Source organism: Lontra canadensis, unplaced genomic scaffold (genome assembly GCF_010015895.1).
Source record: "Lontra canadensis isolate GAN:19392208 unplaced genomic scaffold, GSC_riverotter_1.0 scaffold222, whole genome shotgun sequence".
In the NCBI taxonomy this organism is placed as follows: Eukaryota; Metazoa; Chordata; class Mammalia; order Carnivora; family Mustelidae; genus Lontra; species Lontra canadensis.
In genome coordinates this window covers 506,342-646,336 of record NW_022631216.1, presented here as the reverse complement: position 1 = coordinate 646,336, position 139,995 = coordinate 506,342, and the positions used below count along the sequence as shown (strand labels likewise).

The 139,995-nt window shown below is 41.2% G+C and overlaps 5 protein-coding genes and 1 pseudogene across 7 annotated transcripts; 5 read left to right on the top strand and 1 right to left on the bottom strand.

Annotated features, from left to right (window-relative positions):
• The first annotated feature begins 49,177 nt into the window (after window positions 1–49,177).
• Window positions 49,178–49,576, top strand: LOC116862119 (annotated as a pseudogene).
• A 16,188-nt stretch (window positions 49,577–65,764) lies between these two features.
• Window positions 65,765–70,679, bottom strand: PSMB9 (proteasome 20S subunit beta 9). Its single transcript, XM_032849282.1, has 6 exons — window positions 70,531–70,679; window positions 68,495–68,562; window positions 67,621–67,752; window positions 66,848–66,977; window positions 66,482–66,623; window positions 65,765–65,945 (listed from the first exon to the last, which is right to left on the bottom strand). The coding sequence occupies exons 1-6, from the start codon at window positions 70,558–70,560 to the stop codon at window positions 65,818–65,820; spliced, it is 630 nt and encodes a 209-aa protein (XP_032705173.1). The 5' UTR covers window positions 70,561–70,679; the 3' UTR covers window positions 65,765–65,817.
• Window positions 70,680–71,150: 471 nt separating this feature from the next.
• Window positions 71,151–78,941, top strand: TAP1 (transporter 1, ATP binding cassette subfamily B member). The gene is made up of 11 exons (XM_032849280.1): window positions 71,151–71,748; window positions 72,224–72,338; window positions 72,480–72,610; window positions 73,382–73,587; window positions 74,024–74,221; window positions 75,239–75,367; window positions 75,523–75,711; window positions 76,310–76,483; window positions 76,724–76,886; window positions 77,395–77,531; window positions 78,317–78,941. Exons 1-11 carry the CDS (start codon window positions 71,151–71,153, stop codon window positions 78,527–78,529), a joined length of 2,253 nt encoding a protein of 750 aa, XP_032705171.1. The 3' UTR covers window positions 78,530–78,941.
• Window positions 78,942–80,092: 1,151 nt separating this feature from the next.
• On the top strand, window positions 80,093–83,441 carry PSMB8 (proteasome 20S subunit beta 8). Its single transcript, XM_032849250.1, has 6 exons — window positions 80,093–80,285; window positions 81,036–81,183; window positions 81,346–81,457; window positions 81,900–82,029; window positions 82,403–82,607; window positions 83,117–83,441. Exons 1-6 carry the CDS (start codon window positions 80,139–80,141, stop codon window positions 83,203–83,205), a joined length of 831 nt encoding a protein of 276 aa, XP_032705141.1. The 5' UTR covers window positions 80,093–80,138; the 3' UTR covers window positions 83,206–83,441.
• Window positions 83,442–85,047: 1,606 nt separating this feature from the next.
• Window positions 85,048–94,743, top strand: TAP2 (transporter 2, ATP binding cassette subfamily B member). 2 transcript variants are annotated; one of them, XM_032849255.1, is made up of 12 exons: window positions 85,048–85,174; window positions 85,604–86,104; window positions 86,195–86,309; window positions 87,541–87,671; window positions 87,953–88,158; window positions 90,609–90,806; window positions 90,918–91,046; window positions 92,464–92,652; window positions 92,820–92,993; window positions 93,186–93,345; window positions 93,689–93,814; window positions 94,372–94,743. In XM_032849255.1, the coding sequence occupies exons 2-12, from the start codon at window positions 85,612–85,614 to the stop codon at window positions 94,473–94,475; spliced, it is 2,025 nt and encodes a 674-aa protein (XP_032705146.1). In that variant the 5' UTR covers window positions 85,048–85,174; window positions 85,604–85,611; the 3' UTR covers window positions 94,476–94,743. The 2 variants fall into 2 exon arrangements, with proteins under 2 accessions (XP_032705146.1, XP_032705145.1); XM_032849254.1 differs by having other exon boundaries at window positions 93,689–93,825.
• Window positions 94,744–108,629: 13,886 nt separating this feature from the next.
• Window positions 108,630–114,079, top strand: LOC116862127 (HLA class II histocompatibility antigen, DO beta chain). 2 transcript variants are annotated; one of them, XM_032849256.1, is made up of 6 exons: window positions 108,630–108,830; window positions 111,758–112,027; window positions 112,484–112,765; window positions 113,239–113,349; window positions 113,623–113,654; window positions 113,827–114,079. In XM_032849256.1, the coding sequence occupies exons 1-6, from the start codon at window positions 108,740–108,742 to the stop codon at window positions 113,860–113,862; spliced, it is 822 nt and encodes a 273-aa protein (XP_032705147.1). In that variant the 5' UTR covers window positions 108,630–108,739; the 3' UTR covers window positions 113,863–114,079. The 2 variants fall into 2 exon arrangements, with proteins under 2 accessions (XP_032705147.1, XP_032705148.1); XM_032849257.1 differs by lacking the exon at window positions 113,239–113,349.
• The last annotated feature ends 25,916 nt before the right edge of the window (window positions 114,080–139,995 follow it).

The following is a 139,995-nucleotide window of genomic DNA, read 5'->3' as shown; positions in this document are numbered from 1 at the left end:
AAATACTGCAACAAACGAATAAACAAACAAAAAGCTGAATCAGACCTATAAATACAGGAGAACAAACTTGTGGTTGCTAGAGGGGAGGGGGGCCAGGGGCTGGGCAACATGGGTGAAGGGGAGTGGGAGACGCAGGCTTCCAGTTACAGAATGAATGAGTCACAGGGATAAAAGGCACAGCATGAGGAATATAGTGAATGATATGGTAATAACGTTGTATGGTGACAGAGGGCAGCTACACTTGTGAGCACAGTAGAAAGTATAGAGAAGTTGAACTGCTATGTCCTACACCTGAAACAACGGCAACATTGTGTGTCAACTATACTCAGATTAAAAAAAAAAGACAATGGGAATGGAACTCAAATATATCACAGGAGGGTGGATCCTCCGTGCTTTTTTCCTGGGTGACAACATGCCCCTGGGTTCCAGCTTCTCTTTGTTTCCTTACTCATGTACACAGTCATGCGAAAAGACCAGAAAAAAGCTTGGTATTTAATCTCCATGTTTATTTAGGAAAACTACTTTGCCAGCCCAGTCCCCAGGGGCTGCAGAGGGTGGAAAGACCCCAAACCCAAAAAGATTGCTCCCTGAAGAGGGACTCAACTGCTCTCCTGACCCTTCCTCTCCCAAGTTTCAAATGAGGTTTCTAAGAGCCTTTGGCCAGGCTGGTCAGAGGAAGGAAATGAGGAAAGAAATGACTTTCATAGTCCCAGGGCCTCAACAGAAAACAGATGGCACACTCGAAATAAGACAGTTTAAGGGGAGTCGATTTACAAGGAAGCATTCCCAAAGAAGTAGGTGGGGGATAGCACCGTGTAACCTGGGGGTAGCAGCAGTTGACCTGTCGCTACCCCAAGATTGAAAGAGGCGAGGGACTGGAGGGGTTATCAGAATTCAGAAGGAGAGCCAGTCCTACAGTGTCACTAGCTTGCCAGCAACAGTCAAGGGACACAGGCAGTCTAAGGTGACCTTGCAAAGGAGCCAAAGGAGTAAAGACCTTGACCTCGAGCTCTGCCCGCCTCCACTCTTAGAGCTCGGCTGAAAGCAAGGGGAAGCCAAGGAGTTTGGAACCGTGATGTCCTACAGGCCAGCACCTGGGACATACCCAGGTGGAGAAATGTGGATCTAGAAGGACAGATGTAGGAGAGTTGGCACATTCACAACATGAAGGAAAAAAACCAAAGTTGTGGCAGTGGGGTGCTGGAGGGGGCGGAAAGATGCAAAACTTGGCTTTCCTCTGGCCTCGGGTGGGGACAAGACCTCAGTAATAACAGAAGACTGCCGTTTCCTGCTCAGGGACCTGAGAGAATACTCCTTTCTGGTCTCCCCTGCCCTGGCCCAAGGCTGATGTAACTCTTTGTGGACCTTTATTTTTTCCAGATGTATTATACTGTAAGATTTTTGAGTTCCTCAGAATTAAACTTGAACTTTGATTGCATTTATTGAGCAATTTGGGGATAACTGACTTTTTTTTTTTAACTGACTTCTTTTTAATATTAAGTCATCTCTTGCAAAAAACAGGGGTATTTCCCCACCTGTTCAAATCATCTTGTGTATTCTTTATTATGCTTTTTAAAAAATTCACGTTTTCATCATGGTCCCATACACGCTCAGTAATCTCTTTGACATTTTACGGACTTTGTTGTCATTATGATTGATTATCTTATTGTAATTTTATTTTATCAGTTCTTTCTGTGTAGAGAAGTGTAACCGACGTTTCAGAAAATGGGGTGAAAACATAACAACTTTGACCATCTTAACCATTTTGAAGTGTACATTTCAGTAGTGTTAGGTACCTTCACATTACTCTGCAGTGAATCTTCAAAATGTTCTTATGCAAAACTGAATTTCGGTACCCATTAAACAACAACTCCTCATTTCCCTTTCTCCTCAGCCCTGGTCACCACCATACTACTTTCTGTTTCTATGAATTTGACTACGTTAGATACTTCGTGTAAGTGCAATCATACAATGTGTGTTATTTTGAGACTGCCTTATTTCACTTAGCATAATGTCCTTGAAGTTCATCCATGTTGTAGATGGATTAGGATTTCCTTCCCTTTTTAAGGCCAAATAGTATTCCATTGTATGGATATCCTGCATCTTGTTTATGCATTCATCCATCAATGGACACTTGGGTTGCATCTACCTCTTGGCTATTATGAATAATGTTGCTATGAACATGGGTATGCAAATATCTTCAAGAACCTGCCTTTTTTTTTTTTTTTGGATAGTAACCATCCTAATGGGTGTGAAGTGATATTTCATTGTGGTTTTGTGATTTGCATTTCTCTAATGATTGGTGATGTTGAACATCTTTTTATATGCTCATCAGTCATTTGCATATCACCTTTAGAGAAATACCTATTCATGTCATTTGCCTGTTTTTAAATTATTTTTGTGTGTGGTTTTATTTGTTACTGCTGTTGAGTTGTAGGAGTACTTTATATACTCTGGATATTAACATCTTATAATATATGTAATTTGCAAATATTAGAAGTTAACTAATTTTTGTAGGTCGGTCATATGTGGGACAATCTTGCTAGATTCTCTTGCTGGTTTCAGTAGTTTGTTGTTGATATGCTCTCTCTCTCCCAGTAGATAATGACATCATCAGCAGACTCTGAGAGTATCCCTTTAAATCCTGAAAACTCTTAGTTTTCTTTTCCATAGCATTGACCAGGACCTCTAGGGCTATGTTAGGTGGTAGCAGTGACAATGAGCATTATTGTTAAAGGAAATGCAGCTAAATGTTCTCCATTAATTACTATGTTTGCTGTAGAGTTTTTAAAAAATTAAACATGTTATTTGAGATAATTCACATTATTCACATGCAGTAGTGAAAAAAAAATAGTATAAACAGATCCCAAGTACCTTTAACACTATTTCTCCTGGTGATGACATCTTGCAAAGCTGTGGTACACTATCACAACCAGGATATACTGATACAGTCAAAATATTAGAATATTTCTGGGCGCATGGGTGGCTCAGTTGGTTAAGTGTCTGCCTTTGGCTTGGGTCATGATCCTGGAGTCCTGGGATTGAGTCCTGCATTGGGCTCCCTGCCCAGCAGAAGGTCTGCTTCTCCTTTTCTCTCTTTCTTTGCCTCTCTCCCCGCTTGTGTTCTCTCTCCTCAAATAAATAAGTAAATAAATAAAATATTTTAAAAATATATAGAACATTTCTATCATCACAAGAATCCCTCAAATTGTGCTTTTATGGCCACGCCCACTTCCCTATTATCCCACGTCCTCCTTAACTACTCTGGCAGTTGCTCATCTGCTCTCTATTTTTGTGTTTTGTCATTTCAAAAATGTTTTATACAGTATATAACTTTTGGGGATTGGCTTTTTTCCCTCAGCATATTTCTCTGTAGATTACACAAGGTTGTTACTTACATACAGCTTCTTATTGGTCAGTTGTATTCCATGGTATGGATTCAGCAGTTAGTTGAAGGATATTTGGATTGTTTCCAGTATTTAGGCAATAGGAATAAATCTGCTCTAAACATTTATGCACAGGTTTTTGTGTGGACACAAGTCTTTGTTTCTCTAAGATAAATGCTTAGTAGTATAATTGCTGAACAGTGCAGTAGTTGCCTGTTTAGTTTTAAGGAAGCCACAAAACTGTTTTCCCAAATGGTTGTACCAGCAATGTATGAGAAATCCAGTTTCCACATCACCACCACCATTTGGTATTGCCACTGTTTTTCATTTTAGCCATTTTAACAGGTGGGTGGTGATATCTCATTGTTGTTCTTTTTTTTTTTTTGAGATTTATTTATTCATTTGTCAGAGAGAGGGAGAGAGAGAGAGAAAGCACAAGCTGGGGGAGTAGCAGGTAGAGGCAGAGGGAGAAGCAGGCTCCTTGCTTGAGCAAGGAGTCCGATGTGGGACTCAATCCCAGGACCCTGGGATCATGACTTGAGCCAAAGGCAGATGCTTAACTGACTGAACTACCCAGGCACCCCATCTCATTGTTGTAATGTGCATTTCCCTAATGGCTATTATTGAACATCATTTCATGTGCTTACTTGTCATCTGTGTACCCTACTCTGTGAAATATCTCTTCATTTCTTCTATTTTCTAATTAGAGTGTTTATTTTTTACTGTTGAGTTTTCAGAGTTTGTTGTATATTCTAGATACTGGTTCTCTTTTGGACACATGGTTTGGAAATATTTCCTTCCATCATGTGTATCTTGTCTTTTCATCCTTTTCACAGGTTTCTCACAGAGCAAATGTTTCTAATTTTGATGAGGTCCAATTTATTAATATTTCCTTTTATGAATCATGCTTTTGTTGTCAACGCTAAGAAATTTTTCCTAGCTCTGTATCCTGAAGATTTCCCCTAATTAAAAAAAAATTATCTTTTACATTTAAGTCCCTAATCTATTTTAGGTTGAGCAGCTGCTGCTTCTGGCTCTCCTTCTCCACTGTGTTTACCTTTTCTTTTATTTTCCTTTCTTGCACTATTTACTGACTAGAATTACTTTGAATAAAAGTGGTGAGACTGGATGTCTTACCTTGTCCCTCGTCTTATAGGAAAAGTATTCAGTCTTTCACCATTAGGTGTGTTAGCTTGAGGCCTTTTTCTTTTTTCTTCTTTCTCTCTCCTTTTTTTAAAACAACTTGGGAATGTTCTATTTATTCCCACCTTTTTTCTGAGTTTTTGTTATGAATGGGTATTAAATTTAATCAAATGCTTTTCCTGCATTTGTTGATATAATTGTGTTGATTTGATCATTTTTATTTGTTAGCTTGATAATAACACTGCCTGATTTTTGAATATTGAACCAGCTTCATATCCTTGGAAAAACCTCAATGTAGTATTTACTGTTTTTTTAAAAAATATATTGCTGAATCATATTTGCTAACTATTTTTAATGATTTTGTGCTTATATTGATGTAAAATATAGGTGAGTAGTTTTCCTTTTCATTTGGTTTTGATATTAGAGTAATATAAGTTTCATAAAATGAATTGGGAAGTGTTTCCCTCCTCTTCTGCAACAGATTGTGTAGAATTGATGTTAATTCTTCTTTAAATGTTTGGTAGAATTCTCCAGTGAAGCCATCTGGGCCCAGAGTTTCCCTTTTGGGAATTTAAATTTCAAATTGCAAATTTAACACCTTAATAGTTCCATAGAGCTATTCAAATTACGTGTTTCATATTGGGTGAGTTGTAATAGTTTGTCTTTTTTTCTTCTTTTTTTTAATTTGTCTTTTTTGAGGAACATGTCTATTTTGTTTAAATTCTCAAATTTATGTTTATATAGTTGTTTGTAGTATTCCCTTATCTTTTTTTTTTTAAAGATTTTATTTATTTATTTGACAGACAGAGATCACAAGCAGGCAGAGAGGCAGGCAGAGAGAGAGAGGAGGAAGCAGGCTCCCTGCAGAGCAGAGAGCCCGATGTGGGGCTCGATCCCAGATCCCTGGGATCATGAACTGAGCCGAAGGCAGAGGCTTAACCCACTGAGCCACCCAGGCGCCCCTCTTTTTTTTTTTTTTTTTTTAAAGATTCTATTTATTTCTTTGACAGAGAGAGAAATCACAAGTAGGCAGAGCAGCAGGCAGAGAGAGAGGGGAAGTAGGCTCCCCGCTGAGCAGAGAGCCCAATGCAGGGCAGGGGCCTAACCCGCTGAGCCACCCAGGTGCCCCATTCCCTTATCTTTTTGATGTCTGCAGGGTCTGTATTGATATTCCCTGTTTCATTACTGGTATCAGTGATTTCTGTCTTCTTTGTCACAGATCTTGCTAGAGTTTCATCAATTTGTTGATCTTTTCAAAGAATCTGTTGTTTCATTGATTTTCCTTATTGTTTTTCTGTTTTCAATATCATTGCATTGTGCTTTTATCTTTAGTATTTCCTTTCTCCTGCTTGCTATGGCTTTGACCTTTTTCTGGGTTCTTGAGCTATGAGATTCAGATTATTGATTTGAGACTTTTCCCTTTTTTTTTTTAATATATGATTTTCATGCTATAAATTCCCCTCTCAGCACTGCTTTAAGTATATTCCTTAGGCTTCGATATATTGTATTTTAATTTATATTCAATGCAACACATCTTTTATTTCCCGTGAGACTTTTTGTTTGACCCAGGGGTTATCTTAAAATGATTGCTAATTTTCCAAGTGTTTGGAGATTTTCTGTTACTGATTTCTAGTTTAATTTTATTGTGATCAGAGAACATACTCTATGATTTCAATTATTTAAATTTATCGACATTTGTTTTATGGCCCCAGATATATCCATCTTGATATATAATCTTTGGGCACTTGCAAAGAATGTGTATTGTGCTGTTATTGGGTGGAGTGTTGTATAAATGTGAGTTAGACCCTATTGGTTGATAGTTTTGCTGAGTTCTTCATCCTTGCTGATACTCTTGTTTAATTGTTCTATTTCTTGTATTACTTGTTGAGAGGGTTATGTTTAAGTCTCCAACTATAATTATGGATTTTTTTTTTTTTTTGAGGTAGAGAGTGCATGGCACATGAGCAGTGGGGTGGGGGGCGGGGCAGAGGGAGAGAATCTTAAGCAGGCTCCATGCTCAGTGCAGAGTCAGACAGCAGGCTCAATCTCACAACCCTGAGATCATGACCAGAGCTGAAATCAAGAGCTGGATGCTTAACCAACTGAGACACCCAGGTGCCCCAGCTTGCATAGTTTTTTAATTCATATGCGTTTAGGATTATTATGTCTTCTTGGTAGGTTGACCCTTTTATCAACATAAAATGTCCCAATCTGTCTCTGATAAATTTCTTTACTCTGAAGTTTATCTGTTAGTAGTATATTCACTCATGTTTCCCTTTGATTAATGATTGAATAATAGATATTTTTCCTATCCTTTTACTTTTAATCATGTATATTTGAATTGAACTGAGTTCTTTTGGTAGATATCGTATCTATGGTTCACTTTTCGAAAATCCACTCTACCGATTTTTCCTTTAACTGATGAATTTAGACCATATGTGTTTAGTATAATTATTGATATGTATATTCATTTATTTGGGCTGCCATAACAAAATACTCTAGACTAGGTGGCTTAAACAACAGAAATTTATTTTATTGTGTTTCTGGAGTCTGGAAGTCCGAGATTGGAGTGCCTGCATGATTGGTTGTATTTCATATGGGGGAGGTTGGGAGATAGAACAAGAACAAGCTTTTCTGGTGTTTCTTCTTGGAAGGGCGCTAATCCTATCAGATCAGGGCCCTACCCTTACAACCTCGTTTACCCTAGTTGTTTCCACAGAGGCCCTATCTCCAAACACATTGGGGGTTAGGGCTTTAGGGCTTTAACGTATGACCTTAGGGACACAAATCAATTCACAGCAATATGGAAGGGTTCAATTCTGCCATTTAATTTTTTTTAAAGATTTTATTTATTTATTTGGCAGAGAGAGATCACAAGTAGGCATACAGACAGGCAGAGGGAGAGGGGGAACCAGGCTCCCCGCTGAGCAGAGAGCCTGATGTGGGACTCCATCCCAGGACCCTGAGATCATGACCTGAGCTGAAGGCAGAGGCTTAATCCACTGAGCCACACAGGCGCCCCTGCCATTTAATTTATTGTTTTCTCTTTGTTCTCACTGTTTCTCATTTCTCTGTTTACTTTTTTCTGCTTTTCTGTGGCTTATTTGAACATTTTTTATAATTCAATTTTTATTTATCTGTAGTGGTTTTGAGTGTATCTCTTTGTGTAGCTTTTTTTTTACTGGCTACCCTAGGTATTACATTATACATGCATTAACTGTTGCAGTCTACTGGTGTCATCATTTACCAGTTTGAGTGGAGTATAGAAACCTTACCTCTCTTTCTGTCCCTTTCCCCTCCCTCATATACAGTATATTTATCTTAAATATTATCTTAAATATTTCCTCTATATACACTTAGAACCATATCACACAATTTTTGCTTCAGCCACCTAATATAATTTAGAAAACTCAAGAGAGAAGAAAAATTCATTGTGTTTACTCATATTTTTTGCTTATCTTGTTCTTCTTTCTCGGTGTTTCAAGGATCCTGTTTTACAATTCTCACTCTGTTTAAAGAACTTCTTTAGTCATTATCATTATCATTGGGCAGGGGTGAGAGCTCTCCTCCCACATCTCATTCCACTAACATACTGGGGAGATGACCTCATTATCAAGAAGAAATGAATTCTTGGTGTCCTAATTGGTCTTTTTGGGCACCACTGCCGTGTGATGCTGTTGTGCCATGTTACAGTCTTGGGACAGTGGAAGTCTGGGCATCCCATGCTGTCTTTTTGGTGTGGATAGGAATGGGACCACAGTTATTTCTATGGTGTTTGCCTGGAACAGAGCAGTTTATTTTCTAAAAGTTTTTGGTCTTGATAGGCTGCCTCTGTCCTGCTCTTTTGGCTAGTGATATCAGCCTTTGGGCTAGTGATATCAGCCTTTAGGGGCTTTTTGTTTGTTTCTTTGTGTCAGTTGGCCTTTCCAGGTTGTCTGTTTCTTCAGCTCCAAGTTTGGGATGTATCAGGCAAAAAGGAAGCCCAGGGAACTCATCATCGTGTTGCTCCTCAGGTCCTGGTATCCCATGAGGTCTGCCTTCTTATCTCAACCTTTCAGAGTATTATGTTTGTTTTATATATAATGTCCAGGGTTTTTAATTGTACTTAGTGGGAGGAATAGGGAGAAGTGGGTCTACGCATTCTTCCCAGAAGTCCTCACTGTAAGGTTTTTATGTATAATCTTACTAAATTAAGTTAAATAATACCTTTTAGTCCTAGTTTTCTAAGAGTTTTTTTTTTTTAAAGATTTTATTTATTTATTTGACAGACAGAGATCACAAGTAGGCAGAGAGGCAGTCAGAGAGAGTGGGGGAAGCAGGCTCCCCGCTGAGCAGAGAGCCAGATGCTTGATCCCAGGACCCTGGGATCATGACCTGAGCTGAAGGCTGAGGCTTTAACCCACTGAGCCCCCAGGTGCCCCTAAGAGTTTTTTTTTTTTTTTTATAAAAAAATTGTCAATGTTGAAATAAAAAATTTTTTCTTCATTGATTTGTTTCATTATATATATTTCCCTTTTAATATCCTAATATGGGAGATTATATTGAGAGATTTTTTTGATGAGAAACATCTTTGCATTCCTCTGATAAACCCTTTTTGATTATCCTAGAGTCACATATTTACTGTTGCTTTTATTTAGTTAATATTTTACTTAGGGTGTTGTGTTTACTTTTATGAAGCGTGGACATAAAACTTGCCTCTCTTGTATTTCCTTATTTATTTTTGTAATAAAAATTCTTTTATACAATGAGTTGGACAGCTTTTGTTCTTCACTCTCTTTACTCTCTTTTCTGGAACAATATATAGATGTGTCTTTTCAAAGGCCAGATTTTGTTTCCATTAATTTGTCTTAAACTCTCAATTTTATTATCTTTATTTTTATCTTTATTATTTCCTTCCTCGTTCCTTTGGGTTTGTTCTGTTCCCCTTTACTTAACTTTTGAGTTGAATGCTTAGCTCATTTTATTTATGTAATTTTTTTTTTTGTTTCCTGAAAAGTGCATTTAAAGGTAAAAAATTTTCCTCTAAGTTCTGCTTTAATCATATCTAACAAATATTGATATGTAGTGTTTTAATTTCTGGTCAGTCTAATTATTCTTTACATTCTTTATAATTTTGTTTTTAATTCAAATGTTTTTTAATGAAAATTTGAAACTTTTAATTTTGCAATAATTTCAAATTTACAGAAAAATTATAAGAATTGTACAAAAATTCCTTTGACACTTTGTCTAGATTCAGTAACTTTTTAACATTTTACTATGTTTGCTTTCTTCTTCTCCGTTTCTGTCTCTCTAATTTTTTTTCTAAGCATTTCAGAGTAAGTTGTACACATCATACCCCTTTCCTGTTAAGTATTTCAGTACATTTCTTGCTCTTAGCGAGGACATTCTTTTATATAAAAACAAGAGAGTGATAATACTCAGGAAATACTCAGGAAATACTCAGTAAACTTTGATATAATACTATTACCTCATCTACAATACATATTCAAATTTAAGTAGTTTTCTCAGTAAAGATCCTCATAGTCTCACCGCTCCCTTTATCCTCTTGTCCTGTGATCCAGAATCACACATTCCAGCCAGTTGTCTTGTTTCTTTAGGTAAACTGGAAGAATTTTTCATTTTCCAATTCCTTGATTAATAAACAAGCTTAAACAATTTTTTTGTTCTTCTCTTTAAGTCTGCTTATTTTTCTATATGTCAGTTTTTGATATGGGTTTGTTAAAATCACCAACTACAATTAAAAAAATAAACTTCAGGGGCGCCTGGGTGGCTCAGTGGGTTAAAGCCTCTGCCTTCGGCTCAGGTCATGATCCCAGGGTCCTGGGATCGAGCCCCACATTGGGTTCTCTGCTCAGCAAGGAGCCTGTTTCCTCCTCTCTCTCTGCCTGCCTCTCTGCCTACCTGTGATCTCTGTCTAATAAATAAATAAAATCTTAAAAAAAAAACAAACTTCTGTCTGTTGTTCTTTCAATTATTGCTTTATAAATTGTGAGTCTGTGTTATTGATTACATATATATTTATGACTTCTATTCCTTCTTGCTCTATTGTTTCTTTTTAATTATATAAAAATCTTTTTGTTGGTCCCTTATGAAGGCACTTTTTTAAAACTTAAATTCTGTTCTGTTGTGTATTGAGATAATTGCCCAACTTTTGGGGGGTCATATCTGCCACCTGGTAAATCTTTTTCCTCCTTTTCATTTCAACCTTTATGTATCTTCCAGCTGTAAGTGTGTTTATTATAAGCAACTCATAGTTTGGTCTTTTTATTTCCTCCATTGTCAATGTCTCTATCTTTTAATTGGTAACTGCTGAGACTTATTTTTCTAACTCATTTCAAATTTTGTATTTAATGTATGTTTTTCCTTCTTTCTCTCACTTTCCATTTGATGGACTGATTTTTTTTTCCTGCTGTATTAAAAGTTGTAAAGGGGAGGCAGTGATGCTCCAAGGCAATTGTGATGAGGTAAGTGTAGAATTTAAAAAGGTCTTCCTGCAGTCTGTCTTCCCATTGCTGCTTCTATCCCTGGAGGCAGCCCTCCCGCCTCCCTAAACACACAGGTTCAAGATGGCAGTTCTGTCTCTTCGCAAGTTCTAAACATTTCCCATTTGTTGTTGCCATTGTTGTTGTTTCCCCAAATCTTTGCTTCCCTTTGCTTCTATAGCCTTACCAAACTTAACATGGGGTGAGGGAGTTGAGAGCCCGAACCTACTTATTTGCCATCTCAGCAGGAAATAGAAGTTTTATTTCTGGTTCTCAAAGGACAGAGTGACAGGTGACGCCCAATGGCTTGCAGTCAGAAGCTTCCTGATCACCAGTCTTACTCTGTGACCAGGATTAGTATGCTGTCATGCCTGCGCCAGGGGTCTCCCTTCCTGGTGCCAAATGGGGTGGTGAGTGGGAATTCTGATCTGTCTCTGCTCCAGTGACAGGACAGAAAGGAGACATGGAGATTCATGAGGTAAGGGTGTGTGTGGCATTAAGTAGGAGAGAGGTATGTTTGCATTGAGCACTTACTGTGTACTCACTCCACTGAGCACTTTCAGTGTACGTCACTGAGCAGTTTCTGGGTGTACCTTCAGGGATGTTTTACTTTGCAGAAGACTTCAGTGGTTCCTTTCCAGGAAGATACTGACTAGTTTAGGGGGAAGTTGTGTGATGAGGCTGCATCACTCTGATAGATGGTCTTAGCCGTGCGGCCTTTAAGATCTGTTTGGCTATGTCTTCCTTTTCTCTGATTTAGAAGCATCTCTAGGACTTAGGAATCCTTTCAAATTAGCTCTTTTAAGCCACCCTAGCACCAGTACTCAGAGCCCTCAAAGCAATTTGCTGCAGCCATCTCTAGTTGGTCCAGTGGCTTCCTATCTTCTCATTGGCCTCTGCTCCCATTCCTCTCCTCAGTTTATCTTGGATGGCAGATGAATCTTCCTATGTGGCACCGTTTGGTACAAGATATACAGCAAATGCTTGTTGAATTGATTGTGTTCTTTATATTTGAAGGTTAAAGAGATGGGTTTTTCTCTGTGGGCACCCATTCCATTTCTTTCCCCTGAATGCTCAGTAGCTGCTACCAGGAAGCGCCTTCACTGGAATGAGCTCTTGAGTGGGAGCAAACCCTGTCTTTTGGGGGGCCCGAGGGTTAACAGCAATATTAGAGCAGTTTTTTTTCCCACGGGAAGATGAACTTGAGTTTATCTTATCCTTACTCTTTCTTGGGAATGTATTGGGTTTAGATAAACAAGGCATGTCAACTATGTTACAAAGTAACATTTTTAGTTATAGACATGACCCCTGTTCAGTGAACAATGTCTGCATGAGGAAGGCTGAGTAGGCATTAAAGTTTGTGGGCCCATGTGACAAGAAATATGTAAAAACCTGTCAGGAAACACAAACCTTGGATTCTGTGTATGGTGTTTCTTGAAACTGAAAGTGCCTGTTGGCTTGGAATTCACATTCACAGGATTTTAAGATATGGTTCTGCAAAATTTGTGGGGTTTTCATACTCTGGGATGGCTCCTATCCATGCCTGCGGTCTTGTCTGTTACAGCCAAGCATGTCCCCATGAGATGAGAGGGCAAGAAGCAATATCTAGATTATTGTAAAAACTCCTGAGAAGACAGGTTTAATACCATCAGACATTAAACAAGAATGCTGTTTCATGTCCTATATCCTTCTGTGAAGCTAAGTGAACCAGGTTCCAAGTTCTAGTCTAGTATTCACGAATCCCTTTTGAGTGTACATGTTAATTTGAACCCAAGACCACAGCTGAGTTACACAGTGGTCATTGCAAGTTTTTTTTTTTTCCCCCTGTAAAACAACTTTTTCTTTGCTGCTGAAGTGTTATTGTAAATAAACAAGTAGTAACTGGAAGACCATATAATGTTCTTTGACCAAAGCCTTAAGATTCTTTTATTTTAAGGAAGAAATTTCTCTGGACAGAATCAGAACAAAAATGAAATTATGGTTAATAATAAAATGTTACATTTGTGTAATGCTATGAATTTTCCAAAGTGCTTTCATGAATATTTTTTTGACTTTGTCCTACTTTCTCCTTATCTTCTCTCCTCTAATTTACCATGGCTTTTTATTATACCTACAAAAACTAACATTCGAAATCCATTTCTGCAACTTTGAACCCACTACTCAGTCAGTATTATTGTATGCCATTACAATTAGAAACAAAGGAGATAAGATCAATGAAATGACTCAAAGCAAAAGAATTGATGGGACCTTAAAACTGACTGGACTTAATTTTCTGGTTTGGAGAGTTGAGTGGACAATAATTTAATCCACTGAAAGAGGAAGTACAGAAGAAGGGCATTTTGGGGAGGGATTTAGGGCATATTTCATTAAAGACCTTAGGAGAGGTGAGTCTCCACTATTTTCACAAAGAGGTGTCTCACTCTGCTCCAGGATTTCTTGTGTTCATGTCTGTTGGGAAGATGGGAAAGCCAGAAGATAGTTTACCTAATGGATCAGCCAGGCTACATGGATTGGATCAGGAGGAAAGGAAGCTTAGGACTGAGCAATGGTTTATCAAGTTAATATCAGAAAATGCACAGCTGGCGCATGAAGGAGCAGCAATTGGCCTTGGGGGACCAAGATCACAGTCTATACCCAGTTCTGAGGAAACTGGACCATCTCACAGCTAGGAACATGATCATCTGCAGGAAGAACATAGACTCTTACACATTTCTGATCACAGTTGGCAGTAGGGAGATGGTGAGAGTAACAGACTGATAAATGAATTCTTAGATCTGCTTTTTCTTTCTTTCTTTCTTTCTTTTTAATTCAACATGGGGCTCGAATTCACCACCCTGAGATCAAGATCTGAGCTGAGATCAAGAGTTGGATGCTTAACTGACTGACTCACTCAGGCACCCCTTAGATCTTTTTTTTTTTTTTTTAAATCAAGTTCTCATGGCTGGTGACAAGGTAGAATGTGGTTGTCTAGGACATTTACCTTAAAATCATGTCTCAGATAACTAGCTTAGAGTCTCCGGGGATACTTGATGAAAAATGCACATTTCTAGAACGCCCTGACCTGCTGACTCAGAATCCCTAGGCTAAGATTGAGAATTTGTATTTAAGCTACATCTTAGATATTCCTATGTACACTAAGGTTTAAAAAGCATTGGTAAGCCAGTTGAGTTAATTATGAGTTATTCTTATCAATAAAAAATTATGCAAAATATGAATTAACTAGGCAACTGGACATTCTTTGGTTTGAGGCTGCTGGCACACTTTATCTAATCCTTTCCAGTTGCCCTCCTATCTTATCTACATTTACTACTGAAGTTTCTCATTAAGCCTTCTTTCTGCTGGTACAAAGGAAAATGTCTTTGTTTCACTTTTAGTTTTAATTTTTAATTCACATTTTTTAAGACAGCTTAGCTTTAATGAAAATGCCTCTAAAGTGTGTTCAAAGGGTGGTCCCTAGATGGGTGGTCTTGAAGAACTGAATTGTATGTCAGTGGAGTTCAGTGAATATTAGCATTTACATGTACAAGGTCCCTCAGAAAAGGTAAGAGAAGATACCATTATTCCCTGGAAGAACACACACTCCAATTATGTAGGCAAAACAAAACACACATTTGGACTCTGGTGTTCAATTTCTTTTTTAGGAAAAGCATAAAGCACTTACTATGGTCTAAATGTTTGTGTCCCCCCAAATTCACGTATTGAAATCCTTTTGCCTGATATGATTGTGTTAAGAGGTGGGGCTTTTGGAAATGTTTAGGTCATGAGGATGCAGCCCTCCTGATGGGGATTAGTGTTCTTAAAAAAGACACCTTCCCAGAACTCTCTTGGTCCTTCCACCATTTCAGGGCACAGTGAGAAGGTGCTGGCTATGAACCAGGAAGAGGTGTCTCACCGGAATGGAACCATATTGGTACCTTGATCTTGAACTCCTCAGTCTCCAGAACAATGGGATATAAATTTCTGCTGTTAATAGGCTACCCAGTCTCTCATATTTTATTATAGCAGCCCAAATGGATTAAGACAGCTTTCTCAGTAAAAAAAATTGAGCACTCGGGCGCCTGGGTGGCTCAGTGGGTTAAGCCTCTGCCTTCGGCTCAGGTCATGATCTCAGGGTCCTGGGATCGAGTCCCACATTGGGCTCTCTGCTCAGCAGGGAGCCTGCTTCCCTCTCTCTCTCTGCCTGCCTCTCTGTCTACTTGTGATCTTTCTCTGTCAAATAAATAAATAAAATCTTTAAAAAAAATTTGAGCACTTATATACATATGTTTATTTTTTTATAAATTATCATAAATTATCCACATGTACTAGGGACATGACTTTGTTTTATGTACCATAACATATACAAATAGAAAGTTTAAAAGTTGCCAAATATATATAAATAGAAATACTAATATTTCCTTTTCATACTCTGAAAGATCTTGGGTGCATTCAGTGCGGTGCGCACACTTCCATTTTGGAAACCAGGGTTTCAGAAAACAATTTGTGCCTGCATACAAGCAAGCACTAGTTTTTTTTTCTACTAACATATAATGTATTATTTGTTTCAGGGGTACAGGTCTGTGATTCGTCAGTTTTACACAATTCACAGTACTCCCCATAGCACATACCCTCCCCACTGTCCATCACCCAGCCACTCCATTCCTCTTATCTCCCTCCCCTCCAGCAACCCTCAGTTTGTTTCCTGAGATCAAGAGTCTCTTATGGTTTGTCTCCCTCTCTGGCTTCCTCTTGTTTCATTTTCCCCTCCCTTTCCCTATGATCCTCTGTCTTGTTTCTCAAAGTCCTCATATCAGTGAGATCATATGATAATTGTCTTTATCTGATTGACTATTTCACTTAACATAATACCCTTTAGTTCTATCCACATCATTGCAAATGGCAATATTTTGGGTTTTTGATGGCTGCATAATATTCCATTATATATCTATATCTATATCTCACATCTTCTTTATCCATTCATCTGTTGATGGACATTTAGGCTCTTTTCATAGTATGGCTATTGTGGACATTGCTGCTGTAAACATTCAGGTGCATGTGCCCCTTTGGATCACTACCTTTGTATCTTTATGGTAAATACCCAGTAGTGCGATCGCTGGGTCATAGGGTAGCTCTATTTTCAACTGTTTGGGGAGCCTCCATGCTGTTTTCCAGAGTGGCTGCACCAGCTTGCATTCCCACCAACAGTGTAGGAAGGTTCCCCTTTCTCTGCATCCTTGCCAACACCTGTCTTTTCCTGACTTGTATATTTTAGCCATTCTGACTGGTGTGAGGTGGTATCTCACTGTGGTTTTGATTTGTATATCCCTGATGCTGAGTGAGGTTGAGCACTTTTTCAAGTGTCTGTTGGCCATTTGGGTGTCTTCTTTGCCCAAATGTCTGTTCATGTCCCCTGCCCATTTCTTGATTGGATTATTTGTTCTTTGGGTGTTGAGTTTGATAAGTTCTTTATAGATTTTGGATACTAGCCCTTTATCTGATGTGTCATTTGCAAATATCTTCTTTCATTCTGTCAGTTGTCTTTTAGTTTTGTGGACTCTTTCCTTTGCTGTGTGAAAGCTTTTTATCTTGAGGAAGTCCCAATTCTCTATTCTGTTTCATTGATCTATGTGTCTGTTTTTGTGCCAGGACCATACTGTCTTGATGATTACAGCTTTGTAATACAGCTTGAAGTCTGGAATTGTGATGCTGCCAGCTTCGGTTTTCTTTTTCAACATTCCTCTGGCTATTTGGGGGCTTTGGGTTCCATACACATTTTAGGATTATTTGTTCCATTTCTTTGAAAAAAGTTGATGGTATTTTGGTACGGATTGCATTAAATGTGTAGATTGCTTTAGGTAGCATAGACATTTTCACAATATTTGTTTTTCCAATCCATGAGCATGGAATGTTTTTCCATTTCTTTGTGTCTTCTTCAATTTCTTTCATGAGTGTTCTATAGTATTTTGAGTACAGATTCTTTTGCCTCTTTGGTTATATTTATTCCTAGGCATCTTATGGTTTTGGGTGCAATTGTAAATGGGATCGACTCCTTACTTTCTCTTTCTTCTGTCTTGTTGATGCATAGAAATGCAACTGATTTCTGTGCATTGATTTTATATCCTGACACTTTACTAAATTCCTGTATGAGTTCTAGCAGTTTTGGGGTGGAGTCTTTTTGGGTTTTCCACATAAAGTATCATATCATCTGCAAAGAGTGAGAGTTTGACTTCTTCTTTGCCAATTCAGATACCTTTTACTTCTTTCTGTTTTCTGACTGCTGAAGCTAGGACTTCTAGTATTATGTTGAATAACAGCGGTGATAGTGGACATCCCTGCCATGTTCCTGACCTTAGGCACAAGCACTAGTTTTTATATTACAGATGAAAAGACCTTTAGAGTAGAGAGAAGAGCAAACCTAGATTACCAGAACTAGTAAATGAATTGGATGAAATTAAGAAACAAAATATGTTCAATAAATAGATGAAATAATAGAAAACATTTGCTTTGGGTACATGCTATAGGCTATTAAGACATAGAGAACATAAAACAAAAACAAATATACGAAGGGGAAAGAAACAGAAGACAAATTTAAACACTACCTCCTTTGGTAAAATGTTTTCCTGCCCTCGGGTGGGTCTTTGCTGACATCTATGGGCTATAATTTGTCAGTAATTTTACTTAAGGATTTTACCATGCTTGTTTTTTCACACTCTACTTAAAAAAGTTTTAAAATTAGGTATTTATATATATGTTCTGTTTGTTAGTGACTTGAGATTGGATATATTTCTTTTTATTGATTTATGGGTTGGCTGTGTTCCTGAAAGTCTTGAATCATATTTTAAACAAGAAGCATTCAACCATAAGCTTTGTTAGAAAGAGACTGCAACTATCTTGTTCACTCTTATATCTCTGGTACTTCAAATAGCATCAGATTCATTCAAAATGAATGAATTTTGGTTATTCAAAAATGTCCTCTGAATGGTTGAAATATACTTGAAAATCTTAGCATTTAAAGGCACTCTGTGATGAACCTTTTAAGAAAATTAATAAAGTTAAAAACAATTAATATTCAGTAAATTATTACTTGGGCTAAACAAAGTTTTAATAATGAACAAAATTGTGGCTCAATTGTTAAGCATCTGCCTTCAGCTCAGGTCATGATCTCAGGGTCCTGAGATCGAGTCCTGCTTTGGGTTCCCTTCTCAAAGGAAGCCTGCTTGTCTCTTTCCCACTTCCCCTGCTTGTGTTTCCTCTCCTCCTGTCTCTCTGTCAAAAAAAAATCTTTAAAAAATAATGGACAAGGGCGCCTGGGTGGCTCAGTGGGTTAAGCCGCTGCCTTCGGCTCAGGTCATGATCTCAGGGTCCTGGGATCGAGTCCCGCATCGGGCTCTCTGCTCAGCAGGAAGCCTGCTTCCCTCTCTCTCTCTCTCTCTCTCTGCCTGCCTCTCTGTCTACTTGTGATCTCTCTCTGTCAAATCAATAAATAAAATCTTTAAAAAAAAATAAAAAAAAAATAATGGACAAAATTATCCTTTAAGCAAACCAATGGGACTATCCGAGTTGGACTGTTCAATGCAGATTTTTATCTAGAAGTCACCGCAGACATAGTCTCACACCCTCCTATCAGAGATAAGGAAAAGTTAGAGCTTAGACAAACTAGAGAAACCTTGAGCAAGACCACACCACTATTTAGAGGCAGTTATTTCAATATGTAAAAATTATATGTGATTATTCTTTTCCTGAAGGAGTTATTATGAGTTTTCTTAAAGTAACAAACCTCTCTCTGTTAACCAGAAACTATTCAAGCCCTTGTCTTTCTTCTGGAGCAATGACTAAAAGTTCCGAGGGCTCTTTTCCTGTATATCCACATAGAATTTTTGGAGAAGTATAGCAAACAGCATTTTGGAACAGCTGTTGATTACAGGGTCCAGAAAATTCCTACCTTTCCTCTATCCTTTTGAATTTCCAACTCCCCCTTTCTTTCCACCACTAAGGAGTTCTGCTTAGCCACCATGTCACTTATTTGAATTCAGACTCAGGGATTTAATTTTTGAAATAACGTACCATTTTTATAAGAAGTGATACCTGTCCATTCCTAAAAATTCAAACAGTACAGGGCAAATATCAAGATAAGAGGAAATAATCACCTTGAATTCTTACCCTCGGAAACCATTGTTAAATTGTTATTATTATTATGACTTGAAGAGGTGACTACTATTCTAGGCATCTTCTAATTCCTAGGTGTAATGAGGGATAGATATATCGGAGTAAATGGAATAAAAGTTTAATTTTTATTCCAATAGGGAAAAAAAATGGAATAGCACTAAAGAATTGCTGAAGTTCAGATAAATGTTTCTTTGCTGTTGATAGTACTCACTTTAAATTATTCCTGAAATTTGAGAAAAATTTATAACAAAAATGGACCTAATAAAACTCTTACAAATATACCCAAATCGTCACGTTTATATAGAAATGCCCATTGTAGCAAGAACAAATGAACCAAGCAAAAGCAAGACAAACACACACACACACACACACACACACACCAAATCACAATCCAGAAACCAACCTGAAATCTATTAAGATTGGAATGGATTAATAAGTAGTGGTGTACTCATACAATAGTACACACTACAGCACTTTAAATGGATGAACCTGGACTAACTACATCATTCAACATGAATAAGACTAAAAAAATATAATGTTGACCAAACAAAAAGCTGTAGAAGAATATACATAGATCCCATTTTATAAAACTTAAAACTCTATGTAAAACAATACTTGTTAATGTTTAAGGATTCACAAATGCTTGTTAAAAGATGCCTAGTAATGGTAAAATTGACTTCATGCTGGGTCATTACATCTGGTAAAAGAGAAAGAGAAATGGAAGGGTCCAGAGACATCAACTGTGTTATAGACATTAACAGCTTAAAAATAGATTTGAAACAGGGCAAAATGTTAAGATTTAATAAAGTTGGGTGTTTGGGCAATGGATATCTCTTAATCTTTATGTTTAAAACATTTCATGATTAAGGTACCTGAAAATAAAAATCGTAGAGATGAGCAGACTAATGGATTTTTAAAAATACTAAGCATAGGAACAGTCAGTTGTTATTGCCCAAAGAACTAGACATAATTAAAAATACCTGATTATGGTAGAACTAAACAGAATTAACTTAAAACTTATTATCTATAAAGCAATTATAAGAATAAAAACTTGATCATAAAAGCAGATACTCTGTAATTGATAGCATGAAGGAACTGCGGTACATTTTATGTTGTTATGGGTAATATTTTAAAAAATTTTTATTTATTTATTTGAGCGAGAGGGAGAGAGAGAAAGAGCACAAACATGGGGAAAGGGAGCTGGGAGCCTGATGTGGGGCTTGATCCCATGACTCTGGGATCATGGCCTGAGCCTAAGGTGGACAGCTAACCAACTGAGCCATCCAGGAGCCCCTGTTATAGGTAATATTAAACATTTCTAACATACAGAACACATAGGGAACAATACCCATGTACCCACTACTCAAATACAGTTGTGTTCTTTGTACCTGACTTCAGTGCTCTTTCTTTTTTTTTTTTTTAAGATTTAATTATTTATTTGACAGACAGAGATCACAAGTAGGCAGAGGCAGAGAGAGAGGAGGAAGCAGGCGCCCTGCTGAGCAGAGATCCCGATGTGGGGCTCGATCCCAGGACCCTGGGATCATGACCTGAGCTGAAGGCAGAGGCTTTAACCCACTGAGCCACCCAGGCGCCCCAGTGCTCTTTCTTTTATCTCCTCAATGCAATTACTAGTTTAAAATTAGTGCGTATCAGTCTTCATTTTGTTTTGAGAATTGTCCCCATGAAATATGAACATTTAGTTTATTTTAAATAAACTTGTTGTTCAATATTATATTATTGTATATTATAATATTGTTGTTCAATATTATATTGTTTGAATACAACATAATTCTATTCACTTGTTTAGCCACTGATGGGTATCTCCTGATTACTAAAGATAAACAGGGCTGCAATGAACATCCTTATGCATATTTCCTTGTGCACATAGATGAGAGATTGTCCAAGGCTCTGGGACACATAAATTGAAGTAGAATTGCTGGGTTGTAGAATATTTGCACCCTTGAAATTTATTCAGCATTACATATGTTAAATAAATGTTTGAAATAAGCAGGAAAACTACTTAAACTTTCCACCATGAGCGTATGCAAATTATGGTTTCTCCCCATCGCTCCATCAACCCTTGGTATCGCCAGGCTCTCTACACTCAGATAATGAAGTTATACTTATTCACATTTAGACATTTAATTCATTTTTTAAAAGATTTTATTTATTTATTTGACAGAGAGAGAGGGAGAGAGATAGAAAGAATGAATGAGCATGGGAAGGAGCAGAGGCAGAGGGAGAAGCAGACTTCCTGCTGAGCAGGAAGCCTGATGTAGGACTTGATCCCAAGACCCAGGGATCATGACCTGGGCCAAAGGCAGACACTTAATTGACTGAGCCACCCAGGTGCCCTCCCCCCTTTAATTCACTTGACATTTATTTTTGTATGGTGTGAATTAAGCTTCTGATTTTCACCTCCTGAAGACAGAGCCAATATTCATAGCACCATTAACTGACTTGTGCAGTAGTTCTCAAATTAGGGCCAGAGGATCTCTGGGGAAGAGAGATTCCTGAGGTTCTTTTATAGGGTCCACAAGGTTAAAGCTATTCATAATACGAAGATGTTATTTGTCTTTTTCACTTTTATTCTCATGAGTGAACAGTAGTTACCCAAAAGCTGCAATGGCATGTGATGACATCATTGCTTTAACAGCTAATAAATTGTGTACTGTGTATTGTACTTTCTAGGATTTTCTAAGACAGTGAGTTTAGAGTATAAATACATACATTAAAAAAAATTAACTCAGTTTTTCTCATTACTGTTACTGTGCTCCAATCAGCTCTTTACAGTCGCAGCTGCTAGTCTCTGTAATCATCTTATCTTCCAAGAAATTATGATTTTTAAATCCCAAATATTTTTTCCTGCACCTATGCATAAATACAGGAATTTAGTTTATCTTGTTTTTGCAATGATATTAAAATATATATTTTTTAAATTTTATTTATTTATTTCACAGAGAGAGATCACAAGTAGGCAGAGAGGCAGGCAGAGAGAGAGATAGAGGAGGAAGCGGGTTCTCTGCGGAGCAGAGAGCCCGATGCGGGACTCGATCCCAGGACCCTGAGATCATGACCTGAGCCGAAGGCAGAGGCTTAACCCACTGAGCCACCCAGGCCCCCCGATATTAAAATATTTTCCAAAACCATTTTTAGTTTTCAAAATTTTATATGGAAAGTATTATTTTAGAATTAAATATTTTATTCTAAAATAAACACTATTTATAATACATTTTCTTGGATTTAAGGATGGATTACTGGCTTAAAAAAAGATACCAGAAGACTTTCTTTCTTTTCTTTTTTTTTTTGGAGAGAGAGAGAGCACATGCCTGCTGGGGTGTGGTGGGGAGGGTCAGAGGAAGAATCTTAAATAGGCTTCACGCCCAGCATGGAGCTGGACACGGGGCTTGATTTCAAGACGTTGAGATCATGACCTGAGCTGAAATCAAAAGTCTGAGGCTTAACCCACTGAGCCACTCTGGTGTCCTAGAGGACACGTTTTCTCAGTCTGTGCCTGTGTTGCCTATGTCTGAAAAAGACGAAACTGTTACAGCAGCAAGTTCTTTAACTCATGTAAAGGAGGAATAGATTTCAAAAGAAGCTGGGGAAACTTGTACGTATTAAAAAAATGTCAAAAGATACCCCTTCTTTAGCGTTATAGATGTCAACAATAGTTTCAAAGACTAATATGGTTCTGATTAGGTTGTAGCATCATCTTGGGTCCAATCATTCATTGTTCAAAGGAAAAAGGACTTAAATGTTTTAAATGTAGGTGTTACAAACTCTGAAAAAGCCTCTTACAGGATATCTTATCATATTGCACTGGCTGGAGGAGCTCCTACAATAGCAAAGAGACTAATACAGTCTTGTCCAGTTGCTTTGTTTCATGAATGCCTGCCTGATGAAAAGACAGTATAAGAAAGCATAGTTCTACCACTTTCCAATGACATAGTAACTTGTCAAATTAAAGATTTAACTGCAAACTTAAAGACTGAGTTAATATCTCATCTGAAAAGTTGTACCTTTGCCTTCTAAACGGACAGATTTGTAGATGTGTCTGGACATGCTGGTTGGCTTATACTCATTTGTTATCATTGCCAACTAATCATTGATCTTATTTTATGTGAATGCTTGGCCACAAACACACGGGTGCTAAAACATTAACAGTGTTGTACAACTTTTAAAAAAATCTCATGGTTTTTCCTGCAACACCTGTGTTGTTGACATTTGTAACGAGGGTGGGAGAACAATGGCAGGTAATGTTACCAGTAGCCTTGGCGCCAAGCAAGGTAAGAGTGTCTAATTCTTTTAGCACTCATTATATTCTTTATTATGACACATCCACAGTTTTAAAAAAGTCACTTTCACTAGAGAATGTCCTTGATGAAGGAATAAGACTTATTTTTATTAAATCTTAACTCTTGAGTACATTTTAAGAAATATTCTGGGATGAAATGAGAAATTGTCATCAAGCTCTTCTACTATATAGTAGAATATGGTGGTTGTGTCTAGGGAAAAGTCTGAGTTGCAAGCTGATCTACCTACTTTTTTTATGGAACACATTTTTTTTTTTTCAGTTGGAAAAACAACTGACAGAAAACTGGTTATTCAGACTTGGGTATTTGGGAGACATTTTCTCGAGTATGAACAAAGTGAGACTGTCACTTCAAGGAAAACAGTTGATTATATCTGTGGTCAAGGATAAAATGTAAGTTTTTGAGTGAAATTAGAATTTTGGGAAGTTCGTATCTGCTACCATAAGGTACTTAAAAACTTTTCTGATGAAATCAGTGGTAATATTAATGAATATGATTTAAATAGATAGTGTATAAGATGTGTTGACATTTCCAATCGGAGAAAGACAACTATCATATGATCTCCCTGATATGAGGAAGTTGAGAGGCAACGTGGGGGGTTTGGGGGTAGGAAAAGAATAAATGAAACAAGATGGGATCGGGAGGGAGACAAACCATAAGAGACTCTTAACCTCACAAAACAAACTGAGGGTTGCTGGGGGGAGGGGGGGAGGGGGGGAGGGAGAGAGTGGTGGGGTGATGGACAGTGGGGAGGGTATGTGCTATGGTGAGTGCTGTGAAGTGTGTAAACCTGGTGATTCACAGACCTGTACCCCTGAGGCTAATAATACATTATATGTTAATAAAAAAAAAAGATGTGTTGACATTTCAAATATCTGCATAATTCAGTGAACTGATCTTTTCTAATGATCAAAGCACGATTGTTGCAGAAGCCCGTACTGGTAAAGAAATCCTTTTCAAGTGCAGGATAGGCCAATGGATTTCAATGAATTCCTGTCATTTATCCCCTGAATCAGAAACTTTAGACTCACATTCTTACTCTTCTCTCGAACCCTTCATTTTATTACTCAATACTTTGTGTAAATTCCACTTCCCAGACACCCTTAAGTATATTCTCTCATCTTTGAACTATTTTTGATGTCTTCATTTGGAACTTTGGTAATTTTACTTGTTTTATAATAGGTATTAAATCTCTAACACAACAGAGAAGGTATTTCTTGATCTTGCTACTGCCTACCTCCCCGAGTCTCCCTGTTTCACTTTTCCGCTCAGTTAATCTGACTATAGATAACAGATCTTTATGAAAACATGCTGATTCATGACTGCCTGCCTTTACTTTCTTGTGGTTTCCTTTGTGTGGAATGTTCCCCTTCTACCGCTTACTTGGAAAATTCCAAGTTACATCTATCAAAATTCCATTCAAATGTTTCTCCAGGAAACATTTCTTGACCTGCTTCATACCAGTAAGAGTTAGTCCCCTTATCTTCCTGGGTTACTTTGTATTTTTTTCTACTGCTGTACTTATCCTTCTGTAATGCTTTGTCTTTCTGTAGAATTCTTGTTACAGAATTATCTTTTGGTGTGATGATGTTTACACACACGCATATGTATGTCTATCTATCTATCTATCTATCTCTCTATATTTTAAAGATTTTATTTATTTATTTAAGAGAGAGAGAGAGTGAGAGAGAGAGAGCACCAGTAGGGGAAGGGGCAGAGGCAGAGGGAGAAGCAGACCTCTCCTCTGAGCAGGGAGCCCACAGGGCTCAATCCTGGGACTCCAGGACCATGACCCAAGCCAAAGGCAGATGCTTAACTGACTGAGCACCCAGGTACCTCTATGTTTACCTATTTTGAGCAATCCCATGAGAAACAGGCCTGGGAAACCCCCATTGGGCTTCCTAAAACAATATTGTTGAGAGGTTCACTTTTAAAAGTAGGAATTTGAGAAATTTTCTGGTCTTGCTATCATATCAATTATTCTTTTGGATTTGTTTTATATGATAGCTACTAATAACACCATTTTGAGTTGGTGCTGGAAAATTTAAGCCAAAATTATTGCCTACCTCTAGATTTTGTGATCTAACTTACCTTCATTTTAGACTCTAATGAGGTGTTTTGCTTCATGTGAACTGAAGTCTGGCAAAGTCCATTTTCCCATATTGATACTGGGAAACAGTATGGGAGCCACTAATGAGCAGAAATTGCAACCTGAAATCAGCAAATCTCCTGTTTTACAATCCACCTGTTGCTCTCTGGAGGATACATAGGTGGGTGGTGCTTGGTGTTGAGAAGCTTAGGGAAACCACATGATTGTGTTTTCTCTTTTAATATGTGCATGATATTCCCCTTGGAAAGGGGTTGTTGGATAATTTTCAGCCTTCCCAAGAAGCTAATTATTTCTTCCATTATTTGATACGAGACTTTCCCCCTCCCTTCCTGTGTAAAAACATGGGTTAATTGTGAAATGGAAAGTGAGGTATCCAAGAGGATCTAGAACCTCAAACTTCAGCTGTTTTGGTGCAGAAGCTGCACATTTTTTTTCTTTTTAAAAAATTAGATCTGATTTTTTTAGAAGATTTTATTTATTTATTTGACAGACAGATCACAAGTAGGCAGAGAGGCAGGCAGAAAGAGAGGAAGAAGCAGGCTCCATGCTGAGCAGAGAACCCGATGTGGGGCTCCACCCCAGGACACTGGAATCATGATCTGAGCTGAAGGCAGAGGCTTAAACCACTGAGCCACCCAGGTGCCCCTAGAGTCTCTTATGATTTGTCTTGCTCTCTGTTTTTTTCTTTTTTTCTTTTCCTTTCCTTCCCTCATGTTCCTCTGTTTTGTTTCTTAAATCCCACATATGAGTGAAATAATATAATATTTGTGAGGAGCTATCCGAAAAGAAATCTATCAGATGACAGTCAGGGTTTTCATGACTAGTCTCCTCTGGTTTTCAGTGGCTTTCAACACAGCATGCTCAGCCCTTTTTTTACAGCAAGAGTCAATCAGCTAGATAACCCAAAGAAACCCAGGAAGGAAACCCAGACTTGGAGAAGGAGAGTAGGTTACACTGTTCTTGATTTAAAAACAAGGTCCTGGAAATTTGGCCAGATATATAGTTTCCACCAGGGAAAACGCTGATCAGTTTGTATGTCTCTAGAGTAGGAAATTTAAAGGCTGCGAGTCTGCTGCTTGTTTCTTGAGAACTGGTGTGGCTACATTGTGGGTATCAAGGAAAGGAGCTTCCTTTGGAAGGTGCCCTTAAATTATGAGGAGGTCCTCATCTGGAGGATGTTGGAAAATGAAAACTACTGTCTGGCCTGTTCAATGGAACTCCTGTTTCTATTGGTTCCAAGAAATTCTTATTAACTCACATGCATCCAAGATAGGAGTCTCAAATGCATGGGGTGGGCCTGGGGGTTGGGGAGAAAGAAATTAACCAAGGTTCCTAATGCTTTAAATGTTCGTAACATTTAAGAAAAATTCCAGGCTGAGATAAGGTCAAAGTACAAAATCTGTGAACCTGAGTTCTGGCTGTCACCCTGTTTTCAAGAGATTGCAGAAAAAATTCCAATCTGTAAGTCACACAATTAGGTTAAGTAAGTTAAAGAAATTAGCCTTCAGAGGATGGAAACATTTAATGATTTTCTACTTGGAAAAGGTCGCCTTCTCTTTTTTTATTGTTCAAATTTTTATTTAAATTCTAATTAGTTAACATACAGCGCAAAATTGGTTTCAGCAGTAGAGTTCAGTGGTTCATTACTTACATACAACCCCCAATGCTCATGACAAGTGCCCTCCTTAATACCCATCACCCACTTAACTCATCCCCCACCCACCTCCTTCCATCTATCCTCATATTGTTCTCTACCTTTAAGAGTCTCTAATAGTTTGTTTCCCTCCCTTTCTCTCCCCCCCCATCGGTTCATCTGTTTTGTTTCCAAAATTCCGCATTTGAGTGAAATCATATGGTATTTTTCTTTCTCTAATTTTTCTTAGCTAATTATACTCTAGTTCCATCCAGATCATTGTGAAAGGCAGGAAAGTTTCCTTGCAAATTAAAAAAAAAGTATAGACTTATAAAACCTTAGTTCAAAAGTAAATACTATACTCTGATAAACATAAGATGAAAAAGTACAAACTCATGTAAAGATAACTAAGTTATTTTTTAAAAAGATTTTATTTATTTATGTATTTGTCAGAGAGAGAGAGAGAGAGAGCACAAGCAGGCAGAGGCAGAGAGAGAAGCAGGCTCCACGCTGAGCAAGGAGCCCAGTGTGGGACTTGATTCCAGGACCCTGGGATCAGGACCTGAGCTGAAGGCAGATGCTTAAGTGACTGAGCCACCCAGGCATCCCAAAAACAATGCAGTTATAATGAATACTTAAATAGTGGTCTTGTTGTTGTTGTTTTAACATACTTTCTGTTCCTAAAAACCTTTTGTATGAAAAATGGGAAAATATAATTCTGGCTTAATATCTTCAGTGTCTTGGTTATAAAATAAAAATCAGATACGCAACTGTACTGTAGACAAATAGTTAGTGGTCATAAAAAGATTTTAAAAATTTCTCTTCTGTGGGGCACCTGGCTGGCTCAGTCAGTGGAGTGTGCGGCTCTTGATCTCAGGGTCATGAATTTGAGCCCCATGTTGGGTGTAGAGGCTGTTTAAATAAACTTAAAAAAAAAAACAAACAACCTCTCTGCACTAAAAATCTAAACTAGTATGTAGAGGATTACTCAATAAAGTAAATTCAAGAGAACTTAATTTTAATCTAAGCTTTTTTAATATTCTTGAGCTGGGTAAACATTTTCATAAGTTTAAAATTGTTTTGTGCATTTTGAGTTTAAATTATGTCCCTGCTCTGATTTCATCATGTATAAAATAAAAATGCAGTCATAACATTTTTGTACATATAAAACCATGCTTTTGGGGGCTCCTGGGTGGCTCAGTGGGTTAAGCCTCTGCTTTTGGCTCAGGTCATGATCCTGGGGTCCTAGGATCCAGCCCACAATGGGCTCTCTGCTCAGCAGGGAGCCTGTTTCCTCCTCTCTCTGCCTGCCTCTCTGCCTACTTGTGATCTCTGTCTGTTGAATAAATAAACAAAATTTAAAAAAAAAACACAAAAAACCCCATGTTTTCTTTTTTTAAAATATACTTTTGGGGTGGGGAGCAGTTTCAGGTTTACAGTAAAACTGAGTGGAAAGTACAGATAGTTTTCATATGTTCCCTCACTCCCTATCTTCTCTAAAATTCCTCTGTTAGTAACATCTTGCATTAGTGTGGGATATTTGTTACAATTGATGAGCCTGTTACATTACATTTTAAAATATTTCGTTTATTTATTTGGGATAGAGAGTGAGAAAGAGATCACGAGCAGGGGTAGGGGTGGGATAGAGGTAGAAACAGACACCCCGCTGAGCAGGGAGCCCAATGTGTGGCTCCATCCCAGGATCCTGGGGTCCTGACCTGAGCTGAAGGCAGAGGCTTAACCAACTGAGCCACCCAGGCATTCTGTTGTCACATTTTTTTTTTAAAGATTTATTTATTTATTTATTTATTTATTTATTTGTCAGAGAGAGAGAGAGAGAGGGCACGCACAAGCAGGCATAGGTGGAGAGAGAAGCAGGCTCCCCACCAAGCAAGGAGCCCAATGGGACTCCATCCCAGGACCCCAGGACCATGACCTGAGCCGAAGGCATTGGCTTAACTGAGCCACCCAGGCATCTCCAAAATTATCTTCATTTGTTTTTTCTTTTACACTTTATGTTTTAAAGATTTTATTTATTTGTCAGAGAGCGTAGACAAGCAGGGGGAGCAGCAGGCAGAGGCAGAGAGCGAAGCAGGCTTCCTGCTGAGCAAGGGACCCAATGCGGGACTCAGTCCCAGGACCCTGGGATCATGAGCTGAGCTGAAGGCAGTTGCTTAACCAACTAAGCCGCCAAGGCATCCTGTTGTTACATTATTAAGCAAAGTCTCTAGTTTTACATTAGGGTTCAGTCTTTGTTTGTATACTCTGTACAGTCTTTGTACATTGACAAGTGTGTAATTATATGTATCCAGCATTTCAGTATCAGACAGAATAGCTTCACTGCCCTAAAAACGCCCTGAGCTCCATCTGTCCTTCTCTGCGTCCCTCTTTCCCAATGAACCCATGCTGGTCACTGATCTTTTCACTGTCTTTTTATTGTCACCAATTTGATCTTTTTCAGAATGTCATATAGTTGGGAATCACAATATGTATCCTTTTCAGATGACTTCTTTCACTTAGCAATACACATTTAAATTTCCTCCATGTCTTTTTGTGGTTTGATAGCTCATTTAAAAAATTGCTTAATAATATTCCATTGTGTGAATGTACCAATTTGTTTATCCATTTACCCATTGAAGGTTATCTTGTTACAAGATTTGGCGGTCCCCATATTTTCAACTTGAAATGCTCCATTAAGAGGAATGTCTTAAATTTCATTCACTTACCTTCCAGAGCAGACTTTGTTATGTCTTAAGTTAATGTCTAGAAGTTTGCAAGTGAGTCATGGGTCCTCAGATAGAGATACAATTTAAATATTCAGTATCACAAATGACACGGAATCCTCATGTCACTTCAACTACAGTATCTGGTAAAAGTTAAGGTGTCCTATTTCTCAGATGATTTTTTAAAAGATTTTATTTATTTTTTCAAGAGAGTGTGCATGTGCACAAGCAGGGGGAGGGCAGAGAGAGAGCAAGAAGCAGACTCCCCACTCAGCAGGGGAGCTGGAAGATGGGGGGCTGGATCCCAGGATCCTGAGATCATGAAATGAGCTGAAGGCAGATGCCTAACCTACTGAGCCACCGAGATATCCTACAGACAAATTCTTAATATTAATGGTGATTGTATCTTTAATATTAATCTAATAAAAACTTTTAAAATCTCTGACTTTGGGACCCAGTCTTCTGCCTAATGGTTGCTGCACTTGAGTGTATGTTTAACTTTTCAGATGTCTGTTAACATTTTTCACGATTGTCATGACTGGGTGGACAATTACAACAACAGTAAAGAGAAGGGCTTACGTTTCTAACAGCCCTTGTGTCACTTTCTGCTGAAGACCCTGTGAAATCTTTAAATCTAGTTAATACCCAACCAACATTTTTCTATGGGAATTCAAAGCCGTACTAATGGTATTCACTGGATGGTTAGAACAATTCATGAAAGACTTAAGGTTTCTAAATGCTGAGGTTGTTTCCACATTCCATTTAATATCAAGGGAAGAATCTTTGTGCTCTGAGAGGTAATCTGTGTTGATTGGAGAGTTGGAGTTGAAAATCTTCCTAAATGTTCAGGATAAGGAATTGATCTGAGTTTGGGGCATGGGTATTTCTTTCTTTCTTTTTTTTCTTACCCTAAAGAGAAAAAGAAAGAGGTTTCTGTCTTGCATGTCGAACTTATTTGCTCTGCTTTATTCAGCATGGTTCTGTGTTTGTACCAGTGTTTGTAACAGTCTCCAGGAGTAGCAGTCTTCAAATTGGGGTTTTGTATTTTTGGGGGTATCAGGAAACTTTCCAAGGGGGACATAGGCACAGAAAATTTTAGGGGAATCTAGACCCTTAACATCCATGTGCACACACTTGAAAAAGTGATGTGCTTAATCAAACACTTAGTGTTTTAAGCCCCTTTAAAAAATAAAAGTGGCATGCTTATGACTGCTTTTAGAGTACTCAATCTCTTTCTCCCAAGTGTACCACTTACCTATCCAAGATATAATCATGATGCCTTGACCTGGGGATAAAATTCTCTGAGTAACACGGGGCACCTGGGTGGCTCAATGGGTTAAAGCCTCTGCCTTGGGCTCAGGTTGTGATCTCAGGGTCCTGGAATCTAGCCATGCATCAGGCTCCCTCCTCTGAGGGAAGCCTGCTTCTCCCTCTCCCACTCCCCCCTGCATGTGTTCCTGCTCTCACTCTCTCTCTCTCTCTCTCTCTCTCTGTCAAATAAATAAATAAATAAATAAATGAAATCTTAAAAAAAAAAAATCTGCAGCAGTTCCTGGAGCTCCTGGGTAGCTCAGTCCGTTGGGGAACTGACTCTTGATTTTGGCTCAGGTTGCAATCTTGGGGTTGTGGGATCCAGCCCTACACTGGGCTCCCCACTTGGCAGGGAGTTTGCTTGAGAGTCTCAGATTCTCTCTCTCCCTCTCCCTCCACCCCTCCCCACTGCATTCTCTCTCTCTCTATCTCAAATAAAGAAATAATCTTAAAAAACAATCTGCAGACATTTTTTTTTTAAAGATTTTATTTATTTATTTGACAGAGAGATTACAAGCAGGCAGAGAGGCAGGCAGAGAGAGAGGAGGAAGCAGGCTCCCCGCTGAGCAGAGAGCCCGATGCGGGGCTCGATCCCAGGACTCTGAGATCATGACCTGAGCCGAAGGCAGCGGCTTAACCCACTGAGCCACCCAGGCGCCCCTGCAGACATTTTTTATTGCCATAACTGATGGGTTCGGGTCAGGGATCAGTGCTAGTGGTTAGAGGTGGGGATACTGCTAAAATCCTACAATGCACGGGATATCTGATAATGAAGAATTTATTCAACTCCAAATGTCAGTAATGCTCCAGGTTGAGTAACTTTATGTTAAGGGTGATATGTGGCATAAGAAATGGGGGAGTTTTGGCCTGTTTTACAATATTCTGGATTTACATAATTCCTCAGTGGAAAAGTTGGAATGCTGAAAAATTATATCTGATAACCTTGAGGCTTTCTTTTCTTTCTCTCTCTCTTTTTTATGATTTTATTTGAGAGAGAGAGAGCACATGATAGCGGGGTGGGGGTGGGCATTGGCAGAGGGAGCAGGAGAAGCAAATTCCCTGCTGAACAGGGACCCCAAGGAGGGGCTTGTCCCAGGACTGAGTCACCCAGGTGTCCAGAAGGCTTCCTTTTCTAATTTTAAAGGAATAATGGCTCCTTAGCATTGGCAAGAAATACTAATGGGGGTGGTTTTTAAATTTCATTCAGGTGACAGATTTATGGTAAGGTTCTATTCTCAGTTTAGGGGTACCTGTGTGGCTCAGTTGATTAAGCATTTGACTCTTGATTCAGCTCAGGTCATGATTTCAGGGTCATGAGATCTAGCCCTGCACTGGGCTCACGCAGGTGTGGAGTCTACTTAAGATTCTCTCTCTCCTTCTCCCTCTGCCGCCCCCCCCACCCCTGCTTGCATGCATGCTCTCTTTCTCTCTAAAAATAAAAAAAAAAGAATATTCTCAACATATAGGAAACCATGTAAAGAAATAGTAATTTGCAACAGAGTTCCCTAAGAACTAACAAAGACCTGTCACTCGTCTCATCTGTACTTCACTTGTTGCATGATTTGAAAACTGTGAAGGCAAAAGTCTCGATATTTACTTCTGACAGATCAACATATTTTACTTTATTTTATATTTTTTTGAAGATTTTATTTATCTATTTGACGGACAGAGATCACAAGTAGGCAAAGAGGCAGGCAGAGAGAGAGAGGGGAAAGCAGGCTCCCCGCTGAGCAGAGAGCCCAATGTGGGGGTGTGTGTGTGTTCAATCCCAGGACCCTGAGATCATGACCTGAGCCGAAGGCAGAGGCTTAACCCACTAGGCCACCCAGGTGCCCCTCAACATCATATTTTAGAGTAAAATAAACACATATTGGGAGTACTTTAATGTATGTTTTCTTGAGCTTATTCTGACTTATAGGAGAAATATTTTTTATTGATTTTCACCAAAATTACTGGATCATATAAAAACATTTTTCTATTTGGGTATAGGTCTATGATATACTGTTAGTTCTCTGCTCATTTATTTGTTTTTATTATATACCAATTAGATTCAGGTTAATTTGATGGAAATATTTTGTGGATTCTGCTGTAAATAATTCACATAGCAATCAGAAATAGAATTTCTGTAAACTTACACTGGGTAATGATCTAATACCTTCTCTTCATTTTGTAGTTAATTTCCACTAAGTAGATTAAATTTGGTTCTTAAAAGCAGAAATCCACTTACCTAGGGATACAAAACAAAATGTTCCAAAATGTAGTCTTTGTTGTAATGCTCTAAACTCTAGAAATCAAGGTTCATTTATTTGGAATTAATTTCTCCCTCTTGGACATTGATACACTGTTCTATGCCTAACAAATGCAAATTAATCATTTTCTACAGTCAAATGAAATTACACACATACACATGCACAATAGTTTAGTGCCCATTTGTTTGTTATAATTTTTAAACGCACTTCCAGATGACATGGGGTAAAGGTCTTTATTCAGAACCTATCAATTTTTAATTTCCAGATCTGTGGGTTTTTCTTTCTAACCCTAGTTTCGTCCAGTTTGAATTTCACAAACAAGATGCCTCTGCCTCTAACAGGTATAAATATTAGCTATTTCACAAGAATTTTAAAAGTCTTTTTGGTATACTTCTAAGAACTGAAAAGTGAAAGAAACTAATGTGTAAAAATGGTTTTGCAAATCAGGTAGTTTCTAATTCCTTGCTTCAACACAACTGAAGAAGAACTCTACATTTAAGTTGTGAGATTATTTAAAATAGTATTTAATAATAGCTCACCATGTCAGTTTTGACATATAACAAAGAAGAGATTTTAAAAATTGGGTGAAGTTGCTATAACAGAATTTCTCCTGTTCTTATACTTATTCTGTTTCCATACTTTTATATGTGAGTAAAATTTTTTAGTTCTTTATTTTAAAATACTTTTAGAGGAATAGAAATAATATGGAATAGGCTTCAGAATAACAATAAATAACTTTTGCCAACAGGAAGTCGGGAAAATAAAGCCCGTATCCATCTCTGGAAAAGAAACATTTCCAGTTAAATGTTACTTTAAAAAAAGTTTTATGTTTAATACTTTTATTTACCCAAATCTGTATTATATTATTTTGATCAATTATCTCTAATAACTACAGTACTATCTTAATTCATCGGCCTTTTCAAACACTTAGATCAGGAAATAAATTTATTTTAAGAACATATTTTGTTGCAAAGAAGCATACTAGATGGATCAAGAAAAGATTTCCAAGACCAAAAATATATTACACTAGAATGTCAGGCCAGGGATGAGAAAAAAATTTCAAAAGGGGAGGAAAATGCAAATATGAATTCAAAAGAAAAAAAAAAAGCAATGTGAAATTTCCAACTGTTAAGGAAGAAGTTGTGTATTTTAAAAATTAGTGTTGGGTGTCAACACATTATGGTAATTAGATTCCACTGGACATGTGACAAGGTGATTAACAGTTTTATTTAAATGTGTTAATATAGGGGCGCCTGGGTGGCTCAGTAGGTTAAGCCTCTGCCTTTGGCTCGGGTCACGATCTCAGGGTCCTGGTCGAGCCCCAAGGGCTCTCTGCTCAGCAGGGAGGCTGCTTCCCTCTCTCTCTGCCTGCCTCTCTGCCTACCTGTGATCTCTCTGTCAAATAAATAAATAAAATCTTTAAAAAATGTATTAATTTATGCGGTATGCTGGAAATTATATTCTTTGCAACTCTTTGGATCCATGCTGAGAATTTCAGGTCCACCTAAGTCTCTGGGATGAGGCATATATTTCGCAGCTCTCTCCAGGGAGACCACTGAGCTACTATTCCCCCTTCCTGTGTTCCCCCAGTTGGAAATGGACAAACACTTGGAGGAGAGAACCTATAGGTGTCAGCAGAGACATGAAGTAGTGGACAGTTTTTTCAGTTCTCTGCCAAAAGCCCTCTCAAACTGAGGAAGGAAACATGAATGAAAAGATATACTAGTCTTAAAGTTCTTGGCATTCTGGAAGGCCTGCCCCAAACCCCAAATTACCAAACGCCAAAGCTCCCTTTTATAGAGTAAGTTCTTTAATTTTTAGCGACTCTTGCCCCACTGCCAAGACCCAATTTTCCCCCTCCCTCACAATTTCCATTCCTCCCCCTTATTTATTGAAGATGAGCATATTACACCAGGAGAGAAAAACGACCTGTGTGAGGCCAGCGGGGAAGCAGGAGTTAGGAGGTTGTAGAGCAAACCACTGGTCTTATACTTGAAGTGGTATAAATATTTAAATGCCAGAGCCAGAGCAAAATTGGGAAACAATGCAGAAAAAGAGATGCAAGTCCCTGGCATTAGGCGACTACAGTCCTAGAAGTTTGTCCCAAAGCAGTGGCTTTCCTTTAATGAGCCCTGTGTCTGGGGACCGCATCAAGTGTCTTGGACTCCAAATTTGCTCCTTGTATTTGCCTGTGGTGGTCATCCCTTTTGAGGACCTAATCACGTCACTGTGTAGCACCATTTACTCATGCATGCTCACCTAGAGTTTTGTTTGTTCATTTGTTTATTTATTTTTTTAAAGATTTTATTTATTTGAGAGAGAACAAATACATAAATATGGGGAGGAGGGGCAGAAGCAGAGGGAGGGGGAGAAGCAGACCCCCCACCAAGCAAGGAGCCAGACTTGGGGCTCGATCCCATGACCCTGAGATCATGACCTGAGCCGAAGGTAGACACTTAACCTACTGAGCCATCCAGGTGCCCGGTTTATTTGTTTTTAATCAACTCTGGGACCTGGTTTCCTCCCACTGAGTCCCAGAGGAAAATTTTGGGAAATGCAAGGAGAAAGTTCTTGAAGTGGATCTTTTAGATATAGGGTAACCGTTTCTCAAGGGCCTGGGTGCCCTTCTGGTCACTCTTGGAGCTCCTGGGTCAGCTTCCCTGTCCATGTGAAGAAGTAGGGGGAAATCCGAATGCAGGCCAGGCCTGTGGAGCTCAGCCCACAGGGGCTGGCCATCCCTGGTGGAGCCTGTCGTTGGGTACAGAGACTCCCAGAAAACACGCAGTGCAGATTGTGCAGTTCTCCATCTTGACTGCTTCTCAGACTGACCATCAGGATGAGTTTTCACCAGCTTGCCATACCTCCTCCGATCCAGGCAGCAGCAGGAACTCACTTGCATGTGCTGACCCCCAAGCAGCGGCTTCTTGGCCACACTGCCTGCCTGCCAGGCCGACTTGCCTTCCTCGAGGGTACACTCCGTTCCATCCTCTCTAGCACATCTGTGAGTCTCCCTAGCTTACCAGTGGCGGCTATTGTGAACCTCACCTTTTCAGTGTGGGAAACCCCACAAGCCAAGCTGAAGAGGCCTGGTAATCTCACTGGCTTTTACTCAAACTTTGCATCTATATTATTCAAATTCCTCTCCAATGACCAGAGCACCGCTCACAAATAGGCCAGCATTTATGTCCACGATGATTCTAAGGAGGTAAGAAAGGAAGAGGTGAGAGTTTATACTTCTCTCTAGGCTGGAACCCCGGTCATGCTTAAGGCACCTTGCACAGTGCCCGAGTTCCCTGGTCTTAGAAGAGCTTGCCTTTCCCACTTGTCCCTGGGAAACCTGTCTTAGTCTGGGGGATGCGGCCTGAGGCCCAGAGGGTTGTGTGTGACAGAAGGCTATGGCACAATCGCAGGGCCCCTCACGTCGAAGGGAACGAGTTACATACCCGAAAAAACGTGATGAGAACTGAAGGAACAAGTGTACGACTCCAGGTATTCCCCAGGGACCCTCCCCAAGGGCCTGGATCCTTTCACCGATCCCGCGAGGACAAGAGCGCTCCCACACCTCCTGCCTGTAGAGGTTCTAAGGGTCTGGGCAGACACCCCTCCTCTCCCGTCTGGGACGAGACCCATTCTCCCCGCTAGCCCCACCTTACTCCAAGGCGCCGCGGAGAGAACCGGAGAGAAACCTAGAAGTCCCTACCCCTTCCTCAGTACCCAGCCGGGTGATGCCTGGGGGTCACGGTTACCTCGCCAAACCTCATCCTGCCTTAGCGTCACCTGCGCGTTCTTCAGGTAGTTGCAGAGCCACGGAATGCCCTCTTCATCCAGGCAGGCGCTAAAGGACAATAAGGGACTTCCCATGGAGCCTCGGGCTCCCAGCTGCAGGGACTGCTTCGGTCCAGGTCTTCCCACCGGGCACTGGCGTTTCAGGGAGGACCATCCGAGGAGCGGAGAAGCTGGCCGGACCAGCTGTTCCCCGCGGGGGCTGCTGCGGGACAGGGAAGTTCTAGGCAAGAGCGTCGGGGAGCTCCCAGGGCGCCCCGGCCCCGCCCACCTCAGGCCCTAGCTATGATTGGCTCCACGAACGTCAATCAGAGCTTGGCGCGGTGGGGGCGGGGGGAGCGCTGAGGCACCCCGCTGCTTAAAGCCGGGGGGGTTATTCACATTTTCGCCGGAGAGGCCGCTTCTCCGGGCGCCCTACGGCAGTCCAGCGGTGACCTCAGTCACCATCCCCGAGGTTCTCCCAGCTTGTGTGCGCTGTTCCTGCTCTCAGGGCCGTGATCCCGGTACTCTGCTTCGTCCCCTTGCGGTCTCAGTTTCCAGGCTCCGTCCCCCAGCTCTCTGGGCGCGGGGCAGCCAGGTCAGGGATCCGCGGCCGAGAAAGACTCTGGCCTGGGAGTCCCCGTGTGGCTGCTGTGCCCGAGGCCTGACTCCCACCCCTCGGGGTCCTGAGCGGCGGCTGCGCAGCAAATTAGTGCCGGCACGGAGGAAAGGGAGTGTCCAGGGCTGGGGAGGGAGAGAGCTGGAGAGGAAGAGGCGGCAGAGTGGGGAAACGGGCAGAGGACAGAGTGGGAAGAGGGCGGAGGAGAAGGTTGAAGGGGAGGAGGAGTATTAGCAACGAAGGCTCTTTCTTCTCTTGGTCCCATTCCTGTGGCTTCTCACCTCAGCTCCCCTCTGCCGGTGAGAAGACTGCAGGGGGATTTCAAGGAGGGTTCTCGGGCCTTGCTGAGGCTTGACACAGGGACTTCGCATCTAAGTCCACTTAGCTGAATTGCTAAATGCTAAACTCGACTAATCCTGGCATCTTTCCCATTGGCAGGTGGAAAAGAGGGACATCATCTGTTCCTGAGTAGAATAACTTGAAACCGCAGGTACCGTGGATGTGGAGATGTGGGGTCCTGGGAATCTCCAGCACTGGTCACACTAAGTCCACTTCCAAACCTCATTCACGACCCTGAATGGAATAAGTAATATATAAATACATAATAAAGTGTATATATTTATATAAAACATTTTTATTTATAAACATAATACATAGTAATGTAAAATAGAAAAATTTTAAACTATATATATATATATATATATGGAATAAAATAAAATAGGACAATGTTCAATGCTGATTACCATGCTAAATGATCATTAGATTTAAGATGAAATTGAATAAAATGGAAAAGAAAATGCCAGCCTACATCACAGGCAATGAACATAACTATAGTTTCATGTAACATTTGTTTCTATTAAATGTTTGTGCTTATGTTTGTGTGTTAGCAAAAACTACAAAAAAGTTTGAAAAACACTGATCTTTCTCTTAGAACTGAATTCCTGGTGCCTTTGCTCGCAAAGTAACCCAAGGCCTGTGAGCCCTGCACTCCACCACCACCAACCCCTGCCCCCACACCCCTTAGACTCATCTATAAGGAAAAGAACCCTAAGGCAAAGAGTGAGTTTTCTTCAGGATGTGGTAGGTGATAGAAAGGAACTTTGCTCTTTCTTTCTGAAAATAGCCCTTGGTTGGGGGTACCACACAATGATCTACTCATCATTTTTCAGTTACACTGAATCCTTTTTCCAGCAGAAAAAATTGAATTGACTGTTGAATATCTTCCTACAAAGGAAAGGAAATGCAAGCCCTCATGGCTCTACAGTAAGTTGTAGTGAACACTCAAAGGAAACAATAATTCTAATCCTACAGAGGTCTTTACAGAATATAAAAAGAAGATATATCCCTTACTCATTTTATAAGGCTACTATAACCCTTATACTAAACACTTGACAGAGACCTACAAGAAAGGAAAATGGTAAGTCAATGTCACCCATGAATATAGATTAAAAATAAATCCTAAACACGCAGTTCACATGGATTCTCACACAGGAAAAATAAATCTCACACTCAAAAGAGGAAATCATTAATTTTTTGGGAAAGCTGCAGGTCATACAGTGGCACTTGCCTTCCAAGGAAAAGAAAGGAGAAAAAAGAAAGGAGAAAATGCAGACATCTAGAAGAGACAAAAATATCACAGATCTTCCATATGTTTCTTTTAAAAAATATCTTGGGGTGATGGGTTGTGGATCCCTGTTACTGCAAAAAGCAACACAGAACCTCTGTGTTCTGCATTGGGTACTTAAACCCAGCTGGGTTATTCTTAGTGCTCTCCATGGAGATTGTCTCCATTTTAGCCTCATTTTTCTTTTTTTAATTTTTTAAAGTTTAAAAAAATTTTTTAAAAGGATTTTATTTATTTATTTGGGAGAGAGAGTGCACACAAGCCAGAGAAAAGGCAGGAGGGAGAAGCAGACTTCTTGTTGAGCAAGGAGCTCAGGTGAGGCTTGGGGCTCAATGCCAGGACCCTGAGATCACAACCCGAGCAGAAGACAGATGCTTAACAACTGAGCCATCCAGGCACCCTTAGCCTTATTTTTCTCAAAGAATCACTTACTTCGAATTGGATGAAATTATAACTCTATCAACTTAGGAAAATGAATGATAGAACATAATACAGAAATAACAATCATTCTACTCTATCAGTTCTTGAAAGATGGCCTCTGGATCAGCAGGTTCAGCATCACCTGGAAATGTATTAAAATGCAAAATCTCAGGTCTAAACCCAGACCTAGCCCAGAATTAGAAATTGTGGATGGGGGGATCCCGGGAATCTCCATTTTAACAAGACTTCTACAATATCCTGGTGCACTCAAGTTCGGGAGCTCCCACTCTGATTCAGCTGCTAGCACACTCACAGAAAACACTCCACTTGGACCCATGTCACCACTGACTTCTGGCAAAATCAACAACATGATAAAAATACCATAATTTTCTTACTTTTGAATAGCTTTGGATTTTTAGTAAGAAAAACTCTTTAACTAGCTGGGAAAGATCACAGAAGCAAGTAGTTTCCCCTGAGAGCCAAATACAGATTTATTTTAATTTGGCTTTTAAAATTAAAAATCTGGGACGCCTGGGTGGCTCAGTTGGTTGAGCGGCTGCCTTCGGCTCAAGTCATGATCCCGGCGTCCTGGGATCGAGTCCCACATCGGGCTCCCTGCTCAGCAGGGAGCCTGCTTCTCCCTCTGCCTCTGCCTACCACTCTGTCTGCCTGTGCTCACTCTCTCTGACAAATAAATAAATAAAATCTTTAAAAAAAAATTAAAAATCTTTTTAACATTTTTTATTGTGGGCTCATTTTTAGGCTCAGCATGCATCTGCCCTCCTTACATCTCCACTCTCTGCTTGGTTTATCCAACTGTCTCTCACATTTTCTTTAATAAAATTTCCAGTAGAACCATCTTATTCTGTATGTGTGAGTACAGGGAAATGCCATGTTTATTTTCTGGTTTGACAGAAAAAGTTCATGAGTCATTTTACCTTCCTGTAGATGAAGACGTTGACTAAACATTGTTATAAGAACACTAAATTATTAAGAAAGGTGAATAATCAAAATTACAGATGTTTTATAGGTTAAGGTCATTTTATCAGGTCTCACCCCAAATCTTTGAAGTCTAGGGGTTTGAAAAATTATCCTTGTTAGAAATATCATTTATAAGAAAGTTTTGTGTTAAAAATGCATTGTTCTCCCCAGCTTTGGGGACAAGAAAGAATATTTTTTCTTTTTATTTTGCTGAGAATGTTGTTGCTGGCATTCAAGGCTAAGAACTGAAATTCCATTATTGGCACTGGGTTAAAAAAAAGGCAGACTCTGTTAGCAAAATTTTACAATATGAAGTGGAAAATGATATATTAGCTTTAGTTAGGCAGGGAATAGGGGACTTTTAGCCACAGCTGAAAAGAAAGGAAAGTAGGAAGAGGGGAAGAGAAGTTAGAAGTGTAAGAAGGAAGAAAACAAGCTTTCATTATCCATAGGTGATTGTCTACAGAGAAAAATACAAAATAATCTAAGACATAAGAATTAATAAGAGAGTTTAGCAAGGTGGTTAGAGAGATACACAAAAAGTCAATTGCACTTTTCTATCAAACAAAAAGGTAGGAAATGTGATAATATGACCCCCTTTGAGGGTAACTTATAGTAAGTGATACTTAAAGTCATCAGAAATAAATTCTCAGAAAGAAAGGACATGCAAGATCCTAATGGGGAAAATAAAAAACATTGAAAGACAGTGGTAAGGTCCTGTATATTGGAGAGATACACCATAATTATGGTTAAGAAGCCTCAATATTATAAAAATGTTAGTCTTCCCCAATGTGTCCTATAGCTTCAATATAATTCCTAGAAGAATCTCTCCAGGATATTTAATGGAATTTAGACACACTGATTTTAAAATAAAAAAAGTAGTACAAGGTTAAGAAAAGGCAAGAAGGGGCACCTTGGTGGCTCAGTCAGTTAAGCTTCTGCCTTTGGCTCAGGTCATGAGCCCAGGGTCCTGGGATGGAGATCTGCATCAGGTTCCCTACTCCCTGGGGGAGCCTGCTTCTCTCTCTCTCTCTCTCTTTCTCTCTCTGCCTGCCACTCCCGTTGCTTGTGCTCTCGCTCTCTGTCAAGTAAATTAATAAAATTCTTAAAAAAAAAAAAAGAAAAGGCAAGATACTACTGAAGACTGATATTATGCTGTCACTAAGACCCTGCACTACTGATGGTGGCAGGGTATGTAGACATCTGGACCAACAGAACAGATGGTAAGATGGCCTCAGGCCTTCTTGTATGTGGAGAGTGGGCATTAAAGATAAATGGGCAAAAGATGTACTATTCAATAAATAAGAATGGAATAATTGTATATACCTTCATCATGCATAAAAATAAATTCCAAATGATCAAAGTACTAAAATATTAAAAAAATTAGAAGTTTCAGATGAAACATAAAAGAAGTAACTATATGACTTTAAGGTAGGGCAGTATTTATTTTGTTAGACACACAAATATTTTAAAAAATAGGAATACATAAAACAGCTAATAATAAACATAAAAGAAATAATCAGTATTAATGCAATAATAGTGGGCAACTTTAACACCCCAGTTACATCAATGGATAGATCATCTGAAGAGAAAAATCAACAAGGACACAGTGGCTTTGAATGACATATCGGACCACTTGGATCAAACACAAATATTCAGAACATTCCATCCTAAAACAACAGAATACACATTCTTTTCAAGTGCACATGGAACACTTCCAGAATACATCACATGCTAGGCCACAAAATAAGTCTCAACAAATTGAAAAAGACTGAAGTCATAGCATGCATCTTTTCCAACCACAGTGCTATGAAACTAGAAATTAACCACAAGAAAAAAATCTTGGAAGAGCAAAAATACATGGAGGTTACATAACATGCTACTAAAGAGTGAATGGGCCAACCAAGAAATTGAAGAAAGAATAAAAAAATACATGGACACAAATGAAAATGAAAACACAACCTTTGGAATTCAGTAAAAGTTGTTTTAAGAGGGAAGTCTATAACCATATAAGCATACCTCAAGAAGAAAGAAAAATCTCAAAAAGACTTAACGTCATCTCTAAAGGAGTTATGGAAAGAACAACAAACAAAACTCAAAACCAGTTAGAAGGAAGAAAATAATAAAGATTAGATCAGAAATAAATGAAATAGAAAGTAAAAATACAATAGAACAAATGAATGAAACCAGGAACTGGTTTTTTTGAAAGATCAACAAAATAAATAAACCTTCAACCAGACTCATAAAAAAAGAGAGAGAGGACTCAAATAAGCAAAATCAGAAGTGAAAGAGGAGAAATGAAAACCAACACCACAAAAATACAAAGGAATATAAGAGAATATTACGAAAAATTGTATCCCAATGAATTTGACAACTGAGAAGAAATGGCTAAATTCCTAGAAACATACAAACTATCAAAACTGAATCAGAAAGAAATAGAAAATCTGAACAGATCAATTATCAACAATGAAATTGAGTCAGTAATCAAAACACTCCCAAGAAACAAATGTCTTGGACCAGATGGCCTTATAGGGGAATCCTGCCAAATATTTAAAGAAGAGCTAATACCCATTCTCAAAACATTCCAAAAAATAGAAGAGGAAAGAAAACTTCCAAATTCATTCTGGGAGGCCAGCATTATCCTGGTACCAAAACCAAATAAAGACACTACAAAAAGAGAGAACTATAGGCCAGTATCTCAGATGAACATAGATGAGAAGTTCCTTAACAAAATATTAGCAAACTGAATCCAACGATACATTAAAAGAATCATTCACCATGACCAAATGGGATTTATTCCTGGGTTGCAAGTGTGGTTCAATATTTGCAAATCAATCAATATTACATCAATAAGAGAAAGTATAAAAACCATATGATCATTTCAATAGATGCAGAAAAAGCATTTGGTTAAGTAAAACACCCATTCATGACAAAACCCTCAAAAAGTAGGGATAGAGGTAACATACCTCAACATAATAAAGGCCATACATGAAAAAACCATAGCTAACATCATACTCAGTGGTAAAAAATGGAGAATTTTCCTCCTAAGATCAGGAACAAGGATATCCATTCTCACTACTTTTATTCAGCATAGTATTGGAATCCTAGCCATCATAGTCACACAAGAAAAAGAAATAAAATATACCCATATTGCTAAGGAGAAGTAAAATGGTCACTATTTGCAGATGACATACTACATACAGGAAACCTGAAAGACTGCACCAAAAAACCTGCCAGAACTGAGAAATTCAGTAGAACTGATAAATTCATCATACTCAATGATAGAAAACTGAAGGCTTCCCTCCTAAGATCAGGAAATATTTGTAGCTACAAACAGGCTACAGCATTTGAATTCTCAGCTTATTGAACATTTCCTTTTGCCCTTCAGGGTCAGACTGACACTGATTGTGATTCTCTACTACCACCTAGTGGAAATGCCTTCTTTTAAAATCCTTTTTCTTTTCCTTCCTTCCTCCCTCCCTCCTTCCCTCTTTCTTTCTTTCTCTCAAATTATATTAGTCACCATACAGTACATCATTAGTTTTTAATGTAGTGTTTCATGATTCATCGTTTGTGTATAACACCCAGTGCTCCACACAATCCATGCTCTCCTTAATACCTGTCACCAGGCTCACCCATCCACCCTGCTCCCTTCCCCTCTAAAGCCCTTAGTTCGTTTCCCAGAGTCCATAGTCTCTCATGGTTCTTCTCCCTCTCTGATTTACCCCTCTTCATTTTTCCCATCCTTCTCCTAATGTCCTCCATGTTATTCCTTATGTTGCGTAAGTAAATGAAACCATATGACAATTGACTCTCTCTGCTTGAGAAATTTCACTCAGCATAATCTCCTCCAGTTCCATCCATGTTGATGCAAAAGCTGGGTATTCATCCTTTCCGATGGCTGAGTAATACTCTATTGTGTATATGGACCACATCTTCTTTACCCATTTGTCTGTTGAAGGGCATCTCAGCTCTTTCCACAGTTTGGTTATTTTGGACATTGCTGCAATGAACATTGGGGTGCATATGGCCCTTCTTTTCACTATGTCTGTATATTTGGGATAAATACCCAATAGGAAATTGCTGGGTCATAGGGTAGCTCTATTTTTAACTTTTTGAGGAACCTCCACACTGTTTTCCAAAGTGGCTGCACCAACTTGCATTCCCACCAAAAGTGTAAGAGGGTTCCCCTTTCTCCACATCCTCTCCAATATTTGTTTCCTGCTTTGTCAATTCTTGCTATTCTAACTGGTGTAAGGTGGTATCTCGATGTGGTTTTGATTTGAACTTCCCTGATGGCTAGTGATGATGAACATTTTTTCATGTGTCTGTTAGCCATTTGTATGTCTTCTTTGGAGAAGTATTTGTTCATGTCTTCTGCCCATTTTTTGACTTGCTTATTTGTTTATTGGATGTTGAGTTTGAGAATTTCTTGTTTTTTAAAGATAATTCAGTTTTCTTATTTTTAAAATATTTTATCTTATTTATTTGACAGAGAGAGATCACAAGTAGGCAGAGAGGCAGGCAGAGAGAAGGGGAAACAGGCTCCCCACTGAGCAGAGAGCTCGATGTGGGACTCGATCCCAGGACCCTGAGATCATTCCCTGAGCTGAAGGCAGAGACTTAACCCACTGAGCCACCCAGGAGCCCTGAGGAGTTCTTTATAGACTTTGGATATCAGCCCTTTATTTGTTATGTCATTTGCAAATATCTTCTCCCATTCCGTGGGCTGCCTCTTTGTTTTGTTGGCTGTTTGCTGTGTAGAAATTAAAGTCCTATTTCTTAACATTTAAAAAATTACACAGTAAATACCTGAACTCATTTTTGTTATACAATGTTCAAACAATATAGAATGGTATAAGGCATGTATATGGCAGGAACAATTCTATGATGTCAACTGAGGATTGTTTTGTTTTGTCTTTCTACTTTCGAGGCAGATTAAGACATTTCCCCTTCATGCCTTGGGTGACCACAGCAGAACAATGATGATCAAAAGATGCAGCTCTTGCACTTAAAATTTGCTTTTAAACACCATGGTAGAGGCAAGAGGAAAGAAAGGCCTTGATTAGTAAATGTCTGAGCCGGTGCTTACGCCATAAGTTACAGATTTGCGAAGGACTCTTGATGAAGTCAGAGCCAGTTTCCCTGCTTTGGAGCTGATACAGAATCTGTGGGCTGGGCTGAGGGTGTCAGTCTGGGGGTCTTGTGCCCTATAAACCTTTAAAACTGTGTTGGGGTGCCTGGGTGGCTCAGGGTCCTCTCAGGGTCCTGGGATCGAGCCCTACATCAGGCTCTTTGCTCAGCAGGGAGCCTGCTTCCCCGTCTTCCTCTGCCTGCCTCTCTGTCTACTTGTGATCTCTCTCTCTGTCAAATAAATAAAATCTTAAAAAAAAAAAAAACTGTGCCAGAGATGATCAGTGCTCCCCCACATTCAGATACTTGGCATAAGAGGATGGGCCCCGAGGGGGTCTCTCTTATTACAAATTTGAATAAAATAATGATATTTCCAACAGTTTCTAAACTGTCTTTGCTTAATATTCAATAGACTGGGCTGTCATCTGTGCTAGAGAAGGAAAAATCCTGGCAAGGAAAGGAATAAGGAGTTTTTGAGAGGCAGGGTGCTGGATGCCCAGGCACCATGATCAAGAATCACCCTAATTACTCTTGAGCGATGGGTAGAAAGAAGTTGACTTGTACTTCTGTGAAGCCAGTAAGAAGTCAGCCAGGTGCCTTACTTCGGTTTCTCCCTCCCTCCCTCTCTCCCTCCCTCCCTCCCTTTCTTCCTTCTTTCCCTTCTTCCTTCCTTTCCTCGCTCTCTCCCTCCCCCAGTTTCTTTCTTTCTTTTTAAGATTTTATTTATTTATGTGTGTGTGTGTGTGTGTGCGCGCGCGCGCGCGTGTGCGCGAGAGAGACCATGAGCAGCGGGGAGAGGCTGAAGGAGAAGGAGAAGCAGACTCCCCACTGAGCAGGGAGCCCAATTTGGGACTTGATCCCAGAACCCTGAGATCATGATCTGAGCCTAAGGCAGATGCTTAATGGACTGGGCCACCCAGGTGCCTATCCCCCCTCCCTCTACCTTTCTTTTTGGTGTGCCACAAAGCAATGTTTATTGAGCTATAGTACAAAGCTCCTGAAGAGGGAGGGGACCTGAGAGGATTGCCCCTTACTTTGGTTTCTACCAGAAACAGTTCTTGAGACAAGGACATGAGTGAAGGCAAATGCGGGAAACTTCAGTAGCAGACTGGGGAGAAGCTAGACAGGGAAGGGAGGGCAGCCAGCAAACGGTGCATGACTGGAGCTGAGTACCGTAGGGAACTCTGCAAAATGATGGGGACCTCATGCCTCAGAGTCATCCCTGCTGAGGAACAAAGGATCTAACTTCCATCAGTCATGGTTGAAAACTGCTTCCTTTCCCTTCTAGTTCACTGTGAGTGGGGTCAGTGACCTCCACACCTTTGGAGAAAACCTTCAGGAAAGAGATGGAAATGCTACAAGTAGGAGCCAGCCAGTGTGCAGTGCAGGGGTAAGGCCTAAGAAATTTGGGCAGGCAGTGGTAGAATTGGGCAGCCCCTGTTTTATTTCTAGTTGGAAAACCCTTGGAGCGTCCTGTGGCCTCGAACTTCCATATTCTCTGCCAACAGAATCAAAGGATTTCCTATTTTCATTTTCTTCAGTTGTGCCCAAGTCTTCAGTACAATTATTAAATGTTAAAGTCCCACCTTAGAAATTCCTTCCTTAATAAGGAGTAGCCCTAGGGCCAAATATGAGACCTAATTTGCTCCAGCCGCCATAACAAAGTCCCACAGACTGGGAGGCTTACACAATAGAAGTTTATTTTCTCACAGTTGTGAAAGCTGGAAGTGTTCAAAGTGTCAGTGGGACTTGGCTTGGAGATGGCCATCTTCTGTGTCTTCACATGGCCTTCTCTCTGTGTATGGCTGTGTTCTAAACTCTTCTCCTCATTAAAGGACACCAGTCATATTAGATTAAGTCCTACCCTCTGGATAGAATCCTGACTCGCACTAGGCACCGTGTGACAACTTCTTCCCACCCCTGGGGATGGGAAGAAGTGATTCATTATTTATGGGGGATAGAAGACTATGTCTCCATTAACACTATGGGGGTTGGGGGTTGGGGACCCATTTCCACCAGGAAGTGATGAACATTCAGGTTCCCTACTCACTTTCACTGACATCACCCTGGTGTGTTTGTGTTATGTTGGAGGGTTGGAAGTTTGAGCTTCTTAGCTGGCCTTGCTGGTGTTTGTGGGGTTTGGCTGGAGTAGAGCAATTGTCTAAAATTTTCTGCCTTGCTAGGCTGCTCCCACCTCTTTTCCCCCCAGCCATTCCTGTTAGCTGTCTTTTCCCATGTTTTTGGGTTGCTGGCTTTTTAAGTCTGAGATACTTAAGGCAAAAGGGAATCTCAGGGACCTCGTGATCGTGTGATACTTTGGGTCCTGAAGTAGCGAGCTGGTCTGCTTTCTCTCCACCTTTTGGGGTCTTCTTATATTTGTTTTATAGTAATGTCCATGGTCTAATTGTATTTAGCAGGAGGAACAGGAAAAAGTACATCTACTCTATCTCTTGGAAGTAGAATTCTTCTCCCCATATGTTTTGAAGTTGACAAGGAAATTCTCATTGTTTAAATATATGTAAGTTTATGGTCAATATTGGCATTTAGAAAATAAAACTGTTACATCATTTAAAAATGTATCCAACTCTGCCTTTGGATCAGGTCATGACCCCCCAGTCCTGGGATCCAGGCCCATGTCGGCTCTCTGCTCAGCAGGGAGCCTGCTTCCTCCTGTCTTTCTCTCTGCCTGCCTCTCTGCCTACTTGGGATCTCTCTCTGTCAAATAAATAAATAAAATCTTAAAAAAAATTGTATCCAAGATTTTATACCCGGCAACTGTTTCCTAAATATAAAGACATTTTTACTTTGTTTTTCTTTTCTCCAATTTTATTCTCAGCTTGCCTAACTTTTATCCTAAATTTAAACACGCAAAATATTTTGGTTGGTCACCATATTTTACTTCTCTGCAAAACCAAAATCTGTAGGGATGCATGGCTGGTTCAGTCAGTAGAACATGTGACTCTTGATCTCAGGGTTTTAAGTTTGAGCCCCAGGTTGGGTGTAGAGATTGCTTAGAAATAAAATCTTAAAAAACCCCAACAATCTATCAAATCTATCAAAATGAATTTCTATTGCCATAAATTTCTAAGAGTTAAAATGTTTCTTCTGTGCTCTTTCTGCCGTCCTTCCGTGCTGCCATAATGGTGCACACAAATGCCCTGGCAGATGCCTTCCAGAACAGTAACACGGCTGAAAAGAGAGGCAAACACCAGGTTCTTATTAAGCCATGTTCCAAAGTCATCATCCGGTTTCTCACTGTGATGAGGAAGCACGGTCACATTGGCGAATTTGAAATCGTTGATGATCACGGAGCTAGGAAAATTGTTGTGAATATCACGGGCAGGTTAAACAAGTGTGGAGTAATCAGCCTCAAATTTAATATGCAACTGAAAGATCTAGAAAATGGCAGAATAACCTGCTGCCATCCTACATTGCCCTGACAACCTCAGCTGGCATCATGGACCGTGAAGAAGCAAGACGAAAGCACATAGGAGGGAGAATCCTGGAATTCTTTTTCTAGGGATGTAATACATACATGCAAATAAAATGCCCTTAATAGAAAAAAAAATGTTTCTTTTGTTTGACTGTTTGCAATCTGGTATAGTATATAATAGATCAAAAGCATATAAATTTATTAGACATTTTTAAAAGTAATGATCAGCCATAAGAAATTAAAATTATCTTGACAATGAATCTCTTTAGGAGATAGATGGCTCTTTCCCCAATTAATTTAATGTAGATTAAATTAATAATGTGGATAAATAGTACTTATTTCTGGAATGAGACAAAAATGTAGTGTTAGTTTTATTTTGAATTTTCCTTTTAAGCTTGGAAACTTTGTGCACATAGATAAGTAGGTGCTAATGGGTGGAATTTTGTTGTAGCAGTTTCGCTTAACTGCTTGAATTTCTGCAGAATTTTATTTTCTAAATCACATAGTGAAGTATCCTCAAAAATTATTTTAAATAATGTAACAACTTACAACTTGGTTAGGTCCTCCTTCTATTTTGTTGGAAGCAAATTATAAACTACCTGACCTACAAAAATAATTTGTGGGGGTAGGGGGTGGTAGAAATGGGTGAATTGTTTTGTTTTGTTCTTTAGTTTAAACAAACTAAATTTTAAAAATTGAAAAGGGAAAAGGTATGTTTGCACTATGCTTGACAAAATGACCTCTTTGGTTCTCTGTTGCTAAGGCCCAGAAACATCACAATGGAAACTTTTGATCTCATTTTAGGGTTTTTAATCAAATTTATTGAGGTGTAATTTACATAAGACAAATGGAAACATTTGAAGTATTCAGTGTCATGAGTTCTGGCAAATGTATGTGCCATATAACTGCTACCCCAACCAGTATACAGAGTATTTTAGTTGTCCCCCAAGTTCCCTCTGGCCCTTTTGTAGTCAGTCTTCCTACCCCTTTGTAATTCCTACTTTCCCCAGCTATTCATAGGATTTTTATCACTGTAAATTGGTTTTGGGGAAAAAAGGGATTTGTTCCTCATTCTTCGACTCATTTGTTGTCTCCGTTTCTGGGAAGTAAACTTAAATGTAAACATACACAGCTAATCTAACTACATTATCACAAGACACGCTTCCATTTTTTTAAATGATTGGTTCTTGTGAACTTTAGACAATGCTGCAAATCATTTGACTATTGTAAAGTTTAAAAATTTTGTTTCTTTGAAAGATTTGTAAGATCAGAAGTGATTATGTTGCTCTATAGTCTCAACTTAAATGATTTTATGACTTTAGATTAATTTGAGTTATTGAATAAGTGACTTTTGATTACCAGCAATATTCTGAAAAGAAATAATTCATAGAAGAGGGAGGCAAGGAGCGCCTGGGTGGCTCAGTTGTTTGGGTGTCTGCTTTTGGCTCGGGTTATGATCCCAGGGTTCTGGAATTGAGCCCCGCATCAGGCTCCTTGCTCAGCTGGAAGCCTGCTTCTCCCTCTCCCTCTGCTGTTCCCCTGCTTGTGCTCTCATTCTTTCTGACAAATAAGTAAAATTAAAAAAAAAAAAAAAAGAGGGAGGCAAACCATGAGATTCTTTACTCTTGGAAACAAACTGACGGTTGCGGGAGGCCAGGTGGGTGGGGGATGGGGTAACTGGGGGATGGGCATTCAGGAGGGCACGTGATGGAATGAGCGCTGGGTGTTACACACAACTGATGAATCACTAAATTCTACCTCTGAAACTAATAATACACTATATGCTAACTAGCTTTAATTTAAATAAAACCTTAAAAAAAAGAAATAATTCATAGAGACAGATAAAAAGATTACTGGATCATCAAGCAGCTTTTGTATATATACTCTTATCTGTATTTGTTTTGCACAACTCAGATTAAGGTGGTAAATTCAATGTGACATACATATTGGTGTATTGTGTTAATAAAGTTAGTTACATCTAAAACTTGAAGTTAAATAATATTGTCATCCAATTATATATGTATTTCTGTATGATTAAAACACATACATAATGATGTATTAAAATTAACAACCAAAAAAGGAGAAAACTTGTGATTCAGACTTGGTCTTGGAATATTCATTATACTTTTAAAAAGTTGTAGAAAAAAATTTTTTTCCTTTAGTATAATCCACCTAGCTAGCAGAGATTTATTTTAGAATACTCTCAGTATCCTGATAACTTTGAGTGTTTTGTGCTGTCATTTTCTCAAGTTATTTTTGAAATAAGTAAAATCCCTTTGCTTCTGAGAGACCTAAAAGTTATATTTTATGTTACCATCTTTATATTTATTTTTAAATGTTTTATTGTCACTCTGGTTATTAGGATAGCAAAATCTAAAACAATTGCTCACTCTCAGGTACCTGTGCACTTAATCAAGTAATCAGTTTCTGCCAGAAATTTTTTGTTTTTGTTGCCTTTCTGAAACCCAGATCCTGGATTCAGAAATTAAAACTGTCGATATCTTTAAATCTAAAATAAAAAAGAAAAAGAAAAAGAAAAAAATCATTACCCACTTGACCGCTGGATGGCACCAAAGGCTTAATCTTTTACCTTATAAAACAGGAAGAAGTAATTAGAAGTAATTAATTACTAATTAATTACTAAACAGAAGTAATTAGGCATACTCTATATATTTTAAATTAATTCTATATTATCAAAAGAGTTACCCTATTAAACCCATGATGTGGAAAAAGCTGACAAATAAAGAGTAGGCGTTCAGCCATGATTAATTCTGTTCAAGTTAAAAAAAAAAATTAACATATTTTATAAAGATTTTTTTTAAACCACTCAATCAATCAGTCAATCAATTAATTTGGAGAGCGAGCAGGAGGAGGGGCAGAGAGAGACGGAGAGAGAGGATCTCAGGCGGACTGCACTGAGTTGTGCAAAGCCCAAACAGGGCTTGATCTCAGAAACCTGAGATCATTACCCGAGTGGAAATCAAGAGTTGGACACTTAACCAACTGAGCCACCCAGGTGGCCCTCCACCAGAAAATTTTAGAAGAATAAATGAATTATGTAAAGTTGCAGGATAGAAAATTAATATACAAGAATTGGTTGTATTTCTAAATAATAATAATAGCAATCATAATAAACCATCAGAAAGAAATTAAGAAAATAATCCCCTTTACAACTGCACCCAAAAGAATACAATACATATGTATAATGTTAACCAAGAAGGTAAAAGACCTGTACCTTGAAAATTATAAGACATTGATGAAAGAAATTAAAGATAGTACAAATAAATAGAAAGGTATACTGTGCTTATGGACTGGAAGAATTAATACTGTTAAAGTGTCTGTACTACCCAAAGTGATACACAGATTCAATGCAATCTCTACCAAAATACCAATGGCAATTTTCACAGAACTAGAACAAATAATCCTGCAATTTGTATGAAACTACAAAAGACCCCCTCAAAGCCAAAGAATCTTGAGAAAGAAGAACAACGCAGGAGGTCTCACAACCCCTGATTTCAAACTACACTACAAAGCTGTAATAATCAAAACTGTATGGTACTAGCACAAAAGCAGATGCTCATAGATGAGTGGAGCAGAAAAAAGAGCCCAGAACCGAACCCATGCTTATATGATCAATTAGTCTTGACAAAGGAAGGGAGAATATACAGTGAGGAAACGACAGATTCTTTAGCAAATGATGTTGGAATGGAATATTAGTTGGTGATCAAAAAAAATGAAATCTTGCCATTTGCAACAATGTGGCTGGAATTACAGGATATTATGCTAAGCAAAATAAGTCAGAGAAAGACAAATATTACATGATTTCACTCATATATGGGATTTAAGAAACAAAACAGAGGAACATGAGAGAAGGAAAGGAAAATAAAAAAAGATAAAAACAGAGAGCAAGACAAACCATAAGAGACTCCTGGGGCACCTGGGTGGCTCAGTGGGTTAAAGCCTCTGCCTTTGGCTCAGGTCATGATTCCAGGGTCCTGGGATGGAGCCCTGCATTGGGCTCTCCGCTCAGCGGGGAGCCTGCTTCCTCCCCACCCCGCCTGCCTCTCTGCCTACTTGTGATCTCTCTCTCTGTCAAATAAATAAATTAAAAAGAAGAATAAGAGACTCTTAAATAGAGAGAACAAACTGAGGGTTGCTGGACGGGAGGTGAGTGGGGGGATGGGGTAACTGGGTGATGGGTATTAAGGAGGGTGCTTATTGAGCTGAGCATTGGGTGTCGTATGTAAGTGATGAATAACTAAATTCTACTCCTAAAATTAATATTTAATATTAATATTAAATAAATATTTAATAAATTAATGTATGTTAACTAACAAATTTAAATTTAAAAACAAAACAAAACAACCATAAATGGTGTTGAGAAAACTGGATGACTATGTGCAAAAGAAGGAAACTGAACCACTTCCTTACATCACATACAAAAATAAACTCAAAATGTATTAAAGACCTAAATGTGAGACCTAAAACCATAAAAATCCCCCCAAAACAGGGGCAGTTAACTCTTGGAAATTAGTCTTCACAATTTACATATATTTTTGGATCTGTCTCCTCAGGCAAGAGCAACAAAAGCAAAAATGAACTACATTTTCTGTGGTTGTGTGGTTGGGATTCCAGCAAACTAAGAAGCTTTTTTTTTTTTTTTTTTTTTTTTTTTTAAGGTTTTACGTATTATTTTAGAGAAAGAGAAAGTAAGAGCGAGTGGGGGCAGGAGCAGAGGGAAAGGGACAAGCAGACTCTGTGCTGAGCAGGGAGCCTGACTTGGGGCTCAATCCCATGACACAAAGATCATGAGCTAAACTGAAATCAAGAGTCAGAAGGGTAACCTACTGAGCCACCCAGGCTCCCCCAAACTAAAAAGCTTTTGCATAGCAAAGAAAACCATCAACAAATGGAAAAGGCAGTCTACTGAATAGGAGAGGAAATTTACAATTACTATTTTGGTAAGGGGTTAATATCCAAAATATATTAAGAATTAATACAAGTCAACACACAAAAAGCAAATGATCCAATTAAAATATGGGCAGAAGACCCAAATAGACATTCTTCCAAAGAATATATACAAATGACTGGGGTGGCTGGGTGGCTCTGTTGGTTAAGCATCTGCCTTTGGCTCAGCTCATGATCCCGGGGTCCTGGGATCTAGCCCCGCATTGGGCTCCCTGCTCAGTGTGGTGCCTACTTCTCCCTCTCCCTCTGCCTGCAGCTCCCCCTGCTTGTGTGCTTTCTCGCTCTCTCTCCATCAAATAAATAAATAAAAATCTTAAAATAAAAATAAAAAAAAGAATATATACAAATGACCAATAGACATGTGAAACTATGCCCAACATCACTAATTACCAGGGAAATACAAATAAAAACTCACAACGAAATATGACTTCATGTCTGTCAGAATGGTTAGTATAAAAAAAAGCAAGAAATAACAAGTGTGGGGAGAATATGGAGAAAAGGGAATGTTCCTGAGCTGTTGATGGGAATGTAAATTGGTGCAAAAAATGAGCCTAAAAATGAGCCCACAATAAAAAACGTTAAAAGATTTTTAATTTTAAAAGCCAAATTAAGATAAAAAGTACAAATTTCCAGTTATAAAGTAAACAAATCACAGGGATGTAAAGTGTAACACGGAATGTAGGCAATGATATTTTAGTAACTATGTATGGTGACAGACAGTAAGTAGGGCTTATTGTGATGACCCTTTGTAATGTGAATAAATGTCAAGTTACTATGATGTACATCTGGAACTAATACAATATTGTATCCCAACTATACTTCAATAAAAATAAATAGTAAGATCTTTGCTTTGTCAAACACGCAACAAGGAGTTCTTTATGTCTTAATCCTAAACAGGCTAAATAAAAGAGACCATCCAATTAATGATGCTGAATTAAAACATTTCTGAAAAATCTTATTTGGTTAATTCTGTACCTTAGGGGAAGGAATTGTGTAAGAAAAACTGTTCTAAAAATTAGAAATAAGGTAAAATTTTGCTTGCTTCGTTATTTAATATCATACTTGAATAGTTTCTCACAATCCTGCCTGATCTCAAAATCTGGGTATCTTAGGGATTGCAACTTGGATAAAAGAACCCAGCCAGCCCTGTGCTATTAAAGATTAATCTGGAGAAAACTGGTAAGGTATGATGGCTTTGCTTTTTCTCTGGCAAAGAAGATAATGTCAAGGTTATGATTTTATTGCCCTGTTATACATTAACCATTTTAAATCTTTAACAGCTTTTCCTGACTACATACTCTCGGCTTTGCAACTTTTTTTTTTTTTTTTTTTTTTTGCCTTTGGATCATCTCTCTCTTATTCTTCCCGGTTCCTTCATTAATGAGTTTGATGAGACTTCAAAAAGTCTAAAAAAATACATTTCTCTCAGAGTTAGGCTTTTAGAGTGGAAATACAGAGACAACCGGAGGAGCCTCATTAGAAACGGAACAAGACCACCCCGCTCCCCACTGCCACACACACACATGTCTGATGAACCACATCACTGCAACTGTTCCACTGCTTCTAAATGTTACTGTTTGGTCTGTTGTTAGCAATGGGACTTTACCACAACCTGGTGTTGAAGACACCTCCTCAGCCACTTCTGTTCCAGAACTTCTCCTTTTCTTATCACTGCTTCCCCAAAAGCCAGTTGCTGCTTCTGTCACCTTTGTCAGTGAAATGATTGTAGAGTGGGTCTCCATTTTCTCCTGTCGTCCAGTTTAAAAATTGAAGTCTCAGGTGGATGAACTTGATTGGTGGCTTCAAAGAAGGCTAGGGACTGATTTTTCTGATTTCTATTACGGGAGGGAGGCAGGACTCATAAGGTAGGGACCAAATATTTTGGAGTATTCTACAGATTTCCAAATCCCATAGCCAGCCAGAAATCATAAGCAGGTTCCATACATGGAATGAGAGGTGCTGTGTGGAGGGTCTGCTGTGAATAAGGGTTTTGGTTCATAGGCTCCATCAGTAGTTCCTAAAGCCCGGTTAACCTACAGACTCCCAAGAGATAATAAAATGGTTGTTTTTGTTTTAAGCCACAAAATTGAGGGGTGGCTTTTACACAGCAAAAGATAACTGAAACATACACGGTGTATTTTTTATGTGAGCCTGCCTTCTTCACTCAATATTGTTTCTATTAGATTTATCCATTATCGAAATACCAGTTTATTCATAATCATCACTTATACGGTATTCCATTGTATGGATAGGCAAGATGTTGTCTATTGTTGAGAACTATCTTGTTAAGCTATTTGAGAATAACCTGTGGACGTTATGAGAGCGTACCCTAAATAGTTTGGCACGTGTGTTTGAAGAACAAGGACATTTCTCCTGCATTACCATAATACCCACATCACCTCCAAGACACTTAAAATGGACACAATGTTATCAAATATACGCAGTCCATATTAAAATTTCTCCTCTTGTCCCAGTAATGTCCCATAGTAAATGTTTGTTATTTTAAGCTGTTAAATTTTGGCATCATATGTTATACAACAATAGATAACCAATACAGTGGGTATGACAGCACAGATATTCTGGGGATTTGGTGATCCACAGTTCCCTGTGTCTGTTCATATGTCCCCATTTCATATCTCACGGTCCAAATCCATCCCAACCAGTGGCCTTATCTTAACAAAGAGACCCTATGGGGTTATGCAATTAATAGCTCTATGACTCTTATCTATAGGTTTTTGAAGAAAAGATGTCCTTTCAAACTGCTACATTTTTTTTTTTAATTTCTCATTCATCTTGAGTTTGGATGAAAAGCTTTTAATTTATTCTTTATTCTTTGTATGTTCTCTAGGGCAGTCTGAGGCAGTCAGCCTATAAAGGTGGGAACCAAAAAACCTCAGGGAAATCACTCAGCATTTGTCTGGTACCTACCCTAATCTAAAACCTGGTTGTGTGTTACGTGGTGTGTGAAGTCAGTGCGACAGTTTAGTGATGTTTCAGTGGCCCCAATGGATTAGCACTGAGTCCATTTCCTTCCTCAGTACGCCCACCGCATTTAGCTTGAAGTTTGAACTTGAGCCATGTGCTGGCTGATTTTGTGTCACCTGGGTTAGGCTAAGGTACCCAGATATTTGGGTCACAGTGTAGATATTGCTGTGAAGGCATTTTTATTTTTATTTATTTATTTATTTTTTATTCATACACAACTGTATATTGTAAAGGAGAACATAAATTATATTCTTATAAACATTCCCAGTTTTGTACCATATGAAGTTAGATTCCTTGAGTGCGAAGGCATTTTTGAAGATGAGATTTAACATTTAAATCAGTAGATTTTGAGTAAAGCTGATTACTCTCCATACTGTGGGTGGGCCTTGCAGTCTGTTGGAGGACTTCAGAGGAAAAGACTGAGGTTCACTGAAGAAGAGGGAATTGTGTCTCCAGACTGCCCTTGGGCTTGGGCTGCAGCATCAGCCCTGTCCCCAACCTGCCCTGCAGATTTTGAACTTACCAGTCCCCATGATCACATGAGTCAATTCCTTAAAATAAGTCTCTCTTTATATATACATCCTATTGGTTCTATCTCTCTGGAGAACCCTGACTATTACGATTCCCAGGGAAGGCACATCCCAGAAAAATCCACTCTCCTCTGTGCGAACAGAGTTTAGATGAATATCGAACATACATACTTCATCTCTGAGTTTTTAGAGCACATAGTCTGTATCACACACATACAACTCTGTCAGAAGCATTGTTGAACCAATTTCCCACACCCAGCGCTTTTGAATAAGCTCAGTGGAACTAAGACACGTTTCTTCTTATAATGTATGCCCGTAACCAGCAGAGTTAAGCATTTGGTAAGGAGGACTAAAGATAATGCATCCATTCTGGCTCATTCTATAAAAAAGAACATGTTTATTAGATTCTAAAACATTTGGGACAAAATAAATAATACTTATTATTGGAGAGAGATGCTGTAAATGTAGGGAGGAATCTAAGGTTTTCTAATTTCTACCCCCCTTTCTAAATCGTGATCTTCAACTGAACACTTGAACTTTATTCATTTAGTCGGATGGAAAATACGGGGAATTATCTAATATCTGTCATGGAAATATAGAATAAATTGCTCTCAGAGCTATGATTTTCTTTGAGTCATTACCTTTAAAAAAATCTTACATCCAAATGGTAGAATTATATTCCTTAGTTGACGGCACACGGTCATCACTGGTCCACATCAAATCTTCTCCCTGTTTGTTATCATTTATTCCTTTTTATGCACATTCCAGTTTCCTTCCTTTCACGGAAGGCAACCCTTCTCATGTATTTTGTATATACCTTTTTGTTATGTATATTCTTGAAAAAATATGTGTTTTGTATTTATTTTTTATTCAAAATGAGTGCTTTGTGCTTATAGAACATTCTGTTTTTTGTTTTTTTTTTTCTTTCTTTCCTCTCTGCCCTCCATTTTAAAGACCCATGCATGGTACTTTGTGCACTTGCACCATTTTTCCCATTGTCTCTCTGGTAGACATGAAAATTGCCTCTATCTCTTTGCCACCGCAAGTAAGTTTTAAAGAATGTCCTCCCGTAGGTATCTTTGGGGAGGCAGTTGCAAAGGCGTGTATTTCCAGGAGCAGAATTGTTGGATCCTAGAATGTTTGTCACTTGATTAAGTAGTGCAGAATTTTCTCCAGAATGGCTACACCAGTGTACATTTCTACTGGCAGGGCAGAAGGATTCTCTCATACCTATTTTCTCACCAACATTTGACACAATCAAGCTCTCATGTTTTCCAGTCTAATAGGTATAAAAGTAATGTATAAATTTGTTTTATTGTGACTTTTGTTGAGTTTGGTTATCTCTTCAAATGCTCCTCAGCTTCTTTGTTTCCTTTTCTGTAAGGTCCATGTTTATGACTTTTTTGCATTTTTCTCTAGGGTTGACGCCTTCTGGTTTCTGTTTGCAGTTCATTGTATATTCTAGATATTATTCCTAAGTGGTTTCAGACAATGCAAATATCCTCTCCTATCCTGCAATTTGTTAATAAGAGTTGTTTATGGTGTCTGTTAAAAAAAAAAAACTTCAATTGTAATGTAACGAAATAATAAAATATTTGCCACTATGGTTTCACAGGTTTTATATAAAGAAATCCTTCCCTATCTAGTCCCAAAGATAATTTTTATATTTTATTCTGTTAATGTTTAAAGTTACACATTTCCCTTCTGTGGCTTCAACTCACCTGCTATTGTATGTGGCATTAAATAGGATCTGGCTTTATTTTTCTTTGTATGGTGAGTTTTTTTTTTTTTTTTCTAATAGCACCTTTTAAATAACCCACAATTTTCCCCATTAATTTATGGTGCCAACTTTATTGTATATTAGATTGCTGCATAAACATGTTTGTCTCTCAGCTTTCTCTCCATATCTCATTTTGGAATTTTGTTCCCTTGTCAATTAATATATTTTTATTTACTTAATTAATTTATTTTAAATATTTGGGTTTTTTTTAAAGGCTTTTATTTATTCATTTGAGAGGGAGAGAGAGACAGAGAGCACAAACAGGGAGAGAGGCAGAGGGAGAGGAAGAGGGCGAAGCAGATGCCCACTGAGCTGGGAGCCCAGCATGGGACTCAATCCCAGGACCTGGAGATCATGATCTGAGTTGAAAGGAGAGGCTTAGCCATCTGAGTCACCCAGGCACCCCAATTTATATATATATTTTTAAAAAATTAGACTTTTTATAATATAGCTCTGTTGAATGTCTTAATGTTTAGGACATTATTTTGAGACAAGCATGTTTACTTAAAGGTTTGCTTAGCTATTTGAAGACCATTATTACATCATACGTATTTTAGAGTGAACTTATAAATTTCCTCAAAAAGGTTAAGTGGAGTTTTGATTGAGATTACACTCAATTTAAAGATAAGTTAGGGAGCAATTGATATCTTTATAAGGTTGTGATTCCATCCAAGAATGCAAAATGACTATCCATTATTTCAAATCATATTCAATGACTTTTTTAGAGTTTTACATTTTTCTATGAATTTTTTTTTTTTTTTTTTTTTTTTTTTACAGAGTGTGGGAGTGGGCTGGGGCAAGGGGCAGCAGAGAAAGGAAGAGAGAATCTCTCAAGTATGCTCCATGCCCAGGGTGGAGCCCTACATAGGGCTTGATCTAATGACCCTAAGACTGTGACCGGAGCCGAAATCAAGAGTGGGGTGCTTAACCGACTGAGCCACCCAGGGGCCCTGGCCTTCTATGAATTCTTAATTAAGCTTGTCAGTAGATACTTTATGTCTTTTTTTTTTTAAGATTTTATTTATTTATTTGACAGACAAAGATCACAGTAGGCAGAGAGCTAGGCAGAGAGAGAGGAAGGGAAACAGGCTCCCTGCTGAGCAGAGAGCCCGATGCGGGGCTCGATCCCAGGACCCTGGGATCATGACCTGAGCCCAAGGCAGAGGCTTTAACCCACTGAGCCACCCAGGCGCCCCATACTTTATGTCTTTTGGCTAATGTAAAGTGATTTCTAACTTTTATTGTATCTCTTTTTTTTTTAAAGAGTTTAATCCTCAATCATATTCTTTTCGTTTTTTAAGATTGATTGATTAATTAATTTAATTATTTGAGATAGAGAGAGAGAACATGAGCAGGGGAGAGGAGCAGAGGGAGAAGCAGCCTCCCTGCTGAGCAGGGACCCCCCCAATGTGGGGTTCCGTCCCAGGATTCCAGGATCATGACCTGAGTCAAAAGCAGATGCTTAGCTGACTGAGCCACCCAGGTGCGCCTTTATTGTATTTCTTATTGGTTATTCTGGTGTAGGGAAGTGTTAGTAATTTTTGTAAAGGCTAAAAGCTTTGATACATTCTTTTGTTATCTTAATAGTTTGCTGCTTCTATTTTTTTTTAATTTCTGAGAAGATGATCATATCATCTGCAAATTTATCTGCTTTGTTCACATCTCTTTCTTTCCTTATGCACCAGTCTGAACTCTAGTGCTATGTTTTACTAGTAATCATAGTCATTGGTCTTTGACACCTAAATTTTTTCCATTATGTATGCTGCTTGTTATAGATTTTTTGAAATATGACCTTTACCAAGATAAGAAAGTTTTATATGATTCTGGGTTCCTTAACTGGTTTTTCAAAAAAGGAAATGGATATTGATTGAGAAAAGCAGATGATTTTTCCTCTTTAGTCTATGATTATGGTGGATTACAGTAACATACTTTATTATATTGGAAGCTTCCTTGTATTCTAAGGATCTCTCATTTGATCTCCATGTATTATTTTTTCTTTCTAGTTTTTATTTAAATTCCAGTAAGTTAACATACAGTGTAATATTAGTTTCAGGTGTACAATATAGTGATTCAACGCTTCCATACAACACTCTGTGCTCATCACAAGTGTGCTCCTTAATCCCCATCACCTATTTCACCCATCCCTCCACCCACCTCCCCTCTGGTAACCATCAGTTTGTTCTCTATAGTGTGTATTATTATTTTTAATACTGTTGAATTCAGTTCATAGATAATTATTTATTTTTTCCATCTATGTTCAAAGTGAGATGGGTCTATTGATTTCTTTCCTTGAATTTTCCATACCTCAATTTGAAATCAAGATCATGCTAGCTTGATAAAATTAGCTGAACAGCTTTAATGGTTTTTTTTTTTTCTATTTTATGGGGGAAAAAAGATAGGAGTTGTATGTTCCTTGAATGTTTGGTGTAACTCATCTGTGAAACCATGTGGGCCTTTAAAAAAATTATTTTTATCAGATGCCATTAGCAACTTTCTTCATTTCTTCAGTGTTTGTTGATATACACAAATTTTTATTTCTTGTGCAAATTGTATTAGATAAAGTTTTTCTAGGAGTTTATCTATGTCATCAGAAGTTTTCCAATTTATTAGCATATACCTGTTCATTATACCCTTTTTTTATGTTTTGTATCTATCTGTAGCTATTCCCACATTTTGTTTCTTCACTTTTTTCTCCCCTTTATTCATGACCAGTCTTGTTCCAAAATCCGAATAACTTGCAAATATTTTTTTAAGAAGCAGCTAAGTTTTGGTTTTATGAGTTTTTACTACATAGTTTTTGTTCTCTATTAAATTGCTTTCTGTTCTGTCTTTATTATTTCCTTCCTTCTTATTTCTTTAAGCTTGCTCAATTGTTTTTTCTCAAAATTTTGGAGAATTTTTAGGTCATTTATATTTAACTTTTCTTGTTCTAATATATGTATTTGAAGCTATCAAATTCTGAGTACTACTTTAACTGTATCTCATAAAATTTGATATGCAACATTTTTACCATGAAGTTCTAAATGTGTTATTTTCCTTTATGGCTGCCTTGTAAATCCAGGTTATTTATCAATATTTTCTTAGTTTGCAAACTATCTGAATTTTAGATATCCTTTTGATATCAAGTTCTAATTTTATTATAATATGGCTACAAAATGTAGCTCTTTTCAAAGATACTGATACTTTGAAATCTGTTGTAGTTTTCTTTGTGGCATCATGCATATTCTGTTTTAGCAAACCCTCTGTGTGACTTGAAAATGTATACATATATAGGAGGAGTTGCTTTTATTGGATGCCTTTTTTTTTTTTTTTTTAAGATTTATTTATTTACTTGGTTGGGAGAGGCAGAGGGACAGAGAAAATCCTCAGCGGACTGTCCGCGGAGTACGGAGCCCCACGCAGGGCTCAGTCCACAAACCTGAGATCTTGATCTGAGCCAAAATCAAGAGTCAGATACTTAACTGACTGAGCCACCTCTGGCTTGTTTTCATTTCAGTGAATCTTTTTTTTTTTTTTTTTTAATTGAAGTAGTTGACACACAATGTTACACTAGTTGCGGATGTACAACATAATGATCCCACAAGTTTAAATGTTATGCTATGCTCACTACAAGCATAGTCACCATACAACACTATTACAATGCCATTGACTATATTCTCTATGCTGTAGCTTTTTAAATGATTTTGATTTATTTTTAAAAATTAAAAAAAAATTTTAAATGATTTGATTTATTTTAAAAAATATTTTATTTATTTATTTTCCGGAGAGAGAGAGAGAGAGAGAGAGAGAGCGCACAAGAAGAGAGAGGAGAAGCAGGCTTCTTGCTTAGCAAGGAGCCCAACACAGGGCTGGATCCCAGGACCCTGGGATCATGACCTGAGCCCAAGGCAGACGCTTAACCGACTGAGCCACTCAGGCGTTCCTAAATGAATCTTTTGAACTTCATACCTAATTTCCTTTTCTTCTTTGCTTTCACTACCCTGTAGCTCAGAGCCAGTCGTTTTTTACCCATCCATAGCTGGGTGATAAATACATGTCCTGTTAAACTGACTCTCAGAGGAAAAAAAACCCAAAATTCTGACCTATAACGTTCCTGGTTTCTGTAGAATAAATGCTTTTATCCAGGCCGATGTGAAGCTACCCACGGTCAACAACTGCCTTTCAAAATTCCTGGATATTTTACAGTCTGCTCTTGTTGGCCAGCATGAGACAGCTCCCGCACTCCATTTTTTTTTTTTTAAAGATTCGTTTTGTATTTTAGTTTAATCCCTTGGCTTTACTTATTTCTTAGCTTTATTTTCTCTTTGCCCCCGTTTCTTCTTCTTCTTCTCATTAAATCGTGTCTGCCTCTGTGAGCTGCTATAAGCGCTTTTTGGGATGAGGGACACAAGGACACGATTCTTCAGTCAATAAGGAAAAAGAGTTCTAATTTTAAAGGCTTAAATCTTAGTTCAGCTCTCAAAGTCTGTGCTGGGCCGTTTGGGGTGTGCCGCCCGCATGTATGTGTGGCTCAGGGGTCACGGGGTACTCATGAGAGTTCCAACCTAGAATTAAGGAATCCCCTTTTCCAGTTCCCTCTTGTGGGAAACCCCTTCCACTTTCCTGTCCCCAGGGGTCCCCTTTCTTTAGTTCCTCCATTCCTCTGGCCAGAACCAACTACAGTCTTTCTCTTGGCAATTTAGGGCACTACAGCTTTGTACCTGAAGCCTGACTTCTCAGGGCAAAGCTCGGAGATGAAAGAGGGGGAAAAATTGAAAAATCACCCATGGAAAGCATTGCCTCTCCAAGCTCTGGCTCTCCTCATTGCCCACATGATTTTGTCTATTTTCCAGAGTCCTTCAGCACTTGCTTTTTGTCTGCTTTCCAGAAGAGTTTTTCTAGTTGTGATTGGTGGGGAGATTGGCTCTTAAACTATTATTTTATTTAAAAAAAAGATTTTATTTATTTATTTGACAGAGACAGAGAGAGCACAAGTAGGCAGAGTGGTAGAGGGAGACAGAGAAACAGATTCCCCGCTGAGCAGGCAGCCCAATGTGGGGCTCGATCCTAGGACCCTGAGATCATGACCTGAGCGGAAGTCACCAATCCACCAGGGAGCCCCTTAAACTATTATTTTAAACTTCAGAATAAATTAAATATCATGACTAGAAAGAACTCAAGTCTCTATAATTTTAGACGCCCCCCCCCAAAAAAAGCCACAGACTCCCAAGGGCATAGGATTGTTTTAGGGTACTTTGAATTTTTATGTTAAGCCTGAGATCCAGAAGGAAAAGCAGACAAAAGCTTCCTGGGGAGCCCATTATGATTTCTGTTTAAATATACCTCTTAGCTGCTTACTTAGGAGCAAAATGACATTGAATATTCAAGCTGTAAACCACCTTAGAAATCAACACCTTCATTTGACAGAAGAGGAAATGAGGGCTTGCAAAAGGGAAATAATTTGTCCCGTCACTCGGGAAGTACATGGCAAAGCCTGGACCAGAAGTTAGCCTGTTTAGCTAAATAGTTACTCAGGTATCTGCTATTAACTTCCTAAGTGTCATCTGCTGTGTTGGGCTAATTATCGCAGATTTCAAGGAGGACATGATATACGAAGATTGAAGGAACGGAAAGTTTTATGTGTTATGCGGGAGAGGAAGGGCATATGGTGAAAAAAAAAAGCTAAATTCCATTTTTCAGTTTTTGAATTTGCTATGATTTTGGTTAAGGAACTTACTTTTTCTAAGCTTCCATCTGTCTGTAAATAGACATTGTAGTCTAATGTATAAAGGTTTTTTGTTTGGGTCATAAAAGAGAAAGCTTATAAGCATGTAACTCATGCCTTGCCCAATGTTTTCATTGTTGTTATTATTCTTTGAAACTCACAAATCCTGAAATTTTACGCACTCATCACGTATTGACCTCTAATATGAATGAACACAGCAGGGAAAAGGTATCTGATATCTGGGAGGGAAGGAGCCCCCTCCCCTCACCTCACCCCAGTCAGCTTCATCTCCTGGAGCACCCATTTTCCATTGACCATACCGGGTTCTGGTCTGAAAGAGTTTATTACAAAATGACGGAGGGAGGTCTGAGGAAGATTCACTCGTCATAGAATTTTGGCAGCTCATCACCCAAGATTACTTGATGGTCCACACCAGCAGATGTAATAGTGACCAGGTAGATGACGCCCCCGCTAGAGCCATCCCGATTCATGGCCAGAGCGATAGCTGCAGAGTTTCAGGGTGGAGAGGGGGAGAGAGAATGACTTAGCTTCAGGATTCTTTACATTCCTCTCCTGCTCATGTGCTTACTATCACTCTCAGACCTCAAAACCCATCTCCTAGGGACATATACCAGGCGGTGTGCTGGTAAATCAACTTAGAAAAAAAAAAAAGCCTTTAGATGTAACATCTCCCATTATCCATGGTCTCAAAACTCCCACCAGGATGGATTTCAAGTTGCAAATAGTTAAATAAGCAGCTCATGAGTTCTTGCATGTTTAACAGCCAGCTCCAGCATGCCCCTGATTCTTACAGTAACTGTATAGTTTGATTTGGGGTACTCCGAACACTCCTGGTGTCTGCCCTGGGTTCTGGAGTCCCATTTCATCTAGCATTGTCCGGCTCCCTTTCCCTCTCAAAGGAGTTCCAGTTTAGACATTAAGTTAAATGGTTGCCCATGTATTCCTCATCGTGTTCCTCACCTTCTCCTTCCTTCCCAGGTTTAAAAACCCTCCCAGGTACCCTTCCATGCAGTCAGTTACCATTCGTGGTGAAGCTCCTGCACTCCTCAGCGGACATGCCTGGTTTATAAGCTGCATCCACATAACCATAGATATAGGTGCTCCCAGAGCCGCCAATGGTGAAGGGTTGCCGAGTCAGCATTCCTCCCAGGGTTCCATACACCTGGGGGGGCATCCTCAGGTCAGACTATGGAAGCACCAATCCTCTCCTTGCCACTGAGACAGGCAGGGTGTCTCCGTGTTCTGTAGTGAAGCCCCCCATCTCCTACTCCCATTGGCGAGATTATACTCTGTTTTTAGAGGTGGTGTCCTGGGAACTCACTGCCGGAAGGATGTAAACTCTGTCTCCCCCCATAGGGTAGAGGGGGTACATTGGAAGACATGCACCTGGCCCCCGTCCCGTCGGTCCCAGCCGGCTACTATGAGATGCGCAGACAGGTCCTCCCGATACTTATAACTGATATTCCTCACCACGTTGGCAGCAGCGAGAACAAGAGGAGGTTCTTCCAGTTCCAACCTAAAGGGAGTGTTAGTAATAGAGGTCAATATAACTTCCTGAAGACCACCCTCCTGTGCCATTGCCATCATCCCTGCCAAGTGACATGTGAAACCTGAAACCTGTGGTTGCAATAGCTCAAACTCCAAGGGGACTAGTCTCACAGCACCCACTGGTAAGAAAATTCAACATTCCCCTCCTTTCCTTCATCCCCATCCTTTCTTTACCCATCCCCCAATTATATAACACTGCTGCAAGGGCTGTGCCCATGTGGGTAAAAGCAGGTAAGATTTACTTCTGCACCAACGACCTTGGTTTCCCACTGGGTAACTTCCTGATATATGGTGGGTCACATCATCATTTTCTTTCTCGTTATTCATAGTGGGACAGAGATTTACAGTGTTCAAGCCCTTTTCACATATATCATTTGATTCTCAAAATAACTGTCAGGTGAGGTAGGGTAGGTGCTGTTAATTATCTCCAGTTTACAGAGGCAGAAACTACATTGGAGCGTCAAGGTCCAGTTCAAAGCTAATAAAAACAGGAGTGCAAACAAGAGTTTTTCATTTTTCATTGCAGTGCTCCTGGAATGGGACAGTGTCTCAGGCTTCGCGGGTGGGGAGAACTCTGGTGAATGTGGACTGAGGACCCCAGAGCTTCATACCCGTGGAGTTCCAGTTGGTAGGCGGCCATGTCAACCATGGCTTGGGCATCAGCAGCTGAACCAGAGAGTGCACAGAAGATGTGTTGGTGCAGCGGGGACAGCTTGTCAAACACTCGGTTTACCACCGCCTCTCTGTGGGGAATGGGTCAACAGTCACCAACATTAGCAATGCCAGAATTTTGGAGGTTAATCATCCAGTGTTTCTCAAATTTATCTGACAAGAGAACAGCCCTGGAGTCCATGAAATTTAATACTTGGATTAAAACAGGAAGAAAAAAATCATCTCGAATAAATGAAACACCACAAGTTATCAAAATTAGACTTATTTCCGGCTTAGGTTTTATAGTAAAACAAAAAATAGTAAATTAAGAATCATGTTTTTAAGCAATTTTTCTTTGTTGTACCCCTCTTGAGGAAGTTATGTGTTCTATGGGACATAAAGTAAGTAATATCGACGTAATCTCATATACTCATTTTGCATATGGGGAGACTGGCCAGGATGGAGGAGACAAAATCAGTTCAACATGTGCTGGATGAGAAACCAGAATATCTGCTTGGCAGAACCACCTTTTCTATCTCTAAATATAGATGGAAGGAGGGCCCCTGAAATCTTTGTGTCTTACCTCTTTCTCATACCCTATTCTTTTATACCCATTTCTGCAGGGACAGGCCACAAGCATTCAGGCCCCAGATTCTCTTTGATGAATTCAGGGACCGAAGCACTTGCCCAGTATCTCATTAGAGGGCATTTCTGAAGGTTAACTCCATTTCCGCAAAGCTCCACTTTACCAGTCTCTTCATGAATGGGCAAGAAAAATCTGTATTTAGGGCCATTGGCTTCCTTCCAGAAGCATTCACCTTGACTGGTACTTACCCTGCAGACACTCGGGAATCAGAACCCACCACAACACCTCCGTCAAACTCCACTGCCATGATGGTTGTCTGCAGACAAAGAGGATGGAATGTCAGAGCAGGGCGAGACTTGATTCCCTCATGCTACAGATGAGGAACATCCCCAGAGAGGTGAGGTGACTAGCTCAAGATCATACAGCAATTTAGGCCAGAGCAGACTCCCAGGACAGGATATCTCCTCTATCCCCCCACCTTCTCTGTATCCTCTCCCAGCTGCAGGGGAATGTCACAGCCAGCTCCTGGCACAACAGAGAAAGAATCCTATCCCTGGGCTGCAGCCTTCTTAAGTTGAATCCTTCCCACTATAAAGAGAGAGGTGGGGATGAGGTTCACAGAGGCAGACGTTTGGCTCAAGGGGATGCTTCCAAGCACTGGCGGAAGAGGTAACCCTCCAAGTGAATGATCTCCGCCACATGTGCTCCTAGTGTGTGCGGATGTGTACAGACCCGACACAGAGCAGGTTACTGTGACCTTGGGAAACAGCCTCAAGTCTTTCTTTGGCCCCTAATTCTCCACCCCACACCCCTTAGCCAGTTTATTAAACAGCAGAAATATCAAGGGGCGCGGTGGTTCGCAGGGCCCTGCATTGAGGAGGGAAGCAGCCAGGAACACACGAGATGGTTTAAAATAAAGGTTTCATTTAAGGAGTTATTTATTTTTTCTTTTTTAAAAGTAGGCTCCACACCCAGTGTGGAGCCCAGCATGGGACTTGAATGCAGGACCCTGAGATCAAGACCTGAGCTGAGATTAAGAGTGGGTCGCTTAACCAAATGAGCCACCCAGGAAACCCTCATTTAAGGAGTTCTGATCAAGAGTTCAATAGGTACCTCAGCAGCCAGAGGAAGAGATCTGTACCAGGAGAGGATTTGCCTGGGGAGTTTGAGCTCACTTTTTCAGGTCAAGAAAGGAAATCAAGGAAAAGAATTAAAGAAGGTGAAAGGGATAAAGTTACACGTTTTCTACTCCTGTTGAGTTGGAAAGAGCCTTAAAGGTCCTTGGTTCAAATGCGGAAACTGAATCATGGAGGAGGCGATTGACTTGTCAAGGTTACCTAGAATTAATAACAGACTGGGACTAAAACCCGGGTCTAACTTCCCTGTTGTTGTGACTTCTGCTTCCCATTTCCCACTGCTCATCAGATTTTCTACCTTACAAATTGTTTTAGTGCATTCTCATCACTCTGTAAGTCCGGACCCCAGGGCCATTGCCCAGAGCGCGCTAACATACTGATCTACCATGAACTGAGGGTCACTGAAAAAGGGCAGCCCCATTCTAGAGGTTATTCCTCCAAAACAAAGCTGCCCGCAAGCCAAGAGTGGTGGCATAGTTTAGGAACAGAAGCCAGCCGGCCATGGGCTGTGGGCAGCCTGTTGCCCAGCCTGAGCAGGCAGGTGAGAGTGAGCAAGAAGGACATAGGGAGCTGCACATAGCAGTTCCTGAGCCAAATGGGAGCCTTCTTGGATCAGGCTGGGGAAAGACAACACCGTCTCACAAGGAGCCCCCATTATCAGAGCTGAGGCTATGAGTTACCCAGCAGCCAATTTATCAAAGGTCTGTGTGATGAGCTGTCCCTTCTCAATCAGTGCCCATATTCCCTTCGCCCCAGCGCTGTCCTACTTCACCCAGGGCACCATTTCTTCATCAGTCTGCACCTTCTCCAGCCCCCTCCCCTGATTTAAGCAGCTCCTCTCTCCAGTCCGGAGTTGAAAGCGAAAGCGCTTTAGAGCAGCTTCCCCTTGACGTTTTCAGCTAAAAGCCAATGCACCCCCTTCTCCACTCGCCTCGCGGGCCCAGTCCCTTCGTGGACTCCTATAAGACCCCCTTCGGAATAGAGGTGCCCCGTCTTCATCTCAGGGCATCTCTACAAACACTGGCTGCTACAAACTACCTCCTCACTCTTTTAGTCACCGCAAACACTCCTCGGAGTTTCCAGCGTCCCCCCTGTCGCTCCATCGCCTGCCTCCACCTCTCTCCAAAACTCCGGCACAGACTCCTTACCCCAGTGCGGACTTCGCCGCCGCGCAACATCTCGGTGCCGCTTGCAGCCTGGGGCACTGCTCTCCGACGTGGGACGGCAGGCAGCGCACGCCTCCAGCCCCGCGCCTTCCCCACGCCCGCCAGGGGGCGCCCAGGTCCGCTCTGTGAGGCCTCGCGCCCGGCGCTAACCTACTTGGCACAGATCTGCCCGGAGACAGGTGACGAAAGAGGCTGGGGTAAAAACATCCCGGCAAGTGGAATTCGCAAAATGAAGCAGAGATAGCAAGGAAGGACTAATGTGCCTGATGGAGAAGGTGGAGCCGCAAGTCCGCTCCCTAAAACCTCATATTTGATTTCCACGCCCTCTCCCAAAATAGTCTGGGCGGGCCACCTCCTGCGCAGGGCGAACCTACTGAGCTGCTGCCGCTTTCGTTTTCCCTTTCCGAGAAACCGCCCGCTTCCAGGAGCGCGGCCAGAACCAGCTGGTCCTGGGACTTTCCGGGATCCCCTCCTCCGGCCGCCCTGCCCTCCTTTCCCCGCCTCTCAGCGCTCTCTCGGTACAGTACCCGAGTCTGCGGCCCCGCGCGGACAGCGGGGAGTCCCAGGCCGGGGGTGCGACCTCCGGCAGCACCCACGCGCCCATGGCCAGCTCGGGGTCCCGCAGCCCCTGCGGCTGCCTCTGCTCGTCCCGAGCTTCCCTGGCGTGGCTGGGGGTAACGCTGCTGCTTCTCGCCGACTGGGTGCTGCTCCGGGCGGCGCTCCCCAGAATAGGCTCCGCGCTGGTCCCCGCCGCGCTGCCCCTGCTCCGGGTCTGGGTGGTGGGCCTGAGCCGCTGGGCTGTGCTGTGGCTGGGGGCCCGTGCTGTTCTCGGGGCAACGGTCGGCTCCAGCAGGAAAAGCGCAGGAGTTCGGGGATGGCTGGCCGCTCTGCAGCCATTGGCGGCGGCGCTGGGCTTGGCCCTGCCCGGACTTGCCTTGTTCCGAGAGCTGAGCTCGTGGAGCGTTCCCAGGGCTTCCGACGGCTCTCGGCTCCTGCACTGGGGAAGTCGCCTGGATGCTTTCGCCCTCACTTACTTGGCAGCAGTACCCGCAGCCGCCATGTGGCATAAGCTCGGCGGTCTTTGGGGACCGAAAAGTCACGGGGGTTCAGGAGACGCGGTGCGCCGGCTTCTAGGCTGCCTGGGTTCAGAGATACGAAGCTTCCCGCTCCTGCTGGTCCTGTTCGTTCTCTCCAGTCTCGGTAAGAGGGACGCAGGGGCAGAGAGGGACGGACACTAGGGGCCTGGGCAGGAATCACAGTAATAATGGTCAGTGAGATCGGTTAGTGTGGGTTCTGGGAAATGTGGATCAGAGGAAGGCGACCGAGCTCTGGTGGTGAGAAGACTCGCTCCGGTGTCAAGGAAAGAGCCCTGGACTCCGATGCTGCTTCAGGCGTTGCTTCACTAGCCACCCTGGGCAAGTCTTTTCTTCTGAGCAGCACACCCTATGACCTCTGGTCTCCCTATGAAACCTCTGAAGGTCCGGTGGGGCTCAGGGTTGTGAGTTCCACGGTGCGGGTGCAGGGCTGGGTTCTCAGTGTCCTCTTTCTGCCCGGGCCCTCCAGGATACCGGTGACGGTTCAAAGGAGTGGGATGAGGGCCGGGCCCCCTCTGCTTGGAACTCATCTGCTTAGACTTGATATCTGTGACTGACCTCTCCCTCCTCTTCCTCTCCAGGGGAAATGGCCATTCCGTTCTTCACCGGTCACCTCGCCGACTGGATTCTGCAAGATGGGACAGCCTCTGTTTTCACATGGAACATAACGCTCATGTCCATTCTCACCATAGCCAGGTCTGGGGGCTGAAGATGGAAGCCTGAGAATGGGGGGCCCTGAAAAAGAGGGATCTGGAAGCTGGGGCTGCTGTCCAAAGGGCCCTTCTTTGGGACTTCTCTCTGTCCCTGGAACAGGGCCTGATCCTTCTCTCTCTCCAGTGCAGTGTTGGAGTTCGGGGCTGACGGTGTCTATAACAGCACCATGGGCCGTGTGCACAGCCGCTTGCAAGGAGAGGTATTTCAGGCTGTCCTGCGTCAGGAAACAGAGTTTTTCCAACAGAACCAAACGGGTGTGTTATGAAACTCATTATATATTTGTATACTCTTTATTTTCCCCATATATCCTCTTTTACTTATAACCTTGATCTTTCTTTCTCTCGCGTAGACATTGTCATTTCTTATTCTTGATATACTTTGAGTATTATATTCTTTACCTTCAGAAAAACCTAGCTTTTCCATCTAAATTTCCATAAATTTATCCTTATGTGTATACTCAGATAAAAACTATAGAATTTCAAACCTGGAAATTTTGAGATCACGGAGTCCAGCTCCCTATTTTGCAGAGAAAGAAGCTGAGGCCCGGACCCTAAATGCTGAAACTGGCATGGGCACATATGGATAGGGGTGAGCTTGGGGATAGAACGCATCTCTTGGTTCCCAGCCGAGTGCTTGGTAGAGTTTTCTGGACTGCTTTCTAGCAGCACTCTTTTTCTCCAGCTACATTATGTGACCAGCTTAAGCTCGTCTCTGTGCTCTGTGTGAAGCAAGGTTATATACATGCTCTTTAAGGGATAGAAACTGTCAGAGAAATGGAAATTCACATGGGCATCAATTTCCTTATAGTTACAATGAAAATCTTTGGCCAGGTTTTTCCTAACACTCATTCTCACAGCACTGAGATCCCCAAACTCCCCTATCCCCCTTACTTCTCTTCCTCAGCCTCCTCAGAACACCCTGTTGCTGCCCCCTTTCCCCTGGCTCCTCCCCCTGGCTGGTTGCTAGTCCCTTCCACCACTCTGAGCTTCTCATTCATTCACTTTCTTCTCTTCAATGCCTGGCAGGAGCCATCACTTCTCGGGTGACAGAGGACACCTCCACGCTAAGTGAGTCTCTGAGTGAGAAGCTGAGCCTGCTGTTGTGGTACCTGGTGCGGGGGCTGTGTCTCTTGGGGCTCATGCTCTGGGGGTCACTGTCCCTCACCATGGTCACCCTGGTCACCCTGCCTCTGCTTTTCCTTCTGCCTAAGAAGCTGGGAAAATGGCACCAGGTATGACCAGGGAGCTGCCTCACCCTACATAGACCTTCATTTCCTGGACTGGGTGGAATTAATCCCTCTTAGATTTCTTTCCTGGCACCCTCGCTGATTCCCAGTCTTCACGGGACCCCCTGTCCCTGTAACCCATGCTCCCAGATGGCTCAGTGCTGAGCTCCATACTGTCTGTGTCTTCTCTTCTAACTTCTGCCCACGATCTGTCTTTGCAAACATGATCACCAGTCTTGAGATTTCGATCCCCTGTGACCCTTCTAAATAATTTCCTCTGCTCTGTACCCCTTTGGTATCCAGGAAGCATAACTGTGCCCCTTTGTCTTAACTTCATTCATCTGCCTCTTCTCACCTTTAATCTCCAACTAGGTAACTCAGGTACTAGTGTCCCTGTTGGTTTGCCAACCCTGTGTGACATCTCTTGTCCGTGTCTCCACAGGTGCTGGCAACCCAGGTGCAGAAATCTCTGGCAGAGTCCAGCCAGGTGGCCATTGAGGTGCTGTCAGCCATGCCCACAGTCCGGAGCTTTGCCAATGAGGAGGCTGAGGCCCAGAAGTACAGCCAGAAGCTGCAGGATATGAATACCCTCCATCAGAAGGAGGCTGTGTCCTATGCAGTCAACCTCTGGACCAGCAGTGTGAGCACCTGTATATGAGTGCCTGAGATGCCTCGACTTCATTCCCTTTCCCGCACGCTGCCACCATGGGGCAGTGGTTGGTTCGGTGTTCTCATCCTAGCAATGGGGCTCAGTTACCCTGCTCGGTGTTCCTAACTGCCTCCCTCTCTTTAGACCTGCCAGATGGCTTCCTGTCACCACGGAACACAGAATCGTTCCAGCCCCCTTTTTGGGAAGGGGCCATGTCTTCCAGTCCTGGGGCCTTCCTTTGCCTCTCAGGCAGAACTCAGACATAAAGTTCTGCAGCTAGCCTGTGTCATATTGTGACTGTGAGAGCCATGGCAATAGCAGAAGCCAAGGATGAGGGGCATCTGCTCCGTCATTGAAAGAGAACTGGAGCAGCATTCAGAATTCCTGCCTTGATGCTGCCGTTTACTAGCTCTGTGATCGTGGGCTAGTAACTTACTTTCTCTTGAGACTGTTTGCCCATTTCATTTTTATTTTTTATTTTCTAAAAAAGATTTATTTATTTGAGAGGGAGAGAGCATGGGCAGGGGAGAGAGATAAAGAGAGAGGAAGCAGACTCCCTGCTGAGCAGAGAGCCTGACAATGACTTGGGACTCTGAGATCATGACCTGAGCCGAAACCAAGATGTTCAACCGACTGAGCCACCTAGGCTCCCCTGTTTCCTCATTTAGAAAAGGGGGAAAGGCATAACCTTGTTTATAGGGTTCTTGCTATGAATAGTAGATGACATTTCATTTAAAGCCTTTTGTGAAGAGTGCTCTGCAAACAAGTGTTCTTCACACAAGGTGATAGTGGTGATGGGGAGAGCAGTGATGACTTCTGTGGTGTAACCGAGCAAGACTCCATGGAGCCCCCATGGTGCACGCTCCCTGTCTGGCCGTGGAGCCTCCTGCTAATCTCTGGCGGGAAGGGACTTTATATCTCCAAACTGCTAATGCGTCTCATACTTTGCACCACCCTCCCCCCGAGATTTTTCAACCACAATCCCTTTTCTCCATGGTCTCTCCACAGATCTCAGGGATGCTGCTGAAGGTGGGAATCTTATACATCGGTGGGCATCTGGTGACAAGTGGGGCTATAAGCAGCGGGAACCTTGTCACGTTTATTCTCTACCAGATCCAGTTCACCACTGCTGTTGAGGTGAGAGCCTTCCATTTTCACTCACTAGTGCTTTTCCTTCTTAGGTCCCATCACCGTCTTTGTCACCTTCCTTCTGTTATTTACCCTTCTCCTATCACATGGCCCTGGCAAGCCGATGTGTTCTCCCCTTTGCAATACTCATACCTCCCCTGCAGGTACTGCTTTCCACCTACCCGAGTGTACAGAAGGCTGTGGGCTCCTCAGAGAAAATATTTGAATACCTGGACCGGATTCCTCGCTGTCCTCCCAGTGGTGTGCTGACTTCCTTAAACTTGGAGGGCCTTGTCCAGTTTCAGGATGTCTCCTTTGCCTACCCAGACCGTCCAGATGTCCCAGTGCTGCAGGTATAGCCTACCTATCCTTGTCTGTCACCGGCCTCGCTCATCTCTACCATCCTAAACTCTCTTCCTGTCTTTGGCCCGCTTAGCATGAAGTACAGATAGATCCTTCCTAGCCCCTCAAAGGCAAAGATGAGCCCCGTCTGCTCCATACAGCTGCCCCGAACTCAAGAACTGGTTTGGATTTGTAAGAAGGATGGGAGAAGAGGCTCTCCAGGAGGAGGGTCTCACATCCTAAGGAATTGCTGAAGCAAAATGTCTCTAGTCTTCTATCTTTTCCTCTTCTTTCCATTTGTCATTTAGAATGTGATTTTTTTTTTCCCTGCTTTCTCGTGACATTTGATATCAAGTGTGTGACATAGTGGTGTTTGGTCTCTGCTCTGATTTTTGCCCAATTTTCCGTCTCTATTCCTTGGGGAGCTATCATCCCTGAGGAACAGAAATTTATGCCTGTGGGAGGATAGGAGTTGCTGTATTTCCCCATTCCCCCCCAGCCCCCTTTCTTCTCTGGGCTAAGACGTCATGCTATGTAATAAGACAATGGCAGTCTCAAGGTTAGAGGCCTTAGTCTGTCTCTCATTTTTTTGGATTCTCTGACCTCCAGGGGCTGACATTCACCCTACGGCCTGGTGAGGTGACGGCTCTGGTGGGGCCCAATTGCTCCGGGAAGAGCACAGTGGCTGCCTTGCTGCAGAACCTGTACCAGCCCACCGGGGGACGGCTGCTGCTGGATGGGAAGCCCCTTCCCCAATACGAACACCACTACCTGCACACACAAGTGAGCAAGAAGATGGCGGCGGTGTAGGGGGCAGGGGAGGGGACATCAGTGAACACCTTAACTGAGCGTTCTGAAAGGAGGACCAGGGAATGACAGATCTTGGGTGGAGATGGGGTGTTGTCAGGAGAGAGTGTGTGTAATTTTGTGATATACGTTCAACAAAGATTTTGAGTCATCAGTCTCTAGATAACCATACTCCTGTGTTCTTGTTCTTTGACTCTTCATCATATTTTGTCCTAGGTGGCTGCAGTGGGGCAAGAGCTACAGCTATTTGGGAGGAGTTTTCAAGAAAATATTGCCTATGGCCTGGTCCAGAAGCCAACTATGGAGGAAATCATAGCTGCTGCAATGGTGTCTGGAGCCCACAGTTTCATCTCTGAACTCCCTGAGGGCTATAATACAGGTGCCTTTCAGCCCATATCCTCACCCAGACATCTTTTTTTTTTTTTAAGATTTATTTATTTGCTTATTTATTTGACAGACAGAGATCATAAGTAGGCAGAAAGCAGGCAGAGAGAAAGAGAGGAGGAAGCAGGCTCCCACTGAGCAGAGAGCCTGATTCGGGGCTTGATCCCAGGACCCTGGAATCATGGCCCAAGCCGAAAGCAGAGGCTTTAACCCATTGAGCCACCCAGGCGCCCCTCACCCAGACATCTTTACCGAGTCCTTTATTCTGTAGTCCCTTCCAACCCACTGACATCAGTTTGAAGTTGTAGGATCTTGTTCCTCTGGCTTCTTCATGCTCATATCCTCAGAACTCGGTCGCCTTTCCAGAACTTTCCCCATCCAGCTGCATCATCCATCAGTCCTTGGTGTGTGTCTGTGCACGTCTGCGCCCGCGTGCACACACAGGCAAGCATGTGGAGGCACGTGTGGTTATCCAGCCCTCACCCTGGCTCTTGTCTCTGCAGAGATAGGTGAGGCTGGGAACCAGCTATCAGGGGGTCAGCGACAGGCAGTGGCCTTGGCTCGAGCATTGATCCGGAAACCACGTGTACTCATCCTGGATGATGCTACGAGTGCCCTCGACGCAGACAGCCAGTTACGGGTGAGAGGGACATTTTGTTGGTGACTGTATTCCCCCTCCCCCAGTCTCCTTTCCTTCACTCATCCTATGTTATTTATACTAACATAGTTATCCAGATCAGTCCCTGCGATTCTCAGTTCCCAGTAGCTGCCCCCCCAAGATGCTTAGAACCAATTCAAAGATACTGTCTATAGACCCTGAATCTCTGAAGCCGAACATAAGAAGACCATCCTAAAAGTATTATTATCAGTTGAGCTTTTACTCTTTTACTATATGCTGGACATGCGATTAGGGCCCCTGCATGTATTATCTGACTTGTTCATTGATCTTGAAGGCCTTTGAGCTGGGCATTGTTACCCTCATTCTACTCATGATAAAAAGGGGGTGAAGAGAGGTTAAATGACCCCTCGACGTCACTGAGCTGTGGAGTAGCAGAGCACAGACCCAGAGTCAAGCCTGCCTGACTTGAGTGCTCATGCTTTTTACCACTAAGTTGAATTTCTTCAAAACAGAATATAAATTCCCAGTTTATAGGTAAAGAGGAGAGACTGTTTGATACCCTTTAATCTTTTCTTATGGGTTTCACCTCAGGACTCTTACTTTTATCCCACTGTTGCCACCTCATGTAAATAGTCCTCAACAAATCAAAGGTTGGACAAAGAAGCACTTAGAATGAGAATCCTAGACTCCTTGGCAGACTCCCAGACTCGTTGGCAGAGGTGGCAGTGATCCTGGTGAAAGCTTTCCGGGCTCTGGAAACACAGATGTCTCCCTGGGCACTTGACGGAGTCTGCGTCTTTTCTCAGGTGGAGCAGCTCCTGTACAAAAGCCCCGAGCAGCGCTCTCGGTCTGTGCTTCTCATCACTCATTGTCTCAGCTTGGTGGAGCAGGCTGACCAAATCCTCTTTCTGGATGGAGGCACCATCTGTGAAGCAGGAACCTACCAGCAGCTCATGGAAAAGAGGGGACGCTTCTGGACCATGATGCAGGCTCCTGGTGGGTCAGGAGCTCCAGAATGAAAGACGACTCTGACCTGCACGTGCCGTCTCCCTCCCTTCTTTTCTCCTCTCTAGTGGAGAATTTGGGAACAAGGGGCTTACCAGAGCTGCACAGTAGGCAGCTGCTTCTAGGAGGAGCGACTTCCTAGAAAATAACTCACTAGCTGATGCCTGAAATTCTGCCATGAGTGTTGCCCCCTCTCCAAACTCCTCTTGATGATGCAGATTTCTTGGAAGAAAACAGGGCTTATAACTCCTTAGTGTAACCGGGTTCAGAGCCAGGGTTTTGGTGTGGAACCCTGGAAATGAGAAGAACTTTAAAATATAGAGAGGGGAGAGCAGCTACTTTCCACTAAGACTAAAGTCATAAGCTGGCCCATAAACACACTCTGGATTCTTGATATTTATAATAAAACCGGGGTTTTGTACTGTGGTTTCTTGTTTTCAGCGCACCAAATGGCTCACCAACGCTTTCAGTGAATTTTCCCAGAGTTTGGTCTCTCCCTCCTTCAGGAGCCTCAATGCTTCACAGTCCCAAGTGGGTCATATTCTCCCCTTAAGTTTTCTGTTTCCTATGGTTTCCCCCTCTACTTTCCTATACCCCCATGTCCGCCACCAAGGAAGAGCCATAGTGGGATACAGCACCCTCCAAGCACTAGCAGCTGCAGTTCGGAGCTCTGGCCTTTCTGAAGGGGAAAATGGAGGGCAAGCGTAGCTAGAGGAAGAGGAAGTGCAAGCGCGCCTACCGATAAACTGATTTTACCAACCTAACCCGCCGCTGGTCCATTCCCGAAGAGCTCACCCGGCTCAGAAGAGACACCTGCCGGGGTAATTTCAGCGTAGTGTGGGCGGGGTTGTCTAGTAAATCTCTTCTATTCTGGAAGGGCCTCGGTGTGTGACGTCAACAGTTGCCGAACAGTTTAGTCCAACACAGGTTGCAAGGGGAGGCGGGGTTTGGAGGAGTTCCTCCGTAGTGCTCAGTCAAGCAAGGAGGTGCTGGCAGAAAGGGCGGTTGTTGTGGGTGGCTCTAGGTTAGGGACCGTTGAACCAGGAAAGGTCCTGAGGGACTAAGTCGAAAGATTCAGAGACTGCACCCTCTCCTTGGTGCCCCCCCCCGCCGCGGGGGCCGGTTGCCCCACAACCTGTCCTCAAGCCTCACTGCCCCTGCATACTCCCCCTTTCACCCAATTTTATAAAATGATGCTCCTATGAACACCTCCAGGCCCCGGAGGTGAAACAACTCCCAGCTTCTTGAGATTTGCAGCTTTCTGGCTAAGGTTAAGCCTTTAGAAGATGCAACCCCATACCCACTTCGTAACTGTTTGAGAGGATGCCCGGAGGCGTGTTGGTGTCTCTCACTGGAATCTCAGTACCGAGGGGGCTTTCGAAGCCGCTCCCTCTTTTTTCTTTTCTTCCGACAGTCTATCATCACTCTTTGTTTCCCCAGCTAACATAATGGCTGAGCAAAGAAGCCTGTCCCCAATATGATGTTTCTGGTCTCCAGCCTCCCACTGGCCTCTTCTTGGAAAGGGCAGGGGGATGTGGAAAAAAAATTCTGGTTCCCTCCCCTTAAGGCTGAGGGCTTTCGCTTTCGCTTCCTCCTCCGACGGTTTCTGGGTCCCAGGCGACAATGGCGTTGCTGGAGGTGTGCGGAGCCCCCCGAGGACAGTGGAAGGATTGCGCTGTCCCAACCCTGGGAAGCCAGTTTCGCTCGGACCCTGGACACTACAGCTTCTCTCTGCGGTCTCCGGAGTTTGCCTTCCCCCGGGGAATGCAGGTCAGGGCTGTAAAGAGAATCCCGGGTGAGGGGGAGACGGGGAGTAGGGCACAGAGGAAGGGAGAGTCCCCCTTGAGACTACCCAGAGGGGGCCATCCTTTAGTGAAGGAGAACCACGTCCAGGGCCCCGTGCCAGGGAGGAGGACACGTGGGACTCGGGAGCTGATCGCCTGCCTGAGGATTAGAAAGTACAGATTAGGGCAAAGAGTTAGAGGTGTGGTGGAGGGAGACAAGAGGGCTTTCCAGCCAGCTCTCCCTCACACACGGTTCATGAATCACAAAGCCTTTCTCCCCGGGCTCTCATGGGCCTTGGAAAACCTGGGAACTTTGCTAGCCTCCTCTCAGCCACTCACTGTTGTGCATCTTGGCTCAATCACTTCGTCTAGGTCTGAGGCATCGCTTCTGTAAAATGAGGATATTATTAACAAAACGTGTTGTGAGTGTTAAATGACCTATGAATGGAAAGAAAAAGTGCGTTAAAGCTGCCCTTAAAATGTTTACTTATGGTGAACATTTATTTCCTTTCATATCTATTGTGCTGGAAGATGGAAGAGGTTGGTGTCATGTGCTTGTTCTTTTCCTTCTCCCAAGTCAGATCCTGGTAGAGATTGGTTATTAACTGTTTCGCTTATTCATGGTTGGAGAATTTCTGCCCACCTCCTCGCTCACAGACTCTTGTGAAACCTTTTCTGGAGACTTGTGTTTCAGAAGTTTTCAGTGCCCCTTCGTCTACCTTTTCTCTCTAATTAGCCCACTGAATTCCTCCAGTCCCTTGGTGGGAATGGTGAAAGGAATGTTCGGATTGAGATGAACCATGGCACTACCACTCTGGCCTTCAAGTTCCAGCAAGGAGTGATTGTGGCAGTGGATTCTCGGGCTACGGCTGGGAGTTACATAGGTGAGTGTGTGTGTGTGCCAAGCGGCTGGAATCTGGGGAGCTGGGCCCCTTTCTCGGCAGGAGGCCCACATCTGCATCAAAGCAGAAGCAGATACTAATTTTGGATACACAGGGAGAGCTGTGGGGTGCATCCAACTCTCTCAAAGCTCCATCTCCTTCCAGCCAGCACAAGGGTTAACAAGGTGATTGAGATTAACCCTTACCTGCTTGGGACCATGTCTGGCTGTGCAGCGGACTGTCTGTACTGGGAGCGTCTGCTGGCCAAGGAGTGCAGGTAAGCCAGGTCTCCTAACCCCCTCCTAAGCCCAGGGGTCAGTGGTGGATCCTGGAACCCCCAGATCACTGTTCCTCATCCTTTCCCCGGGGCTAACGTAGCATCTTGGTGTTAATGTAGCATTTCACAAAACAGCTTTCTGTTGATTCGAAAACCTTCTCCCAAATCTCAGCCTGTGCTCTTGCCAATAAGCCAGATAGATAAGTTGTCACTTATTTAGCACTGATGTCATAAACCCTGATGGGATGGTGTCATTTACTAGGATTTCTTTATGTGGTTTAGATACTTTAAATTCCGAATCTCTCCCTGATCCTACCAAACCATTCTTCTCAAATGCTTATCTCTTTAATTATTTCCTGCACATCAAGCAGGCTTCTCTCCGAGAGCTAGACTTCTCCTGTCCCCTCTGAGTCCACTGCCCCCACCACCCTGTCGTACCCAGGCTGTACTATCTGAGGAATGGGGAGCGTATCTCAGTGTCGGCAGCCTCCAAATTGCTCTCCAACATGGTGTTCCAGTACCGGGGCATGGACCTCTCCATGGGCAGTATGATCTGTGGCTGGGATAAGAAGGTGGGTGCTCTCCATTCTTCCTATGTCATTTCCCATGACAGGTGAGAGACTGATTCCCCATCATGCACTCCCACTCTCTCCCTTATAAGATGTGTGGCACGTAGAACACCAGGTTATAGAACTGTTCCAGCATACCCATGGACTATTTCTGGGTCCAGAGGTGGACCATTTTCCCATAAGCTTGTTCCTTTGGATAAAATAGCTGACTCCAACTTTTTTCCCCTAAAGTTCTATGATTGTTACTAAAATGCTGGTTCAAATGTTCCTGGGTAATGCTTATTCTTTTATCCACTTTTTATGGCTCACACTTGAACCTGTATGTTATTAAAAACTCCCTTTCCAACTCCAATGGGAAACTTCTTGCTTCCTGTAGGGTCCTGGACTCTACTATGTAAGAGAAGATGGGACTCGGCTCTCAGGAAGTATGTTCTCCACTGGCAGTGGGAACAGCTATGCCTATGGGGTCATGGATAGTGGCTATCGACCTGATCTCAGTCCTGAAGAAGCCTATGAGCTGGGCCGCAAGGCTATTGTTTACGCCACCCACCGAGACAGCTGTTCTGGAGGTGTCGTCAACTGTAAGAGACACACCCTACATACCCCTAGATGGGGAAGGGGGATTTGAGATTGGGAGAGTTAGAGGAGATAAAGTGGTAGGGAAGAATCAATCTTTCTTTCTTTCTTTCTTTCTCTTTCTTTCTTTCTTTCTTTCTTTCTCTCTTTCTTTGAGATTTATTTATTTATTTGAGAAAGAGAGAGCAAGAATGCATGGGTGTGGGAGGAGGGGCAGAGGGAGAGAAACTTCAAGCAAACTCCCTGCTGAGTGCGGAGCCTCATGTGGGCTCCATCTCTTGATCCTGAGATCTTGACCTGAGACCAAACCAAGAGTCAGAAGTTTAACTGACTGAGCTGCCCAGGTGTGGGAAGGAGGTTTTCAGCATCCAAAGAGGGGCATTGAAGTCCCAGTGATCAAGTATGTGTTGAGAGTTAGTTTGGGAGTATGTTATTGTCACCTTCCACATAACGCCATGAACAGTAACTTGCTGGAGTGAATGGTGACTCCCTGTTCTTTCTCATCTGCCCACAGTGTACCACATGAAGGAGGATGGCTGGGTGAAAGTGGAAAGTAGAGACGTCAGTGACCTGCTGCACCAGTATCGGGAGACCAGTCAGTAATAGTGGTGGCTGAGCACGCCTTTTCTGGCACAGCCTGGCCAACTCAGGAACCTGGGCTAGTTTACACTCCCCAGGAGAGGGGAGCCTTAACATGAGCCCTGAGGGAGCGAACCAGTGGGCAGTGTGAATAGGGTGGAGTTTACCCTCTTGTGTGTTGTCTGTTTCAAGGAGCATTCCCCTTACCCCACACTCTGGGTGCCCCACTAAGCTCAATAAAAGAAAATGGTTATAAATGCTTCTGTGTTGCTGCTGACTGGACTTGGGGCTGGGGCGGTTGTGGGGTGGGCGCAGGAAATAGAGAGGCTTTCCCTGAGAACAGACCTGAGCCCCAACCTAAGAAATGGGGCCTCACCAAATATTTCTGTTGGGTTTTCCTTCCACACTCGTCCCTCCATGCTCTCAGGAAGGCCGGTCAAGGTCTGTAGACACATATTTGCCATTTAATTTAGGTTAGGGTCCTTTTTATAGGAACGCAACCTGAAGACTCCTGTGTGGTTCACTGTTAATGGTTTGCGTGTCTGGGAGCAGGGTACTAGAACGAATTGTTTTTGACGTTGTAGAGTCAGATGAAAAAACAGCCACCTCACGTGTATGTGGTGATTGGAAACGTGGTACATTTACCTCAAGTAACATTTTGGGGACACTGGATATTGAATGCAGAGATGGACATTAGGGGTTCAATTTCATGATATGTCATGCTCAATTAATTGCAAGATGACAGGACCATGACTAAAGAGGACTCCCTCCTTGAAAGGGAAATATGAGGAAAAAGTAAGCAGGTTTGGAAAATGAGAAAGGCATAATGAGTTTTTCTGAATCATGCAAGGAACATGGACAATGTCCCCTCTTACGGAGAGTTGGAGAGTTAGTTAAAGAAAAAACTTGAAAGCAATTAGCAGCTGAACAGGGAGCTTTTGTTTCCATTAAGGACAGAGTCTCCTTATCTCCAAATCTCAGAATGGCAAGCTTGGAGAAATTTTAATAATCCTCTACTTGGAATACACCTTCCCCCTTTAAACTAGAAGTGCCTCATTGGTAAACATACCAGTAACCTTTCAAACAGGTGGTTTGGAATCCAAGTGATCCTTCCTTTGGGGGTATTCTGAGTTGGGGAGGTAGTTTCAACCTGAATAGTTACTTCTGGAATAAACAAACCAGCATGTTCCATAGGTGGGCTCTGGGTCAGGCAGGACCTATAGAATCCTGTTTACCCCTTAATCAGTGTTAAAATAGACCAGGAAACAAAGTGCATCCTCCTCAAATGCCAGAGGTGCCCCCCAAGACATAATCTGAAACACACCGTAGAGGCTCCTGAACTTGTGCTCTGCCCAGGGAGCTGTGCTGAGGAAGGCAGGTGAAGATAAAGAATCAGGATCCTTCCGCTCAATCTGTGTAAGTGGAAACCTACTGAGGCCCCGGTCAAAGTGTCTGGGACCTTCTATTTAGAAGAGGTCCTGAGTGTCTCTCGCTCAGAATCTGGCTCGGTTTTGATCCCAGACTCTAAAACTGGAGCCGAGGATAGAGGAAGAGGCAGTTCTCAAAACAGGATCAGAGCTCAAGGCAAGAAAATCCAGCGTTTCTCCAAATATAAAACATTCCTTGAAAGAGCTTTGTTTTAATTAATGAACTTAAAACACTTTGCAGGAGTTTTCTGCTCCAGAGTCATAGCTGCTAAGCGCAAGGAGCTCTGAGGGGCGGGGCGCGTCGCGTGCGCGCCCGGCTTGGCACTGGGCTTCCGCGGGCGGCAGGTGTCGGGCGTCCCCTGCTGGTGGCTGCCCTGCCCGAAATCGGGGCTGGGTCTAGGGAAGCGAAAGCGAAAGCGGCGGGCGCCGGGACGCCCCCGTTTGCAGAGGGCCGCCGGCAGACAGAAGGGGAAAACGAAGGAGAGCCAGGGCGAGCCGATTTCAGAGCTCGGTGCTCAGCACGGAGACGAAAGCCCCCCGGAGCTGCAGTCCCGAAGCCGCCGCGGGTGAGTTCGCGCGGCCCGGAGCCGGGAGCGCTAACCGAAGCATCCCAACCCGCCACCCATTCGCACCCCCCGAGCCCCCTCACCCGGCCCTCTGGCCTCCCGGAGAGTGCGAGGGAGCCGGGCGGGGACCGCGGGGCGGCTCTTCAGAACTCGGTGGCGGCGGCGGCGGGCTGGGCGTAGGGCAGGGGGTGGATCACGGGATTTTTTTTTTTTTTTTCTTTTCTTTTTTTAAAGGCTGAGGCTCCCTATGACGGGCAGGATGCCTTCTATCATAAGCCGGCCGTAGTGATGGGCACCGGGGACCCAGGGGATGATTCAGGGTAGGGGTGGGTAAATCGAGAAGCTGACGGACGGGTTGAGCGGAGTCGGGGTGGTGAGCATAGGGCGAGGATTGGGACCCCACCTCCGTCATTCCTCTTCTCCCCCTAGATAACACCATGAGGTTCTCTGACCTGAGACCCTGCGCCTTCCTGCTGCTGGCGGACTCGGCTCTCCTCTGGCTGCTTCAGGGGACACTGGGGGCTCTCCTTCCCCCGGGGCTTCCAGGCCTTTGGCTGGAGGGGACCCTGCGACTTGGAGGGCTCTGGTGGCTGCTAAAGGTGGGAGGACTCCTGGGATTGGTGGGAACACTGCTGCCCCCGCTCTGCCTGGGGACCCCGATGTTTCTCTCCCTGAGGGCCCTGGTCCCAGGGGCCTTGAGTGCTCCCCCAGTCAGAGTGGCTTCAGCCCCTTGGAGCTGGCTGCTGGCAGGGTATGGGGCTGCGTGGCTAAGCTGGGCCATGTGGGCTCTGCTGAGCTCCCCAGGAGCCCAGGAGAGGAAGCAGGACCAGGAGAACAACACAGAATTGATGTGGAGGCTGCTGAAGCTCTCCTGGCCAGACCTGCCCTATCTCGTTGCAGCCTTCTGCTTCCTTATTGTTGCCGTGTTGGGTGAGTCCCGAAGGGGGCGTTGGGAATCGGAGGTGGGCAAAGGTCCTTGGTGCCAGCATGTTCATCTGTTCTCCTCCATACCGCTTTCAGGTGAGACATTCATTCCTTACTATTCGGGTCATGTCATTGACATCCTGAGAGGTGATTTTGACCCTGATGCCTTTGCCAGCGCCATCTTTTTCATGTGTCTCTTCTCCATTGGCAGGTAGGTGATGCTTAATTGGGTTCATTTGCTAGCCTCACATCTTTACGGGGGGCTCTCCATTTCCTGACTCTGTTTTCAGATCCTTTAGTACACGAAGCATAAAGTACTTAAACCAGAATATGTGTGAAAGTGTTTATTCACCGTTGTTTCACACTCTCAGCCACTCTTTCATTCACCCTATTTACCCAACATTATGCTTCCAATCCATACTTGCTACTCTTTGCTGAAGCCAGCTCTTCGGAAGCGACTCCCAGACCCATATTTCTACACCCAGCTCTAGTCTTGTAGTTCACCTGTCTTCTTGACATTGCTACTGGACAACCCACTGTCATCTCACACTCCACATACCCAGACCTTCAAATGTACCATACTCCCTCCTGGTCTTCTTGAAAGTGACTCCCTCTTTTATTCCCATGTACGAGAAACAACCAGGGTCCTAGGCTCCGTCAGTATTGTTGATGCCTTTCTGATGTTCAGACACTAGCCCCACCGTTTTCTGCTTTCAAAGTGTTTCTCCTCTGGCTCTTTTCTGGCCATTCTCATGGTAATTGCTGGAGTTCAAACCCTCCTCATTTTATGTCTGACTATCCCAACAGCCTTCTAAACATGGAAACCATATTTTGTGAAATACTTGCTTCTATCTTTCCCATTTTTCCTTTAAGTTTTGTTATATAAATGGTTGGCCTAAGAGGAATTCTCAACTCCAGGGACAAAAGAGGTGAGGGACAGCATGTCTCTGGGGCTCCAGAGAAGAGGAGGGCAAGGGAATTCATTGCTGCAGTTCTCAGAGTAAAGTAGAAAGGAGGACTTTGGCGTGGGGAGGCAAGAGACCAAGACGGAGGGGGAGGGTAGAGGAACAGCGCTGAAGAAGGTGGGATCTGGGTCAACCAGAACAGGAAGCTATTTCTCTTGACATGTCTTCGTTTCTATTATGGTCTTCCCTATGTCTAGCATGGAGTGAGTTCCATAGATACTCGTGATTTTGTATACGTTAAGATTTTGTTCCCAAGTCTAGCTCTCCCTGTCCTGTTTTTCCTGCCTCTGTTTGTTCCTGCCCCTCCCCTTGTCTCCCCCGCTCTCTCTCTGCATCTCTTCTGCCTCTCATGGTGCACTTTCTCCAACCTTGTATTTCTTTTCATTCTGTGCTTTCTCCTCTGCTTCTCTCACTCGTTCCCCTCTGGGCACCTGTGTCCCCTTCATCCCCGTTCCCTGTTCCTTCCCTCGCCCACAGCTCACTGTGTGCTGGCTGCCGAGGGAGCTGCTTCACCTTCACCATGTCCAGGGTCAACGTGCGGGTCCGGCAGCTGCTTTTCTCCTCCCTTCTGCGCCAGGACCTCAGTTTCTTCCAGGATACTAAGACAGGTGGGGCCTGGAGTCCAGGTCTGGGATTCCCCTGGACATTTCTTGCCTCTCAGTTACCCTCCAGTCCGTAAACAGCCTCTCTTCCCACCTACACCAATGGTGCCAGGGCAAGGAGCTGCTGAGCTCTCTTTTGGGTTGGGGTAGTGAGGTCGCCTCCACTGGTCTCTGCAAGTGAGGGGGTGTTAGGAAGAAGGGGCTTTGTCAGTGGAGACGGTCCGTGGGGGCAGTCTCTGGGTGTTCTGCTTTACAAATGGTTTACTCATTGGCTCTGTCCTCCCCAGGGGAGCTGAATTCGAGACTGAACTCAGATACCAAATTGATGAGCTGCTGGCTTGCTCTGAACGCCAATGTGCTCTTGCGAAGCCTGGTCCAAGTGGTGGGGCTGTATGGCTTCATGCTCAGCCTGTCCCCCCGGCTGGCCTTCCTCTCTCTGCTCAAGGTGCCTCTGGCAATAACAGCTGAAAAAGTGTACGATGTCCGCCATCAGGTATGTGGGGATGTTAGGGAATCCCCAGCAGAAGAAGCTCTTCCAGAGGTCTTCTCTTCTCAGCCTCCAGAGCAGTAGTTCTGACAGGCTTGAGAAGGACCCTGGGCCCTGGGATTTTATGTAAGTGTGTGTGTGTGTGTGTGTGTGTGTGAGAGAGAGAGAGAGAGAGAGAGGAGAGTGGGAGAAGAAGAGGGAGCATTTTTCTGGAAACAGGATAACTTCCTACTAGATTCTCAAAGGAGTCTGGGCATACCTTCTCCACAGAAAGATTAAAAATGCTGTCTTGGAGGATTTTAGGTAGAGTTTTCCCCTTTCTAATCAGGGCAAATCAATTTGGGTGGAGTGTAGAGAAAGTAGAAAAGTGCAGTCAGGAAGTCCTGAGTCTGAGTATCAGCTCTGCTTTCTCTCTTTTTAGAAAAGTGGTGGTAAAGTTTACATAACATAAGATTGACCATTTTTACTATTTTTTATTGTGCCATTCAGTGGCATTAAGTACACTCACATTGTTGTGCAAGGATCACCACCAGCCATCTCTAGAAACTGTCTCCATCTTCCCAAGCTGAAACTTGGTACCTATTAAATAATAACTTCCCCACTTCCCCTCCTCCCAGCCCTTGGCAATGACAGGTCTATTTCCTGTCTCCATGAATCTCATTACTCTAGGTATCTCATGTAAGTGGGATCATGCTGCATTTGTCTTTTTGTGATTGGCTTATTTCACTTAGTGTACTGTCCTTCAGGTTCATCCCTGTTGTAGCACATGTCAGAATTCTCTTCCTTTTTAAGGCTAATATGCCATTGATACATAGACCGTGTTTTGTTAATCCATTCATCTCTTTCCGGATGCTTGGGTTGCTTCTACATTTTGGCTATTGTGAATAATGCTGCTGTAAACATGGGTGTACAAATATTTGTTCGAGTCTCTGCTTTCAGTTCTTTTGGGGATATACCCAGATGCAGAATTGCTGGATGTTATGGTAATTCTGTTTTTAATATTTGAAAGAGCCACCGCCATAATGGTTTTCATAGTGCCTGCACCTTTTGACATTCCCCTTGGCAATACACAAGGGTTTCGATTTCTCCTCGTCCTTCTCCAGCACTTATTTTCTGTTTGTTTCTTGTTTGCTTCTTCTTTATTACATTCCCCGGTACTTATTTAGCTTACAGCTCAAAGTTTCTACCTTTTGACCGCTTTCTTCCAGTCCATTCCCCACCCCTTCCTCTGGTCTCTGGTAACTACAAATCTGATCCCTCTCTCTCTCTCTTTTTTTAAAAGATTTTATTTATTTATTTGACAGAGAGAGATCACAAATAGGCAGAGAGGCAGGCAGAGAGAGAGGAGGAAGCAGGCTCCCTGCCGAGAAGAGAGCCCAACGCAGGACTCGATCCCAGGACCCTGAGATCATTACCTGAGCTGAAGGCAGAGGCTTAACCCACTGAGCCACCCAGGCGCCCTGATCTCTTTTCCTATGAAATTTTTGTTTGTTTGTTTGTTTAGATGGCACATATAAATGAAATCACACGGTATTCCTCTTTCTCTCTGGCTGATTTCACTTAGGATAATGCCCTCAGGTTCCATCCTGGGCAGGTTCCATTGTTGCAAATGGCAGGATTTCCTTCTCTTTTATGGCGGAGTAAAATTCTGCTGTATACGAATATGCAGCGCTTTTTAAAAAATAGCAGCCATCCTAATTTTTATGAGGTGATAGCTCACTGTGGTTTTGATTTGCATTTCCCTAGTGACTAGTGGTGTTGAGCATCTTTTCATGGGCTTGTTGGCCATATCTATCTATATCTTTTTTGGAGAAACGTCTGTTTAAGTTCTTTGCTCATTTTTTAAATTGGGTTGTGTTTTACTTGTTGAGTTGTAGGACTTCTTTCACTATTCTGGGTATTAGTCCCTTATCAGATACATGATTTGGAAATGTTTTCTCCCACAAAAGTTTTTAATTTTGATGAAGACCAATTTTTCTTTGTTGGCTATGCTTTGTGTTATTCCAAGAAATCATCACCAAATCTAGTGTCATAAAGCTTTGCCCTGAAGTTTTCTTCTAAGAGTTTTATGGTTTTAGCTCTGGTTTAGGTTTTTATCCGTTTTGAGTTACATCCCCACCTTTTGTTAACTAGCTGTGGCCCTTTAGGAAAATGATCCCTTCTGGTTTCATTCAGACACTGCGGGTGGTATGAATTCCCTTAAATGAAGGAGCAAATGAAGGAGCCTGTATTCCCTACACTACCCGGCAGTAAGAGCTCAGTAACATTTTGTTTCCTCCCTCTCTACTCTCAGTTCTTCCGGAAAGAAATGTAAGGAAGAGGGGAAAAGGACAGTTAGATATTTTTAGGTAGATTGGGGGAGCATCCCCGGACGGGGATGAGATCATGGCGGGGAGGTCTCCTGTCTTCTGCCCCATCAGCCCCTTATATCCCCCACCCCCCGCCCACTTCTGCAGGCACTGCTTCTGGACATCCAAAATGCTCTGGCGAAAGCAGGACAGGTGGTGCGGGAGGCTGTTGGAGGGCTGCAGACAGTGCGCAGTTTTGGAGCCGAGGCTCAGGAGATCCGTCTCTATAAGGAGGCCCTGGAACGGTGCAGGCAGCTGTGGTGGCGACGAGACCTGGAACGTGCCCTCTACGTACTCTTTCAGAGGGTGAGGAGGCTGTGTGGTTGGGGGTAGGAGCCAGAAAGGGACAGGGAAGGCAGTGGGGTCCCCGCTACTCTGTGTGGTGGACTCTTTCAGGGCTTTCTTCTCGCCCTGCAGATGGTGCACTTGGGAATGCAGGTACTAATGCTGAACTGTGGGGTGCAGCAGATCCTGGCTGGGGACCTCACGCAAGGTGGGCTGCTCTCCTTCCTGCTGTATGAGAAGGACATGGGCCATTATGTGCAGGTGAGTCAGGAGCCTGGACATACTCTCACCAACCGCCACCCCCCCGCCCCGTTTTCTCTCTGGCCTCTGGGCCTTGGCCTTTGTTTGAGCCCCTTAAAAATACAAACCAAGGGCGCCTGGGTGGCTCAGTGGATTAAGCCGCTGCCTTCAGCTCAGGTCATGATCTCGGGGTCCTGGGATCGAGTCCCGCATCGGGCTCTCTGCTCCGCAGGGAGCCTGCTTCCCTCTCTCTCTCTCTCTCTGCCTGCCTCTCCGTCTACTTGTGATCTCTCTCTGTCAAATAAATAAATAAAATCTTTAAAAAAAAATACAAACCAAACCAACCCCCAACTCATTGTATTATGGAGAACTTCAAATTTATGCCAAAAAAAAAAAGATGAACTATAATGAACCTGCATGTACGCATCATCTGCTTTAAAATTATCAACTCATGGCCATTCTGTTTCAACTGTACCCCCATCCATATTATTTTGAAGCAAATTCAAGATATAGTTTTATCTGTAAATGCCTCAGGGCATATCTCTAAAACATAAATATTTAACAAATATAACCAGGAAACACATTACACCAAAAAAGTGTAACAGTAGTTCCTAAAATTTATCAAATACAGGGGTTATATTTCCACTTGTCTCATCTATGTAACATATGTGTCTATATTACATTTATCTCTCTCATGTATGTCTGTGGTAGTATCAGCCATTAATGCTCAATGCCTAGATCCATTCAAATCATTAGGGCTTGCAAGACGGTGACACTCTACCATTCCTCCACTTATTAGCTGGAATACATCTATCCAGGGAGACTTACCCTGGTCCACTCTTTGAACCCAGTGGTACAGTTTGAGTAGGAAAGGCAGAATACCATTTGGGTCTTTCCCTAGATTTACCAGTTTTCAAAAATAGCTACTTCACCTTGGTGGTTATTTTATAATTTTCCTACATATTTGTGAAACATCTTTTATGTATGGAGAGCTGTGCTAGGCACTCTGGTGGCTAGAGTGGCAGAGATGAGGTGGGCACAGTGCCTGCTTTTAAGGAGCTCCCTGTCCAGTTAAGGCAAAACAGAACGGTGCACAAGTAATACGGAGCTGGAACTGGAGGGTCTGGGGAGAGAATTAGCGCTGAACGGGAGTACGGACCTCTTTATCCTTTACGTTGCAGATTGGCTCACTGGCTCCTTGGGTTGCCTTTAAATTCCATCTGAATTGCACATTTAGGGGGAGGGAACCCTTTTCGGATGAGGGGAGGTAAGAACGAGCCCATCTCCGAGTAAGAACGAGCCCATCTCCGAGTACGAACACTGCTACCAAGCCTGACCTGGACAGAGTGTGGCAGGGGAGCGTGCGAGGAGCTGGGGGGGACCTGGTTTCTGGTGAAGCTGCATTTGGGGAGCTGATCCCTCCGTTCTTGTTTTCCAGACCCTGGTTTACATGTGCGGCGATATGCTCAGCAACGTCGGGGCTGCGGAGAAGGTGTTTCAGTACCTGGATCGGAAGCCAAAGCTGCCTCCGCCCGGGACGCTGGCCCCTCCCACTCTGCGGGGGCTGGTGGAATTCCAAAATGTCTCTTTTGCGTATCCCAACCGCCCCGACCAGCCTGTGCTCAAGGTGCCTGAGAGGGGCCGCAGGGAGGGAACCCGGACCTCGGCTCCCAGGCAGCATGGCCTGTAGTAGATCTTTTGTCTCTGAGAGATTGATCCTCCCCCCCACCCCCCGACAGAACCAGAAGGCAAGGGCCGTGGGGCAAGCCTCTGACTGTTTCTCGGCTTTTCTAGGGGCTGACGTTCACTCTACGCCCTGGTCAGATGACGGCTCTGGTGGGGCCCAATGGGTCCGGGAAGAGCACAGTGGCTGCCTTGCTGCAGAATCTGTACCAGCCCACCGGGGGACGGCTGCTGCTGGATGGGAAGCCCATCTCTGAGTACGAACACTGCTACCTGCACCGACAGGTGGGTGGTGGTGGGCTGAGGGCCTGCGGTGAGGACAGGCGATAGGAGGGAAGAAACATGTGCAGAGAGCATGGGAGATCCGTGGGAAGAAGCACAAGGAGCCCATTCTAAGGGAGCTAGACCAGGAGGAAAAGAGGATCCTTGCCATGGAGGCTTGACACAATGTCCCCTGCTCCCATCCCCTCTGCACAGGTGACTTCGGTGGGGCAGGAGCCTGTCCTCTTCTCCGGTTCTGTGAGGGATAACATTGCTTACGGGCTGAAGAGCTGCAGTGATGAGAAGGTGATGGCAGCTGCCCAGGCCGCCAATGCCCACGGCTTCATACAGGAGTTGGAGCATGGACTGAATACAGGTACCTTCCTTCAGAATAGGAGCTGGAGCTGCTTCCTGGGGGTGCGGGTTGTGTCTGCTATTTCCTTGCCTGGTGCTTGGCTCCCACTTTCCTGCCTTCCCCGGCACCGGCACCGGGAGTTTTCTAGTTGCGTGTCCTGGTTGGGAGACAGCCCCCGGGGTAGTAGTGCTCCCTCTCTTGGGGCAGCCTCAACAGGTGTCCACCCCTGCCCTCCTGACATAGGCTCTCATGCTTCCCTCATGGGTGCTGGTGGAAAGACCAGCTGTGCGCTTGTCCCTGCTCATGGGGAGGACACTGTCGTGGCCACTTGTGTCTGAGAAAAGGTATTTCTCGGAATCCTCAGATGTAGGGGAGAAAGGGAAGCAGCTGGCTGCGGGACAGAAGCAGTGTCTGGCCATTGCCCGGGCCCTTGTGCGGGACCCACGAGTCCTCATCCTGGATGAAGCCACCAGTGCTCTGGACGTCCAGTGTGAGCAGGCTGTGAGTCCTGGGGCGGCAGGCAGTGGGACCTGAGGCTCATGATTGAAGGACCAGTGTATGCAGAATTGGGCAGAGGAAGACGAATGGCCCACTAGTGGAAGACTATCTGTGCTTTCGCAGGGGGTGGGGAGTGGAATGGAGAGTATGGGGTGTGGGAACAGTCCCTCCTTTTCCCCAGTTCCCTTTACAGCGGGACAGCTGAGAGAGAAGGGCAGTGCAGACTTTGTCGTCTTTCTCATCGTTCACGTCTTCTCTACCCTGTGCCACAAGAGATATTGCCCAGTTGCGATATGGTGCCCATCCTGTTCTTATTTTTCTTTATTTTTTTTTTAAAGATTTTATTTATTTGAGAGAGCAAGTGAGAGCAAGTGAAAGAGCTCAAGCAGGGTGAGCAGCAGAGGGAGAGGGGGAAGCAGGCCCCCTGACAGGACTTGGTCCCAGGACCCTGGGATTATAACCTGAGCCTAAGACAGACCCTTAACCCACTGAGCCACCCAGGTGCCCCTCTTCTTACCCTTCTGAGGCATTATGATCCTCCCCCTTCAGCTGCAGGACTGGAAATCCCACGGGGACCGAACAGTGCTGGTGATTGCTCACAGGCTGCAGACGGTGCAGAGTGCGGACCAGGTCCTGGTGCTCAGGCAGGGTGAGCTGCGGAAGCACTCAGAGCTCATGGAGGGCCAGGACCTCTATTCCCGCCTGGTGCAGCAGCTCCTGGAGGACTGAGAGCCCGGGGACACGGGACCCTTCCAGTGGTCATCTCCATGATCCAGAGTAGCTCGTGCTGGGAGTTTCCCTGGGCTTGTGCTGCTGGGTAGTTGTTCCTAGAGCTATTGACATGGTGGAAGTTTGGGCCACGTGTGCTGACCGGGGCTGGGAGAAAGGGGGGTGCTGTCTGTTTCCAAGATCCTCATTTCCCTGCTGTATTGTGGCATAATACATCTATTTAAAGTACATTTTCCCTATTAAGTAAATAGCACGTATACGTAGAGAAAAGTAAAACTAACCCTTGTTTCATCTCCCAAAGGTGACCATAGCTACTGTTTTGCTAGCTACCTGTGTCTTAATCTGTTTTTCGAGATAAATATTAGCCAGTATGATGTAAATATTCATGAGGTTGCCTTTCTGTGTCTTTCCCCTTTCACACTGATATCTTATATTTTGGGGGAAGCTAGGATATGGAGGGGTAGAACACTGTTTCCTAATTAACAATGTTAATAAAACACTGGTAATATCTACCATTTATAGAGTTTTAATATGATAGGAAGTATGCTAAATGTTTTTCAGGCATTATCATATTTTGTCCTTTTCCTTAAGCCTGTGTGGTTGGTTATTATTATCCCCATCTTACAGGTGAGGAAACTGAGTCTCGAAGAGGTTAAATAACTTTTCCAAGGTTACACAGGGGTGGAGTTGGAGTCGAATCCAAGCCTGACCCCGGAGTCCACAACCTCAACCAGTAAATTATATGATGTCATGTGTTCATAATCTTGAATTCATACTCAGATTCAGTAAAGAGCTCTGAATTCGCTGCCTTCTCTCTAGTCCCGTGGTTATTATAACTTTCATTTAGTCTTAGATGATCTCATCACCAAAGAGGTTTCCCCATCATTGGCTCAGCTCTTCCAGCCGTTCTTTGTGAAGTCATTTTTCTTTTGCAGACACGTAAGATGACGTCACTTCCCAAAAGTCCTTCAAGCTCTTCCTTCCTTTCTGCTCAGATCTTCCTCACAGCATGCGAGGTTGTGCAGCTCATTTGCAGCACCCTTCCCTGCTGCATTAAGCTCCCACTGCAAACTTCCTGCCCTCCTCATGCCTGTGGGCCTTTGCATATGGTGTGTTCTTGCTGCTTCTTGAACCACCCTTTATGATTTACCCCAGTCCTTCAAGACTTAACTCGGGTCAGGTCTTCCACTCTGAGCTTATTCTGGAGAAAGTGTCCTTTGCATGTGCTTCTGTTGCCCCAGAGCTTACCTCTTTCACAGCCTGTAGTAAACTCCTCATCCCCCCACCCCTCTGTTCTCCCACTAGACCATGAGTTCCTGGGGGGGAAGGCCATATATTTTACTAAGTTTTATATTGACTACCTGGCACAGGGCTTGATTCATAGCAGACAATAAGCAAATGTCTGTTGCACAAATGAGTAAATCTTCTCTGTCCTCCCTCCACATGCCAACCACTGAAAATTCAGAGCTGTGTGCATTACTGCCTTTTGGGAGGGACTTACCTTTGAAGGTTCCTATTCTAGGAAAGAGAAACTTTCACGTTCCCAGAAACACCAGGTGCTTTCCAGCTCTAGCAATGAACTACCCGGAACTTTTGCAGTTTTGGTTTCTTTTTTTCATCCTGGTAACTGTTGGGAATGGGCAAAGTGAGAGAAGGGAGCTTTCTTATGCAGGTATGCCTTCACTTCATTCTGGTGTTAGTGTCTCAAATACCACTGTACTTAAATACCCATGTGGACAATTTTGGCCCAGTTTCTTTCCCTCTTAACCAAACGTCCTTCCTCTATTTATAAAATGGGAATAATCATTCCTGTATGTCCCAACCTTAGGGAAATTGTTGCCCTCAAGGAGGAAGATGATCTGTTAAAATTCTTTGATAGCCTCAGTGTAATGACGATAGCCTCAATATAATGACACCTAATAGTTTAAGCCTGCAAGGTATCTTAAAAATAATAAAGCAGTCAGATCTTACTTTATAGAAAGGGAAACTGGCCTGAAACTGCAGGGCCACTCAGTGATTGAGCTGGGAAGAAAACTCAGGCACTCAGACGGGCATCAGAAAGATGCAGCAGACCTCAGGATCTTAGGGTGTCTGGAAAGTTGGTTATCTGAGGGAAACTCCCAAGTAGACCTTATGTCAGGGACACATTCTGGAAATGTTCCCTGGAGGTCAAAGTGTGGAACTTTGGCAAAAGCCTCCAAGTGTGATTTGTTTGGTAATCACAGATATGAGTGATTCTAGTCTGTTCCTGAGTTCTAGTTCTTTTCATTCACCCCGCCTCCCCTCCAACACCATTTGATCTGCCTGCCCCTTAACCTCCCCTTCTTGTCACTTACCTTCGGCATCTTTCCCATTCGGTCATATTTTACTCTTTCCAAAGGATGGTATGAATGGAGAGGGGAAACGTTAGGAAACTCTCATAGATTTCTCTGGAGCCCGCAGACAACCCATCTGCTTTGCCCAGTGTGGAAATGGCATTGAATTTCAAGTCCTTTATTCCCCAGCCACGTAGGGTAGCCCCTTTGCCGTTCTCATGGCAGTTGTGATTCAAGAGGAGACTGAGTGCAGTTGCCAGAATTTTGGAGAAAGGAATAGGAGTAAGGAAAACAAAGATCTTCCTGGTTTTTGGTGCTTAGTGAGCCAAAAAAGCACCCATCTGATTGAATCTGATGCCCATTTAGTAATCGTAGGAAATACTGGGTTTTGAACCTAGAGTTTTATGGACTTATGAATTATTACAATTCATGTAATTGCCATTACAATAACAATAATCATTCAAGTGCTGTGCTAAGTGCCTCATGTATATCTTTGTACTTTTTCCTCAAGATAATCCTAGGTGCAGATGTTACTATATCAGTTCTAAGAATGAGAAAATGGACATTTAGGCACATTGTCTGGCTCACAAAGCTTGGAAAAGGCGGACTCTGCCCAGCTTTACTACAAAACTCAAAAGAGTTGCCTATGCTCCTTCTATCTGCTTACCTTCCTACTAGCCTCTTTTTAAAAATATATTTATGTGAATAGGAAATATATTAATGGGGTTTAAAATTGAAGAGCCCCAACAAGGTATGTAGAGGAAACCCTCACTCCCATCCTTCCCATGGTTTACCAAGACCCCTTGCACACACAGTCCATGTTCCAAGCTTTATATTTATCCTTCTAGGGAAATTTCATGTATATTTAAGCAAATTTGTGAATATGTTCTTGTTCCCTATTTTTACAAATAGGTCTTTAGATGCACTGTTTTGAACTTTATTTTTTTATACTTAGAAATATACGACTATATAGCATTCTATTTTATGGAAGTACTGTATTTCATTTAGCTTGTCTTCTCCTAGTGATGGGTAGCTAGGTTACTTGAAGTCTCTAGCTAGTATAAGCAATGCCTTGTGTAGACATTATAATACACGTGTGCAAGAATACCCATAGGGTAAAATTCTAAATGGGGAGTTGCTGAGTCCAAGTGTATGTATATATATTACTGATATTGATATATGTTGCAGAATTGCCCTCATAAAGGTTGTATTCATGCACAGTTCCATCAGTAATATATAAATTTATCTGTTTCCCCACATTCTCATCAACATGGAGTGCTGTTAAATTAGCTTTTTTAGGTTTTATCAATTTTATGAATAAGAAGTGACATCATATGGTAGTTGTCATTTGTTTTTCTTTTATTACCACTTACATAAGCATATTAAATTGAGCAAGAAAAATTGGGATACAGGAAACAAAAATGACACACATACACAACAATAACAACACAATATCTGTCTATAATATTGGTAAATCAGAATGAGGAATGAAGAATAACTATGAAAATCACGAACAGATATGACTATGAAATTTAAGAACACAATAGAACAATCACAACATGAGAATGAGGCAGATAAAGTAAGACATTCTAAAGCCTTTGTTTTATTTGGAAAGGGGGTAGAGTTTAACTTCGGATGTTGCCAGTTTAAAACTATGTTAAAAATGTAGGGGTAAAAATAGAGTTACCCTATGATCCAGCAATTGCACTACTAGATATTTACCCCAAAAGATAGAAATACAGTGATCCGAAGGGACACCTGCACCCCAATGTTTATAGCAGCAATGTCCACAATAGCCAATCTATGGAAAAAGCCCAGATGTCCATTGACAGATGAATGGATAAAGAAGATGTGGTATATATAGACAATGGAATATTCCTCAGCCATCAAAAAGAATGAATTCTTGCCATTTGCAATGACGTGGTTGGAACTAGAGGGTATTATGCTGAGTGAAATCAGTCAATAAGAGAAAGAAAAATACCATAAGATTTTACTCATGTGAAATTTAAGACACAAAACAGATGACCACAGGGGAAGGCAAGGAAAATAAGATGAAAACAGAGAGGAAAGCAAATCATAAGAGACTCTTAATTATAGGAAATAAACTGAAGGTTGCTGGAGGGACGTGTGTGGGGGGGATGGGGTAATTGGGAGATGGGCATTAAGGAGGCCACTTGATGTGATGAGTGTTGGGTGTTATATGCAATTGATGAATCACTAAATTCTACCTCTGAAACTAATAAGGTAGGATATGTTAATTAAATTGAATTTAAATTTAAAAAATTAAGTATAGGGGTAACTCTTAACTAGAGTTTAAAATTCTTAAGTCAATAAGAGGAAGTTAGAGAATACATTAAAAATGTACTCAATTTGGGCACCTGGGTGGCTCAGTGGGTTAAGCCTCTGCCTTCAACTCAGGTCATGATCTCAGAGTCCTAGGATCAAGGCCAGCTCTGCTTAGCAGGGAGCCTGCTTCCCCTCTCTCTCTGCCTGCCTCTCTGCCTACTTGTGACCTCTCTCTCTGTGTCCAATAAATAAATAAAAAAAATCTTTTCAAAAATGTACTCAATTGACAAACCATAAGAGACTCTTAATCTCACAAAACAAACTGAGGGTTGCCAGGGGGTGGGGGCTAGGGAGAGGGTGGTGGGGTTATGGATATTGGGGAGGGTATGTGCTATGGTGAGTGCTGTGAAGTGTGTAAACCTGGCGATTCACAGACCTGTACCTCTGGGGCTAATAATACATTATATGTTAATAAAAAAATTAAATTGGGGCACCTGGGTGGCTCAGTGGGTTAAGCCTCTGCCTTTGGCTCAGGTCATGATCCCAGGGTCCTGGGATCGAGCCCCGCATTGGGCTCTCTGTTCAGTGGGGAGCCTGCTTCCTCCTCTCTCTCTGCCGGCCTCTCTGCCTACTTGTGATCTCTTTCTGTCAAATAAATAAATAAAATATTTTAAAAAAATTAAATTAAAAAAGTACTCAATTTACTATAAGCGATGAAAGAAGAAAAAAGTGAAGCGAAGAAACAATGTAACAAAATAGAAAACACAATAATAGTAGAAACTAATTCAGATAATTTAGTAATCCCAATAAATGTAAATAGCTTAAGTTTGAAGTTAAAAGAGGTTTTCAGGTTGGATTAACGATACAGCTGTGCCGCCAGTATCTGTGGGGGATATGTTTCAAGATCCCCCAGTGGATGCCTGAAACCACAGATAATAATTAAATTCCATGTATACTTTGTTTTTCTATATGTATATACCTATAGTAAGGTTTAATTTATAAATTAGACACAGAAAGAGACTAAGAACAGTAACTGATAATAAAATAGAACAAATATAACAATAAACTGTAATGAAAGTCATGTATTGTTCTCTCTCAAAATACTTATTGTACTATGCTCACCCTTCTTATGATGATGTGAGATGATAAAATGAGTGTATGATGAGATGAGGTGAGGCAAGTGATGTAGGCATTGTGACCTAGCATTAGACTACCATTGACCTTCTGACCTGTTGTCAGAAGGAGGATCATTGGCTTGTGGGCGGCAGTTGACCATGTGTCACTGAAACTGCAGAAAATGAAGCCGTGGGTAAGGCGCTCCCAAAATCCAGTAACATGCTCTTCACATTAATCACAAAGAAAACCTAAAAACATGAAAAGGTTAAAATCAAGACATGCAATAGGATATGCAAAACTGACACTAACAGAAGACAATGTTAGTAGTTACTTTGATACCTAAAAATATAGTCGAAGGCCAAAGGCATTAGTAGAAACAAAGACGGCCATTGATTAATGGTAACAAGAAGAACATTGTACTAAAACAGACTCAGTCTACACCTAGCGAAAAATACCACAAAATATGTAGGAAAATATAGGTAGAATTAGAAGAAGAAATTGACAAACAGAAACATTTTTCTCAATTAATTGTAGGTTGAGTAGAAAAATGAGTAAGGATATAGAATAAGCTTATGGCCTTGTCTATAATATCTAGGAGTCTAAAGCTATCTCACAAAATGGATAAACCAAGTGTATTCATATTTATAACATATTAAGAGTACAAAGGTAAGTACAAGGAAAATGGAAGAGGAGAGGAGAGGATGTAGGTTAGCACTTTTATGATGTTCATAACTAGTAGAAACTATCTAAAGAAAGAGGGAGCTAATTGTATTATATAAGAATAAAATTATCAGGACAATCCTCAAATATACACCTTTTAAAATATCTGAAAAACTGCAATTTAGAAAACACGAGACACAAAGATTTTCTAAAAGAATTACTCATATAAGCAGCATATTTAAGAGAAAATAATTTCACTACAAATCACAAATTGCACTGAATCTATTTGCTATATAAATTTTAAGTAGGCTTAACTGATATATAAAATAAATAGTTTTAGATTAGATTGAAAGAAAAACTGCTGTTTGTAATACACAAAAAACACACCTAAAATAGAGTGACTCAGGTCCATTCATTTATTCAAAAAATAAAATGATGGCAAAGGCACAGCAAACAAAAAGGAAGCAGAGGTCACAACACTATTATTAAAAAGGTGAAATTCAAATGGAAAAAAAATTGAGGCAAGAAGGCACTTTATAATGTAAAGTGTAAAATTCATAATGGATACATAAGATGTGCATTTAAGTTCTAGATATCACGTAAACAACTCTCATAAAGCTGAAATTAAGGGAGACACAAGGAAAATATTCAGAAATGTACTAGTATTAGATGACTTTAATTTACTTTTCTCAGTGGACAAAAATAAGTATGATCACAGAAGATAGTCCAACAGTATAAAATTAGATCTGATGTATCTATATTAAATTTTCTTCATTAAAATTAGAGAACACATCTTTTCACATTCCAGCAAAACATTAATGAAAAAGGGCTACATATTATGGTACAAAAAGCCTCAGTAAGTTCCTAAAAGTAGAAATGATATGGATAGTATTCTCTGACCATAATGGAACAAGCTGGATCATAATAAAAAAATCAGAAAAGATAAATACTTTTCCACATAGAAACTTAAAGAAACTGTCTCTTTATCAGAGAGAAAAACAAATGCAAACAATTTCTAGAAAAATAATTAAAAGTCACATATCAAAAGTCTTGGGATATAGTTCAGGCAGTACTCAGCAGAGAATTCATGGCCCTCACTGCTTGAATCAATTAAAGGAAAGAACAAAACCAAGCTAATTAAGTGAAAAGAACAGCACAACCAGTCACGTAAAAACAGGAGCAGATAATAAAAATAAATGCAAAAAAATAAAAATAAAAATAAATGCAGAAACTGAAGAGTTAGAAGATAGAAAAATAGAATAAATTCAAAACTTAAAAATTTCAATAAAATAAATAAGCCACTAACAAACTGAATCAAGAAAAAAGTAGAGAAAATAAGAAATGAAAAGACAAAATTAATACAGGAACTGGAAAATCTTAAGAAAATGGTTTGTTCAATTTTATAAAAATAAACTTGAAAATTTGGAATGAATGAATAATTCTCTTGAAAAATATACCAAAAGCAATGCCTTTAGAGGTAGAATATTTGGATAGAATAATTTCCAATGAAGAAACAGGAAAAATTGTAAAACAGCTACCCCAATAAAAGCTCCAGGTAGAGATATTCAGGGCAGTGTAATAAAGTCTTTAAAGAAAAAGAAAAAAAGAGAATTCTAATCCTAATTAAGTGGTTCAGCAGCAGCAAATGTGCTCTTTTAGTGAAGTGAATATAGTATCAACATTAAACTATGACGTGAAAATAAAAACTTTAGATGAATTTACTTATTAATACTGATGCAGGGGCACCTGGGTGGCTCAGTGGGTTAAAGCCTCTGCCTTCAGCTCAGGTCATGATCTCAGGGTCCTGGGATCGGCCCCACATCAGGCTCTCTGCTCAGTGGGGAGCCTGCTTCCCCCTTCTCTCTCTGCTTGCCTCTCTGCCTACTTGTGATCTCTCTCTGTCAAATAAATAAATAATATCTTAAAAAAAATACCGATGCAAAAATCCTTAAAAATATTTACAATATTCTGTTTACAACAGAATCTACCATGAATTGAAAAAAAAAAAAAACCACAACAGGATAAGTTTGGGTTTGTTCTAGACAGCCTTTTTAAAGCTCATAATATGATAGTTTCTGTGGGTCTTTCCTAAGAATAATGAGTTGAAATAAACAAATTAGTAGAAGAAAACACCACCAACATTCGCTTTTCCAGGATGATGTGATGGACAAAACCATCCTAGGAGAAAGGTGTCACATAATAAGCATGAATCAATGTGTTACATGGATCCACCCAGCCAGCCATCATGTCAAAGAAGTGATAGCTGATTAGAGCCCAGACCTTTGGTTCCTCATTCCCACATGGATTCTCGCTAAGATCACAAGTTTGCTTCCAACACCCCCCAAATTCCACTGATTTCTGTTGTTTCTCATATTCTTTCCTTCTTACCTTTCCCCTCATGTATCACCAGGGAAGGAGAATTTAGCAAGTATTAGAATTCCTTCAGCTGAACTGTGTCTCAACACAGTGTTCCTTAAAAATCTGTATTAATTTTCTCTTTTGAATAAGATTTTATTTATTAATTTGAGAGGGAGAGCAAGGGGGAGGAGCAGAAAGAGAGGGACAAACAGACTCTGCACTGAGCATGGAGGAGCCCCACGCAGGGTTTGATCCCATGATGCTGAGATCATGACCTGAACTGAAATCAAGAGTCAGATGCTTAACCAACTGAGCCACCCAGACACCCCATTTTCTTTCCCATCCTCCTTCCCTCCCTCCCTTCCTTCCTCCTTTTTCTTTTTTAAAATATTTTTATTTTATTTTTAAATAGGCTCCACACCCCACATTGGGCTCAAACTCATGACCCCAAGACCAAAAGTCTTATGCTGTACTGACTGAGCCAGTGAGGCACCCCTAGGTTTTCATTTTCTGTTCAGTAACTCAGAATATTTTTCTAATGTCTCCAAGGCAGTTTATGTTTCTTGTCATAGGCAGGTGTAGGAAGAATAAAATCAATGTAAATGAACAGTTTATTTCAACTTTAAAATCACCAAAATAGTAATTAAAGGGGGATTTTTGTCAGCTAATAAGGAGAATAGTGATTTTATACTGCTCTCAAGAAACAATCACATTGGGTTGCCTGGGTAGCTTGTCAGTTAAGCATCTGACTCTTGATTTCGGCTCAGGTCATGATCTCCTGATCTCAGGTCATTGACCCCATGTTGGACTCTGTGCTCAGTGCGGAGTCTGCTTAAGACTCTCCCTCTCTCTTCCTCTCTCTCTCTGCCCCTCACCATCCTTCCCCTACTCATGTGTGCACTCTCTCTCTAAAAAAAAGGAAACAGGGCACCTGGGTGGCTCAGTGGGTTAAAGCCTCTGCCTTTGGCTCTGGTCATGATCCCAGGGTCCTGGGATCAAGGCTCGCATTGGGCTCTCTGCTCAGCAGGGAGCCTGCTTCCCCCTCTCTCTGCCTGCCTCTCTGCTTACTTGTGATCTTTGTCTGTCAAATAAATAAATAAAATCTTAAAAAAAATAAAATAAAAAAAAAGGAAACGGTCACATCTATCATACCTACCTTCTCTCACTCCTTAGAGAATAAAAGAAGGAGGGAATGAGGAAGAGGGATGCAAGATACAGATTTGAGCGGTAAGTCACAGAAGAGCCTGTATCTATATTAGGTAAGGCTCTTGGCTGAAATCAGACAGGAAGAGAGACTTCAGAATGCCCCACTTTGTTTTTCAAGCTCATAGAAGTAGAACACAAAAACAAAAACATGGGAGAAAGGAGCCAGGCCACCATCTCTCCCTTTATTAGCTTCTCCCCTGATCTGATTCAACAAAGTTTCTAACTGGATGAACTGATGCTTGTATCAGAGGCCGTTGACAAGGGAGATTCACGGGTTGGTACTGCTTTCTCTTCTTAGTACCCATAGATGGATTCTATGCCACTCCCTGCTTGCGATATATGAGACCACTGATTTCCTTATGTGAGGTAGGATATGTTGGGGGTCTATTCTGGCTCCAAGTAGTTTTAATAAAATCCTTCAGTTATTTTGCTCCTTTGTGCATCTTATAATCTCAAGAATACTGAAGCAGTAGAAATAAAGCTTTCCTGGGCCTCCAAGTAAGAAATACCATGCAATGGAAAAAGCACTGCTGATGGACTTACTAGTTATGTGACCCTTGCTTTATTCTTTCACTACTTCAGCTATAAGAGGGAGGTCATAATAATATCTCTGCAAGGGTTATTAGTATGATTCTCTCTCTATTCTTTTCCTCTCTTTCTCTCTCCCCTCATCCCCCACCACCGTGCACAGACACAGACATTCACAGTGTTTAAAAACTGACTCATAAAGTATAATCAGCAAATATTAGCTATGACGATGATGTTGTAGGCAAGCCAGATTTTAGCATTATGAGCCTTAAACACATTCACACCAGAATTAGGAAAGAGTGGTCCTCCTAACTTCCTGGTTCAGAATCCACATCCTCCAGTCTCCTCTCAATACCTCTTGCCATCTATCAACTCTTTCTCTTCCTCTAACTCCAAAACAATCATGCCTTTTATCTGTATCAGCCTCACTCTTTCTTCTCTCCTCAAGATCTCTCTCTCATCCTTGAGAGAAGGGGCTGAAGCCCAGCTACAGTATTGCCTGCAGAGGAGCTAACCAGACTTGGGCTTAAGCCTCTATTACCCTCTCCTGCTTTTGCTTCTTCTGATAATCTCCATGTCAGGTTCTCATTCACTTAGCTTCAAGTAGGATGCTTTTCTCCACTTCTAAATGAGATAAAATACATGGGAAAGACTAAGGTAGGTGTGGGTAGGAAGAAGGGAGAAAGTTAAAACTCAGTGGCATGAGCTCCTTCTGATTACCACATTTTCACTCAGCTCCATATGTGCCCTCCCAAGTGGGAGCAACACAACCGTATGCCTCTAGAAGAAGTGCCACAGTCATGGGTCAGACGCTCTGTGGACAGAGTCTACCAGTTTTGGCCTGTGCTCCGGCTTCTAATTCATGAATATTCAAATCTACTTAAGGGATGTACAGAGGGCATGTCAACATTCTTGTTCTTGTCTTAGATTAGATTAAGTTAGGTCAGGCTCTGGTAACAACCCTCAGAGCCTTAATCAAACAAAACTTCCCTCTCATTCATACAGCACCTGTTGTGGGTTTGGGGGCTCTCTAGGGCTTCTCCTCATCATGATGACTCTGCTGATTAGACTGCTTTTATATTCTGATTCCAGCACTTCAACACAAGGCTGTCTTGGTTCACTTGATAAGGGAAGAGGAGAAGAGTCATGCAATGGTAGTTAAATTCTTTGACCAAGAACCTTTTTGTTCGCTAGTATGGGGAAACCAGGAAGTACAATTTTCCATGTGCCCAGGAAGTAGAGGATGTTGGTGAACACGAGTGATGTCTTCCATACCTCCCCATCTTTTTCTTTATCTGTTGTGATCTCCCAGGAGAAAGAATTATAATTTTGATTGGTCAGATTCCAGGGCAGGGTGTGTTTACTAAGAGTTCCAGGGCCATGTTAATTAAAGGTTATATAGTTGCATTTCAGCTCTTTTCTGAATCCTGTTTCTGCCGTTGAACAGAATCCCTTTGTGACCCACGCTATTACTCTTATGTTTGGGAGTTCTTAATCCTTTCTTGTTGGCTAGTGGTATCAGTGGGATTTAAGAGGGAACATGCTTCACAGAAAAGTATCATTAAAAAAAAAGTATCATAAAATGTTCTCCTAGGGTATCAGAGATTTGACCAGCTAATAATGGAGTTAGTTTTTGATTTACAATTTGGCATTACTACTTATGGGTAGAGATTTCCTGCGGGCCTCCCAAGCATATTTGACAAAGCATTAAGTCAAGTATTTCTGGATATTCTGGTCAACTACCATCATAATCCTACCTTACATAAGCACCAAAGCATGTGTGTTCTCTCTGAGAAGTGAAGAATTAAAAAAAATTATATTGTATCTTTTCCCATTCAGTAAAGTAGTAGGCATGTAATTATTGCAGATAACAAGGAATTTGACAGTGATTCCAGATAAACATTTTATTTCACTGTTTATCTCCTTTCTGTTGTCCGCATGTACTGGGTGTTCCAAATTCTAAAAATCTCTGCTTGTTATGTCACTTGTATCAAGAATCAACTTTATCATGAACTCCTTCTAGATTAAGTTGAAATTTACTCTTCTCGTGTACCCAAACATTAGCAAATTAATCTCATTCTTCCTGACATTGGAGTGGATTGTTTCCTTGTCACTCTGCTTAGGTTATGTATTTCTTGAGAACAAGGAACATATCTGTGTCATCCCTGAATGGTCCATAATATTGGGCATGGATGGCTTTGTGTTAAATGAATAATAATTGTACCTATTGACTATTTTGGTTAAAAAGCAGCCTTCTCTCTATAGCTGTCAATCAGATTTTCTTCCAACACTTTTCTAGCAGATTTTTGCCTGGTCTTAAATGGAGTCCACTGAACCATATGACTAGAACTTCCTCATTCCCCTCTTTCTCACCTCAAATCTCCCTGTCTTCATCTTAGTCTCTGAACAAGTGTTCCTTTTTATAACCAAGTCTGACAATCTTTTTCTTTGGATTCCACTAAGAATTTTGGGGGTAATTTCACTTTTCTTCTCCTTTTTATGTTCAACTTCTCCCACATACAGATGCCTTCCTCTTGACTGAGAAACTTGTTACAGTCTTTCCTTTTTTTTTTTTTTTTTTTTTTCCATTTCAAGTTTTTAAATTCTGGTTAGTTAACATATAGTATAATATTGGTTTCAGGAGTAGAATTTGGTGATTTGTCATGTACATATAACATTCAGTGCTCTTCACAACAAGTGCTCGCCATAAATACCCATCATTTATGTAATCATTAAGGACTTTCTTAAAGGTAGCTTATCTTTTGTGTGGCTTTTTGCTAAAGTTAAGAGTCCCATCTTTTCCCTTATTTTCATTTCCAACATTCGTGAAAGACTGTTTATATCTGCTGCCTTCATTTCTAATACTCATTTCTAATACTGTGTCCCAGGGAGGATTGTTGGCACTCCACTAATTATAAAACACAATAGTCCTTATATTTAATCCTCTTGAACATTTTAAAAAAAGATTGTATTTATTTTTTGAGGGGAGGTGGAGAGGGCCAGAAAAGCAAGCAGAATCCCACTGAGGGGGAAATCCATTATGGGGCTCAATCCCAGAACCCTGAGACCATGACCGAAGCTGAAGTCAGATGCGTAACAGATTGAGCAGCCCAGGAGCTCTCTCTTGAACATTTTTTGCAACATTTTATTCTTTTATCTTCTCTTCATTTTCTTTTTTGTGGCCTCTCTTGGTTTATATTCTTCAGGTGGTTCTCAATCTCTTCTATTTCTTCTCTGATAATCCCTTCATGAACTCCTCTTAAGGCAAACTCTTCAGAATGCTGTCTACTTTCCACTTTATTTGCACATGCTGTTGGCAATGTCAGCCATAGGAGAAGAGACTCGTTGGTTAAAAGATAGCGAAATGCATGCTAAACAATATGTGTAGTTCTTCTAGGACCACATACTATGTACACTATTTTTAAACAATTTTTCTCACAGCCCATTTTCCACATATATTAGATCACCATCAGTGATTCTGCAGGTAAACAATTCTTGAGTGATATACATGACTTTATGAAAGTAGTCTACCCAGCATCTAATGATGCAAAACTCTTCTATCATGATTGGTTATCAGTGTGAAGAGTTTCCAATCCTGAGGAAACCAGAAAGGTATTCATACTCTTCATAAATATTTTTTGGCTGCGTTTTGTGGGGGTAAGCCCCATCCTGAAGCAGTTGATGATTTCACTGTCTAATTTTTTATTTTTCTTTCCAGAATGGGTTCTGGGAGGGTTCCATGGATGGTGCTTCTGCTAGTGAGTGTAATTAGACTGGATTCCTCCAGGATTCAACGCAGAGACTCTCCAGGTAAGAACAGAGCAATTTTCTTCAGGTGTGTATGCAAGAATGGGCATGGGGGAGGGATGTTTTCCCTGTAGGTCCAGGCTGCAGACTGGAACTGGCTTCTGCCTTCAAAGTATTCTTCCCTTTGAAATTAAAATATGCCTCCTCTCTTTACATACACAATGGACTGCTAGGAAAAGGGACTTCCTGTGCCGCAGCTTCAAGGAGAAGGGTGCTAGAATGAAGGGAAACATTTTGTCTTGCTTAGAGTCCTTATTGTATCAGTGTAAGTCTGAAGAACTGTATTGACTGGGGCTAGCCTGAGAATAGCTGTCATTTTTTCCAGATAGGAGTTTGCTCTGATGATTACAACTGTTTTTATATTTATCCAACTGGAATATATGTGGACAAAAGAAATTGGAAACAAAAGTTTCCTCTCTTGGCATTTATTAACCCCAGTTTTGAGAAATAAGAGAAGTTGAATGCATTATGCCTGTCCTCAGGTTCCTGGGTATTTATTACCATTATTTTTCTAGCCAAGGAGATGGGCTGTGTGAACATGAGGCAGTATTACACCCTGAACACATACTTTTTGGCAGAAAACAGGATATAATGCACTAAAAACAGAACCTGTTTGAACGTCAAAGTTTCATTAAACACAAAAGAGGAACAAACCTGGGAGGGTGGGGTGGATAGGAGAGGATCGTTATCTCCCAGAATAGAAACCTCTCTGAGCTTATAATGTCCATTAAACAACACAAACAAACAAACAAAAAGTCAGTTCAGATCTTAAATCTGACACAAATCTGACCCCCAAATAACTTTCTTTTTCTGATTTAAACTGTAAGAAGGAAGAACCCTGGAGGTTAGAGCTGACTTTAGCTGCTAAGAGCTGATCCAGGAATGAGCTGCCTTCCCTAATGCTCAGCTCAGTAGTTCCTGGAGAAGTCCTCTGAGTTTGAGATGAAAGCAAATTTACAGCTCAGGATTGGCAATGATTGTCCTTTAAGCCTTAACTCATGCTGTTTCTGCAGGTTAGATCTTTTCCTACCAACCTGCCTTATCAACCCATTTGAATTTCCTTTTATTTTTGTTGTTCTTGAGTGCATACAGAGAATTGTGTCAGTCTTACCCAGTGAGTTCATAGCACTCGGCAATCATTTGTCAGTGTAAGGACTCTCTCCTCTTTCCTGGTCTACGTTTCCACACCCTCCTTTCCTTGCAGATCCGTTCGAACGCATCTGGGGTGTGAGGCTGGCCTTTAGGGATATTTAGCGTTGTTTTTCATGTGTATTTTAAACATTTTTAAAAAGTCGTTGTGCACAGAATCACATTCTGCTTCCTTTGTCTCGTAACACTATGCTTTTGAGCTCTGCTTCAGTGTTGTTTTCAATGGAAAACAGGTCAGGGAGGGTAAGTGGTTCTAGGTACAACTACTGAAACATAACCTGGGGCCATTTGCCAATTTGTCGCTTTAAATTTTTCAAATCTTCAAGTCTATGACAGGTATAATTGTGTCTTAGTCCATTCTGGCTGCTGTTACAAAATACCACAGACTGGGTGGCTTATAAACAACAAAAATTTATTTCTTACAGTTCTGGAGTCTGGGAAGCCCAAGATCAAGGTGTCAGGATGGCTGTGTTCTGGTGGAGACTCTCTTCCTGGTTCATAGGTGGCACCTTCTCCTTGTGTCCTCATGTGGTGGAAGGGGCTTGGGATCTCTCTGGAGCCTCCTTTATAAGGGCTAATCCCACTCATGAGTGAGAGCTCCACCCTCATGACCCAAACACCTCTCAAAATCACCTCCTACTGATAACATCACCTTTGGGGGGTAGGATTTCAACACATGAATTTGGGGGGGTGGGGCACAAACACTCAGACCAGAGCACACTGTGTGCTCAGTAAGAATTATAATTTTTCTCACCAATGAGGACAGATTACATAATTTTTGAGTGTCAAATTACATTGAAGAATATGATCAGAGTAGACTTTGTATGAAAAAATACAAAACTCAAACCAATCACCATCAACATTAGTAAGGTGCTCTGAAAGTAGAAAATTATAACAGACAATGGAATTAAGTTTTTTTTTTATTCCACCTTTAATGGCACTGCTTCATGTAATCCTCCCACCCTCCCACCAAAGAAGGTTTAAGCTAACTGTATATTCCCTATCACCATGTTGTTGTAGCTACTGGAATGGTAGGTATAGTGCCAATGATGCTGATAGTAATATTACTCTTTGAGCCATCGATTAGTATTATTCTACTTCACACCAACAAAGTTAATGAAATCATTACCTTATTTGAGCCAACGGAAGGGTGAGGTCTCTAAGTAAGAGTGCAAGGGGAAAAGTCCAAAAGAAAATTCTTGGATAAAACCCATAGTGACTGAAAAGTAGAAGGAGAGTTAGTTTCACTTCAAAATGCCTAACAACTCTGCATTTCTTTGTTGCCCGCCCACCTCCATCACTCCTTCACCTCACCCCAGAAAGAATGTGTAGAATGAACCTGCTAAGGACAAGAGTACTATTGAATTATTTTATTTGGGGATGGATGTTTTCAACTTGATAACAAAGGGAGTTAAAACCTTGGGATTCTGAAAACTTGGCTTGGAAAAACCAGCACAGTGTCAGCAAAACACAAAGGGTCAAAAACTATTTGTGGCATGAATGTTTATGTCTCTTGGGACTCTCTCTTTGGCTTGTCTTTTTTGGGTTACATGTCTTCTGTTTGGCTGGCCAAAGAAGCCTCAGGCTTCTTCCCACAATGGTGGGAACCAGGATGCTAAACGAAACCCGGGTGGGGTACAGGGGAAAAGAGGCTACTTTGACCTGTTTACTGAGTTCAAAAGGCCTCCTCTCAAATCCATGGGGTCTGGCATTATTTGCCATGTATGGTTTCCTAAAAGTAGGGGTTGGTTTAAAGTCTTTTTGTTGTTGTTGTTTTCTAGAAGATTTTGTGATTCAGGCAAAGGCTGACTGTTACTTCATCAATGGGACAGAGAAGGTGCAGTTTGTGGTGAGATTCATTTTTAACTTGGAAGAGTATGCACGTTTCGACAGCCACGTGGGGAAGTTTGTGGCATTGACAGAGCTGGGGAAGCCTGACGCTGAGCTGTGGAACGATCGGCCAGATATACTAGAGAGGAGTAGAGCTTCTGTGGATGCCCTCTGCAGGCACAACTACAATCTGGGTGCACCCTTCACTGTGGGGAGGAAAGGTGAGCTGAAAGGTGAGGTCTGGTGGGGTTCAGGCATCTCCCACGTGTGAGCCTGACCATGGGCTTTACTTCCTTATGATAGGCAATTTCCTGCTTCAGGATAAATGTCTAATGAGCAGGGGAGTCTTTTCTGTCCCCATTTGTGATCCACTCATTTTCCTCACAGGCCAGGTCACTGTGGTCTTGGTCCCAGACCTCCAAAGTTCTCAAGGACATTAAGTCACAGTGGGCTCTCAAGTAGAAGGGGTAAATGTGGGAGTCTCTGATAAGGTCTAACTCCTCTTTGGGGCATTGACATACCCAGTTTCTGAGTCTTGGGGGCAAAAATTTCTTCCCATTTCCAGTTTCCACTTGGGTGGGGTGAGAAGGAGATTAAGTGCGGAGACAGTCTCTCCAGCAACCTGTCCTGGCTTGGTGGTTTTCCTTCACAATGTATCATTTTTTCTCCCCTTCCAGTACAACCAGAGGTGACAGTGCATCCAGAGAGGACCCCATCCCTGCAGCATCGCAGTCTGCTTCTCTGCTCCGTGACCGGTTTCTATCCAGGCGACATCAAGATCAGGTGGTTCCGGAATGGGCAGGAGGAGAGAGTTGGTGTCATATCCACTGGCCTGGTCAGGAATGGAGACTGGACCTTCCAGACAATGGTGATGCTGGAAATGACTCCTGCACTTGGAGATGTCTACACCTGCCTTGTTAATCATGCCAGCCTGCTGAGCCCTGTTTCGGTGGAGTGGAGTGAGAATCTGCTTCTTATACTCTCTGGGTCTTACTCAGGGTGATGCTGCCTCAGCACAGGGCCTCTGTGACCTCCATGTTCATCTTGGTTCCAACACTCATTCTTCTTTCCCCTGATCTGAGGGAGTCATGGAAATTGGGGTCCTTGGGTTAGGGTGGGAGTAGACATGGCAGATACCTCTGCTTGTATCTTCTAAGAAATGAAGAGGTCTAATCACTTCATCACTTATTTCCAACTGTGGGAACTAGTGTCCTCTCATACTTTGTCTTAGGAAGTTAGCGGGCATTCTTGTGGGCTGTAGGAATCAGTTACAGATTCCATGGATGCAAACCTTGGCATCAAAGAATCTTTTCTAAATGTATTTCTTTTCTCAATAGCATTTGATTTGGTGTCTGGTACAGGCTCTGGGATTCCAGGAAGGTGCACCAAATATTGGGAGCTTTTTACTAATTTTAAGACCCGTTTTCCATAGGAGCTCAGTCGGCGTATTCTTGGAGAAAGATGCTAAGTGGAATTGCAGCCTTTCTGGTTGGGCTGATCTTCGTTCTGGTGGGGACTGTCATCTGCTTCAGGGCTCAGAAAGGTAAATGAGCTTTTCAGGAGTCTCTCGCCACCTGCCCCATGGCTTTTACTTCCCCTAACTTCCCCTTCCCCTTTACTTCCCCTAACTTCCAAGATGTGAGACAAGGAAAGCTGCCCAGGAAAGCTATTCAGGAATAGTTCTTTCTGAAGCCAGAAATATTTCAGGAGAGGTCAGCAGAGATGGGGTTCTGATATTTCAGTTCAGCCCCTACCCTTCAGGATAATCACATTTGGTCCTAATGAGGGGCTTTCTGTTTCTTCCCTCTCGTTCCAGGATATGTGGAGACTCGGTTGTCTGGTGATGAGGTAAAGTCTTCGTCCTTGTCATTGGGTGGCCGGTAGTTCTCCCAATGCTTTGGCCAGATGGAGATGTCTTGGGGATAGGATGTGAGGCTGGCTCTGGCTGGGTGGCCTTGGGTGCCAAGTCTCTGTAATGGGATGGGGGTTCCTCCTGAGACCTTGATCACCGTCCCTGCAGGTCTCAAGTGCAGTTTCATCACCACAACCCTGCTAAGAGGTCCCAACCAAACCTTCTTGCCCTGGAGCCTGAAGTAGTACCGAGGAGCTAGAGCCCAGAACTAAGTGAGCCCTACGAGTTGCCCTAACATCATCCTCTTTCCAGCTGCACTCTCCACTGTCTCCAGAAGACAAACATGCAGAGGCACTGTTCCTCTTTCACTGTTTTTTTATGACCTTTTTTACTGTAAAATAAAAACCGAGATACCAATAACTACACAAAATGTAGACTTTAATGAATTATTTAAGGCAAAACCCCTGCAGTCACCACTCAGCTCAAGAAATAGAACTTTACCAGCCATGCAGGGTTTTCCATGTACCTCAGACCCACCGAAACCCTGATGTCCTCTCAAAAGTAATCCCTTTCTGAGTGTCAGAGTAACCACTTTGGTTGTATTTTTTTATTCCCTAGTCACTCAAGTCTGAATTCATGACAACAGAGCTTAGTTGCCTTGTATGTCTCATACTTTACTGGTTTCTTCTGCATGCCTTTCCCTCCCTTATGGCTAATATTTTGAAAAGCCCGAGGCTTTTGACCTGCAGAGTTTCCCACAATCTGGATTTTACCAACTGCACGCACCTGGTGCAGTTTAGCTTGTCCTTCTGTCCTTTACATTTTCTGCAAGTTGGCATCTGGAAGTAGAGGCTGGATAGACTTTGGTTTAATTTCCTTGGCAAGTCTGTAGGTGGCAGTGTGCTTCCTCACCCTGAGGCACAGACCGTCCAGTTGTGTCTCTTTTTATGGTGCTGTCACTGGTGGTGCTCATTGCCTAGGCCCTTTCATTCACTGGGGGCTGCAGAATGGGGATATCCTCATTTTGTCATTCCTTCTTCATTGAAATGCTTCATTGCTTCTGTAAAGAGACACCTCCCTTCATATATTGGTGGGTTGCCCAGTGGTACAGTGGAAAGAAAGGAAAAGTGTTTAACTCTTTCCCTTTATTAGTTTTCCAGCTAATGAATTTGGTTCCTACTATTATCCAAAGATGAGCCGTTAGGTTTTACTTTTTATTTTTCTTTTTTTATATCATTATAAGCTCGAGGATTTGAATGTATTTGATGGATTTTAGCTCATGGCAGTTTTTAGCCACAAGTTCATTCGTATCACCTTAGGTGCATGGAAACTTCATGTGACTCCCGAGTCCTTTTGACACAAGTCTTTTGATAGTTTCTTTGTTATCTGTTATATAACAAGATGTTCTGTATGTCTCCTGCCCAGACCTGCAATCAGCGATTGTTTTAGAAAGCCCTGGCTTATTTTAGTGGGAAATGTCACTGAGACCATAACGTGGAGTTAGGAGTCCGACATTATATCAGGTCTTCCTGGTGGAAACAAAAATGTTTATGTGCAATATTCATATTTATAGAAGTATAAGATTTATGTATCTATAAATAAAAAATTAATCGCTTTTCTATTACACTTGTGTCTCCTTTCTTCCACACCAATAATTCTGGTTTTCAAAGACACAGGGATACATACAATGAGAATATCCACCAAACTCATTTGCTTTTACCGAATGAACACACACAGCAGTCTGAGGATAATGATACTCGTACTACAACCGCCAAAATGATTACTGAAAACAGTTAATATTTCTTTTGCTTTGTTCTCGTCATCATTTTCCTGTTTTATAGTTGTCCTATATCTATATTAATGGGTCCCATACCATTACAAAGGATACTTGCTCCCTTTTCAGTCCTAGTTCTGTGAGTAATAACATGTAAAATGCTGACTGCTATTCCTTATGTTGGTGTCCCTCGAGTGTAGTGTTCTCAAGTCTGTGGACTCTTAGAGGTCCTTGAGACACTTTTGGGGGATCTGCAAAGTCAAAACAAATTTTAAAATAATAGTAATGTTTTATTTTCTTTTTTCACTGTATTTGTACTGGTGATGCAAAATCTACAGTGGGTAAAACTTTTGGTGCCTTAGCGCAAATCCAGGCAGTAACACCAAACTGTATATGTAGTCATGGTATCTTTGGCTGCCACTTACTTGCAGTGAAGAATCCTCAGAAAGTCCAGCTTCACTTAAAGATAGTCTTGATAAAGCAAGAAAAATCATTAGCTTTACTAACTCATGAATCTCAAGCAGGAATCTTTTTAATCTGCAGTGTGACAAATTAGCATATCTGTTGCAAAGTGACAGAAGAGCGTTTATCCTGGGGACACGCACTGTGTAATTGCTTGAGTTGTGTTAAAAAAACTAGCTACCTCTTCTTTTTCTTTTATTTATTTATTTATTTACTTATTTTTTATCATTTTTTAAAATTTATTTTCAGCATAACAGTATTCATTGGTTTTGTACCACACCCAGTGCTCCATGCTCCTCTCTAATACCCACCACCTGGTTCCCCCAACCTCCCACCCCCCCACCTCTTCAAACCCTTCAGATTGTTTTTCAGAGTCCATAGTCTCTCATTGTTCACCTCCCGTTCCAATTTCCCCCAACTCCCTTCTCCTAACTCCCCATGTCCTCCATGCTATTTGTTATGCTCCACAAATAAATGAAATCATATGATAATAGACTCTCTCTGCTTGACTTATTTCACTCAGCATAATCTCTTCCAGTCCCATCCATGTTGCTACAAAAGTTAGGTATTCATCCTTTCTGATGGAGGCATAATACTCCATTGTGTATATGGACCACATCTTCCTTATCCACCTCTTCTTTTTCTAATGGACTGTCATTTTTCTTGAATGTGTGACTGACAGACACGCTATGGTTATCATGCCTTGGATATGTTTGGTAGACATTTTCTCAAAAATAAACAAAAGAAGCCTGTCACTTCAAAGAAAATGATACTAACAGTGAAAATCAGATTTTCCAGAGAAAATTAAAATTTTGGAAAACTTGAGTTTGCCGCAGCTTCCCAATAATAAAGATTACTTGGTTGAGATTAATGGTGATATTACTAAAGATGATCTTTTCATATTGTTTAGTGAACCATGTCGACATTTTGGAGATTGGCATAGTCCTGTGAACCCTTTGCCAAATGATCAATGCATGATACAGCAAAATTATCATGGTTAGAAGGTCCACTCAAAATACAAGGTAGACCAATGAATTTTAACATAACAGATCATGAAAAGATCATTGATAAGATTTTAGATTCCACATTACAACTAATTTATAAGAATCTACCATTTGTTGAGTTTTAGTTTCTTATCAAAGAAGAATATCTACAGTAACTGAAAGGCTATTAAAATTATTCACCTCTTTCCAGCTGTAAATCTGAGAGAGGCTACATTTTCTACATGTGTTTTAATCAAAACAACATATTATTACAGACTGAATATAGAAGAATATATGACCAAGTGAATCCTAACTAATACATTAAAAAGATTTTTTAGGGGCCCCTGAGTGGCTCAGTTGGTAAACCTCCAACTCAATTTTGGCTCAGGTCATAATCTCAGGGTCGTGAGACTGAGCCCCACATGGAGCCCCTCATGGAGTTGTTTGGGATTCTTCCTCTCCTCCTTCCTTTGCCCCTCCCCTCACTCATGTGTGCTCTTTCTCTCTCTAAAATAAATAAATCTTTAAAAAGATTTTTAAAAATGTAAAAGAATTCCTTTTCTCTCACTATTTTTTCTGTGCTAAAAAATATATATCCTTTTCATTAATATGTCATTTATGTTAATGTGTCACGGTTTATCACCATTATTTAAACAAACAAATAAATAGAAGTTTTTCTTTTCTTTTTAAAAAAAATTAATTAATTTATTTGAGAGAGGGAGAACAGAACGGTAGAGAGAGAGCAAACACTAGTGGGGGGGCAAAGGGAGAAGGAGAAGTAGGCTCCCTGCTCAGCAGAGCAGGGCTCTATCCCAGGACCCTGGGATCGTGATCTGGGTCGAAGGCCGATGCTTAACCAACTGAGCCACCCAGGTAACCCAGTATTAAAAATTTTTGTTTTAATTTCTAATAGATAAGTACTGCTTGACATAACCCACATAAACTACAGCTCTTTGGAGTTCCCAGTAATTTTTAAGAATGCAAAGGGATCCTGACACCAAAAGCTGTGAACTACTGATATAATCATGGTGGTTGCAATTTTTTTTAAAAGATTTTATTTATTATTTGACAGAGAAAGAGAGACAGCAAGAGAGGGAACACAAGCAGGGGGAGTGGGAGAGGGAGAAGCAGGCTTCCTGCCGAACAGGGAGCCTGATGCAGGGCTGGATCCCAGGACTCTGGGATCATGACCTGAGCCGAAGGCAGACACTTAAGAACTGAGCCACCCAGGCATCCTGTGTGGTTGTGATTTACAAGAAGCTCTTTCTCTAGTTGTTTCCTAGGATGACATTATATTCAATAGTTTGAAAGTCAGTTTTGCTGGATATGAAAAAGTTGGTTCTTATTTTCTGGTTTTGAGTACCTTAAAAACGTTACTACATTTTCATGTAACATTATTATCAAAACATATTATGACAATATAATGTTATTGTTTTTGCTGAGATGACTTTAATATTCTGAAATTTTGTTAGAATACATCTTGGTTATGGTCATCTGGGTTGATGTTCTCAAATAAGCCATATTCTCTTTCTTTTTAAAACAGTATTTTATTTATTTATTATTTATTTAGAGTGTGAGTGTGGGGGAGGGGCAAAGAGAGAGGGAGAGAGAGAATCTCAACCAAACTCTGCACTGAGTATGGAGCCAAGATATGGGGCTTGATGCCAGGACCCTAGGATCATGACCTGAGCTGAAATTAAGAGTCAGAATCAAGAGTTAACCTGCTGAACCACCCAGGAACCCTGTCACGTATTCTCTTTCAGTATACTGTTCAAAATTTTTTAATTTTAGGAATACTTTATTGAATGTTAGTTTTTAGTATTTGATCTGGTTTTCCTTTTTTTAGGAACCCCTACCATTTACATATTAGATTTTTTGGCATTATCTTCAATATTTGTCATTTTCTTTTGAATCCTCTTGACCTCTCATTTCTATACAACCCTTTGGGATTGACCTTCCCCCCTCCCCACCCAGCCCAATTCTCTGAAGGTTCATCTCGGTTGTTGTGTGTGTCTTTGTTTATTTCTATTGTTAGCTAGTATCACGTGCTATGTTTTTACCATAGTTTGCTTCCAGTTTTTGACGATTATGAATAAAACTGCTATAAACATTCATGTGCAGGTTTTTGTGTGAACACAGATCTTGACTGCTCTGGGGTAACTGCTGGGCAGCACAGTGTTTGCATGCTCAGTTTTTAAAGAAACTGCCAAACTGCTCTCCAGAGCAGCTTTGCCACATTACAGTTTCACCAGTGATGTATCAATCAATGATCTAGTTTTTCTGCAACCTTGTTTTTGCTAATGATGTTGTCATTTTTTATTTCAGCTATTCTGATAGGTGTGTACTGATATAGCACTGTGGTTTTAATTTGCATTTCTCTGATGGCTAATGATTTTGCACATCTTTTCATAACATCATTTGACATCTGTATCTCATCTTTGGTGAAATGTCATTTTATGTCTTTTGCCCATTTTCTAATTGGATTGTTTTTTTACTGTTGAGTTTTTAAAATTTTTTTAATTTTATTATTATTTTAAAAAAAATAGGCTTCATGCTCAGTATGGAGCCCATTGCAGGGCTTGAACTCGTGACCCTGAGATCAAAACCTGAGCTGAGATCAAGAGTTGGACACCCAAGTGACTGAGCCACCCAGGTGCCCCTTTATTGTTGAATTTTGAGAATTCTTTATATTTATCTAGGTACTAGGCTTCATCAGTTATGTGATTTGCAAATATTTTGTCACAGTCTATATCTTGTCTTTTCATTATAGTAAGAGGGTCTTTTGTAGAGAAAAAGGTTTTAATTTTGATGAAATCCAATTTATTATTTTCCCTTTTATGAATCACGCTTTTGGTGTGCAGTCTGAGAACTCTATACTTAGTCTTAGATCCTAAGACATTTTTTCCTAAAAGCTTTATGGTTTTACACTTTATATATTAGTCTGTGATCCATTTCAAGTTTATTTTTATATAATCTGTGATACTTTCTTTTGCCTGTAGTTGTCTAGTTGCTTTAGCACCATTTGTTGAATGGTTTCCTTTATTGAATTGCTTTTGCACCTTTGTTCGAAAATCAGTTGAGCACACTGCATGGGTCTGCTTCTGGGTTCCTTATTCTGTTCCTTCAATCAATGTGTTTGTGCCTCTGCCAATATCACAGTCCTGATTACTCCAACTATATAATTAGTTTTGAAATCAGGCAGAAAGATTCCTCCCATTATCATTCCTTTTTTCAAAGTTGTTTTTATCTGCTCTAGGTCCTTTGTCTTTGCATGTAAGTTTTAGAATAATCTTGTTTATATCTAAAAGAACTCTTGCTGTTTTATTTTTTGTAGTCATTGAGTTGAAGCAGTTTATCAATTTGGAAGAATTGGCATCTTTAGTATGGTGGGTCTTTCAATCCATAAATGCAGTGTGTCTCTCCCTGTATTTAGATATTCTTTGATTTATCAGTATTATGTAGTCTTCAGCATACAAATTTTGCACATTTTGTTAGAAGTATACCTGCACATTTCATTTTTGAGTGATTTCCAAAATCCGTAATGTGTTTTTTTGGATGGTTTCCCACTCACCTCGATTCAGGGTGGTTTAGTGCTGCATCTGTCTGAAGGATCATCTTCTGGAAGCTTACTTTTTCTCCAGTAGGCTGGTGGAGGACAGTGGAGCAGTTGACAGACAAAACCACTGTTTGCACCTGGCTAAAGACTGTGGTGATTTTACAACATCCTGGGCACTTCACATCCATGAAGTAGGAACTGGGGCTCTGAGTCAGGTGCTTCTTTTGTGTTTCCTCTTCTCTTCTGGAGATCTTCTGCAAGAAGCATGTTCTTACTGGGAGATCGGCATCTCCAGAAAGGCTTACGTGATTTAAAATGTTATATTTTTAATTTTGGTATTTGCGTGTTCTTTATTAGTATATAGAGATTGATTTTTATATGTTTATCCTATATCATATAACTTGCTGAACTCAATTTTTAGTTCTAGTAGTTTATATGTATATTCAGTGGAATTTCTATCATGTCTTTTGAAAATACAAACATTTCTTTTTCTTCCTTTACCATATACATGCTTTTTATTTTCCTGTCTTGCTATTGTACTGGCTAGAAGTTCCAGGGCTGTTGGATGAGAGTGGGCAGTCGAAATCTTTGCCTTGTTCCCAGTCTTAGGCGCGGAAAGCATGAAGTCTCTTACCACTAAGTATGTTAGCTGTAAAGTTTTTTGTAGAGTTTAATTATCAGGTTGAGGAAGTTCCTTTCTATCCTTATTTTTCTGAACATTTTATCCCAAATGGATGGTGAACTATGTAACCTTTACTCTAGATATGTACATAATTAACTTGGATTATACTTTTCTTACAGCTGCCTTTTTAATTGGTTGAATGGCTATATGGGCTATATATAGTGGGCTATATTCTTTCCATTTAATGCCTACATACAGCTTTGAATATGGACTCTGATAAGTATTTACTCCCCTTTCAGGTTTTCAACACAGATTAATACTATTTCAGCTAAGTAAGCACTTCTTGTGGTCTATGGCTCATACAATTTAGTTTTGTGATGAGAGTACACTGACATTTGTTTCCCTTTCCTTTTTTTCTTAAACGTGTGGTGTATGTACTTATCAGGGGTACCTCTCCTCATATGTTACAGCATCTGTTCCTGGAGAGTTCTGCTGTGTTGTGTTTTCTTTAAGACAAACCCTCCATGTTATGTGAGGGTCAAGCCAACATTTAAGGTTATTCAAGTGGATATAATCTCCATTAATAAAGTACTCAAAAGGCATAATGGTGTTATACTTTAGGAATGATCCATAAAATAATCTTGATTTATTAACCAAATGCTCTGCATCTCAAATCATTCATTAGAGTTTATTTCTATTCTTGGGAGTTTTTTTTTTTTTCCCCCTATCAGAACTTGTAATTTTCTTAGTTTGCGTAGTTTACTGTCCAGTAGAGTGATTTACATTTGTCATTTTCTTAGTATATTCTAAAGTGGCATTAGAATTGTTAACAGTATAATGAACACTCAGAATCTGTTATATTTCCCCTACTTTGTAGTTGTGCAGAAAGGGAAAAGTCAGGTTTTATTTCCTTTGCTGACGATCTCCCAAACTTTCTTAAATTACACAGTTGCAGTGATAATTCAGCAGAATATTGTTAACATTTTTAACCTAATATAGTTAATTAAATGTGTAGTAGACAAATTCTGATATAGAACATATATTCTGATATATTTAATATTCATTCTTTGCAATTTTCTATGAATCTCGCAAGTATGGTATTTACTTTTTCTGAAGGGATTAAAAATGAAATGTATCAGAGTTTTCACCTTACAAAACAGAAATGAAAGTTTTTTCTCCTCTTTTTATTTCCCTAAGTACTTTACTATTTTAGCCTCATTTAACTTTTTTTTTTTTTTTTTTGACAGAGAGAACTCACATGTACAAGTGGGGTAGAGGGAGAGGAAGAGAAAGAGAGAAGATCCCGAGCAGGCTTCACACCAAGAATGGCTCAAAGCCCAACACAAGACTTGATTCTAGGACCCCCTGAGATCATGACTGGAAATGAAATCAAGAGTTGGATGTTTAACTGACTGAGCCACCCAGGCATCCCATAATCATTTAACCTTTTAAATAAAGTTATAAATAGACATGTTTTAAAATGTCAAATATTTGTATCAGGCTTGTTATGAACAACAGCAGACCTTACTACCTCCCCATTTTCTCTTTCCACACATAGACTTTATTTGGCAGTCCCATTTTACAGTTGAGAAAAAAGAGGCTTAGAGTGGTTCATATGGGTAGGAAGAAATGTAGCTATGGTAAGAAGTCAATTCTGTTTGACTTCAGGACTTGAGCTCTGAGCTCTATTGCTTCTCATTATCAGTTTCCTATTTCTGCTGTAACAAATAACCACTAATTTAGTGAGTTAGAACAATACAAATTTATTCTCTGGCCATCCTGGAGGTTATAAGCCTGAAATAGGTCATATGGGAATAATGAAGGTATCAGCAGGTCTGCATTCCTTCTGGAGGCTCTAGAGGAGAATCTTTCCCGCCTTTTCAGCTTCCAGAGGCCACTTTGAGTTCTTCATTTGTCTCCCCTCCAGCCTCCACTTTTCTGAGTTACCTCTGCTTCATTGTAATGTTGAAATCTCCGTCCCAGAAAGGGCTCAAGCTTTATTAACATAACATAGGATGAAGGTATAGACTCATTTTGTAATAAAATTCCAGTTGAAAAAAGTTAAGAAATTTAACAATCTTTTTTATTATTTTATTTTTAAATTTTAACTCCAGTATAGTTAACATAGTGTGTTATATTAGTTTCAAGTGTACAATATATTGATTCAACAGTTCTATACATGACTCAGTGCTCATCACAATAATTGTACTCTTAATCCCCTTCGCCTGTTTTGCTCATCTCCCGACCCATCTCCCCTCTGGGAATCACTAGTTTGTTCTCTATAGTTATGAGCATGTTTCTTGATTTCTCCTTCTCTCTTTTCCTTTGCTTGTTTTGTTTCTTAAAAGGAATTTAACAATCTTAAACTTGAATCCGGTTTTGTTAAGCAACAAAAGGCTGTCATGTGGCCTTTGACCACCAGATGGCCATCGAGACCGACATTTAAATTTTTGAACTTCCTCTATGGAGGGAATCCCCGTGGAAATCCGGAGTTTCTAAGGGGCTTTCCCCGTGTAGCCTTTGTGTCTCTTTCCTTTCTCATATCATGTCAGTCTGCAACGGTTTGAGCTATGGGGACACCCAGTCTCAGAAGCCCTCTTGCTTGTCCCTTTGCTAGTTGTCCTCTTTCCCCCAAGCTGTCGCCCAGCCTTAATTGCGGAAGTCTGCAGCTGTAGCAACAGGGAAATGGCTCAAACACAAATTGAATGTGATGTTCTGTAAAATGGTCTTATGGCTATAAAACAAAACCTGGCTAATTAAAACTTAGGAGTTAACAGGAAGCAAGGCCATTTGGTAAATTGGCTATTCAGTGACTTCAGGGCAGAGGCAGCCTCTCAATCACCCTGAGATGTCCTGGGGCCTAGAAGGAACAACAGAGTTGATCTAGTCCGGAAATCCATGCGTTTTGCTGAGTATAATGTAGTCCTACTAGAACTGAGCTCCAGGAGGGCAGGAATGCTGCCTGTTCCCCGCCCCCCCTCCAAAATGTATTTCCAGTGCCTTAGAACAGTACCACAACATAAATATTTGTTCAATGAAAGAATGAAGTAGAAAAATACGGGCCATACTGATGAAGTTTTGGAATGTAAGTGAGGTTCAGTGGGGTGGAGTCTAGAGCCCACGACCAAGAAAGAATTCTTGAGACGTCTTTGGTGCAAAATGCTGGTTTATTAGAGCATGGGGACAGGACCCGTGGGCAGAAAGAGCTGCTGCCCTGGGGCTGTGAGGAATGGTCCATTATATAGTTGCAAGTTGGGAGGGCGTCAGGGATAGCGTCAGTCTCTAAGGAATTTTGGAAGCAAAGTTTCCAGGTCCTTGAGGGGCTAGCTATTGTTGGGAAAAAGTCATTTATTACCAACTAATGGGACCTGAGTCATGAGAACTTTCAGATGTATATTGGTGGGCCCTATGCTTGGGGATGATTGCCAGTATGTATCTTGGAGGGTTTAGAGATAAAGGAAGTTTCCAAAGGAATTTTTATATGTTAAAGTAGACTTACAGGATCCTGGTTGGGGTTAGGGGCCAGTTAGGCTTGGATTGCCTTTTGCCCTTCGCAAAGTATTAAGGTAAAGGCAGAGGAATGTCACTCTGCCTGTTTCAAGGACTTGTCAGTGGGCTCTAGGTAGTAAGGAAATTTAATAACTTTTCTTCTGCCTCTGTTTCCTACATCAATACCGGTCTAAGTAGCTTATCTACCGTTATAGTCATAAATAAGGTCAATTAGTAGTAAGGCAAAAAAAATTTTTTTTTCCTTTGGTGCTCCTTTCACAAATTTGTATAAAACTAACATTTCTATTTTGAGTCTTTTAGTTGTAATTATTATACAAAAGGCTTTACCCACTCTTTAAAGCAGTTTAGTCACTAGAGATCCAGAAAGATTTTCTTTTTGTCAGAAGTGCCTAAATGATATAAATTATTTTTCTTCTATCTTGACTGCATTCATTAGACTCCTTTTTTTCCCATTTTTATCTTCCTCATCAGGTAGTTTTGTTAGCATTTAGAGCTTATCTGAATATGTATATATACACATCTGCATATTAATACATACATCACTATATGGTATTTCTTGAGACTGTTAGGTCCCCCAATAATGGGTTCGTGATTAAAGGAGTGAGACTGATATAAAGCGAAGGTCAAGCAAAGCTTTATTCCGTGCCAAGCATCAAGAGCCAAACTGAATGCTCGCGGCCACGCCTCTTACAGATAGATATTTGAACCAGCCTATCACCTTGGTCAGAATTGGTGCCCAAAAGGTGCCCAAAGGGCGCGGCCCATACTCCTTGGTAATTAGGGAGACAGTATGCATCCCCCCTACTGATCGGATGTCACCACCTGGCCTGACCCACCCTTGTATTTGGGCTTTGTTACCTGGGACTGGTTTCCCGGACTTTTTTTTAAAGTAAGACCCCTGAGGGAAGGGGGGCAGGGACCATTTAAGTTTTAAACAACAAAGTTATTGTTTAACCGGATGGAAGCGCTCTAGCTAAATAGGTCTTTACAGAGACAAATTAAAATTGCTGCCCTTATCTACTCTAGGATATGTTACACGAATTCATGTGAATTACAACTTGATTGATAATCAATTTCTGCAATTCTGCAATCCAGATCTTGTATTTTTCTTAAATTAAGGGCTCATATTTGAGGCCAGCATTTGTTTGGTTTCTGACCATGGTGTTTTGCATGGAGCAGCCTTTCAGGTCTCCACCCTGACTCACCACCATGCAGCGGGAAGAGAGGCTGAAGGCCTTCCACGTACTCAGTTGGATTGCCTGGATTGGGAGCTAGCTGGCTCAGGGAGCCTCTTTTGCCAGCTCTTGGGGCTGAACTGAGGCCAATATTCAATTTCCGGCCAGAAGAATTAAACTTCCCATGTGCTGAAGGGCCCCAGATGCTGGCAGCATGTGTTCCTAGACAACCCTTTAAAACAACAACAAAAAATTGTTTTTCTTAAAAGAGAGAGTGCACAAGTTGGGGGGGGGTTTGGCAAAGGTAGAGGGAGAGAAAGAGGACTTTTTTCCTTTTTTAAAAATAATTGGTTAATTAACATATAGTGTATTATTTTCAGAGGTAGAATTTAGTGATCATTAGTTGCATATAATACCCAGTGCTTCTTATATCAAGTGCCCTCCTTAATGCCCATCACCCAATTACCCCATCCCCCCACCCACCTCCCCTCCAGCAACCCTCAGTTTATTTCCTATAGTTAAGGGTCTCTTATGGTTTGTCCCCTCTCTGATTTCATCTTATTTCATTTTTCATTTCCTTTCCCTATGTTCATCTGTTTTGTTTCTTAAAAATTCCACATATGAGTGAAATCATATGATATTTGTCTTTCTCTGACTGACTTATTTCGCTTAGCATAATACCCTCTAGTTCTATCCACATTGTTGCAAATGGCAAGATTTTATTCTTTTTGTTGCCTGAGTAATATTCCATTGTACACACACACACACACACACACACACACACACACACATCTATCACACATCTTCTTTATCGATTCATCTGTTGGAGAGAGAGAGAATCTTAAGCAGGATTCCCACCCAGCATGGAGCCTAATGCAGGGCTAGATCTCATGACCCTCAGATCAAGACTTGAGCCAAAACCAAGAGTCACCTAGGCATTCCCCACACAGAAAAATCTTATAAATAACTGCCCAAATGCTCTCTCCTTGACACCAATCTGATATCCCCACTGATAAGGCCACCTTCTCACCTTTAGGACAATAAGGAGGTCCCAGCCCTGGAATGTAAATGCCTCTGTGGGAAGGGGCAGGATGGCCTTTCCTTATATGGTTGATCCTTGCCATTGAAGTTTTCCATTTTTCAATGAATCTGTAACTCATGTAGTGAGATATTTTAGAATTTGTCTCTGACCCTGTGTCTAGCAGCAGTAATCACCATGCATTCCACATTCACTTTGCCCTCCTCTGTGAGCACCACACCTACACCTGCCTGCAGAGTGAGCTCTGGCTGCTGATGCCTAACAAATTTCTAGCACTACTTTTGCAAGGTGTGGTAAAAGAGACATAGAGAGGTCAAAATACATAACTTTTTTTCATCTCCCTCCCTCTCTCGCTTCTATCCTCCCTCCCTTCATAAATCTCTCTATCCATTCACCCATCTATCAGCTACCAGCTATCCATCATCATGGTTCTATCAAAGGTAGCACACCATAATGGTTTAGAGCACAGATCGGAAGCCACGATATTTGAGTTTAAATGCCATCCTTGCCATGAAATGATTAGGTGAACATAGATATGTTACTTGACAACTCTATACCTTAATAGTTCTATTTACAAAATGAGAATGACAGTATTTGATCCTATATGATTTTTATGAGGATTATTATTTCTTAAGTGCATGGAACAATGTCTGGCACTAAATAGCATTAAATATTTATTAAATAAATTAAAATTTTGTGAACTGCAACATGTTATTTAGCATGCTGTAAATATATTTAATATAGATATATCAATGTATATTACATTTATTAGTTAAGTAAGATTGGGATTATCAGAGAAGAATGATATGGGGGCTAAAGCCAAAATGGTCTGTGAGCATGTAGTTTGTTCTCAGCTTGAGATAGCAAAAAGCTCTCTGGCCTCAGCTCTCAGACACACTCTTTTTTGGGCCTCTGATTTTGGGAAATCTGTTCCAAGAATAGGACTGTGTATAAGTGCATATGGGCTTGTTAGGTCAGCACCCCTGTGGGGAAACACCTGTGTAGGCAGATGGGGTTGACTGGGCAGGACACAGAGTCGTGACCTGAAACCGTTAGATGTGCATGAGTTTAAAGAGAGGTATCAGGAGCTTACAGATCATTATGAGATAAACTCTAGATTACAAAAAAAGAAACACATTTCTGATTTTGATAATTGAAGGTATATCCATTCTAATAAAAAGCAACATGTATATATGTCTATTGCAAAACCTGTCAATTGCTGTTCACAACAGACCTCTGGTGTGTTTATGATTATGCATCTACTAATTTAGTTTGTTCATTAGTTTCCCCAAAACAAAAAAGAGAATACCCCTTATACTCTCACTTTATGATTTGAAAGGGAAAATTTGTGACAAAAGATGTACTTTAAATGACACTTAGGTAATTAATACAAATGGTTGTCCAAAGATGGTATAGGTTAAAAATGTATAAGACATGGAAACTTTACAAAGCAATTAAGTGATTAATTAGTAATTGCTAGTGAAGGAAATAGGGTGTTGGAGAATACTGAAAATTACTGAGATTAGTTTAAATAGAACCACAGAATAATTTCATTACATATTTCTTGATTTCCAAATTAGTTACAAAATAAGACCTTGAGTCCTCTGGTAGTAGAAGATTTTGTTGTTGAAATCAACTCATAAAGCCTAGATTCTGAGAGATGTTGGTCAAGGAAGATGGTATCTTTCTGGCATATGTCCCCAAGGATCTTTCAAAACTGAGAGCATCTGGATTTAGTCAGAGAGTGTTCACCAGGCAAGTCTCTCTTGACTCTTCTCAACTACTACCACTCACATTCACTGAGTTTCCTTTTCTGTCTCCTCCTTCCATTCCCATATCTGTCTGCAGTATGCTCTTGCCAAATGTAATTAGAAGGACTTTACTCAAAACCAAGATATTTTCCTGGGTCACTATCTTCTCAGGGGTTTCTTGGCAGTGACTGCCTTAATAATAGAACACAGATGAAGACAATGTCAAGAAGAAATCTAGAGAAGCCTGGGGTCAGGTGGAACCAGCTGGCCCTGTCAGATCAGGTTTCAGGTATTCATAAAAGACTTCTGAGCTATTAATTCTCTTGTAACTTGAATAGTCTGTGTAAAGACACTTCTGAGATCAGGAATTTCTAAGGACTGACAAAGTCTAGGACACACAAAGTCATAGTAGATCTGAAGTTGCTGTGGTTACCTGGGACAAATAGCAAAGGAATGCCTTTACCTTCTCAGTGGGGTGTGAGATGAGAGGTGAGGGACATGTGGGTGGGTAGTGAGGTGAGGGCTTGTGTGAGGTACTCCGGGATCATAGTCAATGTTCCCATACAGAAAATTCTTTCCTGAAGTACTCTTTCAACATAAACACCCTCTCCCAGGCTGGGTTAGATGTCTCTCCTCTGAGCTTCCAGAGAACACATTTCTGTATTGAGAGGCCACTGCTCATCATAGCTCATTGTTGGTGGACATCTAAGGTCAGCTTTATATCCCCCACCCCACCCCCTGCCCCCACAGAAATGCAAAAATGTAAGCTCTTTCCCCATTCCTTCAATGTAGGAATGCTTAATTTCTCTTGCTACCAGTGAAAACTACTAGCTCTTTCTTACTTCTGACATCTTTTTCCTGATTTGCTTCTCTGCAGGTTCTACTCTTGCGTGCTAGCTCTTTATTTCTATTTATACATGTATGTATGTATATTTTTTTCCTCAAATAGATTTTGGTTTTTTTTAGAGCAGTTCTAAGTTCACAGGAAAATTGAGAAGAAAATACAGAGTTCCCATACAGTATCTGTCTCTGCACATGTACAACTTTCCTCACTATTAACATCCCATACCAAAATGGTGTATTTGTTACAATCAATGAACCTACATAGATATATCATTATTACTTAAAGTCTACAGTTTACACTAGGTTAACTCTTGGTGTTGTATATTCTGTGGGTTTTGACAAAGGTTTATAACATGGATCCATCATTATAGTATCATACAGAACAGTTTTACTGCCCTCAAAATCATCTGTGTTCTGCCTATACATCCCTCCCACCCCCCAACTCCTGGCAACCACTGATATTTTACTGTCCTCGTAGTTCTGTCTGTTCCAGAGTGTCATTCGGTTGGAATCACGCACCATGTAATCTTTTCAGATAGGTCTCTTTCACTTAGTGGTATGCATTTAAGTTTCCCAGGTGTCTTTTCATGGCTTGATAGTTCTTTCCAATGTTGAATAATAGCCTATTGTCTGGATTTATTTTTGAAAATATAAAGAAATCTTTAGGGAAAAAAGCAGAAAAAAAATCACTAACAGATTTCATGTTTCTATTTGTCTTTATGAAATATGATAATCAAGTATTAAGGTGGGGGCCTCTGCTTAGATTAACATTAGGATAAAATCAGAACTCTTTGCCATGTCTTATATGACTTTTTTTCCTACAAACTCTCTAATCTTGTTCCAGCCACACTGATCTTCTTGTTCTCTAAACAAACGAGACTCATACTCTCTTTAGGGGCTTTGTACTATCTATTGTGTAGAATCTCTGGGTCTTAATATGATAAAGAAAAAGGAAGTATTTGTCACATCTACTGGAATCTGAGCCCCATTTTTCTTCTATATTCCAATAATCCTCCCTTATCTGCCAGGGATACATTCTAAGACTCCCAGGAGATGTCTGAAGCCACAGATGGTACTGAGTCCTATATATACTATATTTTTTCCTATACATACATAAATACTTATGATAAAATTTAATTTCTAAATTAGGCACAGTGAGAGAGATTAACAACATTAATAAAATAGAGAAATAGATAAAAAATAATAAAATAAGGCAATATATTATAAAAAAGTTATGTGAAGGTAGTCTATCTTAAAATATATTATACTTCATCTTGTGAGGATGTGAGATGACTAAATACCTAGGTGATGAGATGAAGTGAGGTGAATGACATAGGCGCCGTGAAGTAGTATTAAGGGACTATTGACGTTATGACATATCGTCAGAAGGAAGATCCTCTGCCTCCAGACTATGGTTGACCTTGGGTAACTGAAACCACAGGAAGTGAAACTGTGAGTAAGTAGAGGGGAATACCGTGTATCTCTAGCCCTTAGTGCAGTGACTGATAGATGATGGCTGCGAAGACTTTTATTGATTAAAAAATATCAATTGATTAAAAAATATCAAGTGGAATGCTTGGTTGGCCCAACTGTGAGAGTGTGCAACTCTTGATCTCAGGGTTGTGGGTTCAAGCCCCACCTTGGGTGTCGAGATTACTTAAAAATAAATTTCTTAAAAAAATCTTATATGTTCCTCCCAGTAGAATATATACACTATGAAGGCAGCTATTTATCTGGATCCTTAGTATGTAGAGCAGCACATTTTAGGCATTCAGCAAACATTTACTGAATGCATATAATATTCTTAGATTGATCTTCTTTGAATATTTTTTTAATGTTAAAAAATCAGAAAGCTTTGGATAATAGGGAAGGCACAAAAGCCAAAAACAGCCACTATAGAAAGATTCTTCTCGGGTGGGGCGCCTGGGTGACTCAGCTGGTTAAGCACCCAACTTGATTTCAGCTCAGGTCATGATCTCAGGATTGTGAGATCGTGGCCCACATCATTCTCAGTGCGCCGCGTGGTCTGCTTAAGATTTTCTCTCTCCATCTCCCTTTGCCCCTCCCTCTGCTTGTGTGCTCTCTCTCTTAAAAAAAAAAAAAAAGAAAGAAAGAAAAAAAGAAAGATTCTTCTTGTAAAAATATGTTTTCCACATCTATAAAGAACCTCTGAACACTAGGGGCACGTGTGATCAATGCAAAACTTTTATTGTCAGTTGACATCCAAACTTCTTTTTTTTTAAAAAAAGATTGTATTTATTTATTTGACAGACAGAGATCTCAAGTAGGCAGAGAGGCAGGCAGAGAGAGAGAGAGGAGGAAGCAGGCTTCCCCCTGAGCAGAGAGCCCGATGCAGGGCTTGATCCCAGGACAGTGGGACCATGACCTGAGTTGAAGGCAGAGACTTTAACCCACTGAGCCACCCAGGTACCCCCTAAACTTCATTCTTTTTTTTTTTTTTGACAGACAGAAATCACAAGTAGGCAGAGAGGCAGGCAGAGAGAGAGAGGGGGAGGCAGGCTCCCTGCTGAGCAGAGATCCCGATGTGAGGCTTGATCCCAGGACCCTGAGATCAGGACCCGAGCTGAAGGCAGAGGCTTAACCCACTGAGCCACCCAGGCACCCCCCTAAACTTCATTCTTAATTGTTTATAATATATGACACATAATGGGTGTTTATTTGCTCATCATCCTCATTCATTAATTAAAATATTTACCTGAAAATTACCTGAAGGAAGAGTCTCTTTCATCAACAAAAATTAGAGATTACTCAGTAATTTATTAGGAGAGGTGTAGTAGTTAATATATAATATATAATATATAACATATATTACATGTAATATATGTTATAGAATATATAATGCATATATTATATAAATAATATATAATTTTCAAGCATCATAAGTACTTTGAAAACACATAAAGTCAGTTAATGTATATCATGAAATAAGTTTATGCTTACTATGTGATATGGGTGAATGTTTTGTGTCATTTTGCAAGACGATTGTGAGGGAGTATTATGACCACTACTATTATTCTGATTCAATTGACAGCCCTCAGTCTTGTTCTTGGCAATGAACTTACAGGGTTAACAAAAGTCTGCTGTTTGAAATTATGTAACTTTGTTTTTTTCACTATTTTGCTCAAACACTTCTTTTTAGTATAAATGACTAAGTATCATATAAGGTTCAATGCTGATTATCAAAGGTATATAATTAAAACAAATTATAAGCTATGATTTTGGGCAACTCATTCAAACTAAAGGATGGTTTTCTTATTGGAAATTTAGGTAATAATAATTGCCTCATAATTTGTTAATAAGATTACATGAAGTAACATATTTTAATGTATAATGCTGTATAATGCTGTGTCTGGCATGCACTGGGTCTAAAATTGATAGCTATTATTATTATATCAATACAAATAATAATCTTGATAATTATAATAATAACATGTGTCTGTCTTGCTCTGTGCTGATTCATATCTCTGAAAGCTCCGTTTTAACCTTTTAGCTTCCTATTTTACTTCTCTGTTGCTACTGTAGTAACTGGGATTATCAGTACCTCAGGATTTCTAAGACATCCCTGTGAAACCAATTTTTTTGGACAGCATCCTCTGAATTTTGGTTATGTAAGATGTATGTGTTGAGAATGCAGATTACTGATTAAATAACTCAATGAGTTTTACTTGACCATCTCCTCATCACAGCCTCTATTTTGTCCCCTCTAAGAGCACACAACAGAGCTTATTTCTGGGGATAATGAAGTATTACCTCTTCAGTTCTAGCGCTCTGCCAGGACTTGCTATTAATGTGCTATATACCTAATTTTGTTTCATCTTAATAGCAGCTCCACCAAGTAGATGTCTACACTTTAGAGTTAGGAAGACTAAGGCTAATAGTGATTACATAATTTGTTGAAGGTCACAATGTTTATAAATACTCTGTGATACAAATACATTTTTCTGTTGCTTTTATATTATATCCTTATGATGTCTCATAGTACTAAGTCAAGGAAGAAAATAAAGACCTCTTAGGCAATTCTCTTTTTTCCCAGGGAATATCATTTCATTTTCTTCTACCTTCCCATCATCAATCCCTAAATATATGAACACAGAGAATTTAAATAAATGTCCCAGGAAAAATACTCCAAGTCACTTTCTTCATCTGGTTCCTGAAAATTCCATATATATCTTCAACATATCACAAAGTTCAATGATATTTGGTGGCAAACTAGTGCTTGGTACCAAGAACTAGTGCATAGTCCATAAATAATTTTTGAATGTAGAACTTTCATTAAAAATGTTTACCCAGAGACAAATGACAATTTAAGTTGTTGGGTTGATTGGTTTTTTTCTTAGGAACTGTCCAATCCAAAAATTCATAGAAGGTTTCCCAGTTTTCTGCAAAATGAAACATTATGTTCATTGGTGGCAGCTGTGCTGACTGCCAATGTTTTATTACATCATTTCTGTTTCAGGTCTAGACAGATGACTGTGATCATCCCCAGGAACCCTTGGACAGTAGCTGGAATTTCTATGATTGTTTTCATGGTGCTGAGGACTCACATGGCTCACCACAGAGAAACTCCAAGGGAAGGTTGGGCAGCTACTTTTGAGCAAAGCCAGATCTGGGAATTAATTTCTTGGGGTCTCTTGGGCTTACAGTTGGGTCTATTGTATTCTAGACAAAATCCCCGGTAGAATTTGGAGGGTCTCCTCCCACTGTCCAAATTTCTTCTCCTTAAGAAACAGAATTTTGCTAGATTCCTTTTCTCACCCTCTGCAGTTGGAAGGAGGATCCTTCTTTCAGGGAATGGACCTTGGGATTTCAGCTTTGGAAGAAACAGAAAGCACATTCCTATACCAGATGCAAGACAGAATGCATATGGCATCACCTGAGAAGCATTAAGAAACATCAGAGAGTAAGCTGAAAGGATTTGCCACCCTAGGGATTTTCTAGGCAAACGGTGTTCATTTAAGATCTGACTTAGGATTGGAGAAATTCACTGTAGTCATGGTCTCTGTAGCTTCACTATTCAAATAACACAATTACCCACCCCCTGAATGTAAGCTGCAGGTTCACAGAGATAAGATCTTAGGGTCAGAGAGGAAAAATGGGAAGAGGACAAGCAGTAACACCAATTCTGAGTTTATATACAAACTTGAGTCAGTATTGATGGTAAATAGGGTTATAAGAATGGTGAACAAAAAAGGAATTACTATTTATTTTATACTCACTAAATACTAAATGCTGTAGTAGGATTGTTGCACAAACTCTAGGGTATTATTATCCCACTGTTTTTTCCACATTATTTAAAAATATGACATAATACAAGACATTGTATAATAAAACATATATGCAAAGTTTAACAAAAGTTATAAAGAAATATCCAAATAATCAATAACCAGGTCAAAATGACTAAATATTACCAGTACCCTAAAAGGATCCCATGTACTTCTCTCCAATTATATCCACTTCCACTTCCCAGAATCTTCCCAGAAGATTACAAAGTGACTCTTGTAATGTTAATTTTACTGCTTTTTGTTATGGCTTAAACATATATAAATGTATCCTTAAACAATATAGATTAATATTTCCTCCTTTTTTTTTTTTTAAAGATTTTATTTATTTATTTGACAGACAGAGATCACAAGCAGGCAGAGAGGCAGGAGTGAGCAGGCTCCCCACTGAGCAGAGAGCCCAATATGGGGCTCGATCCCAGGACCCTGGGATCATGACCCAAGCCAAAGGCAGAGGCTTAACCCACTGAGCCACCCAGGTGCCCCAATATTTTCTCCTTTAAATGTACTATGTGTTCTGTCTTGCTTCTTTGCTCAATATTATGTTTGAGAAGATGCCATGGGTCTTTCATGAATAGTTGTCCATCTCTTTTCACTGTTTTGTAGTAGATTCCATTTTATGAGGGTAAAACAAGGTACTCAGTCATTCTAATGTGGATGGACATTTGGATTGCTTCTGTTGTTTTCTTTTATGTTTTCCCTCCACTCCCCTTCCTCCTTCCCCCACTCCCTCCCTCCCCCTCCTCCTCCCCCTGCCCCTCCCCCTCCCCCCTCTCTTCCTCCTCCTCCTCCTCCTCCTCCTCCTCCTCCTCCTCCGCATATGGGCCTATGTTTTTTTAGACAAAAGTGTATGCTTAGTTTGAAATTGGTGATTCGGAAAGCTTTACATATTGTCAGTTTTATAACAGAATGTCCTACTATTATTTAAACTGATTGTCTCTATGGGAACTCTCACAAGCGGTTTACAATAGAACCTCATACCTGGCAGCTCTTGGTATTTAGACTTTTTTAATGTTTCCCAGTCCACTGAGTATGTAGTGGTATTTCGCTGTATTTTTAACTTACATTTCTCTGATGGATAACGAGGATGAGCAATTTTGCATATGTTTAGTGTCCATTGATATTTACTCTTTATGGAAGTACTTAGATATTTTCTTCTTTTTCTCTATTATAGTTTGTATCTTTACTTATTTGTTTTTAAACCATAAAAGTTTATTTGGAATCAAGCCTATTTTTGGTCATGTTTTCCAAATACTTGTTTTACCTTGTGGTTTGTCTTGTTAACTCTTTTAATAATATTTTTTGAGGGGCAGAAGTTGTTAGTTTTAGTGCTGTTGGATTTATCAATCTTTTAATGATTTAAGAGATCCTTTACAACTCCACAGTCCTGAATGTGTTCTCTAATTTTTCCCTCTTTTCTTTCCTTTTTTTAGAGATTTTATTTTTATTTATTTTTCAGAGAGAGAGAAAGAGAGAGAGAGAGAGAGAGAGATAACACAAGCAGGGGGAACAGCAGGCAGGGCAGGCAGAGGGAGAAGACTCCCTGCTGAGCAAGGAGCCTGATGTGGGACTCAATCCCAGTGCCTCAGAGATTATGACTTAAGCCAAAGGCAGACACATAACTGGCTGAGCCGCCCAGCCATCCCTCTATTTTTTCCTTTTAATGCTTTTGTAATATTGCATTTCAGACTCCCCTTTAATTCATCTAGGTTCAGTTTAAACATGATGTGAGGACTATGTCTAACTTCCTCCACTACCCACCCCATGGATACACCTTTTATTAACAAAAGCATTGTTTCCTCACAAATCACAGTACCACCTAGTCATAAATAATAGTGTGAATATATATATATATATATATATATATATATATATATGGAGCTTATTTTGGAATATATTATGTTTTTTTTTTCTATGTCTATGCCAATACCACAGAGTGTAATTACTCAAGTTTTATTTGATATCTTGATAATTAGTGGAGCAAATTTTTTCATCATGCTTACATTTTCAAGAATATTTGAATTGGCTAATCATTGCTCTTTATACTTTTATTAACTTTTAGAATAAGCTTGTAAAGTTTTAATGAATTTTAATTAATGTGAGAATCTACAAATTCACTTGAGAAAATTGTCACCTTTATATTATTGAATCTTTTAATACATTGCAAGATGTATTTTTAATTTATTTAGGAATGTTTAAATGTAACTCATAAATTTTATTACTTTCCATAAGAAGTTTTTTATTTATTTTGTAGGACTTCTTCCTAGATTCCCTGAATTTTTCATGCTATAATAAATGGTATAATTAAAATTTTATTTCATACTTGTTCCTGTTCTATAGAATGTTCTAAGAAATGGATCTTATATTCAACTACTTGCTAAACTCTCTATTGCTTTAAATTCATTTAGTGGTAGATTATTTTGGATTTTCTTTATTCACAGATTTGTCATGTACAAATCCTGGTAGTTTTATTTCTTCATTACAAACCATTGTTCCATTATTTTTCTTGCTTTACATTTGATTTTCTTCAATAAATATTCAGTACAGGGTTTGAGGCAGAGAAATCATCTAAATTCTTTCTGGGAATAAAATTCTGAGAGTTGAGAGCAGATTCTACTTAATGACTTTTCTGAAGTGGTGTTTTGTTTCCTGTCCCCACACCTCTCCACATGAAGCAATTGATTGGTTAGGATGCAAGCCTGAACTAAATCTAACATGGACAGGCTCTCCCACAGAGAACTTTGTGTCCCATTTTAAGGGTATGTGCTATGTCACCAATGGGACTGGGAATGTGTGGCTTGTGTCCACACCAGTCTACAAGGAGGAGATGCTGAGCTTTGACAGTGATGTGGCAGTGTTTGTGGTTATAACGGGGCAGGGGTGGGGGGCTCTCTAGTGCTAGGAGTTGGAACACCCAGAAGGACGTCCTGGAGGAGTGCCAGGCCAGATGGACACAGTGTAGGCATAGCTACAAGGACACCGCTGGCTTTGCTATTCAATGGGCAGGTGACTTTAGGATGGGCTGAGACATGCTTCCCCCAGAATCTAGTGGGGAAAGCCCCAGGGAAGGGGATTTTTTTTTTTTTTTTTTTTTTTTTGTGGTTTCCTGTGATCTTGGTGGGACTGAGAAGGGTTTTAAGTTCCAAGGAAAAATTTGTTGGAAGGCCTGGCTGGACAGAGTTGGAGGGACGTGGGTGAGGAGGAAACTGAAAATCTAGACCGAATTCTACATTTGGGGCAACAGCCTGCGTCTTCAGTGCTCTGAACTTCAATCCTGCAAAGGCCACAAGGCCCTGTCCTATCTGGCAGCATCTGAGTCCCTCATATTGCATGACCTCTTATAACTCCCTGCAATGCCTGATTCTTATTTGCCTCCTTTGTCTTTACCCTTGCAGAAGCAATTCCTCCTGCTTGAAAGGCTTCTCTTTCCTCTAGTTGGCTTTCTTTTATTATAGTCTCACACCTGTTAGTTCTATCCTAGAGAGCAGTTCTTCTGTGAGCTTCACTCAGGGGAGTGGGTGCGGGCTGCCCCCCCAGGGGTGTGTACATCACACTGTGCCTACGTGTACATGCATGTATTTGTACATATACATATTTAAAAATTATCATTCAATGTTACAAGAGCTTTCACATAAATTATCTTGTTTAATAAACAAGTAAGCATTGAATAAAGATTTTTTTTTCTGAAAAGTAGGCTCTAAATTAGCTAATTAAAACCCAGAGCTCAGATTTCAATAGAAGAGTATTTAATACCTATTTTCTTCTGTATTTAATATCAAAGGAGGGCTCTGTGTCTGGTGGGTGTTTCTCCTTACCTCTGCTGTTTCATGCATATTTCATTCCTTTTCTCCTATATAACTCCCCAATATAATTTTTGGGCTGGGAGTCGTGGAGGGCTGACATCCCATTATCTCAGGTCAAAAGGTCCATTTTGAGTCCTGATCTTCATTTTCTCTCAAGACCTTATGGTTGTCCTTTTTCATAACCTCTCTCCCTGGGCTGCAACTCAGCCTTGGCAATTTTTGCTCTGACGTGTTGAAGTTCTGAGTTTTGATATTAAAGCTGGAGTCTTGGAGATTGTTGGTGGGTTTATAGAAGGTCATATTTCCTCAGGAGCTACCATCTCTTTCTCCCTCATTCATCCATGCTGCTCCTTGGGGTCTTTGTGTGCCCTTGATGCCCTACTTCCTGGTTTCAAGCTTTTCTGCTTTTATATCCTGGTTTGGCTTCAAGGCTTCTAGATGGACTCTGTGGGGCTTGAGGACGGACACTGACACACAGGCTTTTACTTTCTGGGAGCACAGTCTGAATCTGCCCATTGCAAGATGCTGAGTGGAATTGGGGGCTTTGTGCTGGGGTTGATCTCTCTTGGTTTGGGTATTATCATTGATTTTTAGAATAAGAAAGGTAGCTCATCTTGGAAAATGGGGAGGACTGGTGCTGGAGCTGAGACATTTGGTGTAACATTTGCTACCTGATCCCATAAAGGAAGGGGAATAGGTGGACATGTAATAAGTTGCAAAAATTAGGGGGACTGGAAGATCTCCTTGTTCTGAGTCAAGTCTGCTTCATCACAGAGGTGAATGGTGGAGGGTTATTTTTAGGTAGATAGAGAAGAGCAGCTCTCACGCTATTCTTCCCTTTGCCATGTGATTATTAATTTGTGACCTCCTGCTCCGAGCCGCCTTCCTTAAAAGACATAGAATCTCTGTTTATCTTCCTTCAGTGACTGGCTCATTGACTTTGGGTGATCTCACTTTATGGCTGGTGAAGTCCAACTACATGGATGGGAGTGGAAGAAACAACGGTCTGGAATTGCTCGTTCATTTCCTTTTGGAGGGTAAGATGCATTCTCTGCACTACTCAGGTTAATGAGCTTTTTTGCCATTTTCTCTTCAGTCTTGGTAACAAGTAAAAACAATACTCTGCTAGATGATAGAATAGTCTGAGGCTCCACCCAACAGGTAACATCCCTACCCTTCATGCTCAGAAATGTGATGCACATTAAGACAGAAAAGGAGTTGAGATCTTTTGTTTGGACACTCTAACATGCTTCCGTTATTTTGTGCTTGCTTCATGGCTCATTCGTTTTCTTGTGAGTGGTGTAGGGGAAAAGTCTGAAATGTTCTGCAGAGTTACTGCAGGAGACTTCAGAGATTTTTCTCCAGAATAAGACCCAAATTTTCATACCAGCCGTTCAGTGAGGCTTGGATGATACCCCGGTTTCCAAAAGTGTAGGAAAAGTACTGCCGAACTTGTTGGTAGGCGAGATGACAGGGAATTACAGTTCTTACCTGGCCAGGTAGTTCATGACCTGTGCTT

What these genes read in the sequence shown, in the direction of transcription:
- LOC116862127 (XM_032849256.1), top strand. Translation starts at nt 108,740, where the DNA reads ATGGGTTCTGGGAGGGTTCCATGGATGGTGCTTCTGCTAGTGAGTGTA. An exon ending in TCAACGCAGAGACTCTCCAG is followed by an intron (nt 108,831 to 111,757) that starts GTAAGAACAGAG and finishes GTTGTTTTCTAG; the next exon opens with AAGATTTTGTGATTCAGGCA. An exon ending in CCCTGTTTCGGTGGAGTGGA is followed by an intron (nt 112,766 to 113,238) that starts GTGAGAATCTGC and finishes CGTTTTCCATAG; the next exon opens with GAGCTCAGTCGGCGTATTCT.
- PSMB9 (XM_032849282.1), bottom strand. Translation starts at nt 70,560, where the DNA reads ATGTTGCGCGGCGGCGAAGTCCGCACTGGG. An exon ending in GCGGCGAAGTCCGCACTGGG is followed by an intron (nt 68,563 to 70,530) that starts GTAAGGAGTCTG and finishes CTTTGTCTGCAG; the next exon opens with ACAACCATCATGGCAGTGGA. An exon ending in GATTCCCGAGTGTCTGCAGG is followed by an intron (nt 67,753 to 68,494) that starts GTAAGTACCAGT and finishes CATTCCCCACAG; the next exon opens with AGAGGCGGTGGTAAACCGAG.
- TAP1 (XM_032849280.1), top strand. Translation starts at nt 71,151, where the DNA reads ATGGCCAGCTCGGGGTCCCGCAGCCCCTGCGGCTGCCTCTGCTCGTCC. An exon ending in GTTCGTTCTCTCCAGTCTCG is followed by an intron (nt 71,749 to 72,223) that starts GTAAGAGGGACG and finishes CTTCCTCTCCAG; the next exon opens with GGGAAATGGCCATTCCGTTC. An exon ending in TCCATTCTCACCATAGCCAG is followed by an intron (nt 72,339 to 72,479) that starts GTCTGGGGGCTG and finishes CTCTCTCTCCAG; the next exon opens with TGCAGTGTTGGAGTTCGGGG.
- TAP2 (XM_032849254.1), top strand. Translation starts at nt 85,612, where the DNA reads ATGAGGTTCTCTGACCTGAGACCCTGCGCCTTCCTGCTGCTGGCGGAC. An exon ending in TGTACGATGTCCGCCATCAG is followed by an intron (nt 88,159 to 90,608) that starts GTATGTGGGGAT and finishes CCACTTCTGCAG; the next exon opens with GCACTGCTTCTGGACATCCA. An exon ending in ACTGCTACCTGCACCGACAG is followed by an intron (nt 92,994 to 93,185) that starts GTGGGTGGTGGT and finishes CCCTCTGCACAG; the next exon opens with GTGACTTCGGTGGGGCAGGA.
- PSMB8 (XM_032849250.1), top strand. Translation starts at nt 80,139, where the DNA reads ATGGCGTTGCTGGAGGTGTGCGGAGCCCCCCGAGGACAGTGGAAGGAT. An exon ending in CCTTCCCCCGGGGAATGCAG is followed by an intron (nt 80,286 to 81,035) that starts GTCAGGGCTGTA and finishes CTCTCTAATTAG; the next exon opens with CCCACTGAATTCCTCCAGTC. An exon ending in TACGGCTGGGAGTTACATAG is followed by an intron (nt 81,184 to 81,345) that starts GTGAGTGTGTGT and finishes ATCTCCTTCCAG; the next exon opens with CCAGCACAAGGGTTAACAAG.